At 47.2% G+C, this 142,787-nt stretch overlaps 3 protein-coding genes and 1 long non-coding RNA gene across 12 annotated transcripts in view; 3 read left to right on the top strand and 1 right to left on the bottom strand.

Moving 5' to 3' along the window:
* The first annotated feature begins 17,525 nt into the window (after positions 1 to 17,525).
* On the top strand, positions 17,526 to 59,690 carry SYNGR1 (synaptogyrin 1). 3 transcript variants are annotated; one of them, XM_043501892.1, is made up of 4 exons: positions 17,526 to 17,854; positions 34,628 to 34,865; positions 38,664 to 38,809; positions 59,115 to 59,690. In XM_043501892.1, the coding sequence occupies exons 1-4, from the start codon at positions 17,756 to 17,758 to the stop codon at positions 59,208 to 59,210; spliced, it is 579 nt and encodes a 192-aa protein (XP_043357827.1). In that variant the 5' UTR covers positions 17,526 to 17,755; the 3' UTR covers positions 59,211 to 59,690. The 3 variants fall into 3 exon arrangements, with proteins under 3 accessions (XP_043357827.1, XP_038267735.1, XP_038267725.1); XM_038411807.2 differs by lacking the exon at positions 59,115 to 59,690 and adding an exon at positions 40,497 to 46,663 and having other exon boundaries at positions 17,528 to 17,854; XM_038411797.2 differs by lacking the exon at positions 59,115 to 59,690 and adding an exon at positions 41,795 to 46,663 and having other exon boundaries at positions 17,532 to 17,854.
* A 2,743-nt stretch (positions 59,691 to 62,433) lies between these two features.
* Positions 62,434 to 84,859, top strand: TAB1 (TGF-beta activated kinase 1 (MAP3K7) binding protein 1). Its single transcript, XM_038411785.2, has 11 exons — positions 62,434 to 62,634; positions 64,731 to 64,867; positions 65,074 to 65,227; positions 67,663 to 67,749; positions 68,261 to 68,399; positions 68,915 to 69,028; positions 81,942 to 82,053; positions 82,178 to 82,322; positions 82,698 to 82,920; positions 83,244 to 83,400; positions 84,195 to 84,859. Exons 1-11 carry the CDS (start codon positions 62,602 to 62,604, stop codon positions 84,400 to 84,402), a joined length of 1,509 nt encoding a protein of 502 aa, XP_038267713.1. The 5' UTR covers positions 62,434 to 62,601; the 3' UTR covers positions 84,403 to 84,859.
* A 6,300-nt stretch (positions 84,860 to 91,159) lies between these two features.
* On the bottom strand, positions 91,160 to 118,989 carry LOC119858588. Of its 3 annotated transcripts, none has more exons than XR_006276857.1 (3): positions 97,838 to 100,749; positions 93,980 to 95,952; positions 91,160 to 91,628 (listed from the first exon to the last, which is right to left on the bottom strand). It is a non-coding gene; the product is annotated as an uncharacterized LOC119858588 (long non-coding RNA). The 3 variants fall into 3 exon arrangements; XR_006276855.1 differs by lacking the exon at positions 91,160 to 91,628 and adding an exon at positions 118,466 to 118,989 and having other exon boundaries at positions 92,333 to 95,952; positions 97,838 to 97,984; XR_006276853.1 differs by lacking the exon at positions 91,160 to 91,628 and having other exon boundaries at positions 92,333 to 95,952; positions 97,838 to 100,784.
* A 20-nt stretch (positions 118,990 to 119,009) lies between these two features.
* The window catches only part of MGAT3 (beta-1,4-mannosyl-glycoprotein 4-beta-N-acetylglucosaminyltransferase), a 40,041-nt gene continuing 16,263 nt past the window's right edge, over positions 119,010 to 142,787 (top strand). The window contains exons 1-2 of one of the 5 annotated variants that reach the window (XM_043501867.1): positions 119,026 to 119,150; positions 140,028 to 140,187. Coding sequence is in view for 1 of the 5 variants with exons in the window: in XM_043501857.1 (XP_043357792.1) it covers positions 122,345 to 122,424 (80 nt within the window). In the remaining 4 variants the exon portion in view is untranslated. Of the gene's footprint in view, positions 119,151 to 121,587; positions 122,435 to 128,145; positions 128,851 to 140,027; positions 140,188 to 142,787 lie in introns of those variants that run through there. The other 4 variants (XM_043501869.1, XM_038409529.2, XM_043501857.1 and 1 more) reach the window with 4 other exon arrangements.

Genomic DNA, 142,787 nt, shown 5'->3' on the forward strand with positions numbered 1-142,787 from the left:
GTAAGGACTGCTAACCATGAGTATAAGTCAGCCAAACACCACAAAAGATAGAAGACATGCGAAGATGCAACTGCCCACTCATTCAGTGACAAGGAGGCTTTCATAGTTAATACCTTCATCACAATCATCGACAAACTGAAGAGTTCATTAGAACATTGGATCAAGGCTTACAAAAATATTGACAAAACCTTTAGTGTACTGACAATTTTTTCGCCTAACATTTCCAATTCTGAAGTCAATGAAGGTATCAAACGTCTGTGTCAGAAGTACCCAGACAATCTCCCAGTAGATTTTACTAAAGAATTTCTTCAATTTGTTGAATTCACATCACTCTCAGATATAGAGGGAAAAAGATGACGAAAGCAAATCTATTTGGATATACCGAGTTATCACTGAATCTAATGTTATAGAATGTTTTCCAAATGTTGAAACTGCATTACGTCTGAATTTGTCACTAATGATCACTAACTGTAGTGGAGAATGTTCCTTCTCTCTTCTTACAAGGGTCAAAAATGTCCTCCAATCCACCATGACTCAAGAGCATCTCAGTGCTTTGTCCCTCTTGAGCACTGAGAATAAAATAATCAGATCTTTGAATTACAGTGACATCATTCATGACATTGCCACATCTAAAGCTAGGGGAAAAAATTTGGTTGAAGAATTGAGAGTAGAATAAACTTGTTAATTTTACATAAATAAATAATATATAAATATATATGTAGATAAAAGTTTGATGACTTCATAATTTTTTTGTAATATGTAATTCATACATAGGCCCCTCATAACCTTAATCCGGCCCTGGCTGCCGTGCAGGAGGGTTGCATCCTAGTTCACCAGCAGAGCTGCCTGGCTGCTCCTGTGCAGCCACAGCACTCTTCTGACCTGCACTCCCAGGTGGCCAGCTGGAGCTGGGGTTTGCAAGTCCCTTGAGGCTGCTCATGCTGGAGTTGAGGGGGTAGAGGAGCGAGGATGGGGGAAGGGAGAGGAGCTATGGGGGTCAGAGAAGAGTTGGGGCTGGGAGGGGCTGGGGGGAAGAAGCGGAGCAGGGAGTGAGGTCTCAGGGGAAGAGGCTGAGCAGGGGCAGAGGCCAGGCCTTGGGTGAAGAATTGGGGCAGGGACTCTGGGAGTAAAAGGTGGGGCAGGGGTGGTCCGGTTATTAGAAAGTTGGCCACAGTAGCCCGAGATCAGACCTAGAGCAGGGCAGAGAGCTGATATCGCCCTCGAAAGAGGAGCCCTGTTACACCAGAGCAGAACAGAAAGCAGGCACTCCTAGCATGCTGTAGTCCCCATCTGTGAGCAGCTCTTAAGAAACACAGAGACAGTGCTAAGAGGATGTTCAGTCATGACAGGGAGCTGAAGGAGGACTTGGGTGGTTGGCAAACACTGGGACACGGCATGGAGGATGTTGAACTAGGAAAGGAGAGCATTGTGCCCGGACAGCGTTGGGTGGTGGCAGGAGTTATTTTGTGCCACATGACACACTTCCTAAAATGAGGATCTTAAACTACCTGAGATACTACAGGAATTGCAGCACTGTGTTAAACTTGTTATCCATCTAGTGCAGTATCCTGTGTCCAAGAGGAGCCAGCATTAGATGGTGGAGAGGAATGTGCAAGAAACCTCACAGTAGGCAGATGTAGGGTATTTTGCCCCCATTAAGGTCTAATCCTAATCTCTAGTAGTTAGAGATTGATTTAAATTTTGAAGCATGAGGATTTATATCCCTTCCAAAACTCTTTGTAAGCTTTAACAATAGAATAATAGAAATGTATGGTTGGCCTCAAGAAGTCATCAGGTCCAGCCCTCTGTACTGCAGCAGGACCCTGTAAACCTAGACCATCCCTGCAAAATGTTTGTCCAACCTGTTTTTAAAAACCTCCAATGATGGGGATTCCCCAACCTCTCTTGGAAGCCTGTTCCAGAGATTACCTACCCTTATAATTGGAAAGTTTTTCCTAATATCTAACCTAAATCTCCCATGAAGCTGATTCAGCCCATGAGTGCTTGTCCTACCTTCAGCTGACATGGAGAACAACTGATCACAGTCCTCTTTACAATTGAACCCTTAACATATTTGAAGACTTACCAGTAGGGCCCTACCAACTTCATACGAATGTGTCATGGACTGTGAAATCTGGTCTCCCCCGTGAAATTTGGCTATTGTAGAAGGGGGTCACGGTGTTGCCATCTTTACTTCTGTGCTGTCTTCAGAGCTGGGTGACTGGCTCTGAAGGCAGAACTGTTGCCAGCAGCAGCGCAGAAGTGAGGGTGGCATGGTATGGGGGGTAGTTATTACTTATGGGGGGGCAGGGCTGGACTTACAAGTGGGCACCATGGCCGACAGCCCAGGGTGCTGTGGTCATGGGGGTGCTATGGTCACCTCGCTACACACACAGCCAGCCCAAGGGCCCTTTAACCCCTGCATGCTGGGCCCAGAGCCAAGGCAGCAGGGGTGAGGGTGCCATAGCTGGGGGTTCCTACCGTGTGCCAGGCTCCAGCTGCTAGTCCTGGCCAGGCTGGGGATGGATGGGACTTCCTCTTCCCCTGCACAGGCCACTTCAGGGGCCAGGACAGACCCTCCTCTGGGAGCCTCCCCTGGCTGCAGGAAGTTCCGTGGCTGCTGGCCTGGTGCTCAGATCTGAAGGCAGTGCTGTCACCAGCAGCAATGCAGAAGTGAAGGTGGCATGGTGTGGTATTTCCATCCTTACTTGTGTGCTGCCTTCAGAGCTGGGCACCCAGCCAGCAGCCACCACTCTCTGGCTGCCTAACTCTGAAGGCAGCAGCACTGAAGGCAGCAGCATCATTCATGAAAATATTGACTAATACCAGATCCAGAACTGACCCCTGTGGGACACCACTAAATACATTTTCCCTGTTTGATAACTATTGATAAATACTCTTTGAGTATGGGCTTTCAACCAGCTGTGCACCCATTTTATAGTAATTTAATCTAGACCACATTGCCCTAGTTTGCTGATTAGAATGTCACATGGGACTGTGTAAAGCCTTACTAATATCAAGATAAAAAAAAAAGGAGTACTTGTGGCACCTTAGAGACTAACACATTTATTTGAGCATAAGCTTTCGTGAGCTACGAAAGCTTATGCTCAAATAAATTTGTTAGTCTCTAAGGTGCCACAAGTACTCCTTTTCTTTTTGCAAATACAGACTATCACGGCTGCTACTCTGAAAAATATCAAGATATATCACATATATCTACTGCTTCTCCCATGCAGTAGTCCAGAAGCCCTGTCAGGGAAGGAAATTAGGTAGGTTTGGCATGATTTGTTCTTGACAAATCCATGCTGGCTATTTCCTACAACCCTAATATTCTCCAGATCAGTGGTTCTCAACCTGTGGCCCACAGGCTGCTTGCGTCCCAATCAGCACACAGCTGTGGCCCATATGACATCCTCAGCATACAGGTAATATATATAATATTGTGTGGATGTGACCCACATAACACATAGAGAGCTGCATGTGTGGCCCACAATGGTAAATAGGTTATGATCCAGATGCTTACAAAGTGATTGTTTAATAATTTGTTTCAGTATCTTTCCTGGTATTGAAGTTAGACTGACCGGTCAGTAACTCCCTGGGTCCTCTTTGTTCTTCATTTTTAAAGATAAGTACTATATTTGCCCTTCACCAGTCTTTTAGGACCTCACTTGCCCTCCACGAGTTCTCCGTGGTAATTGCGAATGGTTCCAAGATTGCTTCTATTATAACAGAATATTATCTTTATTCATATAAATGTTCAGTCATTCAATGTTGTTAATTTCTTTGTCTCAACAACATGGCTGGGATTGTAGATCTATGTTCCAACAGCAGATGGAAGAAATAGGGACCAAGAATAGAATTTTTCCTGTTCCTTGATACATTTACCCAACTCACTTTTGTCCCAGGAGCTGAGGGGATTGGTTATACGTGCATAATTCACTCCTCAGACCTGCTTAGCTATTGCACTACTATACCTTTACCTTACCGCCAAAGTAACAGCTTACAGGGAATATCTCCCACTTAAAGGGGATCACCATCTGCACAAAGCTGTTAGAAATGCTCTCTGACAGCCCTTCTTCTGGCTCCTGCTGTGGGGAGTGTGCTAAGGAGAGGCTAGAGTGCAGTGCAGTCCAACTATTCTTGACTGCTCACAGTCCTCTGGGCCTCTATTCCTGGGCCAAACACAGGGACAGAACAGCAGAGCCGTCCTCTCATCATTTCAAAGGTGAGCTGAACTCTCTTTTGGCTTAAATATATAAATAAAATCTATGTTGGATTTCATGTAATTCACAGCTATACATGTATGCACTTAAAAATTAGAAATGAATGGCAACCATCTGTCTGAAAAGACAATGGTGTAAGTGCCAAAGCAGATCAGTTGCAAGGTGCCATGCTATAGTACCGCAAGTAGTTAAAAGTCCCATTCCCAAGTGACAGTCCTTGCCACAGATAATGCAAGTATATAGCGCAGGGCCGGAAGATGAAGCCAGTGCACTACTAGCACCTGAGGCCTGCTGTGCTTTCCTCTTCACTCTTTTCACTTTCTGCTCTCTCAACCCCCTCTCTTCAGCCTCTTTGACTCCCTCGAGCACAGTCAGTTGCTAGCTGCATCTTCCCACCTTGCTGTGTTGATGTTTTCAGGTCCCTTTTGCAAATGGCCATGCACCTGAGCCTAGGTCAACCCAGTGTCCTTGGAGCATCCACAAGTTCTCCATACATGAGATACTTTGGAATGCATCGTCCATCTGGTGCCCATGACGAAGCCAACATAGATGTCTGTGTTTGAGAATAGTGATAAGACTTTGTAATTTTTCTTTCTCAAGTATTTCAGTGGCAGGAGCTTTGGTATCCCAATATTTGATATTCAGAATAAAGCAAAGACAGAGGGTGTGAAAAGTGTTTAGCCTGCTCTCATGTCTGCTGTATTGTTCTTTCTGTTTCATAGAATATCAGGGTTGGAAGGGACCTCAGGAGGTCATCTAGTCCAACCCCCAGCTGGTGTCACCACTATATAGCAGCATTCTCAAAACATATGTCTAGTAGACCCGTATCTTGTTGTGCAGTGTCAGTTTCCAGCTATCCCACATGCACTTCGTCAGTTCGGCAAATATGGTGGCTGCCTTTCTGTTATGAAAATTAAACTCACCAGCTGGATATACATTGTCGGATACAATTGATCCTACATAACAGGACTTCTGCACAACTTATAGCATGATGCTAGCTATTAGAATTTCTGGAGCAGTCAACACACCTTTTGCCATAAGCATTGGATTTTGGTTTTTTGATTGTTCTTTTTTTTTCTTCAAACTGATGATTACTCCAAATTCATCACAAGCTAGCACAAAGCTATTGCAAAGATGCAGGAGCTCCTCTTCACTGTGTGTGCGATGAGCACCACATCATCATTGAAAATCAGTTAGCGTATCAGCAGGTTTTTGACTTTGCTTTTTGCTCTTAGACATGCACTGTTGGAGAGTTTTCCCGTCCGATCTTGTATGGAGATGTACACACTTTGTGTTATTTGAAAAAGCATGATGAAGGTGCAGAGAGAAGAATATACTGAAGAGTGTTGGTACCAGATCCCTGTTTGACACCACCGCAAATTACAAACATTTAAAAGTTTGATAGTTTGATGGTTAGAACATTGTAAAGAGTTCTGCTCTGCTTTATATGTTGCTATAGATAGTCACAGGATAAATACAGGAACTGGGGTAGAACCTTGGCAAGTAAAAACCATTCCAGTAACAGTGGCAACTGCTCAGGATTGGTTGTCCTGATGCAAGCCAGATACAGTATGATCTTTGCAGCATTAGTCATAGTCCTATGGTTTAAGGCCATAAGGGATCTACTCTGATCATCCTGTACATCACAGGCCACCAAACACCCAGCCACACTCACATCAAACCCCACAACCAGAATTAAACCTAAGTATTACAGCCTTTAGGAGACTAAACTATGGTGTGCCACAGCCAGAGAATAGGAGGGACCAAGGTGCACCAGTGCCCAAGCACTGCAAGCACTTTTCCTTCATTTTTGTCTATCCACTTTCTTCTATCACCAGCTTCCACTCCCTTTAAGTTGACCCTGTGTTTTCAAGCTACTAGTCAACTGCTGGAAATGGCCCACCTTGATTATCACTACAAAAGGTTTCCCCCCCTCCCCGTTCTCCTGCTGGTAATAGCTCACTTAAGTGATCACTCTGGTTACAGGGTGTATGGTAACACCCATTGTTTCATGTTCTCTGTGTATATAAATCTCCCCACTGTATTTTCCACTGAATGCATCCAATGAAGTGAGCTGTAGCTCACGAAAGCTTATGCTCAAATAAATTTGTTAGTCTCTAAGGGGCCACAAGTCCTCCTTTTCCTTTAGTGTCCTCTAGAGGACCCATCACCCCTCCTCTCTTTCTGATGCAATTGACTGTGGTGTCATCACCCAGTCATCTGAGGGGACTATCCAGAACCAAATACAGGGGACAGATGGCAGGGCAGGACATTACTGTCAAGATGAGCACAACCCCACAGCTGAGGGGTTGGAGTTCTAGGAGAGCAAAGAGCAGGGCCAAAAAGGTTGGATCTCCATCTGCCAGTGAAGAAGACTACTAGATACAGAGCAGAATGAACTGGGAGCTGCATCGAGTCCACCTGGTACTCCTCTACTTCTTGACCTATTCTGTCTTTGTGAACATCTACAAACCACTGTTCCATCCCCTCACCACTGTAGCAGACCTAGCGACCCAATGGGTTACTGCCCAGGTGATCAGGCTCTTCATCCTGTGGCGCTGCAGCCTAGAGATGGCGATTGCTTTACTCTTAATTCTGGGCAAGAAGCTCTGGGCTGAGATGCTAGCAAATAAGGCCCTATGGCAGTTCCTGGCAGCAGCCAGAGTCTTCTGCCTTCACCTAATCACTATCCTGCTGCACTGTGGCAGGAGATGTGCTGTGCAGCTGCTGGGGCACCTGAAACAAGTGGTTTGGGCTGCCTTGTCATCCAGTGCCCAGTGGGTCCACCATCATCTGGCTGCCTGGTTCCCGGAGAACAGCAAGGACTGTAAGACAGTGCTGCGAGGAGGCATGCGGCAGGCAAGCATCTCACTCTTCTTTGGGTTCCTCGATGGGGTGCTAGACGTTTTCCACATGTCAGCACTGGCAATGAGATACAGAATCACCCATATCTTCAGCTATGCCAGGCCCGCATGGGACCCTGCCTCAGAGGACAACAGCTTAGTTACCATCACTTCTGTCCTCCCCCCTGCCCAGGTTCCTTTGAGCCACCGCTTCAAGGGCCCTACAATCTCAGTACTCAAAGACTTCCCCTCATCCACTGACAGGCTTCAGTTTGTGGCTGTCAATGAGAACATAGGCAGGGGTGCTGGTAGGTATCATTTGGAAGGCACGGCTCTTCCCCTGCATGTAAGATTCCAGAGCTATATGAGAATGAGAGAGCCATTTTCTGTGCAATCCAGAAGCACTACAGTGAGACAGCTGAAGATAGCCTGCATGGTCTTCATTGTGCTCTACCTCTCCATACTTTCTGTCATTGTCCAGTGAGTCACGTAAAGGACCAGCTCATATATTTGTGGTATTTTATTTATGAAAGATGTCCTTGCACTAACCCTGTTTTTGAGGGGAGGGGCCTAACAGCATAAGGTGTGTAACGCAGGGGGAAGAGTCCCAGTGGTGAAGTGTGGTTTAAGCATAAGATGTCCATCTCTGAGGATATAGGTACAAATCCTGATTTAGATGACAAGTGACAAGAATTTGGCCTCATCATATTTCTTGATGGGTCAGAAGAACTCCATCAAGGAATGAAGAATATGTAGAGTGAGGTATTAAGAGGAGAAAGCAGGAAGTGGGATATAGTGTGATGGAAAGCCAGAGAGAAGAGATGGAGTAAAGGAAGAAGGTGAGGGGCTGTGGAGGGAACAAAGGGAGCAGAGAGAGAGGCAAGAGACCAAGGAGGACACAGTGAAAGTAGAGGGAGCAAAGAAGAAGCAAGAGAGTGAGGAGAGAAAAAGAAGGAATGGAGGGAGGGAGGGACAGGCTGAGAAGAGAGGTGAGGAAAACAGAGACCGTACAGAAGAGTGACAAAGGGGGTAAGAGACAAAAGGAGAGAACAAACAGGAAGAAAACAGAGAGATAGAGAGAGATGAGGCGGGGCAATTCAATGTCTGTGGCCATCCCAGTTATTGGCCTTTCTCCAGAGAATACCAACATGGTATTGGTTCTTACCATACCAAATGGGCATGTGGTTCTTTTGGCAAAGGTTGTTCAATGCTCTACAATATGTACAACGAGTTAGGCATATCTCAGTTCAGTCCTAGCAGAGAGATGGACCACACTGCAAAAGCCACCATCATAACTGGCACAAATTGAATCCCTGCAATGTTCAGGGAATGAGAGCAGCAGCAGAACAACAACAACAACAAAAAACAAATAAAGTCACAAAAATCACAACCCCAACCCACCCTATGAATGCAGAGAAAAGGTCTTTAAAAGTCAAAAGAGTTAGGTCTGAATAAGCAGCATATGAGGAGAGAGGAAGGTGATAAGGAAACAAGAAGAGTCTCAATACCCAATCAGTGTTATAAAAAAACACTCAGTAAAAATGCAAAAAGAAAAGGAGTACTTGTGGCACCTTAGAGACTAACAAATTTATTTGAGAATAAGCTTTCGTGAGCTACAGCTCACTTCATCGGATGCATTTGCAGTATCCAAGCCAGTTTCAACTGAATGGCATTTAAAACAGACATAAGTTTGACACACTCTTCAGAGGGTTTTTTATGCAAGTTACCAGTGTAGCCCTTGGCATTGCAAAGTTTGGCCATCTTTGACTGCCTCTAGGTGTTTCCAGTCTCTAATGGTGTGATTCTGCATTATTTGATGGAGGGCTATCCAATGAGGTCAGGAAGCTGTGTGGGGGAGGTTATTTCCCATTTTATAGAGTACAGTTTGCATGGTGGAGTGAGGAGTCAGGAGCAGCTGGATGCTCTAGAATATCTGAAGTGTTTGTGAAGAAGGATATCTGGAGGGTAGAGACTGTTTAAGACTCCCAAACATCTTGGCATCTTGCCTTTTGGATAATATAATTTAGGAGCATCTGAGCAGTGATGACTCCTTCAGTTCTCTCCCTCTATTCCTTATTCTCTCTCTCCCTCTCACGTTTCTTTCTCTTCATCCTGTCTCTGGAAGGGGGCTTGCCACACTAGCTAGGTGAAAGATCTGGCTGGGGATACTTGCTGTGCAGGCAGCAGAAGCCCTAAGAGGTAGAGGTCGTTGGAGGAACCAGGCAGCTGTACCTGTTTTGACTGATGTTGAACTGTGTTTATGCCTGAACAATAACTGCATCCCTGGGAAAAGGGAAGGGACTCTCGATATTGGTGAGAGCTTCACTGATGCGACTCGCTGGTGAGTTGTCCCCCGCTTACTTAAGAGTGGAGAAGATGAGGCAGATGCAATTACAGTGGCCTGGCATTGTGATGGCACCTTTATGCAATGTCATCCCATGATGTCGTGATGTAAATGAATTTGTCTTGCAAATTTAAAAGGTGGTGGAACCGTCCCACGTGAAAGGCTCCTGCCTTTGGATGAACCCTTTCAGAAACAGTTATAAAAAGTACAGTGTGCTCATGACATGATCAGCCAATGAGTGATTCATCTTACGAACTGCTGCTCCTAATTGGTAGTCCATTGGCTGAATATGAGAGTTCAGATTTATTTGTTTTTCTTCCGCCATGACACTTAAAAAGATACATTTTCCACTATTCAGGAAATATCACTGGGCCAAATTCTGAATTCCTGACATAAAAAAAATCTCAAAGTCAATTAGTGTTTTCTTGGGTAAGGTCTTTGAAATATGACTTAAGAGAATTAACAGACAAAATACTTTGTGAAGTTTAAATTAAGGTCACTGCTACACCCCCACCCCAAGAAATATTCTCTTAAAAATACTGAACATTTAAACATATGAATGTTGAACAATTAGAGGAAGGCAGATATTCAAATATATTCACAATACATACACTCTCCTAAATAAATTTACACATGTAGTCATCATATTAAATAGTCCAGAGCAACCTTAATGACACCTGACAATGGCACAGTGATATGGGGTTACAGTTAAGTTTTAAAATGTTTGATCAACTGCCTTCACTTTCAGGATACACTAGCATGTTTCATTTTTAAGAAATCACAAAAAATATTTTTCTTCTGCAGTTATAAGACAAGTGAATACAGGGCCTATCACAGAACAGTGTTGCAATTTTTAACTCTGCAATTGAACAGCTCCATGTTCATGATAATTTGTAATGCCTTGTAACTCCAAAACAGCCTGATTAATTTATTCATACTTTGCAAAAAGATACAGCATACAGTACGTAGACACTGTAAAAAACAAAACACCCTTAGATTAGATAACAATTGATCAGATAAAATAGATCTAGTTTCTTATATTGGAATCCATTATTTTAGCATCTGAGCACCTCAAGATTTAAAAAAAAAAAAGACATAAGATAATTCACATATCCCGTCCCAGCAGGGACATGTTATCAAGCTGATTGTGAGCTCTTCAGGGCAGGAAGCATGTACTCATATGTATTTTTAAGTGCCTGGTACAACTCACCCTGAATTCAGTTAGGGCCTCTAGGTACTACTCTGTCAAACAATACAAAACAATGCTCTGGAGTTAACATTATGCAGGGAAGGGAGAGCTAACAATAAGCCTTATCATGAAACCTGTCTGCAACAACTTAATGATGGAGACTATCATCCCTTCATAAGAAAATGTAATACATACACCACCAATATTAAATCACTCTCAGTTCATTTACTGGTATTTCTAGCATACAAATCAGAATAATAATCAAGTCATACTGCTGGATGGTAGAAGCTGGCTCAAATCATGTCAATAAATTGTTTATACAAGGGTTTCTGATAAGGCATCTCTTCATTCTGCCAGCTATATAGGGCTGAGTTGCAACCTGAACAGTTATTAATTGGGAACTGGAGGATGAGATAAATTATTAACTCCTCCTCTGGCGAAGGGAAATCAGATAGTACTGGAGTCAAGAAGCTTACTAAGGTCTGTCTGGATTTGAAATTGTGCGAGGGCCCATTTAACTAGCTGTTTTCAGACACAGCTCTTGCCAAGCAGCTACAATTCTTCAGTGCAGGCTCCTTGCCCTTGCACCTGCACCACCGCTGGGCCCCACCCAGCCCTAATCTGGCCCCAAATCCTAGACCACACCAGGCAGAGGATGAGGATTGCAGATCAGAATTCCTGGCTTGCTCTGCCAACAACCCAGTAGTGGCTGAGTTATCAGCAGGCTGATAGGTTCATCCATTCTCCTTCCCTGGCCTGTCAGTGTAGGGGTGAGGAAAGAAACACCAATAAGCTCTGTTGAGAACGCAGGAGGAAAAAAAAATGCTTTTGTGCCCAAACTCTGGTTCCTGCAAACATAAGCTCACTATGGAGCCTTGTCTACACTAGGATTTGGGGGGCAAAACTTTCCCAGTGTTGCTAACATTGGTGCCACACCATCAATGGGAGCAATGACAGGAGCCCTGGGGTAAACAGGGCATTGGCCGCTATCAGTGTTTTTTAACAGTGTATCATTTAGATGTGCTCTGAGCAGAAAGGGAGGAAGGAGAAAGAAGGAGAAGAAAAGATGGAAACATTAAATAAAGAGAAAAAATTAAGCTAAAGATAAACTGATATTGAAATGTGTGAAGGAAGGAATGGACACATTAAGATGGGGTAAATCCTCTGCCCTGCACTAAGCCTGAGTAAACAGGGTGAGCAGAAGGAGAACAAATCACCGTCCTCCTCCACAGCCAGAGAGAAACAGAGCTGTTCTACCACTAGTGTAGCACCCAAGGGAGCAGCAGTTCATACACAGGAGTTTGGTCAGCAGACCCACATATATGTGTTGTCGGGGATTCATGCCCCCATCTTCCCTGCAAATCCTCCCTGCTCAATGGAACCCCACACCCACAGCACAGTTCTGTTGCCTTTCCAATGGCATGTGTCCAATATGTGGAAGGGGGGAGGATTTGCCCCTGTACAGCAGAAGAAAAGTGGAGTGAAATAAGGGAACTGAGGAATAGAAGAGCAAGGGAAACAGTATGGAAAGGCAAAAGGTGTTAATAAATTTGCTATAAACTCAGATTAAAATGACAGATAACCAATGTATATATTATTGTTATGGCAGGTGTTCACAGGTAGCCCTATTACCCCCAAGGGTCTTCCAAATTCTTTTCCTTAGCATACAGACAAGCTGTGAGTATTGGAAGAAATGCTTGTGTTAGATTTTGGTTACCCACGTTACAAGGTAAAGGGAGCTGCACTAGTGGCAGGAGAATTTGCTGTCTGCCTTGGTCTCAGATTAGAGTAAATTATTGAAGCAAAGTTACTCTCCAGGAACCAGGCCTTTCTGTTGGGCTGAGATTCCTGGAAATTGGATGTGCCCTGTGGGCTGTTTTCATCTCATACCAGATCTGATATATATATGTAAATAAAGCAACTTATGGTTAGAATGTACCAGACTCTGCAACGCTGATTTCTCTTCCACTGGAAAGCTAGACTGCAAGATTCCAGTGTCTGTCACCACTAGGCCAGTGGATCTCATCCAGGGGTACAAATACCCCTGGGGGTACTCAGTGGTCTTCCAGGAGGTACATCAACTAATCTAGATATTTGCCTAGTTCTACAACAGGCTGCATAAAAAGCACTAGCAAAGTCAGTAAAGACAAAAATTTCATACAGACAATGACTTGTTTATACAGCTTTATATGATATACACTCAAATATAAGTATAATATTTATATTCCAATCGAGTTATTTTATAATTATATGGTAAAAATGAGAAAGTAAGCCATTTTTCAGTAATAGTGGCTGTGACACTTTTGTATTTTTATGTCTCATTTTGTAAGCAAATAGTTTTTAAGTGAGGTGAAACTTGGGGGTACGCAAGACAAATCAGACTTGTGAAAGAAGTACAGTAGGCTGGAAAGGTTGAGAACATCTGTACTAGGCAAAGGGGCAACACTCATTTCATAATGGGGATACTGGTGTCAGAAGAAGGGGCAACATTATATAAATAAGACAGTGGCATTCAAAGTTGTAAGTTCTCTTAATATTTACAAACCACAACTTAATTAAGCAAACATTTAAAACAAAAACAACAAAAAGTACAGCAAATTTTTAACTTTCATTTTTTTAAAAGTGATGCACATGAGAAAAACTTGTCAGCAACCCATCAGCAATGAAACAAACACAAATAGGAACATAGCAGTCACACGGTAACAAAGAATCACCATGCACCACCACCAGAAACTGTACAGGGAAAGTACCCTACCCTCTGGTAGAAGAACCTCCCGCCCTGCAAAGTCTCTGGGACGGGTCAGTGTGGTGGGTTGCACTCACCTTTGTGTCATTGCAACTCCAAACAGAATTCACAGAATTCCCTGAGCTGAATCTAGCCTGTAAAATGGGATGTGTATTATTATTATATTGATAATTCTGGCAAACACTAAGTTAATAGTTAAAACAAACACATAAATATAGAGCCAAATTCCACTGTCAGCTGCACTGATGTAATTGAGAGCAGAATGGTATAATACTGTGTAGAGATAGTTGTTCTTCCACAACACAATGTAAAGCATACCTAAGGAATGCACCTAGCATATAAAATATTAGACAAGCTTCATAAATTCTCAGAGAGCTTCCATTTCCTCTCCCGGCTCACTGACACCCACAGAAGGCGGCTTTATGGGAAGAAATCTGCATGAAGATCCCCTTACAGATATCTCCCAGATCATGGGCTGGGATTTGCTCCATGTGGAGAAAGCCTCAGGATCAATACCACAAATTGGCAAAGCCAAGAGGCCAGCTCCTTCTGTGTGGAGGCCCTAATCCTTTACTTTAGCCATGCTACCAAGCATTCCCCCTCGTCGTGGCCCAGGACCCGAGGAGAAGGCACCCAGGAAAAGACAATGCAGTCCCAGACCGTATTATCTTTCCCCGGTGAACTCTGTTAAACTGGCGGGGGCAATGTGCAATCACTAGTCCCAATCCCAGTCTGTTCACTCCTGTCACAGACCACCCATCTTCCACCCTGTCCTCCAGCCAAGCCCATACCCACAGAGCAACCTCCATAGAATCCTGAGGAAGAGGAGGGAGAGCCTCAGAAGCAGCTGAGGCCCCTTCCCAACCCATGTATAGAAGGTAGCCTCTGCAAGCACACAGATCTTGTGGGGATGATTCAGATCATAGTCCTGTCCACAGCAATGAGTCCAAACTAGCAGAAGTAAGTGAATTAAGTGTGCTCCAAACAGAGCTCTCTTTTGCAATTTTCTTAGTAACACCAAAGGGTCTGTGCATGGGTCTAGTCTGGAGGGTGAGTCTTGCTATACAGTACATAAGCTGCCAGCCAGTCTTGTCTGCTTTTTGAACCTTGTTGCATTCTGCAACATGGAACCGGGATTAATCACTGTCCCTCCTCTAATCTGGAGCTACAGTTTTGCAGTGTAAATTTGACCAATTCCAAATCAAGCAGAGCTGTTAATCCAAAATGCTATAATGTTTCAAACCCCCATTTGGCAAAAACTCCCTTTCTTCACCAGGGGACTCACCCTTAAATTCAGGTTTCAGAGTAGCAGCCGTGTTAGTCTGTATCCGCAAAAAGAAAAGGAGTACTTGTGGCACCTTAGAGACTAACAAATTTATTTGAGCATAAGCTTTCATGAGCTACAGCTCACTTCATCGGTTTCATCTGATGAAGTGAGCTGTAGCTCACGAAGGCTTATGCTCAAATAAATTTGTTAGTCTCTATGGTGCCACAAGTACTCCTTTTCTTTTTACCCTTTAATTAAGTGAGTCTCATGTTCCAGACTCCCAGATGATTCTTCAGTGCTCGTAACTTTTGAAGTCTTTGAAAGTGCCTTCCACAGCTGCCTCAGGTGGTTACATGGTACCCAGATTGAGTTTCAAGCTCAGTAACTCTCTCACCGAGACACACAGATTTTCCGTGGTTTGCCATGTAGAAATGTATGTAGAGTATCTCTACGCTGCTTAATCAAGGGTGCAACTGTGGTTCCATAATGCTCCCACTGAAGTTAATGGGAGCTTTGCCATGGACTTCCTTGGATGCAGGAACAGGCCCAATGTCAGAAGACATCATGGTTTTTAAAGGGGATGCAACATCCACATGCTTGAAGAAGTCCCAGATACAATCAAAGGTCCAGAATCTATTCTTGTAACAAGCAATAGACCAATATGGGCTGAATCCGTTGGTAAAGCAGCACGGGCATTGATTAAAGAGGAAGAGAGTCTAAGGAGATGCCATCTTATTCTTCACCTGTGACTCCTCTCTCCTGCCTCAGATTTGATAGATTAGAGAAAACCTCTTATAATGTCAGTTTCACCCTTCAGCACTGCTCAGATTTGAAGAGGCAGAGCCCACGTCAAAAGATGCTTAACAAGCCTAAGTTTGTTCACCTTTGAGCATGTTGCAACATCTGTTTCTCCAGGCTTTTACTCAGGGAGTGGGTTAACTATGTTGAGAGAAGAAGGGTTTACCCTGCGTATGCAATGTTTTTTCTTTGTTGGCACTGGTTCAGCCTAAATTATTTGTAATAGATTCAGTTGCACCTAGAGCTCTAGGTGGTTGTGTGCCCATACATCAGAATAATTCCACAAAAATGGAAGGAAGGATGGTCCAACAGTTAGGGCACTAGCCTCGCCCAGCCCTTAGGAGACCTGACTTCAATTTTGTGCTCTGCCACAGACTTCCTGTATGACCTTGAGCAAGTCACATAGCCTCTCTGTGCTTCAGTCCCCACTCTCTAAAATGTGGATAATGATACTTCCCTACCTCAGAGGGATGTTGAGAGCATGGGTTTGTTAAAGGTTGGGAAGCACTTTGAGATCTACTGATGAAAAACTAGGTATTATTAAATAAGAAGCTCGCATTTTCCAGAAAATGTGTCTAAAAAAGCAAAAAAGAAAAGTGAAACAGCTTTGCTAAGAAAAATCCACAATGTTGCTCACTTTCTCTACACAATGGTTTTTACAAATCTTAAAAACCCAGTGAACCTGCTTCTGATTTCAGTTCACCAGTTTAGAGGAGTAGCTCTATTGAAGCCAATGGCATTTAGGCATAAAACCAGTGTATGCAGCAGGAAAATCAAGACCAATAACTTGAGCTATGTCTTCACTACATTTTTTTTCTTTACAATTTCCCACCGAGGCAATTCCGCTGGTGGCAGCAAGGGTAGGAGTCTTACCTCAGACCAGCAGCTTTGCCAACTCTCATGATTTTACCACAAGTTTCAATAACTGGTGTTTTTCTTAAAACCCCAGCTCTTGGAGTCAAGTGATTACATGAGAATCTCAGCTTTCATTTTTTAAAATGTATGTTTTTAGCCTTTGTGGTTTCAGAGAAATACTTGAAAACATGAAATGAGTGCACATAAGCGCTCAGAAACAAAGCAAATGAAAAGAGCCCAACATATTATTTTTTGAAAAAAATCATGATTTTTAAGTCAATCTCATGATTTTTGGGCCTGACTCGTGATTTTTGAATGCTGGACTAGTGGCACTTTACCCACCATATCATCTGAACCTGCTCACAGGAGGTCTAGAAAACATGGTAGTCAAAATGTGGGTGGTCACAGGCACCTTGTCTACACTAGAGCACACATGAAATTTTAAGAACCAATGTCTAGGCTACTCAATCCAAGCTTACACCTGAATCATGTGCCAACACACTATGGCTGCCCAGTGTGGATGTGGCTGTTAAAAAAAGAAGTGGTTTAGGCCAGGTAGGAGCCCAAACTACAGTTCATTACTGAATCCTGTTCTATGAGGGTTTGTTCCCACCCACACTGGCTGCCAAATTGTGTTAGATCTGGGGTCTTGTCTACTACCAAATTTGCAGACAGCTCCAGCTACACTGGGATTCTCTCAAGAGTCACTCCACCCCCTTTCTGACTCCTTTGCACTGCTGGAGTGGCACAAGGGGTCCTGGTCCACGACTGCTATGAGAATATTTATATAAATTAATAATGGAGGCAAGAAGCTGACTCTAGACTCTCTCGTGAAGCACCTAGCAGGGGCTCCAGCCCTGCCAAATAAAATAACCATAAACAATGTTATTTACTGACTGTCTTGTTTGCTGGCAAGCAAGCAGGCTGGCGCGATCTTAAAGCTTCCTTCATGCCAACCTAAGGCTCTTTCCACACCCACGGCCCCTCCATCTAGCCCATGCGGGTGCAGCAAAGGTGAAATGTTTATCAGGTGGACTGAGATAAGGTGACCATTGAGCAGGACTCAGCTGTGGGGCACAGGCACTTGTGAGCAATACGTTTTGTAGGCCCGACAAAAAGAAATCAGGCAGCAGCCTTCCCTGCCCTGGGCACTGCATTAAAAATACATAACAGCGGGGGTTTCATTGCGGTCTGCACAGCTCGCGCTCCCACTCTCGCGCCCCCTCCCGGTTGCTCGAGGCGCGTTCCCGCCGCTCAGGGGCTGCCGCCGCCGCCGCCAAGGCGCGCGTGGCCCCTGCACTCGCGCCTGCCCGGGAGGGGAGCGCGAGTCTCTCTCCAGCCGGGCAGCGGCGACGGAGCGGCGAGCGCCAGCGCGGCCATGCACAGCTAGCCCCGGCCCGCTCGCCTCCGTTAACCCCCCCGCGGCCGGCTGCGCGGCGTGGCTCAGACACACGCAGGGGCTCAGCGGCGTGCCACGGGGCGCCCCAAGGATGGAAGGGGGCGCGTATGGAGCTGGCAAAGCCGGGGGCGCCTTCGACTCCCAGACCTTCTTCCGGCAGCCTCACACCGTCCTGCGGGTGCTCTCCTGGGTAAGGGCACGGGGCGGGGTGCCTGCCTGCCTGCCATGGGTTGTGGGTGCGGGCCGGGCCGGGGGGGAATGCCCTTCCCCGGCCGCGCTCCGCAATGAGCCGCGTGCCCTGCGCTCGGAGGGCCCCCCCCCGGCCGGGCCGGGCCCTACTCCACCCCCCCGCACTCACTCACCCACCTGCCGGGCCGGCCCCGCTCCGCTCCACCACCACCTGCTGGGCCCCGCCCCCGCCGGGCCGGGCTTCGCCATGCGGGGCGAAGCGGGAGCCGGTGCTGCAAAGTCACCTCTGCCCAGGGAGAGGCGGCCGCCCGGCCGGGGATCCCCGGCTCAGGTGGCGGCTCCGGTGCCGGTCGCGCGTGTCTCGGATCCCCCCCACCCCCGGTTGCCCGAAGATGGGGTGTTTCTGCAGCGGGGTGGGGGCAGAACGCGGGAGCCAAGAGGAGGGAGGAAAATGGGACGTGATCCAAACACAATCGCGCTGGGGGATCCCGTCCCGGCGCGGGCCCCTTCCCCAGGGAAGGATCTGGTGCAATCCATCGTCCCCCCCCCCCCCGGTCAGTCAGTGTAGTGGGGACATTTTCAGGGAGGGGTTTATTTGTTTTGTTTACAGGGGGGATCTGGAAACACTGGTGTCTGCGGCGGGGGTGGGGGTGCAAATGACAGAGGTGATTCTGCACGGCCGCACCTCCGCCTCGCCAGCCCGTCTAGTTCTGTCTGCTCTGCTCTGCTTGCTGCTGGGGACGGGGAGCAGTGAGGGAGGGGGCTTGTACGAGATGGCGGGGCGTGGTTTGGTCCTTTCTCGGCCGCCCGGCTCCCTTGCCTTGCCTTCTTTCCCATTCTGCAATGTGTCCTGGTTCTGTGGGGGGGGGGGGTCCTCTTGGGCCTCTTTTCCTTGCTACGGTGGGGGGAGAAGGGTCTCTTATCTTGTAACACTGATCCCGTGACTGCAGCTCTGTGCGGGAAGGTCATGGGGATTAAGGGAGCGAGCAGCAAACACAGAGCTTGAGAGAGAGAGAGAGATTGCATTAAGAAGGGGGTGGGGGGCAGTGTGAGAAGGACAAGGAGGAGAGCATGAAAAGAGAGAGAGAGAGAGAGAGAGAGAGACACACACACACACAGCAAGGTGGTCAAGCAGGAGCCTGAGATGCCCCAGAGCAGCTCCCTGTTTGTTTCTTTTTAAAAATGTATATGAAAAAAATGGAAAGGAAAGGGCAGATGGGAGATGGCGGGGGAGGAGTTGATCTGATTGGCCAGCCTGTTGCTGGCACTAATATCCTGTAGCCAGTCCAAGCTCTGTGCCAGTGCAAAGGAGGTGCTCCGTCTGCTGTTGTGATCAAAGTGGCACAGTCCATTTCTGTCAAAGAAGATACCCCTTTGGCCTGATTGCAAAGCATAGCTGCACCCTGAGACCGCTGGGGACATGATTAATATGGTCGGTCTGTCTTTCCCGTGCCTATGTACAGTACAGTACAGCATGGCATTACCGAGGGAGGGGAGTTCAGGAAATCTCCTGGAAATCCATTATGAAGTGATGGATGCACCCCCCCATCGCCTGCTTGGGGAAAGCAGCAGATAGTGTTCCAGCTGAGGATGATGGACATGATGTGACCTAAAAGGATTTTTCCATCCCTAATTTCTGGGGCAGAATTTCCTGTCCCTTTTTTGTAATACCACAGCTTCACTGTAACACTGTAGGCAGGGTTCTGGCTTCCCAAAGCCGGGAGGGAGAAAGAACAAGAGACAGTCTCTGCTGCGCGCTTCTTTCTGCACCACTGTATCTTGTACTCTGGCGTCTCCTCCATGAACTCCCATAATGTTCCATAATGACTGTCCAGCCATGGCAGACTGCCCAGGGCTTAGCATTCCCTTGGATGTCCTACTAGTTCACCACAACCACCAGCTCTGTCTGCTTGACCTTGACAGAGGATGGAATGGGATTGACCCCATGCAGTACGTTACAGACCTTCACTTAGCTGTAGAAACAAATATCGTATTGCAGAACATTGGCGGTACCCTGGGCTCAGCATCCTAACAAGGATAGCCTGCTTGTTAGTCATGGGGAGTAAGGGGGGGGCACCTTTTTCTCCCCCTTACTTCATTTTCTTCTCACCTGTTCCTATTGGCCCATTTTACCTCCTCTTTAGCACCTCTCCCCCAGTGCTGCTGAGCCAGAGCCTTGAGTTCACAAGCTAATCCAAAGCACTTGTAATGATATGCTGTGTATTATTAGTGTTTATTGTGAAGCACCAGAGGTATGCCTGGCACTTTACCATCACAGAGAAACACCTGGCCCCATAGGTGTTGGAACTAGGGATGATGCTGCACCCCTGGCTTGAAGTGGTTTCCATCGTATCCAGGGTTTACAGTTTGGTTCAATGGGTCTCAGCACCCCCACTGTACAAATTGTTCCAGCACCTCTGCCTAGCTCCCGCCCCATAGAGCATGCAATCTAATTTAGATGAGTGCAGTAAACACCTTTAAATGATGAGGCACAAGAACTCAGGTGGGTTGTAGAAGATGGTGTGTTGTTTAATGTTGAGAAGAAGATGAGCGCCTGGTGATCAGGTCTGACACATAGGAGGCTTAGGCCAGTGTAGAGAGGTTGGCATCACTAGAGTGCTTCTCTGCGCACTGTCAGGACACTGGTGTGAGGGAGCTCATGTTTCCAGACTGCCGCTGGTGATAGGAAGCAGCAGCTCCCCAGTACGCATGGAAGGACCCTTGTAGCACGTGGGCAGAATATTTTTCTTTCTTTCTTTACACCTGACAAAAATTTAAACAAATGTTGTGCAGGCAAAAGGAGTTGGCTCAACAGTCCTGGAAAACAGAGTCCTCTACATTTTCCTCAAACCTGCTTACCAAGGGCAGTAACCACGCACACCTCCCCCACACTGTTCCCCGTCAACATGCCTCAGCTTGGAAAAAGCAGCAGCTACTGGAGCGTGCAGGAGTTAATTGTACATAACCTGTTCAGTCCCTGGGATCGCTGTGGAGGCCCCCCCGCACAAAGGCGGGGCCAGTGGAGATGGGGGGACTTGTCCACTGACAACCTGACTGAGACAGCCAACTCTGTTCACACAAGCCATGCTACACATAGGGAAATTGGAGCACAGAGAAGTTAAGCAACCTGCCCAGCATCATCCAATGAGCAGGCAGGGCTAAGAATGGGACGCACAGATTCTGAGTCTCAGGCCTAGATCAGTAGGTCACATTGACAGGAGTTATATTTGCATTTTACCTTAGAGGTAAAAGGTTTTGTCTCCCATTCACAGCAATCCTGGCTTTTTGCTCCAAAAAATCTCCCACTTTTGCTAGTACTTGTGCAGTTTCACTTCTGGCAACAACAGTAGGAGCCCTAGTGTAGATGAGACTTTTACCTCTATGCCACATAGACTTGTTCTTAGCAGGCAGGCCAGGTCTACGCTAAAAAGTTAGATTGACTCAGCTACGTTGCTCGGAGCTGTGAAAAATCCACACCCCTGAGAGATATAGTTAAGCCAATTTAACCCCCAGTGTAGAGAGTGGATTAACTACAGCAATGGGAGAATCCCTCCTGTCAATGTAGGTAGCATCTGCACTTCAACTGCTACAGCAGGGCAGCTGCAGTGGTTCAAGTATAGATCTAGCCTTAGATGACACAGTGGGTAAAATGCCAGTGGCTCTATATTAGAGCTCCCATAAGTGTTAGCATCATTGGAAAGCTTTACAAAAACCAGCCTTGAGTCATCCAGTCACACCCTTACCCTGACCTGTGATTTGCACTGAAATCAGTGATCTAGAGCTGACAGCCTCTTTATACCATTTTCAGCTACACTGAGCAAGCCAGTCCCAGCTCCCCGTTTCAGATAAGAAATTATTCCCATCTTCTACCACACAACTACATATGCTGGGTTTTGGGCCTATGTAAGTCTCTAAGGCAGGATGTGACATGCCAAGGGTGGATAAAAATCAATTTTTTATTTAAATTGGATTTTTTTTTATTTAAATTGGATTTTTTTTGATAAAATGCTTTTTGAGGAAAAAAAACCTATCTAAAGATAGATACATTATGTCTCAAAGATATCTCATCATGGACTAGGGATTATAAATTCTAATTCTATAGTATGAGACAATATATTCATGTAATGTTTAAGAAAAGTTTTGTTAATGAGTTCCAATAGTTCATGGATTAGGGACCCAATCTTTTGGGACTCCAGGGGGTTCTGTATAGGTTTAGGTTAATCTTTCTATCTACCCAATGGGACTCAGTGCTCAGTCTAGAAGATACCATCAGAGATGCTTAGTTTTGCAGTTCTCAAACTGCAGATTTGTGTCTCCAGAGATAACATGCTTGTTAACAGCAAAAATGTTTTTAAATAAATATATAGAGGTGAGAAATAGTTAAATAAAACAATTTAAATGTCTGTCCGGTGGTGATCTCCTCCTAATACAGCATGGCAAGAAAATCCTCCAAATATTAATGATTAACCTGTTGAGTTGGAGATAATTCACCACCCAATGATTTCATAAATACCTTCTTCAGTTACCTCTGGTAAATGAAATAACCAAACAATCATTCATTTTCTGATATAGCTGTAAAACTAATCTGAAAAGTTTTTCAAAATAAATGACTTTAAAAATGTATACCTTCTAAAAATGAAACCTACATCTATCTCTGAGTTGTGAAGAATATGTATTGAGGTTATAACAACCAACAAGAATGCACTTTTATGTAGAAATCCATGATTAAATCAAGTCTTCCTGACTAGTGATTTAAGTCGTGATTTAAATCAATTTATTTAAATCAAATCCGCCCTGGACATGCCCGCTTTTGAATCTAGCTTTGACTCCACAAATAAATAAAGTGTTCATTGAGAAAAGACTTGTTGCTTGTTGTTCAGGGTTTCCCAATTGCTTGGTGGTGTTAATTCCAGAGACAGAAGCATCATTCAGTTTAAAAAACATAAACAGCTTGGGGGTATCTCTTTGTTTTAGAAATAGGTTCAGTTAGGTGGCTTGGTTCTGTGCATTTCAAACAGCAGCTGCTCAGTGAAAGCTTTGAATAAAATGTTGCCATATGATTAGAAAAGCAAAGTTTCCTTCAACCATATGTGAGCTCGAGAATCAGCCAGATAGGGTTAATAAAAACAGCCCCCTACCATCCCCTCTCCTTTTTAAATTACAAAAGCTCCTAGAGGTTCTATCTAAACCAGTTGTTCCCAAACTTTAACAGTCCGCGAACCTCTTTCACTAAATTGTGAAATCTTGTGAAGCCCCTTCTAAAAATGAATATTTCCAGGGATTTAAGTTTAAATTTCCTCCGCACTCCATGGGGCTCCTGCTGCTTGACCCTGTTGACTGCCTTGGTCAACTGAGCTCCACTGAGCTCGGGCTACAGGTCCCGTTGACTGCCGGGGCTCGGGCTGCCAGCCCCAACTGCCCAGCCATGCTCTCCCTGGGGCTCGGGCTGCTAGCCCTGTGCAGAGCGCTGGGGTTTGGGCGGCTGGCTCCCCCGCTCATGGGGGCAGGGCTCGGGCTGCCAGCTCCAACTGCCCTGCCCCGCTCTCCCTGAGGCTCGGGCTGTCTGCCCTGCAACCGGGTCCCAGCTGCGGCCTCCAATGCCCAGGGTCCTCTGGCCGCCATTAGTGAATTTTTTGTGGCAAACCCCCTGTAACGTTCTGTGAACCCCAGTATGGGAACCACTGATCTAAACTGAAAGTAGGGCCCTGTGGTGCTAGGCCCGCTACAAACACATGCATCCGATGAAGTGAGCTGTAGCTCACGAAAGCTTATGCTCTAATAAATTTGTTAGTCTCTAAGGTGCCACAAGTACAAGTACAAGTGGGAATTTAAATGGGGGTGTAAGCTGCACTCGGAGTACAGGCTCGTCAAGTAATGAGTGTAAATAGTGAAGCAGTGAAATTTACACTGATTTGGTTTTTGGGGAGCAGATCCAGTCCCTGTTGTGTAGTATGCTTCTTGAAGTCTTTAAACCATGATTTGAGGACTTCAATAGCTCAGACGTAGGTGAGAGGTTTATCGCAGGAGTAGGTGGGTGAGATTCTGTGGCCTGCATTGTGCAGGAGGTCAGACTAGATGATCATAATGGTCCCTTCTGACCTTAATATCTATGAATCTATAAGTCAGTGGCAGCTATACCCACTTCCACTAGGACCTGAATGTCCCTGAAGGTGTTGAGGATGGTATGTGTGAGAATAGAGAAGCAGCCTTCTTTTACAACCTATTAGGGGCTTTCTCTGCTATTCCCTTTTTCTCCCCCTCACCTCCGTGGCCAGGTGTGGAAGTTACACTTGCCTTGCACACAGTGACTGCTAAATCATTTCAAATGACCCTGTTACTACTTTAGGTGTATGCTAGTCAGAAACTGGCTGTAATTTACAGCCTATGTGTGTCACTGCTGAATTCAGCCTAGATGTTTCCATCGGTGGTGCCTCCACTTACTTCAGGCTATTAAGTCTCTTTGTGAGAGGGACTTACCCCCTCACCTTTCTGATGGGTGACAAGGGGATTCAAAGCTGGCCTCTTGTACACACTGCTTCCCTGCAGTGAGTTCCCAGTCTCACTCTGATAGCAGAGCGGCATTCGGGAGTTTCCACGTTTGCTCAGCCTTGGCTCTTCCCTTCGGTTCTGCCAGAAATAGCACTCAGTGCTGTGAGTGGTAGCTGTCTCATCTTGTTCACATGATTTTACCATGCCTGCTTGCTGGCTGCCTTCTGGTATGTCAGCAGATAGGCTGCTGAAGGGAGCGCAGCAGTGCATATAAAATGTATTTGGATTTAATTAAAGCAGTGGGTGCAGAGTTTCATGAAGCCTTATTCACAACAATAATTCAAATGGGCTTGGGCAGGGACGCTGTCATGTGAACTGAGAACAGGCTAACAGACCACAATAACCAAAGAATAACAATACATATCACTGGATTGATCTGGGGGAGATCCCGGATGGGTTACAGCAGGGACCGTTCAAGTTTTGTTTAACATTTCAGTAATGATCTGGGAGTGGCAGTAAACATTTGTAGGTGATACTAAATTGGGCAGAGTTGCGAACCCCAGTAAGGAAGGAGAAATAACGCAAAGGAACTGAGAGTAGTTAGAAACGTGAGCAAAAAGTAATAAAATTAGAATCATCTTGGAAAAATACAGGCTAATACATTGATGGAAGAATAATCCAAAATGGGAGAGAGACTGTTGGGAAGCAGTAATGCGGAGGGACCTAGGGGTGACAGTGGATTGTAAATTAGACATGAATCTGCAATAGGAGATGGCAGCAAACAGGGCCAGTGTGATTTTTTTTTTTCCTCTCAGGCATGTATACAGAGACATCAGTTACATCATGGATTCCAGAGATAATAGTTCTCTACAAAGGTTGTGCTACTGCACCTGGCAAACTGTATTCAGTCTGAGAACTTCATTACTAGAAAGATATTGATGAATTAGAGGGTGTTGTGAAAAGGGTAATCACACAGACCATTAAGCCCTCCAGTCTCTTTATGAGGAAAGATGAAATGCTTTAAATATGAGTACAGTTGCTAGGTTGAACAACAACCAGTGGGAATAGAATAACCATCTGGGAGCATTTGAAGGATATTGACACCAAAGTTAGAGAGGAACGTTTTAGGGTGGTACTAGGAGTCACGGGGATGAAATTAAGAAGATTGTTTAGCCTGAAGATCAGGGAAAACATTTGGTAGGGGGATCTGTTGGATTAGGCTGAGCTTCTCAAAGCTGCCCATGGAAATCTGGATGATCAATTCCCTTTAATTTTTAATCCAGATTCCTTGGGCCATTTTGAAAATTTCATCCTTACTCTTCAAAGGAGACATGGTAGAAGCCCCAGTGCTTGGGACATATAAGATGGCCTGTACAAAGCACTACAAAATGTATTGTCAGGTGCACTAACCAAGCCTAGGTCATGTACTAGGTCTTTTCTGTCCCTGTTGTTGAGTGTGGGAGGAGCACTTCAGTGGAAGCTGGGTTGGATTGCCAAGGAGGGAGAAGAAAAGAATGATGGTGGGGAGAGGATGCTTTCTTCTGTTATGTAGACATCTTGAGTGCTACTTCGGCAGAATATAAAAGGATTAATCCACTAGGGATCAGCACCTCAGCGCTGTGTAGCAAAGTGGGCCAGCTCAGTCACACCATTTCAAATCGTATGATGGGAACCGGCTGTGGGAATTTAGGATTCCAAAGCCTTCCACCTCTATATCACCTGCTCCAGGTCAGCCCCAGATCAGCAGTGAATAAAAGCTGTTATCATCTGGCTACTGACAGGATGTAGTGAGCTAGTGGGTTTTGTTTAATTCCTACTGGGATTGTTGTCCACATCCCTCACCCCCACCCCCAGCTGACTGTCTCAGCAGAGCAACCAAATAAGTAACGGGTCATGCAGATGGACTGTCCTGCACAGAGGTGACCTTCCTGGTCAGGGCTCAGTCACACCAGGAGGGTGGCATCCTAAATTCCCTCTAAGCTGTGGGGCCACACAGCAGCCTATTAAGCACAGTGCAGGCGCTTACGGCTGTGGCAGGAAGAGATACCTCTCCCCCAGCCCTCACCTAGCCCAGCCACGGACCTGCTGCAGCCGGGGGAGACGCGGCCCTTCCCTGGTCCTAACCCAGCCCAGCCCCGGACCTGCCGGGACAGGGAGTGGTGCCGCCCCACCCCAGCCCAGGTGCGGTTGGGGGTAGTCCTCTCTCCCCGCCATTGCCCCAGTGCAGCCTGCACCCCAAACCCCTCATCGCCAGCCCCACCACAGAGCCTGCAGCCGAAGCTCTCACCCCCCCACCCCAACCCTCTGTCCCTGCCCTGAGCCCCCTCCTGCACCCTGAAATTCTCATTCCCAACTCCACCCCAGAGCCCTCACCCCCAGCTGGAGCCCTCACCCCTCCACCCCAACCCTCTGCCCCAGCCCTGAGCCCCTCATCCCCAGTCCCACCCCAGAGCCCTCAGCCCCCCACAACCCAAACTTCTGCCCCAGCCCCCTCCCACACTTGGAACCCCTCAGCCCCACCCCCGCCACATGAATTTTTTTATGTGCACCAATATGGAGGTGATGTATCATACATCACCTCCATATTAGTGCACATAACAAAATTCATTCCGCATGTGGGTGGGAAAAATTAGAGGAAACCCTGGTGGCATCTAAGAAGTTTTGGCTATCTGCACAGTACCTGGCTGTGTGGGTGAATAGAGGCCTTTAGCTGCCAGACCTGTCGATCCAACACCAGTCACGGACATTTACCAAAGAAACTAAATATATGATTTCTTCAAAACTACCTAAAGCAAAGTAGACACAGAAAGAAATGTATCTATGCTGGGCTCTCCAAAGCTTTCCAGGAGCTCTGGTTGTGGGTACCTGGATGAAAAAAAAAGCTGAATAATCTCTAGCAGGTCGGACTTTCTTCTGCTTCTTTTTGCGAGCCTAGCTTGATTGATTTATTTATTTTGGGTCACTACCACTGTTCCCTCTAAGCTGTGCACGTGTGCATGTGCACACAGATCCTAAACCCACGCACACGGCAAAACACCGCGCGCACAAAAATTTGCACAGAAGCACAACAATTTGCACAGAAAATTTTTTTTGCGCACACGGCCTGTCAAAAATTTGCACAGAAGACATTTTTTAAAAAAAGAAAAGGAGTACTTGTGGCACCTTAGAGACTAACAAATTTATTAGAGCATAAGCTTTCGTGAGCTACAGCTCACTTCATCGGATGCATTTGGTGGAAAAAACAGAGGAGAGATTTATATACACACATACAGAGAACATGAAACAATGGGTTTATCATACACACTGTAAGGAGAGTGATCACTTAAGATAAGCCATCACCAGCAGCAGGGGGGGGGAAAGGAGGAAAACCTTTCATGGTGACAAGCAAGGTAGGCTAATTCCAGCAGTTAACAAGAATATCAGAGGAACAGTGGGGGGTGGGGTGGGAGGGAGAAATACCATGGGGAAACAGTTTTACTTTGTGTAATGACTCATCCATTCCCAGTCTCTATTCAAGCCTAAGTTAATTGTATCCAGTTTGCAAATTAATTCCAATTCAGCAGTCTCTGGCTTATCTTAAGTGATCACTCTCCTTACAGTGTGTATGATAAACCCATTGTTTCATGTTCTCTGTATGTGTGTATATAAATCTCTCCTCTGTTTTTTCCACCAAATGCATCCGATGAAGTGAGCTGTAGCTCACGAAAGCTTATGCTCTAATAAATTTGTTAGTCTCTAAGGTGCCACAAGTACTCCTTTTCTTTTTGCGAATACAGACTAACACGGCTGCTACTCTGAAACAAGACATTTTTTGCATACATGGCCTGTCAAAAATTAGAGGGAACATTGGTCAGTATCAAACGCAGGAGAGGTTTTTACTTTGTTCTGTCTGAGCAGGAATTGATTATAAGCCCCATGCGGAATAGTATGTCACTAAAATATTTCCTCTCTGTAATGAAATAAAAAGGGCTTTCAAGGGAAGGGAAGAAAGCAGGCAGTGTGACAGCCAGCCAGCCTTGTGACTGCAGACAATTGTGGGGAGTTAGGGCAGGAAGCATGGCAGACAATCCCACAGTAGGGCAATCTTGGAGATCTCTTAAAAGTAGTAAGGAGTAGAGGCAGCGTGACTGAGTCCTCATGTGATACTCATCAAATTCTAATGCACTGCTGAAGGCGGGCAGTGTTCTGCACGCATCGTATGATGCTCAGGAGGGCCTAATGCACTGCTGAAAATGGGCAGCATGATGGAAGCATCACATGACATTCAGGAGGTTCTGCTTTGCTGGCTACATGGCTCAGCCTGCAGCGTTGGGGCGGAGGGGAAAGCAATGTGTCAAGCAGAGGGAATCTCTGCTTCCCAGAGTGTGGTTCCTCTCTTTGCTGCTGTTTAAATCAGCTTCTTCAGTTCAAGGAAGAAAATGTCTTTTAGGAAGGAAGCTGCCTTCCCTTTCCCCGGGCGTACCCTGCCCCTTCTCCCCTGCCACTGGCACACAACATACACGCTCGCCACAGCATGCGATTCTATCAGCAGGTTTTAGCTCCCTTGTTTCCCCCTTCAACACGCCCGTGTTCATTTGATCTCCTCTGGCCATTCTGTCAGTTGCTTCTTCGTTACTGCACTCTGATACAGGGGGATGTGCCATGGGAATGCATGGTAATAGTTCGTGGGTGTCTAGGAGAAGGACTGGCTGCAAGTGGTGAAGCGAGTCCACTGTAGGGTGAGTGAGGAACACGGTCAGAACCTCTGAGTTTGCCTGGCCAAATGCCTTTGCTTGTTTAAAACCCCCTTGCAGGCCAGTGTACTTCCAACATAACTCCAGAGCAGTTGGTGGGGTTATGCCAGTGGTTCTCAAACTTTTGTACCGGTGACCTCTTTCACATAGCTAGCCTCTGAGTGCGATCCCCCTTATAAATTAAAACTACTTTTTTTATATTTGACACTCTTATAAATTCTGGAGGCAAAGTGGGGTTTGGGGTGGAGGCTGACAGCTCGTGACCCCCCAAGTAATAACCTTGTGACCCCCTGAGGGGTCATGATCCCCAGTTTGAGAATCCCTGGGTTATGCTGACTGCCGGACTGAGGTGAGAAGAGAATTAGGGACCACGGGTTTAACTGAACAAGTGCTAGACAAGCACTAGATTGTGCTTGGTCTTTATGCAAGCATGCAGTGAGGGGTGGGAGCAGGGCGTGTCAGAGCCAGCCAGGAGTGCAGGGACTGGTCCCTAGCTATTCCTGCAGCAGTGCACAGTGCCTGTAAGAGGGAAGAGAATTGGTGCAGCAATGGCGTGGCATCCCAGCACCAACAAGCAGAGTTAGTCACCATCCAGTGCAGAGGCGGCAGGTTTGTATAATTTTTGGTGGTACCCAGAATGGGTCCAAGTCCTGCCTGCCCCCCACACCTGCCTTGTAAGCAGATATATATTTTAAAATAATGTAAAAATGGACTGGAAACAGTAAGCATTTAACAGTTTCCCTATATTGCACAATGTGAGGGGACGTGGGGGGATGAGGGCTCTGGCTGAGGGTGAGGGCTCTGGGGTAGGGCTGGGGATGAGAGGTTTGGGGTGTGGGAGGGAGCTCAAGGCTAGGGCAGAGGTTGGGGCATGAGGGGATGAGGGCTCTGGCTTGGGGTGAGGGCTCCAGGATGGGGATGAGGATGAGGGGTTTGGGGTATGGGAGGGGGCTCAGGGCTGGGGCAAAGGGTTGGGGTACAGGGAGGTGAGGGCTCTGACTAGGAGTGCGGGCTCCGTGGTGGGGCTGGAAATGAGGAGTTTGGGTGCAGGCAGGCTGCCCTGGGGACTGGGGCCAAAGAAGAGGACTCCACAGTCCCGCAACAGCACACTCACCTGGCACCATCACTGCACCTGCTCCTAGGGGCCGGGCCCCTCTCAGGTCCAGGAAGCCCCCTCACTTCCCCATGGTCGATATCGGGATGGGGGCTGGGAGGCTGCCATCACATGTGTGCGCCTCTTTTCGCTGCAGCCTGCTGGCGGCGCCACTCCCTTTTATAATTGGCAGCAGCTGGGGGATGCTCTAGGTGAGGCGCGTGGGGTGGCAGCTGGGGTTGGGGGACGCACTGGGGGAGGTGCGCGCAGCAGCAGATGGGGAGGCACGCAGGATGGCAGCCGGGACTGGGGGAGGCTCATGGGAGGCGGGGAGAGACCTGGCCCCGAACATTGGTGGAGCCGGGCCCCCAGGCCCTGAATTTTCTGGAGCACGGGCACCATGGGCCCATATAACTCACTGCCCCTGATCCAGTGGGAATGATGCAGCACCTGGAGCAGCTTGTGTACTCCTCCGCGTGCTGGGCAGCCGCAGGAGGAACTCTGCCTCTCTGAGGAAAACGTCTTCAGCATTCTCCCTCGGACAGTGCCTAGAGTTGGACCTAGATGGTGCGACCCAGCTCAAAGTGAGTGCTTTTTGGTTCAGGACCTTGCAAGCGCTGCAAGCCAAACAGCTGCATAGCAAGGAGCCTACAAGTTTTCCTGGCAGAGCTTATTAGCACTGCAAATGGACTAGCTCTGGGGTTTTATTTATTTTTTCTCTCTCTTAAAAATAAGCATAGAAAAGTAATTACAAAAACCTGTGTTAATTCAGTGTTTAGGGTTACATGCCCACAACCACAAGAAGCCAAGAACTATAAAAGTTAGGGTTCTGACAGCAATGCTAACTCAGCCAAATCACATGGAAATACTATTTGCTAACCCTGTTTTTCTAGTTTGATGGGTAGCTTTAATATATTATGTTTTCTGCTGTAAAATGTATTGCATAAAACATACAGTACAGGGTGTGCAACATGGCCACTGGAAGGTTGTTCTTGGAATCTTAAAGGGATACTATCTGCTTTGAAATTTAGTCAGTTTACAACAATGATTTCAAAGTAGGTTTAGGTCAGGGGTCTCAAACTCAAATGACCACGAGGGCCACAGGAGGACTAGTACATTGGCCCGAGGGCCACAGCACTGACGCCCCCTGCCCCCGCCCCCACTCCACCTCTTCCATGAGGCCCCACCCCTGCCCTGCCTCTTCCCACCCCTTCCCTGCCTCCATTCCAACCCCTTTCCTGAAATCCCCAACCCAACTCTGGAGGAGAGGCCAGGGCAACACACAGACCCCTGTGCCCCCCCTTCCCACCTGGAGAAGCGGCCAGGGCAACACACAGACACCTGTGCCCCTCCTCCCCCAGGTTCCGACCGCTTCCTGGAGCAGAGCGGGGGAAGGGCAGGCAGGCAGGAAGGGAGCCTGCCTTGCCTCCAGTGCGCGCCGGGCCAGAGCCACTCTAGGTAAATGTGGCAGGGGGCCGGCAGGCTGCAGAAAATAACCCCATGGGCAACATGAGAAAGTCTCACAAATACCAGTGGATTTGGTTTAGGTACTGCCCTTGCCTCTCAGTCCCCTCCCCCCCCGGCCCTCCAATTTTTGAAGTTTTACAATCACATTTTTCTATTTTTAGAATATTTTTTCTTTCTCAGTTGCAGCATGAGAAACTCTCACAAATACCAGTGGAAACCAGCAGGACCCAAATCCTGCAAACACCAACGTGTGTAATGTTATTCACATGATGGTCCAATTTGAAGTCAATGAGATGGCTCAGGCGCATAAAGTTATGCACATGTATTTGCACGATTGGGCCTAATAACTACGCAGAGTGGAAGGATAGCCTTGTGGTTAAAGTGCTGGGCTGGCCCTTAGGAGATCACGATTTAATTCCTTGGCCTGTCACAGACTCCCTCTATAGCCATAGGCAAGCCACTTCAGCTCTCGGTACTTCAGTTCTCCATCTGTAAAATGGGGATAACCCTTCCTTTGTCTTGTCTGTTGAGATTGTAAGCTCTTTGGGTAAGGCGCTGTCTACTACCATGTGTATATGCCGCCCCTGTGGCAATGGGGTCCTGATCTCTGTTGGGGCCCCTAAACTCACAAATAATAAATAATGCTACTACACAGGGAAAGTCACTATACCCAAAGTGCACGATGCAAGCAAGCTGAAAATATGCCATATTTTTTCTCTAGTCATCTGGTTACAGCAACATTAGCCATTATTAGTAACAGGTACCAACTGCCCAAATCTCCTCTTGCTTAATGCAGTGTAACTCCACTGACTTCAGCGTGGTAACTCCTGATTTACCTGGTTGGCAGGTTTGGTGAATCAGGCCCAATACTATCAGCCAGAGTGTCATATTTTTTATGTTGGTATCCCTGTAACTTTTTGGCATTTCTGACATTTTAGCTGTGAAACCTGAGTGCTGAGTTAATGCAGGGATATGGGGGGGGGTTGCATTTAATTAATGATCTAAATAAACATTTATATCATTGCTTTATCATGAAATCAAGCAAATGTAGGACCTGTCCCAATGGGTTGCTAGATAAGCCATCTTCACTGTTCATGTGCAGGATTAACTGCCATGGGTTAGGTGGGCCCTACCCTCCATTCTGAAGGCTGCCAAATGTGGATTCTCCCAAGCCATTATTTATTTATATGATGATTTATTACACACCCAACCCCGCAGCCTCTGGGCATATTTACGTAACAGAAAAAACCCCAAGGCTGGTGCCTATTGTAGGCAGCAACAATTGCCAGCCCAACTGTTTCCATCCATTCAAGTCACCCCATTCTGGCCCCCTATCAAGTCGAATGCTTAGGGAAATAGATGAGTCTCGCTGCACTACGCTCTGACCGTCAGTCTACCAGAGTGGTGGTGGGCTGACAATGAGGGCCAGTTTCAAAGCTGAGAAGCCTCCACCCTGCTACTAGCTCTGTGCTCCTTCTCTGAGCAGTCAGCTGGGTTAGTCATCTGATACACATGTAGCAGGCTGGGCTGTGATTTTGGGGGTACCAGAAATGAATATATTGCATGTGCATTTAGGGTGTTATGTGATTCTCCATGGGCCACTGTGTTCTGGCCTGAAAATGCCTGCAAAATCCACAGCTAAGGAGAGAATGGATCAGTCAGTGGCTGAATGGATAGAATGAGAATATTAGTAGACAGATAGCTAGTGTTATGTGTTGGACAGAGGGAAGGATGTAGTGAACAGAGTAGATGGATAGAAAGGATAAGGATATGTGGATAGAAGGATTGTTAGGAGAACAGATAAGTAGAGAATGCAGAATAGTGGATAGTGGGAGCGTGACTGGGGAAGAGAGAACAGGAGTAGAAGTTGGACAGATAAAGTTAGTGAATAAATGTGGGGAGGGAACAATAAATAAAATGGAAAGCCATCTGGAGAGAGCTGGTGGGTGGAGGATGGAGTGGGAGGGTGAATGACTGCCTATAGAGTAAGGGATTACAAGGATTTAGGGCTTGTCTACACTTACAATGCTGCAGTGGTGTAGCTGTATTGCTGCAACGCCACCGCTGTAATGGTTCAGTAAAGAGACTGCCATCTGTAGTAAATCCTCCCTGAGAGGCAGTAGCTAAGTTGATGAGAGAATTGTTCTATCAACAAGTGCTGTCTATCCCGGGACTTAGGTTGGCTTAACTACATTGCTGAGGGGGGTGGATTTTTTCCACCCGAGAGAGATGTAGCTATGCCAATATAACTTTTCAGTGTAGACCAACCCTCAGAGCTTGTCTACCCAAGAACTAAAATGGAAGAAATGAAACCGGTACCAGTTCACCCTTTTCCTTAAACTGATGCTAGTCTGTGTATGGGCACTCTGATTTCAGATGGAGAATGGCCTATTTCAATTTATCTTAAATTTGTAAAAAATAATAATAATAAAAATAAAAAAATAAAAATATAAAAAATGCCTATTATGAGGCAATTCTTAGAAATAAAGTAAGGTAATCTTCCCCTCAACTATTGTCCAAACTAGAGCTGGGCAAAAACTTTTTTAGCAAATAGTAAATTCACAGAAAAGTGCATTTTGGGGGCCACCAAAACTATTTGAGTTCATGTCCAATTCAGCAAATAGTTTTAACCAAAAAAAAAACCCTTAAAAATTTTGGAAATGTCAAAATGAACCATTTCATTTGGAATCGACACTTTGTTTCCAAATATTGTTTCATGTTGACGTTCAAAATTGCATTTGACCCAACAATATGTTTTCAGGTTTTCATTTTGTTGAGTAAACCCTGCCTCTTCCAAATCAGTTTTGGATCTAAGTGACCCAATTTTTTTTCAGTGTAGTCCAAATAAGCTAACAAGACAGGCTCGCAGCTCAGACAGAGAAGGCATATGAGGGCCAGCTAGTCTTGGGAGACCTCTTCTCCACTGCACTAGTTGCCTGGTGGTCTGGAGGCAGGCATGGTCCTCACCTTCCTCCTGCCTCCCTCTCCTCAGGTGTTCTCTATTGTTGTCTTTGGCTCCATTGTGAATGAAGGTTACCTGAACCGCCCTGATGAGATGGAGGAGCACTGTATCTTCAACCGCAACCACAATGCCTGCAACTATGGCATCACCGTGGGCGTCCTCGCTTTCCTCAGCTGCCTTCTCTATCTGGCTCTGGACGTCTATTTCCCACAGATAAGCAGCGTCAAGGACCGCAAGAAGGCAGTGCTCTCGGACATCGGCGTCTCTGGTGAGCTTCCTGGCTGGTTGGCATGAAACCTGTCTCCTCAGGGAGCTGAGCTGAGGGAAGGAGCCTGTCTTATTTTATAAGCCAGCTGGTCAGACATCCCTGGAACAGGAGCTCTTTGACTGGTCTCCTTCCTTGTGCCCTCTCAACTTCATTATCCTCTTCTCTTCTTTGTCCTCCAACCTTCTTCCCCCTTCTTACATCCACTCCTCTTTTTTCCTCTTCTCTCCGTGTCTCGTCTTTCTTTCTTCTTCCTCCTCTTATCCCCTATCCTCTCCTTCCTCTTAACTCATCATCTTTTTCCCCACCCTCATCTCATCCTCTTCCTCTGAACCCGGTCTCTCTTTGACCTCTCTCTGGCCTCTGCTGCTGCCTTATGATTCGATGATGGGATAATGACACCATAGGCAGCTCAAGCATTCCTCACACAGTGTGGGAGATGTGAGCATATGTGCAAATTGCATTCCTATGATTAAAAATGGCACGCCTTAAAAATGACCTGCAAAGGAAAGAAACATCTGGTTTATGCCCCTTTATTTTAATTCTGTATGGTGCATAAAAACAGCCTGAAAGGATGCCTTTTTGCCCTTATTTTTTCCTTTAGAAATATCAAGTCTCGTTTTCCTTGGTTTTTGCTGGAGGTCTCCTTGGAGGGGGAGGGATAGCTCAGTGGTTTGAGCATTGGTCTGCTAAACCCAGGGTTGTGAGTTCAATCTTAGAGGGGGCCATTTAGGGATCTGGGGCAAAAATTGGGGATTGGTCCTGCTTTGAGCAGGGGGTTGGACTAGATGACCTCCTGAGGTCCCTTCCAACCCTGATATTCTATGATTCTATGAAGACCAGAAAACAGGGGTAGGATCTTTCTAGGCCCTCATTTGAAGGAGTAGAGGGTGACGCAGCTTGTAATTGAGGTTTTTCTTTCCAGTGCCAGGTGTTTGAATCAAATGAGAACCTACCCCATCCCCCCAAAAAAACCCCACAGAATTTTAAATAGTCTGACTGTAAATTCCCTTTAAGACACTTTTGTATTGTGCATGTTTTGAAACATTGCCGGCCCCTGCCCAGCTCCTGGCACCCAGGGCTGTTCTAACTTACATTCTGCTTCTCATGGTCCCTAATTTGTTGGAAATGCAGAGAGGCACCTATGTGCCTGGTACTTCAGCTGGAAGCTTCAGTGAGTGGTGGGTGTCACAAGGAGAGTCATGTTCTGTCACACCATGTCTCCAAATCTCTATCCTGCTTTGCATCATCTTCTGCACCAAGTTTCCTCATCTCTCTTTCAGAGTTTTCCTGTACTCTACTCCCTCATTTATCTGTCCTCGTCTCCTCTGATGTCCCCACACACGATCTCCTTTATGCTGACATTTCACTCCTCACTACTCCCTTTGTCCGGCTCATTCACTCCCAATTTCATCCCTTCTTGTGCAGCCCCAAGACACCTGGAACAGCTTCCCAAGAAGCACTGAAGACTGTTCCCTCTCGCCCTTAAAGTAAAATACACAATCACTTGTTCTGCAGAGCCTTCCCAACGTGACATCCACCCCTGTTCTGCAGGCCTGATTCTGAACTCCCATCAGCTCAAATCAGGAGTATCTCCACTGACACCAATGGAGTTAACCCACAGGAAAACTGTTGTGCAAGGAGGATCAGGCCCAGTGTCTGTTCACTCTTCTGTACCTCTTTTGGCCTTTAAGTGTGCAAGCCCATCAGGGGTCTTTTTGCTTGTTTAGCAAAAGTTGCACATTGTCTAGCCAAGGCATAGCGATAGTGCTATATAAATAACAAACTGTGAGATGCAGAGAAGAGAAGCGGAAGGGAGTGTGTTAGAGAAACTGAGTACAGTACAGCGGAACAAACATCCTGCTTATTTCTCCCAAATATGTTGTACCTCAGAAAGGGGGTAAATGCATCAATTCTGTTCCTGCCCGGGACCCCAGGCCAGCCCCTTTCTCACACCCCTGATGCTCCAATCTGGATCATGCACACTCCTTTCCCCTTCCCTTACGACTCTGATCCTGCTTATTTATCATCCCTTCCCAAGGGAGCTGTGATCCAGGTGTTTTCCTCCATCAAAATGCTGCTGTTCTCTTGCTCTCTTTACTCATTCTCCAGTCCTGCAAGTGGGAACACTTATTCTGTGTATTACCAGGGTGTATCACTCATCTTTTGGAAGAGAAGTAAAACGGAGGGCCTGTCTGTCCTCATGTAGTTGTATTATAGAGCCCATGGCACTTTTTATAAGCGTAAGGGCATTAGCCCTGGTGTCCTGCCCAAATTCCAATCACTGTGTAATTTCAGCCTGGTTGCTTACGAATTCCTTTGCAGCTTGTTCTGAAGAAACTGCTCTTCACTTGTTCTTCTGGGACCATATTATTTAGCGTAACTGGTACAGAAGGGCTGCATTTCAGAAGTGAGTGATCTCTCCTCATTTGGGAGGCCCTGCAGAACTCACTCACGGTGCCATGTGAGAATCATGTTACCCTTTCAAGCACATGCCGATAAAACATTGGTACCACACCATACCTTCATGTAGTCTCTGCAGCTGCACATCCCAGAGTGACAGCTCTGCCCTCGGTTACAGTCATGCCGCTCCACTGAGTTTAGTGGGACTGCACAATCAGAATCTGGCCTACAGTAACTCTTCGCTTAACATTGTAGTTACGTTACTGAAAAATGTGACTTTAAGCGAAACGATGTTAAGCGAATCCAATTTCCCCATAAGAATTAATGGAAATAGGGGGTTTAGGTTCCACACACACACAAGAATTAATGGAAATAGGGGGTTTAGGTTACACACACACACACACACACACACACACACACAGAGACAGTATAAGTTTTAAACAAAAAATTTAATACTGGTACACAGCGATGATGATTGTGAAGCTTGGTTGAGGTGGTGATGTCAGAGGGTGGGATATTTCCCAGAGAATGCCTTACTGCTAAATGATGAACTAGCAATCAGCTGAGCCCTTAAGGGTTAACACATTGTTGTTAATGTAGCCTCACACTCTACAAGGCTGCACGAATGGAGGGAGAGGAGACATCATAGCAGACAGAGACACACACAAACCCTGTGTGTGTGTGTGTGAGAGAGAGAGAGAGATGCACAAGGTCCCTTTAAGTATGCTGACCCCACTCTAAGTACATTGCCTTTTTAAGTAGATCAGCAAGTTGAGACAGAAGCTGCTGCCAGGAGGCTCCCTCCGTCCTGAGCCCTGTCATGTCTCCTCCGCCCCATGGAAATGGGGTAAGCGGGTGCAGGAGCAGGGGGGAAGGGGACACCCTGACATTAGCCCCCCTCTTCTCCCCTGCCCTTGCACAGCAAGCAGGAGGCTCCGGGGAGCAGCTCGAAGGAAGAGGGCAGGAGCAGCACACGGCAGTGGGGAGAGGGACAACTGAACTGCTGGCAATTGGTAGCCTGCTGGGCCGCTGCCGCACAGGGAACTTAGGGGAGCAGGGAGCTGATGGGAGGGCTGCCGGCCCACCCTGGTTCCAAGCCCCCACCAGCGAGCTGCAATGGGCTGCTCTTCCTGCAAGCAGTGGACAAAGCAGGGGGCTGCCAAACGACATTATAAGGGAGCGTTGCGCAACTTTAAACGAGCATGTTCCCTAATTGATCCGCAAAGTAACAACGAAACAACGTTAACCAGGACTACTTTAAGTGAGGAGTTACTGTACTCTGTAAAAACACTTGAGGATCTTGCAGGATATAAATTGCTGGAGAAATGTAATATATTTACTGTTTACCCCTACCCTACCCCTCTCTCTCTGTCTTGTTTTAATGCTGTCCTTTCCCAGCCTTTTGGGCATTCCTTTGGTTTGTTGGCTTCTGCTTCTTGGCCAACCAGTGGCAAGTTTCAAAGCACGAGAACAACCCGCTGAATGAAGGGGCAGATGCAGCACGAGCAGCCATCACCTTCTCTTTCTTCTCCATCTTCACCTGGGTGAGTAAAGCAGCTGGGACTCTGATTAGAGCCCATGGGTCAGGGCTCCCCTGCATAGCGGTTCTAACCCCACTTAGGGTTAGCCCAGCCCTCTGTAGATGAAAGATCCCCTAGCTAGGGCTGACTCCTGCATTTCCAATGGAACAAAAACTAAAATGGCTTCTGGGAGAGGCCCAATAGAAGAAATGGAGGATGGTCCAATGTGTAGGGCATTAGCCTAGGACTCAGGAGAGCTGGGTTCAAGTCCCTGTTCTGCCACAGACTTCCTGTGTGACTTTGGGCAAGCCACTTAACCTCCCTGTGCCTCAGTTCTCTGTCCGTAAAATGGAGATAATAGTTCTGCCCTACTTCACCGAGGTGTTGTGAGGATAAATAGAGTGGAAACTCTGAGGTGCTCAGATACTCTGGCAGTGGGGGGGGAGGGCAGTATAAGTATCATACAAAGAGTCTGTTTCTTTTTCCAGGATGTGTGGCTAGCATTACTGACTTCAGGAGGGGCTTCAGCAACTGTGTTGGGGGAGGGGATGGTTGTTAACATCCTGTTGCACAGCATATGGTCTCCCCCATCTCTGTATCTGGTTTGCCCCCATGCTAGCATTCCTAGTTCATTTGGTAGGAAGAAAATGGTGGAATTTGTTTGGACCCTCCCCAGAGCTTCCTTTCCCTTCCCTTTTTATCCCCCAACCCGCACCAGGGAATTTCTCTACTTGTCCAGATTTTGGGGCTTCATTTCAATGTAATCTATTGGGTTTTTTCCATACACAAAGAGCCTCCTTGTACTTTCAGTCTATGTAACTTTTATTTGAAATTAGGAGATGGAACAAAACAAGAAAGAACATAAGTAAAGTCTGCACAGGAGAGCACAGTGTGTCTGTCTTTTGTGAGATACTGTGTCACCCCTTCATGCAAAATAGCGTCCAGGAATGTAAATGTGTGATATGCAGATGATAAGATCATGCCAGTGGCATAGCTGCCATCCCGCTCAACCAGAATTTGCTCCTCTCACTAGATGTTTCTTTGTAGTTCTAGTGCAGATGGGGCTATCAGTGGGGGTGGGAAATCAGGGGCTGGAAGAGCTGTGGAGGCGGCATCTTCACCCCCTGAGAAATGTGGCAAAGGAGAGCAACACCTGCCACATCCTCCCAAACTTTGTCTGAGTGTGTCCACATTGGAGTGGGAGGTGTAGTTTCCAGCTCAGGCAGATGTACCCATGCTAGTTTTGATCAAGCTAGGGCACTAAAAATAGAAGTGTTGCCATGGCAGGATGGGCTAGCCACCTGAGTAAGTACCTAGGATACAGGGCGGGATCATACTCGGAGAGCTAGTCCATCCCACTGCCAGCACCACAATGGCTACACGGCTATTTTTAGCACGCAAGCTCAATCAAAGCTAGCCTCTGTACGTCCACTGGAGCTGGAAATGATGCCTCCAGCTCCAGTGCAGATGTACCCAATGAGTGGTACTGCAGGACTCTCCCCACAAACCAGGGTTCCTCAGTCACAGGAAGAGAGGGATGTGAGATGAAAGGCCTGAGGAGGAAGACTTGTGTCCAGCTCCTCTCCCTGTTTGGCTGGAGGAAGGGGAGTCTAATGGTGTCTATTAGGGTTTTTATTTCAGTCACGCAACTTTGTTTGGTTGTCTCCCTCATTGACTCTTCTCCCTATCCCCTCCCGCTCTCTCCTCACAGGGCCTCTTGACATTTCTGGCTTTCCGGAGACTCCGACACATTAGCTTTCAGGAAGAATATAACACTCTCTTCCCTAGCTCCCCCACACCGCTGCCCTAGCGCCATTCCCCCAGGGCCTTGTCAGGGAAGCGGTGTGCATAGGAGAGGAGCTTGTTGGAGTGCAGATGATTCCAACTCCCAGGATCGGGGTGGGAGGCAGGGACTGAAAATACAGAGGCACGTTGCCATGTCAGTGCAGCTGACGTGGTGGGGAGAGAGAGAAGCGATGTGCCTTGGAACTGGGATGGGACGTTAATTGTCCTTTGGGGAGTTGGAAGGAAGTGACCCACCTCTCCTCCTCCACTTCCCCGCACCTGACTAACGCTGAATAACATCTGTATCTCTTTCTATTGGCATCTGCTCAGTCTTAATATTTTAGCCGGGCAGGGCTCCCCGCACCACAATCCCTTCTTCCCATCTCCACTTCCTCTCACTCCTCTGCTCCTTTCACTCACTACGCTGGGATAGTCCCTGGGTGGCTGGACCATTCAAACATGTCTGGGACGCTGGGGGAAGGCAGCCCTCTGGTCCCTGACCCTCCCTGAGCCCCAGCCCCAGTAACCTTGTCACACCAAAGAGCGTTCCAAAAGCAACGTCAGAGACAGGGAGCAGGAACAAGGCTGGACCTATTCTAGAAGGTCTCTGCTTCCCCTCCCCTTCCCTCCCGCCACAAGGTCTGTGATTTTTTATTTTATTTTATTTTTTTTTGGCAGCATAGTGGGTTGCTCAGTGGATGACTAGCAGTGAAAGGGTTAATGGGAACAGCTGCTACCTCATGTCCATCCCTTTCCTGTGGCGGGTCAGTCTGGAATCCCAGTATGGTCTGAGGTGAAATGAGTCACAGATCCAGCCCAAAGGTGCGAGACCTCTGAGGTGGATGTGAAGCAGATCACCTGGCTGGGGAGGGGACGTTATCCATGTATATCTGCAGGCTGGCTGTGCCTCACAATGTGAACCCTGTCGCTGGGCAGGATGGACCCAGAAACTGCTGTGGGCCTGGGCAAAGCAAGTGCAAGCAGTGGGTGGCATACTTGCACTCTCTCTCTCTCTCTTGTCCCGGGCTCGTGCTCTCCATGGGGCACACTAACTCTTCTTACACTTGGGTGTGTTAAGCAGTGATTTCCAGTCATGCCTTGTGCACTAATCCTTAACCACTACTAACTTGGCTTTTGTTTGTCTCTCCTCCTCGGCGTGTTTCCTTCCCTTTCTCCTGCCTCTTTCTCTGTCTGCTTCCCATCTCCCCTCATCCTCCCTTAAAGGTGGGCCAGGCGTTTCTGGCATACCAGCGCTACCGGATTGGTGCCGACTCAGCCCTCTTCTCCCAGGACTACACGGACCCAAGCCAGGACTCCGGCCTGCCTTACGCCCCCTACACGAACGAGGACGATGCCACAGACATGGTGGGGACATACCAGCAGCCCTCTTCTGTACACGCTTTTGATGCTGAGACACAGGGGTACCAAACCCAAACACAGAACTACTGAGCTACACCGGTGCCCTTTCCCATGCCCCTCCCCTCCACCCCCTTCCCTCTGCCAGTGGGAGGCTGCGGCACAAAACTGACAGGCGCATCCCAGCGCAACAGGTGGCCCTTGGCCATGCTCCAGCCTGGGGCCATTTGTTTTTATTTATTGTTTTTTAAAAAGAAAAAAAAACCCTAATTGCTCCTCCCTCCCTTTGAATTGTCCACCAGACCCAAACTGCATATTCCCAAGTCTATCCCTGTCCCTGTCACGGCAAAAGCTCCCCTGGTAACCTGGGAGTGAGCAGCAGCTTTGGGCAAGAATCCAGCTCAGTCTTTTGGTGGTCAGGGGAGGGTGACAAGGGCATCAGCACAGGTAGCAGAGGCCTAAGAGGGGGAGATAACGGGGACCGCTCAAGCGGCTCTGGAGGGCAGGGAGAGAAGGTGGCACCTACAGTGTTGGAGCGGATGCATGTGTGTCTGTGGGGGTGGGAGGGAGAGTTGGATATGCGGGAGGAGCGTGTGAGGGAGGGAGACATCAGAGCAAGCATGCAGGCGTGCAAGGGTGGGGGAATGTGCAAGCATCGGGGCAGGTCATAATCCCTTTGCCCCATGGGGTATTGCCCCCTCGGCAATACAAGGCTGTATGGGAAGTTGTTGGTAGTTTATCTTCAGGGGTGTAGGGAGGAGTGGTGTTGAGGGTGAGGGACCGGGGGTTGAGAGAGAAAATGCATGGGGGTGGAGTTTTGCAGGCACCATCAAAAGCTACAAAGACGTTGGGAGATTTTAAACCAAGAGAATAATCAGGATTGGACAGGATGAGCTATGCAATGAGAATCCCTCTTTCCCCAGGCAATTGGATTGGAGGTGTTTCCCCATACCCATGTAAGCACCCTTCTGAGGTTAACACTGTGGTCCTCTAGGGAGAACCAGAACCAAGCTGCATGCTCAGGGTGGGGAAGATGTCTTAAGAGAAACTCCTGAGAACTCCATTCGGTCCCCTGCTCTTCCCGCTCAGGGATCACAACTGGCTTAGCACGGGATGAGCAGGAAGTCACTGGGCTGATTTGGGGAAAAGCCATCTTCACACCAGTTGATGGGGAACTTTGCCAGCCAACTCTGGGAGCCCTGTGACCTTTGCCCAGAATAAAGTTGCAGGACAAAAGGGACAAACGGGTGAATTTCATTTCTACAGTCCTGTTGAATCTACATCTCTGATGGAGTTAAAGAGATTCCAGCCTCTCTGTGCTCCTAGACAGATCATCCCGGGCATCTGTGCCACTCTCTCTGGAGCCCAGAGAAACGGGGCAGAACTCTCAATGGAGCTTCTTGCCCTGCTGGAAAGAAATACTGCTGCTTTTCTGCCAGCTGGCGTCTAGACATTCTTAGGGAGGGTGTAACCAATGAGTAGGGTCCCAGCAGCTGGGCTCTTGTGTGTGCAGTTATCCTGACTGAGACTGGATCAGGGAACCTAAGAGGGGTCTTTAAACAGCAGCTCTGCTAAGTGAGCTGAATGGAGAGCATCTCCCCCGCTCTTGCAAAACCTGGAGGGGCCATGCTGCACTCTCTTCCCACTGAAACTTGGTCTTTGTGTATCTTTCAGCTCTTCAGAGACATCAGTGCTCCATCCTCAGTCCCTAGCTCCTGGCAGCCTAAGGGCTTGTCTACACTGGGAAATCGACTAGAACAGTTATTCCGGGATAGCTCCCTGTGTGGACACTATGCTCTGGAATAAAATGTTTTGTTTTTTTTTATCCTAGAATCCTTACTCAGCTTTGTAAATATACTAATTATTCTGGACTACAAGTGACTTTTATTCACAGGGGAGCTATTCCACAATAGCTATTCTGGGCAATTTCCTCATGTAGACAAGCCCTAAGAAAATGAGGCCAGGAACCAAAGCTAGGTATCTCATGTGGGTGTGTAGAATATTAACCCCTAGACTATCACGCTTGAGCTGGGCAGAGCTCGCAGCCCCTGCTGGCCCTAGGATGGAGGGATCAAGAGCAGAACCAGGGTAATATGATAGTACAGAACACTAACCATGGGGCCACTCTCCAGAGCATCTTGAGGAACTGAGAGATCAAGGATGGAACACAGGTGTGCTAGATGGCAGAGCAGAGCACTTACTGTTAGGACTCCTAGTTCCTGCCAGGCTTGGGAATTGAACTTGGGTTGCCAGGAGGGCAGGGCAAAACATCTAGGTCAGTGGTTTTCAACCTGGTGTCCATGGACCCCTGGAGGTCCACAGAATATGTTTAAGATTTCCAAAAAGGTCTGCACTGCCATTAAAAATCTTTCTAGGGATCTGCAAATGAAAAAAGGTTGAAAACCACTGTTCTAGGTTACTAGCTCCCTCCCTTACCACACACCTCTCGCCAAATGGAGGGTAGGAGAAATAGGGAGACGCAGCCCCAAAATGGGTGGAGGAACTGTCTAGTGAGGAATCCCCTCCTTTGTACACAATTATACAGCTGTTTTTATCTGCAGTGTCTATCTTTAAAAGGCTGTTTCTCAGAGCTGCCTATGGAACTTCCACATTTGGGCACTAAAAAAAGGAGGAGCTGTTACCGGAGGGAGCTGAGACTCCAGCTGTTGCATGATCTGTGTGCCTGTGTGTGTATGGGTGTGTATATTGTTTACAGACATCCCCATTGGAGCGTCTCTCAGTGATTTGCTGTACGTGGCACATCGCTAGCAGCTAGTGGAGGTAAGGGGAAGGAAATGATAGGTCCTGTTACAGGTGAAGCACAAAGAGGAGCTGGGCAAGTCTCTCACTCCATGGTCCCGAGCAAAAGTAATACTGTAAATAGGAGGTTTGGTGGGGAAGGGTTCCCATCTGCCAAGCTTCTCTTCTGTTGGGGTAGCCTAATATTTAGGTTTGGGGAGAGAGGGGACTTTATCGAGAGGTGTTCTTCGTAATGAGTGTCAGAGAGAGCTTTCTCCAAGTCGTCTCTCCCCCTGGAGTCAAGAGAGAATGACGGAGTGGGGGAGGATTGTGTGGGGAGGTAGAGGAATTATAAACAACTGGTGTCTCAGGGTAAAACCCCAGCATATCTTTTGGAATGAATCTCAGACCCAGCAGCCATCCCCCACTTCATCAGAAAGGGTTCTGCCCGTGAGGAGGGGATGTTTTTATTTTGGTTTGTACCATGGGACTATTTTAATGTTCCTTCTCCCATCACAGCTGGGATGGTCCCTAAAGTCATCTAGAGCTGGTCACAGAGTAGCAGCCATGTTAGTCTGTATCCGCAAAAAGAAAAGGAGGACTTGTGGCACCTTAGAGACTAACAGATTTATTTGAGCATAAGCTTAAGTGAGCTACAGCTGCATTCTGATGAAGTGAGCTGTTGCTCATGAAAGCTTATGCTCAAATACATTTGTTAGTCTCTAAGGAGCCACAAGTCCTCCTTTTCTTAGAGCTGGTCAGTAAAGAGACCTTTCCCCCTTACACCCTGCTCCCCTCACAACACCAAGGGACCCCCTAGCTGCTCTGTGATGGAAGGCTCATTACCTCCCCTGTCAGGGCAGGCATCTCCCAGACAGATGAAGAACCAGTCTGCTCCTGTCTCAGGTTATTCCCCATCTCTCTGTCCCTCTGCTCCTGTTCTCTGTCTGTCGGTAGATGTCTGCATGGCAACAAGGAGCTTGCAGTGGTTCCTAGAGGGTTCGCCCACCCTGGTGGCTCAGTTCCTGGCTTTGCTTTTGCCTGGTGGGAGCAGCAAACTTTTCAATGTAACATCCTCAGCCCTGATAAATGAGGGACTGGGGCAGACAGAGAGAGGAGGACAAGGGTCTCTGAGTAGATAAATGATTAGGGGGCATTTCCCTCTGTAGTGTTGGTGGCTTTTTAACAGGGTTGCAGGCTCCCTACTGGAAGGGAGGGAACGATTCTGGCCCCCCGCCTATGTGCACACACAGCATGTGGGGACCCTGAGTTAGAGGCTATTTCACAACAGGAGGTGCCAGAGGAGGTTATAGCTCCAATATCCTGACAAGTCCTGGGCACAAGGTTTCTCCTCTCCCATCCACACATGCTATTCACCAACTCAATTCAATTCTCTTCCCCTCCCCACCCCTTGTTCCTGACAGCTCCTTGGAATAAGTCTCTGCACCTAACACTGCCAGCACCCTGTACCCTTATAAGCATGTGGGAGACCCTGGGAATGCAGGAGAGATGGGTGGATCCTTTTAGGAATCTTAACTCCAGCCTCTGGAGAGACTAGGAGACAGTGAGGCCCAGAGGTTAGCTCAGTCGCCCCGTGTGGCACGTACGAATCATTTCTCCAGACGATCTCACTGCCTCTGTGGTATTGACAACTCCAATTGGGTTTCCCTGCCCCTCTCCTGCAGCGTTACTGCCTGTGTATATTATATATATATTATATATAAATAAAAAGATGTATAATATAAAGCAATACATATATATGATGACTAAAGAATGGCCTGCTGCACACAGGTTCCTTGGGTGTCGGGTGTCTGTCCAATCCTGAGTGTCCCCCCACTCCCTCCCGCACCTAGTATGTTTTTCCAAAACCAACTCCAATAAACCCTGCCATCTTGGCACCTGTATTTACTACGTCCTGTAAGTTTGTGGTTAACAAAGTGAAGGTGGTAACTACTGGTGTCTTATCAATAAAGTTATGTTCAAAATAACAAACCATAATGAAGGTGCCTTGGGTTTTCTTCCCTTTTGTATTCTGGGGATTTGGGGGTTATTTTACCCTACAGTTTATTGCTGTAGATTATTTATCCATTGCTTCAGCTTCTAGCAGGGGCTACATTTTAAAAATATCATTACATATTAAAAAAATCACCAGGCACTGCTACAGTAGACTTTAGCAGTAGATACCCTCCCACAAACACCTATCTCATTTCCAATAGCCACAATGTGATGATAATACTCAAAGTACCATCCCCTGCCTAGCCTTAGATGACACTTTTCTCACATCTATCTCTCTTGCACTAATGAGCCCATTGTCAGGGTATCTGAGTCCTATGTATGCGACACCCCTCTCCAACTTGTGGTCAATCAACACAGGGTCCTGGTAGTGAAAGACTCCATTCTTCTTCGAGTGTTTGTTCGCATCCATTCCACATTAGGTGTGCGGGCGCCGCATGCACAAGCCTCGGAAATTTTTCCCTTAGCGGGTCCCGACGGGCCCCCTGAGTGGCGCCACTGCGCCCCGCAGATATACCTCTGCCTGCCCAACCCTCTCCAGTTCCTTCTTACTGTCCGTGCTGGCATTGGAACAACCTCTCTCTCTCTCGTAGAAGAGCAGTCCCTTAGCCTTTAGAGTAGCAACTGTGTTAGTCTGTATTCGCAAAAAGAAAAGGAGGACTTGTGGCACCTTAGAGACTAACAAATTTATCTGAGCATAAGCTTTCATGAGCTACAGCTTACTTCATCGGATGCATTCAATGGAAAATACAGTGGGGAGATTTATATACATAGAGAACATGAAACAATGGGTGTTACCATACACACTGTAACAAGAGGTTTCAGAGTAGCAGCCATGTTAGTCTGTATTCGCAAAAAAGAAAAGGAGTACTTGTGGCACCTTAGAGACTAACAAATTTATTTGAGCATAAGCTTTCGTGAGCTACAGCTCACTTCGCAAGAGTGATCACTTAAGGTGAGCTATTACCAGCAAGCGGCGGGGGGAGGGAGGAAGGAGAAACCTTTTGTAGTGATAATCAAGGTGGGCCATTACCAGCAGTTGACAAGAATGTCTGAGGAACAGTGGGGCGGGGGGGAATAAACATGGGGAAATAGTTTTACTTTGTGTAATGACCCATCCACTCCCAGTCTTTATTCAAGCCTAAGTTAATTGTATCCAGTTTGCAAATTAATTCCAATTCAGCAGTCTCTCCTTGGAATCTGTTTTTGAAGGGTTTTTTTGTTGAAAACTACACCATTTGCTCAAGAAACTCCCTGAAAAAGCACAACAACAAATCTGCACAGGCACACCCCTGGAACCCCAACCTGGGATATTCTATCTGCTACCCAAGATCCATAAACCTGGAAATCCTGAATGCCCCATCATCTCAGGCATTGGCACCCTGACAGCAGGATTGTCTGGCTATGTAGACTCCCTCCTCAGGCCCTACGCTACCAGCATTCCCAGCTATCTTTGAGACACCACTGACTTCCTGAGGAAACGACAATCCATTGGTGATCTTCCTGAAAACACCATCCTGGCCACTATGGATGTAGAAGCCCTCTACACCAACATTCCACGCAAAGATGGACTACAAGCCATCAGGAACAGTATCCCTGATAATGTCACGGCAAACCCATAACTATTTCACATTTGGGCATCTTCAAATCAGCAGCACTGCCATGGCCCCACAGTATGCCAACATTTTTATGGCTGACTTAGAACAACGCTTCCTCAGCTCTCGTCCCCTAATGCTCTTACTCTACTTGTGCTACACTGATGACATCTTCATCATCAGGATCCATGGAAAAGAAGCCCTTGAGGAATTCCACCATGATTTCAACAATTTCCATCTCACCATCAACCTCAGCCTGGACCAGTCCACACAAGAGATCCACTTCCTGGACACTACGGTGCTAATAAGCGATGGTCACATAAACACCACCCTATACCGGAAACCTACTGACCGCTATTCCTACCTACATGCCTCCAGCTTTCATCCAGACCACACCACACGATCCATTGTCTACAGCCAAGCTCTACGATACAACCACATTTGCTCCAACTCCTCAGACAGAGACAAACACCTACAAGATCTCTATCAAGCATTCTTAGAACTACAATACCCACCTGCTGAAGTGAAGAAACAGATTGACAGAGCCAGAAGAGTACCCAGAAGTCACCTACTACAGACAGGCCCAACAAAGAAAAGAACAGAACGCCACTAGCCATCACCTTCAGCCCCCAACTAAAACCTCTCCAACGCATCATCAAGGATCTACAACCTATCCTGAAGGACGACCCATCACTCTCACAGATCTTGGGAGACAGGCCAGTCCTTGCTTACAGACCGCCCCCCAACCTGAAGCAAATACTCACCAGCAACCACACACCACACAACAGAACCACTAACCCAGGAACCTATCCTTGCAACAAAGTCCGTTGCCAACTGTGTCCACATATCTATTCAGGGAACACCATCATAGGGCCTAATCACATCAGCCACACTATCAGAGGCTCGTTCACCTGCACATCTACCAATGTGATATATGCCATCATGTGCCAGCAATGCCCCTCTGCCATGTACATTGGCCAAACTGGACCGTCTCTATGTAAAAGAATAAATGGACACAAATCAGACGTCAAGAATTATAACATTCAAAAACCAGTCGGAGAACATTTCAATCTCTTTGGTCACTCGATTACAGACCTAAAAGTTGCAGTTCTTCAACAAAAAAACTTCAAAAACGGACTCCAACGAGAGACTGCTGAATTGGAATTAATTTGCAAACTGGATACAATTAACTTAGGCTTGAATAGAGACTGGGAGTGGATGGGTCATTACACAAAGTAAAACTATTTCCCCATGTTTATTCCCCGCACCCTCCACTGTTCCTCAGACGTTCTTGTTAACTGCTGGAAATGGCCCACCTGGATTATCACTGAAAAAGGTCTCCCCCACACTCTCCTGCTGGTAATAGCTCACCTTAAGTGATCACTCTTTTTACAGTGTGTATGGTAACACCCATTGTTTCATGTTCTCTATGTATATAAATCTCCTCACTGTATTTTCCGCTGAATGCATCCAATAAGTGAGCTGTAACTCACGAAAGCTTATGCTCAAATAAATTTGTTAGTCTCTAAGGTGCCGCAAGTATTTCTTTTCTTTTAGCCTTTAGAGTAGCTGTTATCAGTTCGTTTACATATAGATTGTGAACACTTAAGTGATTAGGTGCTTGGAGGCCTCCAGCACCGGCCCCACAGGCCCACGGCTTCAAGGCTTGCACCACATGCCGCAAACCTATGCCAGTTAGTGACCCCCAGGACTTGTGTTTACGTTGCTTGGGGGATGGGCATCAAACTGAAAGGTGAAGGATTTGCAAGGCTTTCAAGCCAAGGACAAGGAAAGAAAGAGACTTTAGCCTAAAGCAACTGTTGATGGAGGCCGCATTGCAGCCGCCGGGCACAGAGCGCCCAACGCTGGCTCAGGCTTCCTTGGTGCGTAGTGCCCCAGAGCTGTCAGGAGACCCAGCACCGGTGAAACACCATAAACTGTCGGCCCTGGAGCGCTGGGCTAGGCCCCTGCACTGATCGTTTTTCCCAGTTAAGCCCCCGGCAAAGCCTGAAGGAAGGTGTGGTCGTTCCCTGCACAGGAGGCTGGCGCCTCCCAAGGCACCGAGCACCGACAAAAGCGGGAAGGCCACGGTACCGGCACTGACACAGGCGGTCCCGGCGGCACAAGCCCCACCGAGCCCAGACCTAAGTGAGCTCAGTGTGGACGATGAGCTCGAGGGCATAACAGATCAGCCGTCTATGCCTGGCACCTTTGAGGCTGCAAAGGACCTCATCCAGCTGTCGGCGGGAAGGCCCCTCCCATATGGGGAGAACCCTCCGGCACCCATGCCTCAGGCGCCATCGAGGGGTAAGCCGGCAGTGGTGTGCTGCTCGAAGACACCGTCCTGGCACCGCTCCCAGAGATGGTCCTGGTCGATCTCCGACTCTGCAGACTCGCACTTGCCAGTGGCCCAGAAGGAGGTTGCAGCACCGGCAGCGGGTTGACGCGAAGAAATGCCAAAAAGGGCACACCGCTCTCCGGCACCGCTCAGAGACCGGCACTAAGCCAGGCTTTTGAAGGTGTGCTCGAGGACAGCGTACCAGACCAGTCACTGGATCCGTCCCTTTGTTTCCTGAACCGCCTGTCCCATTTCTCCCTTGTGTGGTTCACCATTATGTCAGACCGCGGGGTCTTACGAACGGTGTGGAACAGGTACTCGTTGCAGTTCGCCTCCCACCCCCCTTCCCCATTCCTCTTCAGGAACCCCTCTCATGAGGGGGAGGAAGTCCGCTCGCTGCTACGGGCGGGGGCGGTAGAGGCGGTGCCTCACGGCCTAAGGGGAAAAGAGTTCTACTCCCAATACTTCCTCATCCCCAAGGCCAAAGGGGGCCTTTGCCCAATCCTAGACCTACGCAGGCTCAACAAATTCCTGGTCAAGGCCCGGTTCCGCATGGTCTCTCTGGCACCATCATCCATTCCCTGGATCCAAGAGACTGGTACGCCACCCTCGCATGAAGGATGCATACTTTCATATCGCCATTTTCCCAGCACATCGGCGATTCCTAAGCTTCACCATGGGCTGAGAACATTATCAGTTTGCGGTTCTCACATTTGGTCTAGCCTCAGCCCCAAGGGTGTTCACGAAGTGCATGGCAGTGTTGGTGGCCTTCTTACGGAGGCAGAGAATCCGGGTGTACCCATACCTCAGCGACTGGCTCCTAGCGGGCCGATCCGAGGCGGAGGTGCAGGGCCATGTGGAGGTAGTCCTGAGATTGTTCTGCGAGCTGGGGCTCCTGGTCAACATCCCCAAGTCCACACTCATACCCACGCAGAGAGTGGAATTCATAGGGGCGGTCTTGGACGTGGTGCAGGCCAGGGTAAGGCTTCCAGTATCCCGATTCCAGGCTATCCAACAAGCAGTGGCCTCCCTGCGCCAGTTTCCAACAACAATGGCCAGGTGCTCCCTGCAGCTGCTGGGCCACGTGGCAGCATGCATGCATGTGGTCAGGCATGCCAGACTGAGACTCAGGACTCTGCAGGTGTGGCTCGCTCAGGTGTACCGCCCAGACAGGGGACCCCCTGGACTTGGTAGTGACAGCCCCAAGTGATCAGCTGGACTCCGTGCTGTGGTGGCAATCCCAGCCTGGGGTTTGCAAAGGCATCCCCTTTGCTGCCCCACTTCCAGACCTGACGCTGGTGACGGACGTGTCAGACCACGGATGGGGGGCTCACCTGGGGAACCTCATGTCACAGGGGTTGTGGTCCGAGGCAGAGCGGTCGCTCCATATGAACGTGAAGGAGCTCAGGGCGGTTCGTCTCGCCTGCCAGACCTTTCACGCCACTCTGAGTGGTCACAGCGTGACAGTTCTGACAGACAACACTACTGCCATGTTTTATATAAACAAGCAGGGCGTGGCTCGTTCCTCGCCACTCTGTTGCGAGGCTCTCCTCCTCTGGGACCCTTGGATAGCCCATGCGATTCACCTTGAGGCGTTCTATCTCCTGGGTGTGCGGAACGAGCTGGCGGACTCCTTCAGCAGGTCGTACCGCATACACGAGTGGACGCTCACGACGGACGTTGTGCTTTCGCTCTTCCGCAGGTGGGGTTTCCCCAGGTAGATCTGTTTGCCATCAGGGCCAACGCCCAGTGCTCACGGTTCTGCTCATTCCCGAGCCACAGCCCGGGCTCGGTCTCGGACGCGTTTGCGATCCCGTGGAGAGGGGGCTTGATGTATGACTTCTCCCCACTCCCTTTGGTGCACAAGGTCTGCTCAAGGTGCGCAGGGACAGGGCAGCAGTGATCCTCATTGCCCCAGCCTGGGCCCAGGGCCGGTGCAACCACTAGGCGAACTAAGCAGTCACCTAGGGCGCCAAGTGGTTGGGGGCAGCCAAAAGCGCGCTCCGGGGAGGCAGTGGAGCCGAGGTGAGCTGGGGCGTGGGGAGGGCCGCGTGCAGCAAGTAACAGGGGGGCGCAGGGGAACCGCTCCCCGCCCCAGCTCACCTCTGCTCTGCCTCCTCCTCTGAGCACGCTGCCCCGCTCAGCTTCTCTCCCTCCCAGGCTTGCGTGCCAAACAGCTGATTGGCACTGCAAGCCTGGGAGGCGGGAGAAGCGGCGGTGGCAGCGTGCTCTGAGAGGAGGTGGAGCAGAGGTAAGCTGGGGTGGGGAGCTGCTGTATGGCAGGGAGTTGCCGCCGTAGGGCGGGCGCTGAGGTTGGGAGGCAGAGGGGGGGAAGGGAGGGGGCCAAGGGAAGCTGCCGCAGGGGGGGCGCCTCAGGGCGGGGGTGGGCAGGGAGCTGCTGCAGGGCTCCCGGGGTAGGGGGGCGGGCGCAAGGTGGAAGTTTTGCCTAAGGCACAAAACAACCTTGCACCGGCCCTGCCTGGGCCCACCAACGCTGGAACACATCATTCCCAGAGCTGTTGGTGGACACCCCAGTAGTCCAGCCCCTATACCGGGACCTCATTACACAGGAGGGCAGGCAGCTTCTCCACCCCGACCTACAGTCACAGCACCGGACGGTGTGGAGGCTCTGTGGCTAAACGCCCTGGAGAGCCAGTGCTCTCTTCCTGTGCAGCAGATTCTGCTTGGCAGTAGAAAGCCCTCTACCAGGGCGGCCAAGTGGAAAAGGTTCTTGTGTTGGTGTGAACCCTGACAGGTGCGACTGTGCCAGGCCCCGGTGCAGGCCATCCTGGAGTACCTCCTGCACCTCAAGCAGCAAGGGCTAGCCCCATCCTCACTCAGAATGCACCTGGCGGCCATCTCCGCCTTCCATCCGGGGTTCTCGGGGGGCTTGGTGTTTTCCCACCCAATGGTGGGGCGGTTCCTTAAAGGGTTGGAGAGGGTGTTCCCGTACTCCTGCCCCCCAGTCCATCCATGGAACCGTAACCTGGTCCTTTCTAAACTCATGGGACCCCCTTTTGAGCCCCTCGCTACCTGTTCTCTCCTCCACCTTTCCTGGAAGGTGGCATTTCTGGTTGCCATTACCTCGACCAGAAGGGTGTCCGAACTAAGGGCCCTCACCTCTGAGCCACCATACACAGTACTTCACAAGGACAAGGTGCAGCTCCGGCCACACCCCAAGTTCCTTCCTAAGGTGGTGTCCCAATTCCATCTGGGCCAGGACGTTTGTCTGTCGGTGTTCTTCCCGAAACCCCATATGGACCCGAGTCACCGCAGCTTGCGCACCTTGGATGTGCGGCAAGCGCTGGTGTTCTATTTGGAGCATACCAAACCCTTTCGCAAATCCGCGCAGCTGTTTGTGGCTGTGGCCGAGAGGTTAAAAGGCCTCCCAATGTCGGCGCAGCGGATTTCATCTTGGATTACAAGCTGCATCCGGGCGTGCTATGAGCTTGCAGGTGTTCCGACCCTGGCGGTCACAGCCCACTCAATCGGGACGCAGGCAACTTCCACAGCGTTCCTGGCACAGGTCCCAATCCAGGAGATCTGCAGAGCAGCCACCTGGTCCTCAGTGCACACCTTCATGACCCACTACGCAGTCAACCAGCAGGCCAGAGAGGACGCGGCAGTTGTTCTGTGACTCCTACCCTCCTCCAGAGGTAAGCTTGTAATTCACCTAATGTGGAATGGACATGAACAAGCACTCGAAGAATTAAAAATGGTTACTTACTTTCTTGTAACTGTTGTTCTTTGAGATGTGTTGTTCACATCCATTCCACCACCCACCCTCCTACCCCTCTGTCGGAGTCGCTGGCAAGAAGGAACTGAAGATGGTTGGGCCGGCGGGGGTATATATGCGGGGCGCAGTGGTGCCACTCGGGGGGCCCGCCAGCCCGACAGGAGCCGCTAAGGGGAAAAGTTTCCGATGCTCGTGCACGCAGCATGCGCATACCTAATGTGGAATGGACATGAACAACACATCTCAAAGAACAACAGTTACGAGAAAGTACGTAACCATTTTTTCCCCAATGCTCTGAGACATTCTCCTTCCCCCTGCAACACCCTCCTTCTAGTTAGGGCAATATTAAGCAGCCAGGAAAGGCAGAGACATCTTCTGATCCATTTTTGTTTGGGGCTTTTGCCTGGGTTCAATTGTACCCACAGAACTCCTGAAACCAAGGCTGCCAAACCTGAGTGGTACTGTGACCCGTGAGCCAGGTTGCAATGCCACTCATTCAAATTTGACCCAGATGCCCCTTTGTCATGACAGAGGGGTGGCTGGGCCAAACTTGAGTAGTGCTGTGACCTTGTGCACCAGATTGCCACATCCAGACTGGGGAGCTGGGCCTAGTCCCAGGGACAGGAGCCACCACTATGGAGTGTATGTGGGGTGGGCTTGCTCTCCAATTCCCCTCCCTAACACCTCCCCTCCACACCAGGCCAGGATTAGGGTTGTGGTGCTGGGCCAGGATTAGGGTGCTGCTGTGGGTCATCTGTGTCCCCCTGGATTACAACTCAAAATCATGTCCAAAAAGAATTTAGTACAGTGCACCCATTGAAGTGGGAGGCTACATTTGGGGCAAGGCTTCTTTCTATTCTCCTAGCTTTTGAGATGTTAGTAGGCTGCAAAAATGTCCTTTGGAGCCCATTAAAAACTCAGTGTCAACCAATAACCCATGAGCCATTGCAGCGCTGCCGACCCCAAGCATTCAAAAAGAATTACTCCCTTCCCCCAAACCCATGAGCTTATCTTAAAAATCATGAGATTTCAAATAATTAGACATTTTGGCATTTTAATTTCCTTCTGTTTTTTTAACCTTTAGGGGCCACGTTTTTAAGCTTTGCTCTGCGGGCCCTGAAGGCTAGAAACTGCCTTGTATTTTAAAATGAAAGCTGAAATTTTCATGAGATCACAAGGACTCCAGGAGCTGGGACTTTAACATATCATGAGACTGTGAAATAATTATAAATAAATATCATGAGCCTCTCAATAAAATCAGTCGCTGGCAACACCGAAACCCACCCACTCAAAAAATCCAGATAGGCTGAACACTCATGGGATCATCATCTTTGTTATTTTGGTCTTTCTTGGGCACACACAGACATGGAGAGGAGGCATCTCTACGCCCCCACCTTTCTTCTGGGGGAAGCTATTCCATTTTGCCTTTTTAAACCCTGGGGGTGTGTTCAGGAAAGGGAACAGTCATCTTTTCTCTCTCCAGTTCTCTCTCACACTTCTATCTCTTCCCTCTCCATTTCCCTCCTTTTCCAGCCTGCATGGAAAAGGGGGGGATGCCTCTAGGCCCAGCTGCTGCCTGCTGACTCCTGTATAGTGCCAATGCACTACACAGCAGCATCTTCATTAATCACTTCATAGACCAGACCACTATTACAGTAGCTGCTCAGTGACAGGAGGGGGCAGCAAAAGTGTGGCAGCTGAGCCTGCAGGAAGAAGGCTGAAGATGGGAAAGGGAGAGATGAGGGGAGAGTCTCTTTTATACCATTTGGTCCTGCTTCTTCAATGCGCAGGTTGTGAATGGCTCTGCAGCGTTAAGACCAAGAGTAGCATGAGTGCAGCAGGCCCAGCTATGCTCGACTAGCATTTTTCTTCCACCACCCAACCTGCAGCCTTTCCAAAAAACTGTAGCTCTCTCCTCCAACCTCAGCCTCGCTGATCTGCAAGCAAGGAAGAACACCCCCCACCCCCACCCCTCCAAAAAAAAGATGTTGCTTGTCACTACAGATTGGCAAGGCTGTAACTATTAGATGATTGTTTGCAGTGTTGCTGTAGCCATGTCACTCCCAGGATATTACAGAGACAAGGTGGGTGAAGTAATATTTTGTATTGGTCCAACTTCTGTGGGTGACAGAGACAAGCTTTCGAGTTAACACAGGACCTGAAGAAGAGCTCTGTGTAAGATCAAAAGCAGGTCTCTTTCACGAACAGAAGCTGGTCCAATAATAGATATTACCTCACCCACCTTTTCTCTCTATTATATATTTGAATCCAGCCTCACGACCCATCACATACACAACATAAGCATTATGAATGTTTATCTCGCCATCATTGCATTCCTCAGGATGCAATCTGTTAATCTCTAGGGTGCCACAAGTACTCCTTGTTTTTACAAAAACTAATTTCCCGTTGCTAAATACTCACACCTTCTTGTCAACTGTTTGAAATGGACCACCTTGTTTACATTGGCCTCATTAACATTACAAAAGCGATTTCCACTCCTTCTTGTCAATTGTTGAGAATTGCCTACTTCCAACTTAAATTGTATTGGCTCATTAGCACTGACCCCCCCCCCCCAACACTTGGTAAGGCAACTCCCATCTTTTTATATGCTGTGTATTTATACCTTCCTACTGTATGTTCCACTCCCTGCATCTGATGAAGTGGGTTTTAGCACATGAAAGCTTATGCCCAAATAAATTTGTTAGTCTCTAAAGTGCCACAAGGACTCCTCGTTGTTTTTGCTGATACAGACTAACATGGCTACCACTCTGAAATCTATCTGTAGAAACATCTCCCACCCATTGGCCCAACAGAGTCACTGCACTTCCCTTATTATGGAGAAAACACCTGTAGAACTAGGGAGGCAATAATGCCAGTCTGCACCTCAAGCAACTGCATGCAGAACTGGTTCCTACCAGGGATAGCAAAACAATGGAGAAAATACAAATAAGAGCACCATAACTGATACAAGGATTGCAGTATGACACATGGGGAGAGAGGGATTGTTTTAATGCCACTATTGGCTTGACTCACTGGATCATTTTATTTATTTATTGGGGTTCAGAGGAGCTTAAATGACCAATGTCCTGTTTCCTCGGCTAGGTTCTGGCTATGACAAACAGCCCAGTGATTTCTGCTGAAATTTGTTAAGAAGAGAATACAGGGCAATATAGGAACAGGGAAACAGAGTTAATCAAAATCAGCAAAAGCTGTGTGGCACAGCGTCCCACTCTGTAAAGTGCTTTGTAAAGCTGTCCGTCTAGCTAAATAATTAGTCATGAAGCACTACTTTGTACAGTGGTAGCACTCTCCAGCTGAGGCGCTACAAGTGTTACGCAAACACCCCTGTGAGGTCATTCTTACTAGCCACAATTTGCAGATGGGACAAATGATGTATACAGCTGTTAAGTGACTTGCTCAAGGTCACACAGTCTGACCATGGCAGAGCCAAGAATGGAATCCACTTGTATAAGTATCTTCACAGGGAGTAAGGGCTCTTTAATTTAGCAGATAATGGTATAACAAGAACTGATGGCTAAAAGCTGAAGCCAGACAAATTCAAATTAGAAATAAGGCAAACATTTTCAACAGTGAGCGTGATTAACAAACTCCCAAGGGCAGAGATGGATTCTCCATCCCTTGATGTCTTCAAATGAAGAGTGGATGCCTCTCTGAAAGATGTGTTTTAGTCAAACATAGCAGCACAGCTGTTGGGCTCAATCCTGGGGGTAAAAGGGTGAAATGTAATGGCCTGTGATATACAGGTGGTCATGCTTGTTCATCTAATGCTCCCTTCTGGCCATAAACTCTGTGACTCTAGGACTAAAGCAGGTCTGCTTTAACCTCTAGACAGTGCTTTCTCTCTCTGGATTAAATTCTGCTGTAACATATACACCACAATTTCCATTAACCTGAGTGGGAGCTGCATGTACATGTTATAAGGCAGAATGCAATCCTAATTCCCTAATCCTGCAATGTGATGCATATGGACAGATCCCTGGGCCCATACACAGCCTCCACGATTTCAATGGAGCTCTCTGCAGGCACAGGAATCTACCCATGCTCATCATGTTATAGGACTGTGACCTAGGCATCATCAAATCAGCATCTGCTTCTGCTGCAATCCAAAAAACGTGATAGCTGCAATGCAGTTGTGTTTTAAATTAGATATCTTCCATCATCTTTTTAATATATAAACCCAATAGAAACATTCTGCTTTACATGGGATTTTGAAGTTCCAGAGAAATGTTATTTTAAAATAATTTCCCCCATTTGATGTGTGTGCACATGCAAGCCCCGATCCTGAAAATGCTTACAAATGTGCTTATCTTTACACATGGGCTTACCAACATCAGTGGGACTAAGCTTGTACATAAAGATAAGCCTCTGTGTACCTGTTTGCAGGACTGGGACCTTCAGTTTAGTATATTCTCTTACCTGGCCAATATTAACCTTTTTTCTAAGAAATCATTCTAACATGGTATTTATTTCCATTTGGATTATTGAACATTCTTGTGTCTTACAAAGATTATAAAGATAGAAGGGACCACTGTGATCTTGCAGTCTGACCTCCCAAATAACATAGGTGATAGGACTTCCTTGAATTTATTCCTGTTTGAATGGGAGCTGATCTTTTAGAAAACCATCCAATCTTAATTTTAAAATTGCCTGTGATGGAGACTCCACCACAGCCATGGATAAATTGTTCCAATGGCTAATTATCCTCTCTGTTAAAAATGTACACATTTCCAGTCTGAATTAGTTTAGGTTCAACCTCCAGCCAACGGATCATGCACCATGTCTGAAGGAAAAGGATTGGAACTCTCCACATATTTGGAAGAAACAGATGTGATCAGGCACTAGACACGAATGAACAAAGAGGGGTTGGACTGTGCTGGCCAGGCCCCCAACATTTCGTAGACATAGTTCAAAATCATTGAGTTAATTCACTGGTGTTTATTTTGAAAGTAGAATTTTGTGTGTCTGAACCTCATATATTTTCTACAAAACAAAAGACTACTATGGGACTGCTGGAGTGTCCAGCCTTGATAACTCCCACCCTGGCCAGCATGACATTGCCACACAAGAGCAGAATTTCACATCTAATCACTTGGGTACTGATTCACACAGAGAAATGTGCTGTTTCGAGAAACCTTCAGTGCTATGGCATCCATCACTCACATAAAAAATGTGTCAGTCACACAAGTGGAGGTCTCTTCGTCTGAATCCTCATTTAAGTGATGGGATTATTCTTACATCTCCCCTCCTGTTCCCATAAAGATGTTATAAAAAACTCAGCATTCCTGAAACAGGCTGCCCTCACCTAGAAAGGTGCAGGCACATTCTTGAGAAAGACCAAAATCAATTATCTGTACGTGTGCATGTATATCATTATATAAATTTTTTAAAAACTATGCTGTCTTGCTCTAAATTCATTCACTGGGTTCCTTTGGTAGGATTAGCCCTGACCAAGGACCAGATTAAGATCTCAGTTATAAGAGACTGCTGAGTAACTCCACTGACTTTAGCAACTGTGGCCCAGATTCTGAGCTGTGCCTCGCAGGAAGCATAACCCGTCATAGGGGAAGAGGTTGTGCAAAGGTAGTTTTGTGGTGCCTGAATTCTGAATTGGTCCAGGAGCCAGCTGAGCTTCTGGTGTAAATTAGAGCCACCCTAGGGGATGCTCTAATTTATGGTGGATACTCACAGCCACCTATGTATTCAGACATTCCACACATCCTTTCTGCTGCTGACATGCCCTCTACTGCCCCAGGGCTCAGCCCCATTATGTCCCTATACTGGGCACCGCAAAGGAGGACAGCAGAAGGCTTTATGCTGCCTCTACACCAGGGGCTTTCTAAATGGAGGAGATCTGGCTACTCCAGCAGGATAAAGGGGCTAAGAACACAGCTGAGAGATGACACCTAAGGTTTTGAACTTAATCAGAACTGATCCTCCTTAAAGTCCTGTTAGATGCACCAGCTGCGATCTGGGACTGAGAAGAGCTTTTGAAAGCAGGGTCAGATTAAGGCAATTTCAGGCACCCCATGACATGGGCCCACCGTGGTTCTGTCCCCTGGTCCTTCCCCCCACTTAGAATGATGGTAGCAGAGGGACACCCTCCCCTCCCCTCAAGGTCCCCTTCTCCCCTCGGAAGAGTAAAAGCAAAGGGCCCTCTTTCCCCTGGAGAAGAGGCAGAATGGCAGTAGTGAAGCCCTTCAGTACTTCCCCACAGGACAGGGGTATCTGCTTGAGGGGGTGGGACTGCTATACTCTTTTCCTGGCTGGCACACAGAGACCTCTGTTGGGTGGTGTTTGTGGGGGCCCCCAGAGCAGTGGGGCTTGTCCATTGAGATGCCTGGGGCAGATCACACCTCTTCAATCTATTGTTTTCGGTTCAGGCAGATTTTCAGGTCACATTTTCAAGCTTTTCTTCTGAACCATGAGGACTAAGTGAAAATGAAAGCAGAGGTTCTGCTGTAATCACATGACTCCAGGAGCTAGAGGCCTGTGCCTTATCCAGTCCTGTGGGATTGAAGCATGAAGAGGGAAGTATGAGCAATCACGCTGTAAGTATGGGGGGGAGGGTGTTTCTAGCATGGATAGATGGGTACATACTAGCTCAGCTTGAGCTAGCACCAAAACCAGTATTTCAGCCTTGGCACAGGCAGTGGCTCTCGTTAGACCCCACAGTACTTGCCCAGGGAGTCAAGCAGGATTGTAATAAGGCCCTAACTGCTGCTGCCACCTGTGCCAGCATGGCCACACCACTGTTTTTAGACACTGGCTCAAGGAGAGCTAGCATGTGTGCATCTCCAGGCTGGGAATTGCCACTCTGGCTGCAGTGCAGACATAGCCATGTCTGGCCAGGGAGGGGAGAAAGAAGTGCTGGGGTGAGAGGAAGAGGGAGAGGGAGAGGACACGGAGATGGTGTGTGGCAGAGAGGGAAAGTCCAGACCCACTGGAGAAAGGTGGGGGCTGGGTCAGAGGCTGAGGCCCTGCTAAGAACCCAGCTGGCAGGAAGCTGATCCCCAGGGCAGCTGGGCAGAGTCCACGCCACAGGGCCCAAGCCATGTGCTACATAGGGTTGCCAGGTGTCCGGTTTTTGACCAGAATGCCCAGTCAAAAAGGGACTCTGGCGGCACAGGTCAGCACCGCCAACTGGGCCGTTAAAAGTCCAGTTGGAAGTGCTGCAGAGCTAAGCAGGTTAGTTCCTACCTGTCCTGGCTCCCTGCAAGCGGCCAGCAGGTCTGGCTCCTAGGTGTGTGTGTGTGGGGGGGGGAACGGGGCTCCACACGCTGCCCCCACCCCAAGCACCGACTCTGCACTCCCATTGTCCGGAAACGGGGAACCACAGCCAGTAGGAGCTGCACGGGCGGTGTCTGTGGGTGAGAGCAGCATGCAGAACCACCTGCCCCCCTCCCGCCTAGGAGCCGGACCGGCTGGCCACTTCTGGGGCGCAGCGCGGAGTCAGAACAGACAGGAAGTCTGTCTTAGCCCCCCGCTGCACCGCTAATTGGGAGCTGCTGGAGGTAGGCCCGCACCCCAACCCCCTGCCGCAGCCCTGAGCCCCCCCCAAACCCAGAGCCCCCTCCTGCATCCTAAACCCCTCATCCCTTGGCCCCAGCCCAGAGCCTGCACTCCAAGCCCATAACCCCTCCTGCAACCCAACACCCTGCCTCAACATACAGCCCCCTCCCCCATTCCAAATCCCTCACCTCCACCCCCCCCAGCCTAGAGCCCCCTCTTGCACCCCAAACCCCTCAACCTCACCCCCAGAGCCCACACCCCCAGCTGGAGTCCCCCCCCATACCCGAACTCCCTGCCCCACCCCAGGCCCCCCTCCTCCCATACCCTGAACCCCTCATTTCCTCGCCCCCTCCCGCAGCCCAACTCCCTGCTGGGGGGGGCGGGGGGCGCGCTCAGGGAAGGGGCGGGGCTAGAGTGCTCAGTCTTGTGCCATGAGAAAGTGAGCAACCCTAATCCACAGCCTGGCCCGCCCCGGGGGGGCCGCTCTGCGCACAGTGGGGCAGCCCAGGCGGGGGGCCCGCAGGGTCAGGGAATAACCCCCCGCTGAGGGCGGGCCCCCAGCACCAGGCAGCGGCCCCGGCCCCGGCCCTAGCGCGGCCCCTGCGGCGCTTCCGCTGCCCGCTAGGGGGCGCTGCGCGCTCCCCAAACCCCCCGGCCCGGCCCGGCCGCCGCTTTCGGCGCCTCTGCGGGGCTGGGACCGGCGTGTCTCAGCGGCTGCTGCAAGATGGCGGCGCAAAGGAGGAGCCTGCTGCAGAGTGTGAGTGAGAGCCCCCCCCCCCCGCCTCCAATGGCCCGGCGCTGTGTGTGGGGGGGAGATGACTCCCCTGCTGGGGGCACACGCGGGGCTGTGGGGTAGGAGTGTCTATGGGGGGCACAGGCAGGGGGTGGGGTGTCTGGGGGCACAGGCAAGGGGGTGTGTATGGGGGGCATAGGCAGGGGGTGTGGGGTGTGTCTGGGGGCACAGGCAAGGGGGTGAGGTGTCCGGGGGAACAGGCAAGGGGGTGTGTATGGGGGGCACAGGCAAGGGGGTGTGGGGTGTGTATGGGGGCACAGACAGAGGGGTGAGGTGTCTGGGGGCACAGGCAAGGGGGTGTGTATGGGGGGCATAGGCAGGGGGTGTGGGGTGTGTCTGGGGGCACAGGCAAGGGGGTGAGGTGTCCGGGGGAACAGGCAAGGGGGTGTGTATGGGGGGCACAGGCAAGGGGGTGTGGGGTGTGTATGGGGGCACAGACAGAGGGGTGAGGTGTCTGGGGGAACAGGCAAGGGGGTGTGTATGGGGGGCATAGGCAGGGGGTGTGGGGTGTGTCTGGGGGCACAGGCAAGGGGGTGAGGTGTCTGGGGGAACAGGCAAGGGGGTGTGTATGGGGGGCATAGGCAGGGGGTGTGGGGTGTGTCTGGGGGCACAGACAGAGGGGTGAGGTGTCCGGGGGAACAGGCAAGGGGGTGTGTATGGGGGGCATAGGCAGGGGGTGTGGGGTGTGTCTGGGGGCACAGACAGAGGGGTGAGGTGTCCGGGGGAACAGGCAAGGGGGTGTGTATGGGGGGCATAGGCAGGGGGTGTGGGGTGTGTATGGGGGCACAGACAGAGGGGTGAGGTGTCTGGGGGAACAGGCAAGGGGGTGTGTATGGGGGGCATAGGCAGGGGGTGTGGGGTGTGTCTGGGGGCACAGACAGAGGGGTGAGGTGTCTGGGGGAACAGGCAAGGGGGTGTGTATGGGGGGCATAGGCAGGGGGTGTGGGGTGTGTCTGGGGGCACAGACAGAGGGGTGAGGTGTCCGGGGGAACAGGCAAGGGGGTGTGTATGGGGGGCATAGGCAGGGGGTGTGGGGTGTGTCTGGGGGCACAGACAGAGGGGTGAGGTGTCTGGGGGAACAGGCAAGGGGGTGTGTATGGGGGGCATAGGCAGGGGGTGTGGGGTGTGTATGGGGGCACAGGCAAGGGGGTGAGCTGTCTATGGGGGCACAGGCAGGGGGGTGGGGGCTACCCTGTCTCCCCGCCTGGGGGTGTGTGTGGAGAGAGCACAGGGGAGGAGGGGGGTGGCTGTTGGGTGTCTGAGGGGCACAGGGAGGGGGTGGGTGAAGGGGATTATATTCCCCGCTGGAGGACTGTGAGGGTTCTAGGGAGGGGTGTGAGACCCCTGCCAGCATATGAGTGTGTGGGGGGGGGTACCTGCATGCTCAGGGATGTGTGGTGTGTGCTCACCTAGAAGCAGTGTCTTTCTCTTCAGGGAAGCAGATGTCTATAGGAGGCATGTATATGGGAAAGCTGATTTGGGTGGGGAGGTGTGCTTTGTGTTTTGGAGGGATGGTTTTGGGAAGTGACTGTGCAGCTTTCTGGAGGAAACGTTTTCCGGGTGAAAAGTTGTCTCTGGGCAGGGTGGAGTAATTATGCCCCCAAGAGTTCCTCACTATTTACCTTCACAACAGTAGATTGTTTCATGTTCCTTTGCTGGCTGCGGTTGGATGTGTGCACCGCAAAACCTGATCAGTCTGTTCCCCAAGTTCACCTGTACTCCTGCCCTAGAAGCATGAAAGATTACACCAGGCTTCTTCTGGGGCAGTTAATGCTCTGCTGTTTTGAGTGTGAGATTCTGATGTGCATTTCAGTCCTGTTTCCTTGTTAGCAAGGGCTGGAGGTGCAGCTAGTGCCTCTGGCTTCTCAGCTTCAGAGTGGGAGAGTGGTGGTAAGTGATTTCGCTTGGGCAGCAAGGAATAAGAGGTCACTGGCTAGGTAGCTGCGTTCAGGACTGGGATGAAGTAGGTGGATGGTGCTCCATCCTGTGCAGAACCCAGTGTCCCTAGTTCTGAACCAGTTGGGATTCTACATGGGATCTTTCCTGTTTTTGTTCCCCAGGAGCAGCAGCCAAGCTGGACAGATGACTTGCCCCTCTGCCAGCTGTCTGGGGTGGGCTCAGCTCCAAATCGTTCCTACAGTGCAGATGGTAAGGGGACAGAAGGCCACCCGTGGGAGGATAACTGGCTGAAATTCAGGTAAGTGGGCTGCAGGTGGAGATAGAAGCTCACAGATGGAGAGGCAGGACAGAAGTGGTGTGTGGCTTTTTACAGTAGGGGGTCAGAAATGGGGCAGAATTAGAGTGTACAAGGCTTGTTAGGAGAGGCTCACAGTGGTGCTATCTGTCCCTGTCATGGTACCTCACACCTGCCCTTAACCCCTCCACCCTGACCCTCTCTGGCAGGAGTGAGAACAACTACTACCTCTATGGGGTCTTCAATGGCTACGATGGCAACCGGGTCACCAACTTCGTGGGCCAGAGGCTCTCCGCGGAGCTGTTGCTGGGCCAGCTAAATGCAGATCACAGTGATGCTGATGTGCGCCGGGTCCTGCTGCAGGTAATGGAATTCTGGCTGTGGAGACCCCATGCCTCCCCCTGCATCAACACCCCACTCCCTTTTTTGCCTCAGGGTAAACAATGTCCTGGCTCTTAAAGGGTGGGGAGAAGATTGTGGACATCTGGCAGGAGCTGGGAGCGCACTTGGCTTGAGAACGAACAACACTATTCATTTCACTTTCGTCTAGCCTTCCTCTGTTGCTCTACTTCCGTTAGTGCAGTGTTGACAATTCTGCAGGAAGCTGCATTCAGCCTTTCTTGGACACAGGAACAGGTCAGCTTAAGAAGGGGATTATAAGGAGAAACAAAGTGACTGTAGAGATGGAAGGGACCTCAAACGTTCATCAAATCCAGCCCTTTGCTCTGAGGCAGGACCAAATAAACCTAGACCATCTCTGACAGTTGTTTGTCCATCCTGTTTCTTAAAAACCTCCAACAGTGGGAATTCAACAACTTCCTTTGGAAGTCGATTCCAGAATTTAACTACCCTTTTAGTTAGAAAGTTTTTCCTAATATCTAATCTAAATCTCCATTGATGCTGGTTAAGCCCCATTACTTCTTGTCCTACCTTCTGCTGACATGGAGAACAATTGATCACAATCCTTTTTGTAACAGCCCTTATTATATTTGAAGACAGTCAGCAGGTCCCTGCCTCAGTGTTCTTTTCTTAAAACTAAATGGGCCCAGTTTTTTTTTTTTTTTAAATCATTCCTCATAGGTAAAGTTTTCTAAACCTTTTATCATTTTTGTTGCTCTCTGGACTCTCTCCAATTCATCCTCATCTTTCTTAAAATGTGGTGCCCAGAATTGGACCCAGTACTCCAGCTGAGGCCTCAGGAATGCCGAGTAGAGCAGGACAGTTACCTCTCATGTCTTACATACAACACTCCTATTAATACACCCCAGAATGCTATTAGCCTTTTTTGCAACTGCATCACATTGTTGGCTCATATTCAGTTTGTGATTCAGTATAACTCCAGGACCTTTTCAGCTGTGCTACCCCCTAGCCAGTTATTTCCCATTTTGTAGTTATGCATTTGATTTTTCTGTCCTAAGTGAAGTACTTTGCTCTTGTCTTTATTTAATTTCATCTTGTTGATTTCAGACCAGTTCTATAATTTGTCAAGGTCTTTTTGAATTCTAATCTTGTCCTCCAGTGTGCTTTCAATCCCTCCCAGCTCGGTGTCATCCACAAATTTTACAAGCATACTCTCCACTCCATTATCCAAGTCATTAATGAAAATATTGACTAAAGTACCAGACCCAGGACTGACTCCTGAGGGACCCCACTAGATACATTATCCCAGTTTGATAGCAAACAATTGATAACTACTCTTTGAGTACAGTTTTTCAACCAGTTGGATACCCACCTAATAGTGATTTCATCTAGACTGCATTTTTCTTAGTTTTCTTATGAGAATGTCATGTGGGGCTGTGTCAAAAACCTTACTAAAATCAAGATATATCACTCACGTCTACTGCTTCCACTATGCCAGTAATTCTGTCAAAGAAGGAAATTAGGTTGGACTGGGATGATTTGTTCTTAACAAATCCATTCTGACTATTCTTTATAACCCTATTATCCTCGAGGTGCTTACAAATTGATTATTTAATAAATTGTTCCAGTATCTCTCCAGGTATTGAAGTTAGGATGACTGGTCTATAATTCCCTGGGTCCTCTTCATTCCCCTTTTTAAAGATGGGTACTATGTTTGCTGTTCTCCAGTCCTCTGGGACTTCATTCCTCCTCTGTGAGTTCTTGAAAATAATTGCTAATGCTTCTGAGATTGCGTAGCTAGTTCATTAAGTACCCTAGGAAGAATTTAATCAGGCCCTGCCAACTTGAATACATTTAATTTATCTAAATATTCGTTAACCTTTTCTTTCCATATTTTGGCTTGTGTTCCTTCCCTCCCACTACACCCACCAGTGAAGTGCAACGACTTTGAAGTGGAATGGTGAAACTGGGTAACAGCATGTAGGAATATTACGCAACAGTTAAGGGCAGGAAATGAAAAATTAAACTCAATATTAATTGTGTTGGGTATCTGGTCAGCACTGACCTTTTTTGTGTATAATAGTGAGTGAAGGGAAAACATTTAGGATGTGGGGAGATGGGATTGTGAAACCATTTCGTAAAGCAGCGGTAGATCTCTCTGGTCTCCCTGTGAGTTTAATTTTTCATTTCCTGCCCTTAACTGTTGCGTAATATTCCTACGTGCTGTTACCCAGTTTCACCATTCCACTTCAAAGTGGTTGCACTTCACTGGTGGGTGTAGTGATCCCTGTGTATATACAAGTCTATACATCATTTGTAAAGTTGTTGAGTAGTGTAAGTTTTTGTTAGGATGGAAGGTAAGCAGACATCAGATTGCTGTGTTTGCAAAACAGCTGCTGTTAACTTGTCTCCTGTTAATATTTCCTGTCCCCTCGTAGGCTTTTGATGTGGCAGAAAGAAGTTTTCTGGAGTCCATTGATGATGCTTTGGCAGAGAAGGCCAGCCTTCAATCCCAACTGCCAGAGGTAATCTGACTTTAGTGAAGGGATGCATTCCTGCCCCCTCCAAATTGCTCGATGGTGATCATTTGTTGGCTTGTGTGAAATGATTTAGGGGTGTCAATCCAATTCCCAGCATTCCCACATCACATTAACCCACCATCACCATTGGCACTACTTGGACCCCTTACTGTTAGCCTCAGCAGAGAGGCCAAGAGCTGAATGGGTCATGGAGACTAAACTCCGTACTCACCATTATAGGTGTGTTCCTTCTAAGACAAGGCTGAGGCATACAGGCAGGGAAGTGGGCATGGCCTCTGTGCCTATGAAGTGTCTGTTCTGCCAATAAACAGGACTTCTATCTCCAAGGTATGTCAAATCTGGCACTATTATTTTTCAGTGCTAAACAATGTGCTCAGCTCTGCACAAAACACAAGATTAAAGATGGTCCCTGCCCTGAAGAGCTTACAGTGTCTGGTTGTGATTTCGATGCCATGGGTTGTGTAGGGTTAAGCTCCCCCCTTATCCTGTGTTCTAGGGAGTACCCCACCACCAGCTGCCTTCTCAGTTCCAGAAGATTCTGGAGAGATTAAAGGCCTTGGAGCGGGAGATCTCTGGAGGAGCTATGGCTATTGTGGCTGTCATACTCAACAACAAGCTCTACATCGCCAATGTGGGTGTGTTCCTCTTCTTCATCTGCTTGATCTTGATATTTCTGAGGGTGGCTGCAGCTCTGGCAAAGTGAGGAGAACCTGAGTTTGGGGAACAATTGGATTGCTTCTTACATTGTGAGAAATGCACTTGAGTTATTTGGGGATGGCAGTGAAATCAAAATGGTCCAGAAGCTGTTTGCTAGGTCTGCGCCTCTCCAAAGGTTGGCTGATGTAATGTTTGTGACCAAAGACACATGGGAAAGGTGCTGAGTACAGTAGTGTGGTTCCCTAGGGAAGAAAGGAACTGTCTGTGTTTGCGGGCACTGGTTGAGGACTGGATTAGGGGTTGGTCCAGATTGTTTTGTACGCTATTGAGGGGCTGTTCGTAGGAGATTGCAGTGAAGGTTTGTGTGCTCTTCATTCCCTTCCCTCTTTTCCTCCCTATTTCTCCTACAATCCTATTGGATTTTCTCCCTCTCTTCCACCTCTCCACCCCCACTTTATAGTCACCAGGTCCTCACATGCTGCTCCCACCACAGGTACAAACCGCGCACTGCTGTGCAAGTCTACAATGGACGGGTTGCAGGTGACACAGCTGAATGTGGATCACACCACTGAGAATGAGGATGAGCTCTTCCGCTTCTCCCAGCTGGGTAAGCGATCATAGAATATCAAGGTTGGAAGGGACCTCAGGAGGTCATCTTGTCCAACCACCTGCTCAAAGCAGGACCCAATCCCCAGCTAAATTATCCCAGCCAGGGCTTTGTCAAGCCTGACCTTAAAAACTTCAAAGGAAGGAGATTACACCCACCTCCTTAGGTAACACATTCCAGTGCTTCACCACCCTCCTAGTGAAAAAGCTTTCCTAATATCCAACCTAAACCTCCCCCACTGCAACTTGAGACCATTACTCCTTGTCAAGGTTCCTTCCCCACTCTGAACTCTAGGGAACAGATGTGGGGACCTGCATGAAAACCTCCTAAGCTTACTTTTACCAGCTTAGGTTGAAACTTTCCCAAGGTACAAACTATTTTACTTTTTGCCCTTGGACTTTCGCTGCCACCACCAAATGTCTAACTGGGTTTATTATTGGGAAAGAGTTGTTTGGAAACGTCTTCCCCCCCCCAAAATCCTTCTTGGGGAAGGTTTGATAAAAATCCTCACCAATTTGCATAGGTGACCACAGACCCAAACCCTTGGATCGTAAGAACAATGAAAAAGCTTTCAGTTTCTTAAAAAAAGAATTTTAATAGAAGAAAAAGTAAAAAAGAATCACTTCTATAAAATCAGGATGGTAAATAAAACTTACAGGATAATGAGATTCAAAACATAGAGAATCCCTCTAGGCAAAACCTTAAGTTACAAAAAGACACAAAAACAGGAATATCCATTCCATTCAGCACAGCTTATTTTCTCAGCCTTTTAAAGAAATCATAATCTAACGCATATCTAGCTAGATTACTTACTAAATTCTAAGACTCCATTCCTTTTCTGTCCCAGGCAAAAGCCTCACCCAGACAGACACAGACCCTTTGTTTCTTCCCCCCTCCAGCTTTGAAAGTATCTTGTCTCCTCATTGGTCATTTTGGTCAGGTGCCAGCGAGGTTAACCTAGCTTTTTAACCCTTTACAGGTGAAAGGGCTTTTCCTCTGGGCAGGAGGGATTTTAAAGGTGTTTACCCTTCCCTTTATATTTATGACACACACCCCAAATCACAGATAGGGTGAAACGCTGGCTGGGATTTCTTCCTGGAGCTCTAGGAAAAAACAGAGTTAATAAGACACACGCACCTCTAAATATACTACCAAGTATATAAAGACTAACAATATTTTCTACATCTCAAGGATGATTTTAACCAGTTGATTCTGGGAAACTTTCACGGGAGAGTGCATCAGCCACTTTGTTAGAAGCTCCTGAGATGTGTTGGATGTCGAAATCAAAATCTTGGAGAGCTAAACTCCACCAAATAAGTTTTTTGTTATTTCCCGTGGTGGTATGAAGCCACTGTAGCGCAGTATGGTTGGTTTGCAGATGGAAACGCCGTCCCCAAACATAGGGGTGTAGCTTTTCCAGAACGTAGACAATGGCGTAACATTCTTTTTCCGTGACTGACCAGTTGCTTTCCCTCTCAGACAGCTTCTTGCTGAGAAACACTACAGGGTGGAATTCTTGATCCGGTCCTTCCTGCATTAAAACTGCTCCAACACCACGCTCGGACGCATCGGTGGTTACTAGAAACCATTTGTCAAAGTCTGGGGTCCTTAGTACGGGGTCAGACATCAGTGTCACTTTAAGCTGGTTAAAGGCCTTCTGACACTCTTCGGTCCACTGAACGGCATTTGGCTGTTTCTTTTTGGTTAGGTCTGTCAGTGGGGCGGCGATTAGGCTGTATTGCGGTACAAATCGCCTGTAATAACTGGCCAAGCCTAAGAAGGATTGAACCTGTTTCTTTGACCTTGGGACAGGCCACTTTTGGATAGCATCCACTTTGACCTGTAGGCGGTTGATAATTCTTTGACCCACCTGGCGTCCAAGGTAAGTCACTCTGTTTAGGCCTATTTGACACTTCTTAGCCTTAACAGTTAGTCCTGCCTCCCTAAGACTTTTTGTAGATGTTCCAGGTGTTCTGCCCAGGAAACCGAAAATAAGGCCACGTCGTCAAGGTAGGCGACTGCATATTCCTCTAATCCCGCTAGGAGACAATCTACAAGTTTTTGGAAGGTGGTGGGTGCATTCATTAAATTGCATACATTAAATTCATACAGCCCGACGTGTGGTGAAGGCTGACCTTTCCTTGGCGGATTCATCTAGTGATACCTGCCAGTATCCCTTGGTTAAGTCCAAGGTAGAGATGAACTGGGCCCGTCCCAGTTTCTCTAATAGTTCATCTGTGCGTGGCATTGGATAGTTGTCTGGGTGAGTTACAGCATTTAGCTTACGGTAGTCCATGCAAAAACGTATCTCCCCATCTAATTTGGGAACTAGAACCACTGGAGATGCCCATGCATTGCTAGAGGGGTGGATTACACCCATCTGTAACATATCCTGGATCTCCCGTCCTATAGCAGTTTTAGCTTGAGGAGACATCCAGTAAGGTTGGACTTTAATTGGGTGAGCATTACCTGTGTCAATGGAGTGGTATGCCCGTTCAGTCAGTCCTGGGGTGGCTGAGAACGTCGGAGCGTAGCTAGTGCACAGTTCCTGGATCTGCTGTCGCTGCATACGCCCAAGGGTCATGGAGAGGTTCACCTCTTCCACGCCACCAGTACTTTTCCCTTCGTAGTAGACACCTTCAGGCCACTCAGCATCATCTCCTCCCTGGGCTGTAAACTGACAAACCTTTAATTCTCTGGAATAAAAGGGCTTTAGAGAATTAATATGATATACCTTTAGGCTTTCGGTTGGAGGTGGAGAATGATATGAGATAATTAACAGCTCCCAGGCGCTCCTGGACCGTGAATTGCCCTTCCCATGACACTTCCATTTTATGGGCCTGGAGTGCCTTTAAGACCATAACCTGGTCCCCTACTTTGGAGGAAAGCTCTCTGGAATGTTTATCATACCACGCTTTTTGCTCTTTTTGAGCATCCTGTAGGTTTTCTTTAGCAAGGGCTAGAGAGGTTCGGAGCATGTTTTGTAGGTTGGTTAGTTCCTGGAGAAGGTGTAAATCCCTCCCATTGCTGCTTCACCAACTGTAACGGCCCCTTAAGCTTGCGGCCATATACAAGTTCAAATGGTGAAAACCCTAAACTAGGATGTGGTACAGCTCTGTAGGCAAAGAGCAACTGCTGCAACACTAGGTCCCAATCATTGGAGTGCTCATTTATGAATTTACGTATCATGGCCCCCAAAGTTCCATTAAACTTCTCCACCATGCCATTTGTTTGATGGTGATAAGGAGTAGCAACCAAGTGATTTACCCCATGAGCTTCCCAAAGGCTTTCCATAGTTCCTGCCAGGAAATTAGTTCCTGCATCTGTGAGGATGTCGGAGGGCCAACCTACCCTGGCAAAAACCTCTGCTAGTGCCTAGCACACACTTTTAGCCCTGGTGTTGCTTAGAGCTACTGCTTCCAGCCATCAGGTGGCAAAATCCATGAAAGTCAGTATGTACTGCTTTCCTCTGGGTGTCTTTTTCAGAAAAGGACCCAGAATATCCACAGCTACTCGCTGAAATGGAACTTCAATGATGGGGAGTGGCTAGAGAGGGTCTTTGACCTGGTTTTGGGGTTTTCCCACTTTTTGGCATACCTCACAAGACTGGACATAGGTAGAAACATCCTTTCCCATTCCCTCCCAATGGAATGACCTCCCCAACCGGTCTTTGGTCCTGTTCACCCCAGCATGGCCACTAGGATGATCGTGGGCTAAGCTCAAGAGCTTGACCCGGTACTTAGTTGGAACTACCAATTGTCTCTGAGGATGCCAGTCTTCCTGGTGTCCACCAGAAAGAGTTTCCTTGTATAAAAGTCCTCTTTCTACAACAAACCGGGATCGATTAGACGAGCTGAGAGGCGGTGGGTTCCTCCATGCCGACGTCCAAGCTCTCTGGAGGCTTTCATCTGCTTCCTGCTCGGCCTGGAACTGTTTCCTTGATGCTGGAGACATCAGTTCCTCATTGGATTGTGGACCTATGCTTGGTCCCTCTGGAAGCGATGTAGGGGATGGGGCTGTTTCCGTTGACTGTGAACCATTCTTTGCTGGTGCACTATGTTGGATGTTGGGGTTCAGGCTCCGGCTGAGCCTCTTGTGTAGGGTTATTGGCTGCTGCCGGTTCAGGTTCGGTGGGGCCCTCTGGTGTTGGGGTTGCAAGTACTGGATTCAGTGTGGGCAATGGGTCTGGTGCAGGTTGTTCCGCTGGTTCCGGTTCTGGGACTGGCTCTGTCTGGGTCTCTGGGACTGGATCCACTACTGCTTTTGCAGACATTGGCCTGGTGTCCGGGTCCAGCACCTCTGACCGGGTCCTGGTAGAAGTTTCCGGAGCAGAGCTGGGCGTGACGGCTTGTTTAGCCTGGCTGCGGGTGACCATTCCCACCCTCTTGGCTCGCTTCACATGATTGGCCAAGTTTTCCCCCAACAGCATGGGGATGGGATAATCATCATAGACTGCAAAAGTCCACATTCCTGACCAGCCCTTGCATTGGACAGGCAACTTGGCTGTAGGCAAATTGAAAGAGTTTGACTTGAAGGGTTAAATCATCACTTGGATCTCTGGGTTGATTAAAGTGGGGTCCGCTAAGGAATCATGGATAGCCGACACTTGTGTTCCGGTGTCCCTCCACGTGGTGACCTTCTTCCCGTCCACACTCACAGTTTCCCTCCGCTCCAAGGGTATCTGGGAGGTATCTGGGCCTGAGGACCTCTGGGGAGATTCTGGTGCAATGAACTGTAATCTGTTGGGGTTCTTGGGGCAGTTGGCCTTTACATGCCCCAGCTCACTACATCTAAAACATCGTCCAGCTGACGGGTCACTGGGGTGAGGTGGATTGCTGGAGAACAGTGTGGTGGGACGATAAGGTGGCTGGAGGGTTCCTTGGGGGGTAGTTGGGGCCATGGGCAGCCCCCGGTAGTAGGGGGTAGTCTGAGGTTGTCCCTTCTGGTATCTGCTCCAACTGCGACCAGTTTTTTTCTTTTCTGCCACCTCCACCCATTTGGCTCCAATCTTCCCCGCCTCGATTACAGTTTTGGGCTTCCCATCTAGGATGTATCTTTCTATTTCCTCAGGAACACCCTCTAAGAACTGCTCCATTTGCATTAGGAAGGGCAAATCTGCTGGAGATTTAACACTTGCTCCTGATATCCAGGCATCCCAGTGTTTCACAATGTGGTAGGCATGTCGGGTAAATGACATGTCTGGTTTCCACCTTAGGGCTCTGAATCGCTCACGGGAATGCTCGGGGGTTAGCCCCATTCTGACTCTCGCCTTGGTTTTAAACAGTTTATATTGGTTCATTTGTTCCTTAGGCATTTCAGCCGCCACCTCAGCTAAGGGTCCACTGAGCTGCAGCCTCAGCTCTACCATGTATTGGTCTGTAGAGATGCTGTACCCAAGTCAGGCCCTTTTGAAGTTTTCTAAGAAGGCCTCGGTATCATCGCCTGCCTTGTAGGTGGGGAACTTTTTGGGATGGGAAGTGGTACCTGGAGAAGGATTGCTAGGGTTTGTTGGTATATTCTGCTGAGCCTTTGCCTTCTCCATCTCCAGTGCATGCTTCCTCTTTTTTCTTCTCCAGTTCTTTGGCCCTTGCCTCCATTTCTTTTTCCTTTGCCTCCATTGTTTTCCTGTGGGCAGCCTCTTGGTTTTTTTCTGCCTCCATCGCTCTCCTGTGAGCAGCCTCTCAGTGTTGTTCTTCCTCTTTCGCTGCCTCCATTTCTTTGTCCTTTGCCTCCATTTCTCTCCTGCGGGCAGCTTCTAGGGTTTTTTCTGCCTCTTTCACTGCCTCCAGTCTGGCTAACTCCAGTTTGTGTTTTGTCTTGGTTTCTGTCATCTTTATCTCTCTGTTTTTAACTAACTTTACACCAGAGGGTTAGAAATAAAACAAACAAACACAAAAAAACTTGCCTTGTAAAATTTTACTGTGCTGTAATATGATACCTATATTCTCTGATAGTGATTGTCAGCCTACAGAAAAATCCAAAAAAAACCCCCAACAACTACAAAATAAAACAAAACAAAACAACCCTAACACCTTTGGCTCCAGGCAAATAGGCAGAAAACCCCTCTAGTTGCTCTTAGGTTAAAAAAAAAAAATTCTTCTTCCAGTCTGTGAAGACTGGTGAATTTCCCTGCAGGAGGTTAACTACCCTGCCTTTAGGTAGAGAAAACTTCAGCTCACAAAAGACAATTCCCTTTTGTCTCTGCTCTGGCCCCAAAGCAGAGAAAAAACTGACTGTTTTCAGCCAAAACCCTACTTTTTAGCAGCCCAAAGGAAAAAAAAAATTTCCTTTTCAAATCTGTGCTTCTGGTTCAAAAAATCTCAAAATGATTTCAAGTTAATCCCACCACTTTGCCACCATGTCAAAGTTCCTTCCCCACTCTGAACTCTAGGGTACAGATGAGGTGTCCTGCATGAAAACCTCCTAAGCTTACTTTTACCAGTTTAGGTTAAAACTTTCCCAAGGTACAAACTATTTTACCTTTTGCCCTTGGACTTTTGCTGCCTCCACTAAATGTCTAACCGGGTTTTTTATTAGGAAAGAGCCGTTTGGAAACTTCTTTCCCCCCAAAATCCTCACCAAAACCTTGCACCCCCCTTCCTGGGGAAGGTTTGATAAAAAACCTCACCAATTTGCATTGGTGACTACAGACCCAAACCCTTGGATCTTAACAACAATGAAAAAGCATTCAGTTTCTTAAAAAAAGAATTTTAATAGAAGAAAAAGTAAAAAAGAATCAACTCTGTAAAATCAGGATGGTAAATACCTTACAGGGTAATTAGATTCAAAACACACAAAATCCCTCTAGGCAAAACCTTAAGTTACAAAAAGACACAAAAACAGGAATATGCATTCCATTCAGCACAGCTTATTTTCTCAGCCATTTAAAGAAATCATAATTCATAGATACTAGGGTCAGAAGGGACCATTCTGATCATCTAGTCTGACCCCCTGCACAACGCAGGCCACAGAATCTCACCCACCCACTCGTACGAAAAACCTCACCTATGTCTGAGCTATTGAAGTCCTCAAATTGTGGTTTAAAGACTTCAAGGAGCAGAGAATCCTCCCTCAAGTGACCCATGCTGCAGAGGAAGGCGAAAAACCTCCAGGGCCTCTCCAATCTGCCCTGGAGGAAAATTCCTTCCCGACCCCAAATATGGCGATCAGCTAAACCCTGAGCATATGGGCAAGATTCACCAGCCAGATCCTACAGAAAATTCTTTCCTGGGTAACTCAGATCCCATCCATCTAATATCCCATCTCTGGGGATTAGGCCTATTTACCCTGAACATTTAAAGATCAGTTACTTACCAAAATCCCATTATCCCATCATACCATCTCCTCCATAAACTTATCAAGTAGAATCTTAAAGCCAGATAGATCTTTTGCCCCCACTGCTTCCCTTGGAAGGCTATTCCAAAACTTCACTCCTCTGATGGTTAGAAACCTTCATCAAATTTCAATCTAAACTTCCTGGTGGCCAGTTTATACCCATTTGTTCTTGTGTCCACATTGGTGCTGAGCTTAAATAATCCCTCTGATATATTTATAGAGAGCAATCATATCTCCCCTCAACCTTCTTTTAGTTAGGCTAAACAAGCCAAGCTCCTTAAGTCTCCTTTCATAAGACAAGTTTTCCATTCCTCGGATCATCCTAGTAGCCCTTCTCTGTACCTGCTCCAGTTTGAATTCATCCTTTTTAAACATGGGAGACCAGAACTGCACACAGTATTCTAGGTGAGGTCTCACCAGTGCCTTGTATAACGGTACTAAAACCTCCTTATCCCTACTGGAAATGCCTCTCCTGATGCATCCCAAAACCGCATTAGCTTTTTTCACAGCCATATCACATTGGCAGCTCATAGTCATCCTATGATCAACTAATACTCCAAGGTCCTCTTCTTCCGTTACTTCTAATTGATGCGTCCCCAACTTATAACTAAAATTCTTGTTATTAATCCCTAAATGCATAACCTTACACTTCTCACTATTAAATTTCATCCTATTACTATTACTCCAGTTTATAAGGTCATCCAGATCCTCCTGTATAATATCCCGATCCTTCTCTAAATTGGCAATACCTCCCAGCTTTGTATCATCTGCAAACTTTATTAGCATGCTCCCACTTTTTGTGCTAAGGTCAGTAATAAAAAGATTAAATAAGATTGGTCCCAAAACCGATCCCTGAGGAACTCCACTGGTAACCTCCCTCCAGCCTGACACTTTGCCTTTCAGAATAATCTAACGCATATCTAGCTAGATTACTTACTAAATTCTAAGACTCCATTCCTTTTCTGTCCCAGGCAAAAGCCTCACCCAGACAGACACAGACCCTTTGTTTCTTTCCCCCTCCAGCTTTGAAAGTATCTTGTCTCCTCATTGGTCATTTTGGTCAGGTGCCAGCGAGGTTAACCTAGCTTCTTAACCCTTTACAGGTGAAAGGGCTTTTCCTCTGGGCAGGAGGGATTTTAAAGGTGTTTACCCTTCCTTTTATTTTCATGACACTCCTCATTCTGTCATCTGCTACCACTGAGAACAGTCTAGATCCATCCTCTTTGGAACCCCCTTTCAGGTAGTTGAAAGCAGCTATCAAATCCCCTCTCATTCTTCTCTTCTGCAGACTAAACAATCCCAGTTCCCTCAGGCTCTCCTCATAAGTCATGTGTTTCAGTCCCCTAATCATTTTTGTTGCCCTCCGCTGGATGCTTTCCAATTTTTTCGCATCCTTCTTGTGGTGTGGGGCCCAAAACTGGACACGGTACTCCAGATGAGACCTCACCCATGTCAAATAGATCATGTCCCTCGATCTGCTGGCAGTGCCCCTGCTTATACATCACAAAATGCCATTGGCCTTCTTGGCAACAAGGGCACACTGTTGACTCGTATTCAGCTTTTCATCCATTGTAACCCCTAGGTCCTTTTCTGCAGAACTGCTGCCTAGCCATTCGATTCTGAGTCTGTAGCGGTGCATGGGATTCTTCCATCCTAAGTGCAGAACTCTGCACTTGTCCGTGTTGAACCTCATCAGATTTCTTTTGGCCCAATCTTAATTTGTCTAGGTCCCTCTGTATCCTATCCCTACCCTCCAGTGTATCTCCCTCTCCTCCCAGTTTAGTGTCATCTGCAAACTTGCTGAGGGTGCAATCCACGCCATCCTCCAGATCATTAATGAAGATATTGAACAAAACCGGTCCCAGGACCGACCCTTGGGGCACTCCGCTTGAAACCAGCTGCCAGCTAGACATGGAGCCATTGCTCACTACCCATTGAGCCCAACAATCTAGCCAGCTTTCTATCCACCTTATAGTCCATTCATCCAGCCCATACTTCTTTAACTTGTTGGCAAGAATACTGTGGGAGACCGTGTCAAAAGCTTTGCTAAAGTCAAGGAATAACGCATCCACTGCTTTCCCCTCATCCACAGAGCCAGTTATCTCATCATAGAAGGCAAGTAGATTAGTCAGGCATGACTTGCCCTTGGTGAATCCATGCTGACTGTTCCTGATCACTTTCCTCTCCTCTAAGTGCTTCAAAATTGATTCCTTGAGGACCTGCTCCATGATTTTTCCAGGGACTGAGGTGAGGCTGACTGGCCTGTAGTTCCCTAGATCCTCCTCCTTCCCTTTTTTAAAGATGGGCACTACATTAGCCTTTTTCCAGTTGTCTGGGACCTCCCCCGATCACCATGAGTTTTCAAAGATAATGGCCAATGGCTCTGCAATCACATCCACCAACTCCTTTAGCACTCTCGGATGCAGCGCATCCAGCCCCATGGACTTGTGCTCGTCCACCTTTTCTAAATAGTCCCGAACCACTTCTTTCTCCACAGAGGGCTGGTCACCTCCTCCCCATGCTGTACTGCCCAGTGCAGTCTGGGAGCTGACCTTGTTCATGAAGACAGAGGCAAAAAAGCATTTGAGTACATTAGCTTTTTCCACATCCTCTGTCACTAGGTTGCCTCCCTCATTCAGTAAGGAGCCCACACTTTCCTTGAGTTTCTTCTTGTTGCTAACATACCTGAAGAAACCCTTCTTGTTACTCTTAACATCTCTTGCTAGCTGCAACTCCAGGTGTGATTTGGCCTTCCTGATTTCACTCCTGCATGCCTGAGCAATATTTTTATACTCCTTCCTGGTCATTTGTCCAATCTTCCACTTCTTGTAAGCTTCTTTTTTGTGTTTAAGATCAGCAAGGATTTCACTGTTAAGCCAAGCTGGTCGCCTGCCGTATTTACTATTCTTTCTACACATCCGGATGGTTTGTTCCTGTAATCTCAATAAGGATTCTTTAAAATACAGCCAGCTCTCCTGGACTCCTTTCCCCCTCATGTTATTCTCCCAGGGGATCCTGCCCATCAGTTCCCTGAGGGAGTCAAAGTCTGCTTTTCTGAAGTCCAGGTCCGTATTCTGCTGCTCTCCTTTCTTCCTTGTGTCAGGATCCTGAACTTGACCATCTCATGGTTACTGCCTCCCAGGTTCCCATCCACTTTTGCTTCCCGGTTCATGAGCAGCAGGTCAAGAAGAGCTCTGCCCCTAGTTGGTTCCACCAGCACTTGCACCAGGAAATTGTCCCCTACGCTTTCCAAAAATGTCCTGGATTGTCTGTGCACTGCTGTATTGCTCTCCCAGCAGATTTCTGGGTGATTGAAGTCTCCCATGAGAACCAGGGCCTGCGATCTAGTAACTTGCGTGGGTTGCCGGAAGAAAGCCTCGTTCACCTCATCCCCCAGTCCGGTGGTCTATAGCAGACTCCCACCACGACATCACCCTTGTTGCTCACACTTCTAAACTTAATCCAGAGACTCTCAGGTTTTTCTGCAATTTCATGCTTGAGCTCTGAGCAGTCATACTGCTCCCTTACATACAATGCAACTCCCCCACCTTTTCTGCCCTGCCTGTCCTTCCTGAACAGTTTAGGACTGTGATGAGTCCCAGGAAGAGGGGAGCTGTGTTCAGTGGATCCAGAGATAGGCAGTCCTCTGCGTGATGATGCAGGTGATGAAAGAGCAGTCAGGGCTAGGTCCAGTTCCATCCATAGTTGTGTCTGCCTCACAAAACCCCCCTCTCATCTGGCACTATTTTGGACTTTTGCTGGCAAGTCAAGCAGAGAGGCCAAGGAATGAATGAGCCATGGTGATTGAACTCCCTTCTGACCCCAGAGTAGGTCCCTCCAGGGCTAGGATGACATATATTAATGAGGAATAATATGGAATTGGAGCTCGCACTGCTACTACCGCCTGTGCTGTGTCTGTTGTGGGGATAGAGAGGATTTTGTCTCAAAGGCTGTCAGTCCAGCACCTTACATCTTGTTCCCCAGAAGCTCCTGGGAAGTAGCTATGAGCTGGAGGGGCATTCTGGGTTGTGATATATGCAACCGAGCACCCACAAAAACCAGTGGTAGTCCAAGGCTTATGGACTACACAGTCAAATAAGGCTCCTTTTCCCCAGGGCCCCATGCTGCGCACTCTGCTGCCTGCACACCCAATCCGTTATCCAGTCAGTGTATCCTACTTGATTCTGTCTATAGTTACATCCACCTCTAATGTCAGTGAACTGTATCAGAAGTTTAACATTGTTCCTGATGCTCTCCCTTACTTGGTTAAGCTGTGTTTTGGTTGTGCCTTCTGGTTTTACTGGTAATTGATATCTAACTCCTAGCAGCCTTTATGCAACTCTTGAGACTGACAGGCATATGTAAAGGCTGGAGCATACACACTTACTGGTCAGCAAACCAGGAGCCTATTTGTATTGGTCTGTCAATTGCAAGAATCATCCATGCCAGGAGCCAGCAAGTCAGCCACACTAAATGGCTGAGTCAGTCTCAGCCTGCAGCAGATTTCAGGGCTGTGCCTTCCTATTGGGAGTAGATGTTGGACCCTCCACATTGTGAATGTGATTGGAATCAGATGGGAGTCTGACCTGGACTCCTGTGTTCACCTTGGGCTGGTGACAGTCACCCTCTAGAACTAATTTTTTCCAAAATTCTTTTGTGCCTATTGTCCAGTCATAATTAGGAACATGGGACCTGCCAGCGCAGATCAGACTCTAGAGGCCTGCCTAGTCCAGAATTCTGTCTCTAATAGTAGTCACGACCCGATGATTCAATGGAAGGTGCTGGAACCCCCAGAATGGACAACTAACCTGTCCAGATGAGAAGTTCCTTCCTAACCGCAGCTAGTTAGTGATTGGTTTATGCTCTGAAGCATAAGGATTTATATTCCTTTTCCTTCTAACTTTTTTGCCATATAAGTGCCTGCTTGCTGCTCAGATCAGTGGGTTTTTTACCCTTTTCTCCAGAGCAGCTGATGTTAATGTAGGCACCTAATCTGTGAGAGGCATTGAATTTGCTTGTTCTACTCACTCACTCAACCCCTGGATTACAAAGATGGTGCAGTGGGGCTGAAGACGTCATACAGGGGCTGGGATGGCAGTCGCAGATGGAGAGGGAGCTGGACAGAGTCCCTTGCATCTTATTTCACATAAGACACCCTTCTCTCCCTTTTTGCAGGGTCTACAGGCAACCTTGCTGTAAAGTTTGACTGTGCTTCTGGAATTCCTGTACACCCAGCACTGCAGCTAGTGGTGGCGTTGGAACTGGTTGTGGGCTTTTTGTCCCAGGGCCAAGTGTCCAATTCAGTGTGTATGTGTGTGTGCTCTCTTGCTCTTCTCTAAAGTTCCTGGAGCAACTGATGGAGAAAAGCTGTCTCCTTTAAAAACTGGGACAGGATGAGCTGCTCCTCCTCCCTTCCCTGTTGAGTTCCTGAAGGTTTCTTGATGTCTCCATGTCCCTTAATTTACCCTTTGTGGTGTCTTTAACTATGGGTGTTTCCTTTCTTCTTCCTCAGGATACAAGTGCAGGAAATTCAGCAGGTATATCAAAGAATCAATGAACTTTTTTCTGTATCTGTCAGGTTTGGATGCAGGGAAAATAAAGCAAGTTGGAACTATCTGTGGGCAAGAGAGCACCCGGCGCATTGGGGATTACAAGGTCAAATATGGCTACACTGATATTGAACTGCTCAGGTTAGAAAAAGTTCAACTTTGTGGTCTTGCTCTCTCTCCAGCTCTCCTTCCTTCTGAAGGCAGGTTCCCCCTTCCACCTGCCTGCATCACTCTGTTAAATACTAAATCAGCTTTCTCTGTTCAGTGCTGCTAAATCTAAGCCCATCATAGCTGAGCCTGAAATCCATGGAGGGCAGCCATTGGATGGGGTGACTGGCTTCCTGGTACTCATGTCAGAAGGGCTCTACAAAGCTCTGGAGGCGGCTCACGGGCCTGGGCAGGCCAATCAGGTGAGAACTTCCTGGCTGGAGGCATTCCCAAAGGTGTTAAATCATCCCATCGGTGCCAGCTCCACTCATGCAAGCTGCCTTGCACAGATGTCCTGTTAGCACCAGCATGGTTGGGTGCATTATCCAGTCTGCAGTGGGGTGAGTGAGCTGTTCTGGCAGAGTGGTTTTTCCAGGCTGCTTTCCCTGTCTTGAAATGGAGCAGTCCACTGGGGCAGTGGGATGGTTCCAGACTACAAAGGTCAGTTCAGGGTGGGACATTCAGGCCTCTCCAACTATCTGACTGGGCAGTTACCATAAGAACCTTTTATGCTGGATGGCTCGGTCAGGGTTCCCCCAGAATATTCTCCTAAAGTCCTTTTCTCTCTCCACGGTCAGGAGATCGCAGCCATGATCGCCACAGAGTTTGCTAAGCAAACATCGCTAGATGCAGTGGCTCAGGCTGTGGTGGATCGGGTTAAGCGGATCCATTGTGACACCTTTGCCAGTGGTGGGGAACGATCCAAGTTCTGCCCCTGGCATGAGGATATGACGCTGCTGGTGAGGAACTTTGGGTACCCGCTGGGCGAGATGAGCCAGCCCATGCTGACCCCGACACAAGGTATGGGAGGGAGAGAACAGGAAAAAGAGGGGTGGGTGGAGTGGAGATTAGTACCCCTCTGTCCTGCCAACACTGACCTGATGCCAGGGGAAGAAGCCTTCGGTGGAGATTTTGTTCCCCCACACCCTTAAGGGAATTGTCACTTCAATACCAAGGTGTCCTTACACAGTGTGATTCAGAGACTGGAGAGAGCAACTGGGGACATATGGGATCTCAGTAGGCCAGGACGCCCCTCTGGCAGTTGTGGGGAGCTACAGACACTGGGGTTTCCATGCACTCTCCCACATCTCATGACAGTTATGTTCCTTTCCCCCCCTTCTCAGGAGGCCGCATCTATCCTGTCTCTGTGCCATACTCCAGTGCCCAGAGCACAAGCAAGACCAGTGTAACGCTGTCCCTTGTCATGCCTTCCCAAGGCCAGATGGTCAATGGTGCCCACAGCAGCTCCACCCTGGATGAAGCCACACCCACGCTCACTAAGTAAATGCCATGTGCTATTTCAGTACCAATTGTCCCTCCCTGCTTCTCACTCAGTGCGATTTGGGTGGTGGAATAAATAGGATCCTTGGTGGACTGGGTGGTCTAGGAGTCAGTGCCTGGGCAGTGGTAGGGGAGTCTGGGCTCACCCACTCCACTGGACTCAGACCAAGGGCCTCAGGTCAGCTGGCTGGCCCATGGAGAGGCTGTGGCTGTGCAGGTCGCCTGGCTGGCTGGTGGATTGCACACAGGAGAAAAGAAGGGTTGAATTTACATCATATTTTTGGGGAGGGACATTTCTCCGCCATGCAAGATCATGGTTGGCTTTGATTTCAGCACCACCTTTGCCATAGAGAGGGGCATACACCTCCTGCTGTGCCAGTAACTTTTTGGTTCCCACCTTCCAGTTGTTCCAGGAACAGTAGAGCTGCCATATCCACGTTGCAGTTCACATGGTGAAAAGTGCTTCTTGCTGACAGACTCTGCTGTAGGGGCAAGGAAGGAAGTCTGATTTTTCCCTCCTCAGTTTTCTCTTACTCTGTCCTCCACCCCTCAGATGCTCCATGTGTCAGGCCTGTCGTGATGAGGCAGCTCTCTTATCACCTGTGAATATCAGAGTGGATCTGAACATGTCTCCATAATGTTCCTGGAGGAGTGAGGGACTGCAGCTACATGTTTCTGTTAGCCACGGGGAGGGATAATTTGATACGGTTAAGAGGCATTGGCATTTGCGATGCACTAGGCATGGACTGATTAAAATGTACAAGTCTGTGTTCTCTCCCTCTCCTTTTCTGCAGTCAGAGCCCAACAGTGACCCTCCAGTCCACAAACACCCATACCCAGAGCAGCAGCTCGAGCTCAGATGGGGGCCTCTTCCGCTCCCGCCCCTCCCACTCACTCCAGCCAGATGAGGATGGACGTGTTGAGCCCTATGTGGACTTTGCAGAGTTCTACCGGCTTTGGAACATGGACCACGGTGAACAGGGAATATTGACAGTGTCCTGATGTAGGGAGGAGAGGTGTGCCTTGCAACCACCAGGAGCTCGCCCAGAGGAGTGAATGAAGACTGAGGTGAGAATGAAATAACTCCAGGTGGTGGCCAGGTTCTGTCATGAATTGTAACCTGGATCCGGGCTGTGATGAACCCCGGGCTTAGGTGTTGATGCAACTCTCTTATCAACATGTATGTGGCTTTTGCATTTCACCACCTTCTCTGGGAAACCCCATGAATATGGGAAGGGGTCACGAACTTATCCCTCACCGCCAGAATTATGGACAGAGTCAGCAGGGAGTGCTCTGTTATGGCGAGGGCAAGAGAAGATGTCTGTACAGTGGCTGTATATCGTGTGTGTATATATGCAGTCATATATTGCAGTGCAGAAACACTATGCTGTGATACCAGTGTTTAACTCCATAGAAGATGCCTCTGTTTTGCAGAATAAATAATTTATAGCTACTGTCACCTGCGTGGCTTGCTGTGTTTTCTTTAGAGTGAATTTTAGTGCTGGTGAAAGGAAGGTGTTGGGATGACAGCCCTCGAGATTGAAACCTTCAGAACAGGTGAGACAGTCAGTAGCATGCCAGCTTCTCCCTGCATGTGTGTATTGGACCTCTTTGGGAAGGGTCCTTTTTAAGCAAGAGCGCAGGGATTTTAGTCTCCTTGGCTTCTGCAGTTCTTGGACTTTCTTCTTTTAGTGAGGTCATGGCTTGAATAGTTTTAGCTGTAATGCAGAGACTTGTCCAATAGGGAATAAGACCTCTTGTTCACTTCCAGTGGACCGCTGACCACGTGTTGGAGGTAATTACTGGTCTGAGCTTGTCTGGAACTGATAACGTGAAAGGGAAAGGCTCTTTATCCCACTCATAATCTCCTGCCCCATCCAGTCACACAGCTTGGAACTTCAAGTTAAAATGTAACTTCAGATCCTCAGAGAGAAGGTCTGGTCCAGAGAGTGCTCTCGTAAAGTTCCCTCACTTCCCCAGATGCGCTTCTGCCTGCCCCTGGCAGACTCCAGGAATCAAAGAACTGTAGTTACAGAGGGCAAATTGTAGCACAATGAATTAGAAAACGGAACCTTGATGCTGGTCTCTTAGCAAAGGGAGATGTGAGCCTGTCAGCTTCCTAGGAGTATTCTTATCATCGATATGAGAGAGACTGGCCTCGTGGATAGAGCAATGGACTAGCCCTCAGGAGACCTGAGTTCTATTCCCAGCATGGCCATGTCACTTCACCTCTCTATTCCTCTATTTCCCCATCTGTAAAACAGGGAATTGATACCTACCTGCTTTGTAAAGTGCTGATGCAAAATGCTAGCCTAAAAAGAGGTAGCCTAAAAGTTTATTTTTATGTAGTACCCAGAGCATGCGAGGTACTATGCAGACTTTATCTTAGCAGTTGTGCACTGAAGATCTTACAAATGCAAGTTTAGACAGAACAGACTGCTGCTGATAAACAGCAGGATGGACTGTGGGGTGGGGCAGTCAGAGCTGGCAAGAGGATGTCGTTACTTAGTAATATGTTACTTAGTAATGTTTTGAAGGATAAGCGGCGTCCAGGACTGAAATAATATGGGGGTGGAGGAGGAGTAGGGAGTGCTGGAGGACAAGATTAGAGTTTATCAGAAATATGTGGGCCAGACCAGACTAACATAGAAAGCTGCATTTGATCTGAAAAGTACAAAGAAGTGCCCCAAACACATGTCTGGGTGGCTCCCTATATATGCCAAATACAGATGTTGTTGGCTCTGCATGACCCAACTTTGATTCATACTTGCTGTGTGGGTCTTGGCTGCTAATTTTTCTTTCCAAATTATCATAGAAAAGTTCAATTCTCTGCCCTTCTTGGACTTCTGGGAAGGTTGGCGTGCTGGGTATATCTGGGCATGCTGGAGCGGGGCCCCTTGTCAAATCCATTCAAACCTGACAAGGAAATGGCATATGTTGGGCTGAGTGAGGGGATCCCTTTTAAGACAGGAGAGCAGTATGAGCCTCTCTGATGTTCAGTCTGTTGTTGGCTTGATGAGCCCTGGAGATGGAAGTCCTCTCCTTATTTGCAGAACAGCAAGTTTTCCCTACAGTGCACTTCTCCCCTGACTTAGAGGAAATCATGGCCCATTCAGTCCTTGGTGTCTGAGAGTTCTTATAGATGTCTGGGATATCTGTCATCTTAGAATCAGAACTGAGATCCTCACTTGGTTCCCCATAGGCTATGGAACAGCTATCCAATGAGAATGATCTGTCTCTACTGACGTGGACTGAATTGGAGTCGGTGAAAGATTCCAATCCCATCCTCAATTCCCTGTCCTGTATATTGATATCTGTATAAACTGTCCTTCCTAACCTACTTCCCACCCCCATCTATGCTGTAGTCTGAGATCAGTTCCAATGGAAAGTGTTCCACATGTGACTATTTCAGAGAAAAGTTCAAGAATTACCAACACATTTAACAGTACATGCTAAACAAAACTTATCATTTGACCTAATTACTGATTTAGTGAATACAAGGAATGAAGTGGCCGTAGTGCAGTATGTGGATTGCGCTAAGGTGTTCATAGAGAACCCCCACCCCAAAATAAGAACATGGAGAAAAGCTTGCCCTCTTGAAAATTACTACAGCCTGAGTTAGAAATCTAAGTAATGAAAAGACTCCAAAGGTAGGGGAAGATGTATGAATAGAACCACGTTGGCTATAATAGAAATCAGAAGTTAATATCTTAATTAGTGAGTTATAAGAAGATACAGAGTGAGCAGTGATCAAATTCCAAATGATATCTTCTCTCCTGCTCTTCCCCTCCCCCACCCCAAAAAAACCAAACAAAAGCAAAAAACCCCACCTAAGTAGCAGACATAGGAGGACAGAACCAAATTCTACAGCATGATCTGGAGAAACCCACAGACACCTGCATGCAATGTGATAAAATTCAAAGTCACTGAAAGCGTAAAGTCCCACGCAGGAGGAGAGCAAACAAACAGTGCAGCTACCCAGCAGGAGACTGCTAGCTTCTCTCAAGCAAATTAAATGTTGAATATGCTGTGCAATCCTGGTATGAAGAACACTGATACCCTTCTCTGTGAGCAATCTCATGTAAATGAGGTCTGTAATGGTGAATAGCCCTATAACTGGACTTTGAATAAGAGTTGTAGACCTGGTCTCCAGTATACAATCACAAGGGCAGGAAACGGGGTTACAAGGATCAGAGAAAAAGAGAGCCCTAAACATGCAATCTAAGGCAAATACTGCTGCAGGGAAGATGTAAGATAACTGCAGTCTCTGAACCCCATTAGGATGACAGTATAAATCAAGAAAGGGGATTGTTCCCGCTCCCCTGTACAGATAGTAAGACAAGAAATGATCCAAGCTAAAGCAGCGTCCAGAGAGTATTAGGCAGTGTTGAAGGCAACTCTAAGGGTTTTGGATGCACTTCTTGCTCTTAGCTTCAAACTCTCTGTAGCAGCATGCCTCTGCCAGACATACACAGTGAGGTCACATCTATATTGCACCCAGCTGCAGGCCAGGCTGGGTCCAAATACCAAGCAGAGACATGAAAGGGCTTTTTAACCCCTCAGCTATTGACTGAACATCCGTCAACTCTATTCCTGTAAACTGAAGACTGTTTAAGCTTGCGTGAACTTACATAGCAAGAGGGAAAAGATTTGTGATGTTTGCCTGCAGCTATCTGCTGTGGTCATGTGATCTCCTGAACTGAGTTGGGTCAGGTTTGGCCTGCATTCTAATAGACTTCCAAGGAAGTGCCTGAGTAGAGCACAAAATAGTGTCTGTGGCAGGTTTACCATGTCCGTTCTGAACTAACACTCCAAACATAACATGAGAGCTGTCTGTTCTGTTGTCTTCTAGCCTGTCACACCCGTTGGGAAAGGGTACCAGCGTGAGTTAGAGGCTCATGTAGCAGCCCGTGACTTGTTTGAGCAAGCCTGGAATCCCAAACAAACATGCAGAAAAGATATGAGCTGTTTTATTTGAGTACTCGCACCCAGCCATCTAAGACCAAAATCAATATATAAACAAACATAGAAACAATGCCTTCACTTTGCAAAATGTAATTTGTCTCATACTTCCCCAGAGTCTTATCTTCAGCTGATCTCCTACTCTGGGAGCCTAGGATTTTTGCTTGCTCACAGACAGGGTGTCTAAACGCATGGAGGAGGTATTTACTGAACTCTCTAGCTAATAGGGCTGAAGAAATACTTCCTGCTCAGACCACTCAAAGCCTCCATTAGTTTGCATGCTTATTCCTCCCTTAGACGAGTAAGTTTGAAAGCTACTTTGTATAAGGAGAGAATTTCCCAGATCTGCCCCTCAAACTATTCCTTACCGCCAGTCTGTTGTCCCCGCCAATGTGCTAAGCCTCAAGATGAGAGGTCACATTAGTGAGCAAGCTACAGATAAAATAAAGGAACATATAAAAGGCAAAGAAGCAGCCAGTGTGTGCTCCAAGTCTTTCAATTTAGACTAACAAACGTTAATGAAAGGGGCAATACATCTTTTAAAAATCTGTCTTAGAAATACGTATGGTGTATCTGTGACACCTCTGTACTGAGCAGCTGTTAAAGATAATTTGTGTAGAAAGAATATTCTAATGGTCTCCCCCACCACTGCTCTATAGCCTTTGACCTGGATAATTATCCATAATATTAATGGGGTTGTATTTGGAATCCTAACATGTACTAGTATTAACCTATCCTAATATGTGTTAGTTGTAAAATGTGTTCATTGTAAAAATGCCGCTATAGAAAGATTAGGTATTTCAAAATCCTATGGTACTTGTTGCAAAAGTAGGAGTGTTATTCCAAGTATTCTGGCTAACATCCAAAACAAGTAATTACATTCTGCCAACTTGAACTCCCCACTGGAGTTTCAAATAAATGTAATGATCATTGTTGCTTCTTGTCTTAAACTATTGTGTATTGTTGCTGTATGTTGCTAAACAGCTGCCACATTCCATCCCAGAGTAGGCAACGTTTCACTGGTGACTCAAGTTGTTCCCGTGTACATATGAACCATAAGACTCTTCGGGATTCTTTGCAAAAGAAGCACAGTATACATGGAAGTTATTAATATTCATCTTCTGAAGCTGAGAACATAACTGAAAAGAGAGGGACTGGAAAAACTGAATTCAGGCTACTCAACAGTCAGAATTGATGAGAAGAGAGATGTCCTGAAGGAATAAGAGCAAAGAGCGTAAGGAATTTTCTGCATGAAGGATTTAAAGCACAGTGGAGCATGGGAGGGAAAAGGCTAGGATTCCCTCAGTTGGAAACAAGAGAAGCTATGACAGGTACAATGTTATGGTGACATAGCACTAACTCCTTAGGCAAGGGTGACTCTCTTTTTCCACTATAATGTCCATTTGGACACACACACATTAGCCATGCTGCCTACACACACACACACACACACACACACACACACACACACACACATATTAGTGTGTGAGTTTCTCTACTAAGGGAGTTTTCCACAGCTTGAGGCTAATTAGACAAAGTTTCCAAGAGATGGGAAATTCTGCTGGAGGATAGTTCTGACTTCTGGGATAAGTGGTATTTTGATCATGCACACAAGTGTGCTAGATGCTTTAAGAGGTTCCTAACACTCCTTCCCCCCACCCACCCAATTGCACAAGAACAGTTTGACCTAGAAATGACACATTTGTGTTGCGGTGCTGGCTTTCTCCAGGAGGAGACCTTAGCAGGCTACTGATTTAGGGTCAGATTCCAATATGCTTCTGTGGAGTGTGATACTTAATAAGTTGTCCCATTGATTTCATAGAGACTACTCACAAAGTAAGATAGAAGGTGCTAATATGCCTGAGTAAAGGGGGAAGAATCTGTTCCTGAGTAAAGTGGGGGCAATAAGCACTTCAGGATGCCCACACATTCTGCATACATATGTGGAGTCTGGCAGAACTTCTATGCTTTGGCATGGGACCATAAGGCCTCGATTGTAGCTGCTTTGCCAGGTGTGCTTTAGGTTAGGATGTTCACACTCCCACACTGCATCCTTCCTAAGGCCCATGTTGGAGTGGCTGTGCCATCTGCACCTTAGTTTCCCCATAGCCACAGATGACAACACATGGGCCACTTCACCTTGAATGGTCCCTCATAGTATGTGCTAATTACTTATGCTATAAACTATCTGTTCGATCTTGTATTTAGTTGTGACATTCTGAGTACCTTTCCCAGACCTGAAGAAGTGCTCTGTATAAGCTCGAAAGCTTGTTTCTCTCACCAACAGAAGTTGGTCCAATAAAAAATATTACCTCACCCACCTTATCTTTCTAAGGTCCTGGAACCGACACAGCTATCTCAATACTACATAAAACTGTCTCGAAACACCTGAGGAAATGTGATGGGGTCCCTGGGGTGCAACCTGGATTGTGAGACTACTGAGCCCTCTGTCCCACCAACCTTGAGTATCTGTCTCTCCCTGTGATGCTTTTGGCAAGCTACAAACCTCTGGCGGGTGCAGCACTTACGCAGACATCCACCGGCAGGGACGCACTCAACTGAGTTGCCTGAATGTTTTCCCCAGACACTCATGAACCAACAATAGAGAGGATCCAGCCAATTACCCCCAGCTCCCCAGACTTGCACCAGAACTGTACTGTCTTGCCCTGGTCAGAAGCCTGACCAGTGTAATTCATTGCCCAGTTTGTCTCTCTCTTGATGTAGAGAGGACGCATGCTGGCCTTTGTAAACTGAGCTGAGATTTCCCAAACACTTCAACCAAAACACACTGTTTTAGGTAAAATATAAAACAGATTTATTAAGTACAAAAAGATAGATTTTAAGTGATTATAATTAGCAAGCATAGAGATCAAAGTTGGTTACCTAAGAAACAAAAATAAATTTGCCGTCCTAATTCTATAAACTAAAACAGAAATTGAGTCAAGTAGTGTCTCACCCTGACAGATGGTACAAACTGGTCAGAGACCTTCAGTGCACAGGCTGGAACTGCCTTCCAGCCCAGGACCACCCTCCCCTCGTTCAAAGACTTTGTCCTCTAGACATGTTTCCAAGTGCTGAGTTGTGGGAAGGGTGAGGCCAAGTCATGATGTCACTTCTCTTTATAGTTTCTTCCAGCTTGCTGGAAAGATCTTTTGCGATAATGTGGGTCAAGCAGCCTCCATTGTATATGCGCTTTCTCTGAGATGTTGCGGGAGTGGATTCCCTTCACTGGGCCATCAGTGCGTCTGGCTGCTCCATTGTTGTACCTGAAAGGTGTTCCCAACCTCACAACATATTTCAGTCACACACACATAGCAAAGTGTCATCAGTTCCCGTACAATGACAGCATATACCATCCAACAGGATATTCATGTTCCACAGATCAAGACTTTAAAAGTGATACCTCACAAGGCATCCTTTGTACAAAACACATCATAATTATATGACAGTGATGAATATGGGGGTTGCAGGGTGCTGTTTTGAGGTACAGAGTACCACAGGAAATAGACAAAACGCTGAATGTGGCCTGGAGATTGTAAATATCCATGATTTAAAACACCCCTGAGAGAGTATTTGCAAATTTCTCAAAAAACAACTGTTAGCCTGGAAATCCAAAGTGAAGGTTCCTGGGATGGTGTGTATAGACCCCACACTGGCAAACAAAGGGTTAACAGCAGCCTAAGAGCCCAGTTAGCTCTCCTGGTGGTACCTGGAGGGTGGACCAGGCCCAATTTAGCATTAGGCCCAACTGCAGGGGAGCTGGGTCATTATGATAGAGGCAGGTGGATTTATAAACAGGAAGGAAAGCAAGGGGAAGTGAGTATGCCCTGGGGATCTCTACTTTATTATAGATGCCTGCAGCGTCAGGGAGTTGACCTATGAATAGGGTTGCTATGTGGCTGGTTTTCAGCTAGCTTTCTTGTTAGCTAATAGCGCTAATGTGCTGTTAGTTTCTTTCTTTTTTTCAGTGGGGGCGCGTTAGAATGTTCTACGTTTCACATCCCTGTAATCCAGGTAAGGTAAGAAAAATGATAAAATAACATCAAAATACACTTTAAAATCTGTGTGTGTGTGTGTAAAATGTTTCCCTCAAACACTTTAGCTATAGCTGGATCTTTTTTGTTAGGTGGCTAGTCACTGGCTTTTGTTGGTGTTTGGGTGATGGCTGTTCTTATTATGTCTCGGCAGTAGTAACCCTACCTCTGGATGGAGTAGAAAAATTCACATAGAGCAAAAGAGATGGTAGTAAGGTGTTAGGAAGCTCTTTACAATAGGCCTAGAGAAGAGGCCTACTGAGAGACCTGCTGAGTCCAGCAAGAGCTCTGAAATAGGGCCAGGGAGGAAGTGGTCCAGGGATAAAAACAAGGTGTCTGAGTAGACCATCTTAGTGCGCTTGCTAGAGGGTCCCTGGATTGGACTCTAGAATAGAGGGAGAGTGTGAGTTCCCCTAAGGGAGTGGTTCTCAACCTGTGGCCTTGGGCTGCTTGTGGCCCAATTGGCACACAGCTGCAGCTCATGTGACATCAGGGCCATACAGGTAGTATTGGATGCACCCCACATAACATATTGTAGGCCGCATATGCAGCCCAGAATGGTAAATAGGTTGAGACCCATTGCCCTAGGGCCTACTGAGGAAGGTGGTGCAGAAACCCTTGATACAAGGGGTGAAAACTACTGACTCTTGAGTCACGCTGAAGTGTGAGGGCAGGGGACTATCATTTTGTTGGATTCCTGGTTTACCCTGGAAGGGGTGAGTCTGAATGTGACCTGGCCAGAGGCCCAGATCACCAGAATAACTGGACCACCAGCAAGACTGACTGACTGTCCAGTGGAGGTGATTGATGAGAAGGTCCTGCAACATCATGCCCTGCCATAAGGGAGTGCACCAACTGGTGAGAGTCTTCTACAGTTACTCTGAGCTCTTGGGGTGTGGGGGGTTAGTTTCTTACACTTATCATAAAATCAGATGGAAATGAGCCCAGTAACTAAATGGTCTGGCCATTCCCTAACATGCAGAGTATAGCTCAGAACAGGTCTGGATTCAGACTGCATGGACCACCCTGGTGGGTGAGGGAAGAGAGCTATTTTCCAAAATCTGGAGGTCCTCTCAAAGCATAAGGCTCAAATCAGCCAGTCTGTTTATGGCCTTAATCCACCTCTGCCTCGGGAAGCTCCAAGCTTCATCCAGCATCTAGAGAAGTTCAAAGTGGTAAACCACAAGAAGGGATTGTCCTCTAACATTGTTCCATGTGTCACGGTTTCAGGGCAACTGCACTGTATTCCCCCTCGGTGATCCATCAAAGGCACCCACTTTAGGCTTCTGGCTCCCACACATGACCTCTCTTGGATGAAGACCCACATATTACTCCTGCCTGACCAGGGATTTTAAGGCTGCATAGTTCCCTGCTTACGCTGTGATATCCCCAACAAGCCAGACTGCCCAAAAAGGCCAGCATCTGCGCTCTGCTTTCTCTCCAAGGGCTATGACCAGTGTATTACTAACAGTTATAAGTTACCACAAACTCCTTCTAGGAAAGCACATTTATTCTTAAGGTGACAACATTATGGAGAAAACCTATGAAAACCATAAAGAACCTCCACACACTAAAAAGCTTACCAGACGTCACCCCAGCTCCAACCTTAGGCGTTGCAGAGTTTTGGCCTTCAAATCCCATAACTGGGTTTTTCTTGTGATTACAAGTGTGTATCCACCTTTGATCCAGAATTAGCTTGGGCCTTTGATCTGGGTCTTCTGCAACAAGTAATCAGCAGCCAGTGACTCAGTCCGCAGGGCATAGTTTCAAAAGGCAACGGTTTTGCATAACTGGAGTTGAGGAATTTGCTTTAATTTATAGTCTCTTGAATGTCCTGGTCCTACATCTGTCACATCTCCCTCTACAGAGGTTACATAGGTCCTGGCTCACAATAATTCATAAACCGAATAAAACAAGGTCTTCCAAGGGTATTGCAGGCATTTGCCATATCTGCTGCACCATGTATATCATGTATTTCTCGTGGATTTCTAGGTTCGTGAGCAATTTAAAAACATAAACAGCAGAAACTGAAGTTACCATGTCAAAAACTGACCCAAAACTCCACCCTGAAAAAGGCTAAGGGCCTGATTCTTCACTGCTCTGCCTCTTTTGTAATTATCCTCCCAGTGAGCACGCTGGGGGTTTAAATGCTGCCATATCACACAAGGCAGTGGAGAATCAGAACTGGTGTGACTAAATAGTCACTGCATTATAGTCTGCATATCAACAAGTCGACTCTGCTAGAACTAGACTAGAGGCAAATAAGTCCTTCCCTTTAAATAGGGCCTCCTTCCCCACCACATCCCCTAGCTGTACAAATTAGCCTAGACTCAGTTAGCCAGTGCAGAAAGAAGGAAGCTGTTTAGAAGGGAGAGTCCTGTAAATCTGCTTTCTCGGGAGGAGACCAAGGGGAATGTGCTGTGAAGAACAGAGTCCAGCAAGTAGGTCCCTCTTTCTCTGGCTCCCTTGTAAGGAGTGGGATGGGCAGGTGGGAGCAGAGCACAAACAAGGTGGGGACTGGTTGGCCTCATAGCCCATTGTACGAGGGCTGGGTCACAATGGTTGTGCACAACAGGGAAACTTCAGCTTCTGGATCTCCTTTCAAGAGCAGTAACCAAGAACCAGGTCCCTGACTAATGTGCCCCTTGCGCAAGTTGGGTGAGGAACAGCTATCCAAAATGACCTCCTAGGCCACCAAATCTTTAGGTTAGTGTAGTGTGCCCATAAGCCACTTCCATTGCCAGGACAGCAGGCAGAAGAGACCCCTCCTAATCATTCCAAAGCTTTACTCACAGAAGAGGAGACCTATGGGACCCTGATGTCTGGTAATCATTAATTTTGATGGCTACACATTTTGATACTAAAACCAATAACAAAAACATCTAAACGTTCTTGTGGAGATCCAAACCACTAACACAGTGAGCAAATATTGCCATGGGTGTGGGGTGTTTAACATTAACATTCAAGAATTCTGTTACCAAAAGACCACAATTCTGTTGGTCTGTATAAATGGACCACTTTGGGCAGAGCTCCTTCTTGTCTGTTCTATCTGAATGATCACTGAATGCCGCTCTAGAATGCAGTGAACTATGCAGATCAGACATATGCACAGAAGCAAAATCTCCATTTCTGAAAGGACACAGCAAGCTCTGCTAAGCATTGAGGCAGAACAACCAGTTTAGAACTGGCTCCAACTGACCCTCCCATCAGCTACAGCATTCTTTTCCAGGTCCTACTTGGCTGCAGGTGAAATGATACTTCTCTACCATTGAAGAGAAATCACTTCTAATACTTAAAATAGAAGTGCCACTGATAAATAAAATGAGGAGCAAGCATATCAGCAGCATGAGGCTTTGGGAAAGAACATTTTTTTGAACCAGGTAGTTAAATGATTGCTTTAAAAAGCCAATTTCCATGTGTCCTGTTCACTTAGTCTGTTTCCTTACTGTTCCATCACTAGTTCATTTAAGAGTTCTCAGTTGCCACACAGAACAATATCCAAGTAGCTTCACAAAAGGGGCTTCTCAGAGAGCTGAAGGTGGTAAATAAATAAATCCTGTATAAGAAACAAAAGATGGGGAGAGCGAAGAATGTGCATAACCAGTAAAAGCTTGCAGGAAGAGAGAAAGTATAACAACAGAATTGTTTGCTGCTAGCTAACGGTGCTGCGGGAATCAAAGGTCTTTTACAAATATCTGGGGGCGGGGGGGGAGGGGGAGAGGAAATTAGGTCCACAGCCCACTTATAAATGAGGAAGTGAAGTTAATTGTGTTTCCAAAATGTTTGAGCTACTGAAATACTTTTTAAAATATGTGTTTAATGACAAAATACAGAAGTGTTTGGATAATTAGGAAGTAACTGAGATATTTAAAATAGCTTTTGCCTTAACTTGAACTCTAATGTCTTCGTTTGAGACTAGTGAAGCTTTAAGCACTGAAGTGCAGATCCTGCAAATATTTTAGGCATATTTATGCATGTGAGCATCCCCATTGAACTCAATGGGAGTATTTGCCTGTACAGACGTACTTGGTGTTTGCAGGGTCAGAGCCACAGTCAGCACTTACTTATTTAAAAAAAAAAATTATGAAATACCTTCTCTGAAGTGAACAAATATAATAATTAGCAGATCAGCTGATGTGCATGGTATCTAATACTGGACAGTTGTTTTTTGACAAGTTATTGAAATCTTGAGGCCAGATCCTGCAAATGGAGCCACTCAAGTGCATTCCTAGACCAAGTCAATAGGGCTCCAGACAGAAAGAGTTTATAAAGAATATATCACAACAGACAAATTTGAGCCCTTTTTGTCTGATATTTATTGAACAAAGTACTGCAGAGATTTTAATGTGAGATTTTAAAAAAGCATTTGATTGTCTCCAAAATATTAGTTTAAAAAAATTACAGTTGGCATGCATTGAAAACTGCCTCAAGAACCCAGAAGAGCAATGAGAAAACACTGTAGCATGTTTATGGAGCGGACGGGGAGCTTATTGAGTGCCAAAGAAATTGAATATCAATCTAGTCTGTCTTGATATCTACACTAATGATGAAGTAGCATGTCAATTAAGGGCTAAATCTTGCAAGGTGTAGAAGTGGCCAAAAAGTAGCACAAGGCAAGTACGCGAAGTAGAGCGGGTCAAGAAGTTTTCAATGGAACAATTTTTCCATTAGAAAATGCACTTTTATCAAAATCAAAACTGTGGAAACGCGTCTATTTTGATGGAATTTTCAACAAAGTGTCAAACGAATTGTTTTGAGTTTGTCCAAACAAAATGTGTCCAATTTCTTGTTTTTCATTGTTTTCACTTTTCTATTAGACATATCCTATTTAATATCTTGTCTTTCAATCATATTGAAACAAGATGTTTCCAAATAACAATTTCTGTTCTGCAAAAAATGGTGACTTTGTTCTGATTTGGAACAAAACCAAAATTTAAGATGTTGGGATTTCCTGCATAATGGAAATGCCAGTTTCCAATCACCTCTGCTACTAAGTATGCTGCTTACTTGTTTCTGTATTAACATGGAAAATAAAGATACCTTATTCAGCAGCTGTGTGATTATGGTGGCAGGCAGTCTGACTCAAGATTTCAACAGAGTTCCCCTTGAGCTGTTTGCACACTAGTTTGGAATTAGGATAGTCAAACTCTGGTGCCTTATATGGCTGAATTGCCCACTGGTGTGCTTCTGACCACATGTGTGAGGGTAGGTGACTGGCTGTTACTTACAAGGATACTGAAATGGAGGGGAAAACTGTACCTTTTGGTTACTCTGCTTGGAGTAACAGCAGTGAAGAACTCCTGGAAACTGAGCTGCAGATATAAACACTCACAATCCACCCACATGTTTCCTGTCTCCTCCCCTCCTTGGTAGATGTAATGGCAGACAAGCCTGTTCGCTTAGTGTGTGACAAAATATTTTAAAGCCACAAGTTACATCACCTGTGCTTCAGGACAGCTTAAGTGCCTGTCTGAGCTGCTGACTGTTCTTTGCTATGGAGGAGCTGCTCCTATAGGAGTTTTGCCACTGTCTTCAATGGAAATGAGAATAGGCCCCACAGTTGCAAGGAGTTGGAAGTCAGAGATGTGCTAAAGATAAGTAGGAAACCACAAATTTGAATTCAGCTTTGTAAAGTTAATGAAAGTTGGGAAAATCTGAAACGCATCTATTCCGTGAAAGGAAAAACCTAACAGCAGAGACCAATGGGTGGGACTTGAGTCTGTGGGAATGCTGGAAAACCCTGTTCCAGCACTGTCTTGGAGAAGCTGTCTCCACATTCTGGTACTCCTGGTATTTTCACTTACCAGCAGTGCATTCTGGTACTACCTTTTTTTTTTTTTTTTTTAAAAGGACTGGAGCACTGCTTAGGGGGTTGGGGATCGGCACTTTAAGAGCTTCCGGTGTAACAGAGCAGCAAGAGTAACAGCTTGTCTTGCTGAGTCCAGCACCTTCAAAGGAATAGGATATGCTGACACGGCACTTGGAGGGGCAAGTTTGGTGGCCAGTGTATTCTGGGGCATGGTAATCAAAGCTCCCGGAGATTCCTCTTAAGAGCTTTGTGATAAGGAAGCCATTTGTAGTGCACACTGATAACTTTATTGTCCCACTAACTTATGAACAATGTTACATATTATCATGTGCTAGTAGAACTGGTCGTAGTGACTAACAGCATATATCCACCTCTGTATCCTTCCTACATATTACTCCCGTACCATCGTTTAAGTTCTCTCAGGGTATGTCTACACTGCAACTAGACACCCACAGTTGGCCTGTGCCAGCTGGCTCTGGCTAAGGGTTGGTTTAATTGCCATGTAGACACGGTTTAGGCTGCAGTTCGAGCTCTGGAACCCTCCAACCTCACAAGGTTCTAGAGCCTGGGCTGCAGCCCGAGCCTGAACATCTACACCCCAATTAAACTGCCCCTTAGCTCGAGCGCCACAAACCAAGTCAGCTGGCACAGGCCAGCCGGGGGGTTTTCATTGCAGCATAGACATCCCCTCAAAGGCCCAGTACCCATAACATTGTTCTTTCCTAGGATTTACATTTCCCTCAATATCCTCCATTAAAATAATTGTCAACTTAACAATACCATCTCTTAAAAGATTTGATCTCTTCTTGTTACCAGTAACTGCTGAGATTGCTATAAATGAGAGAGAGAGTCTAGGAGAGTGACTGAATTGCACGTACGAGGTCCTTAGAACGTTCCCTACTGTTCGGCTGAGAACTTGGAACCTCTGCTGTGTCTTCTGCCTTTTGGGCCACATATGAAATAGGAAGGAACCACAGGGGCCCATTAGGATCTAAACCGTGTTTACTAATCATCTCAACACTGCTGCTCTGTCTGGCTTCTGAAATTTAGACCCCTGTGAGCCACCCTCTAGTAGAGCTATGTAAAGGGATGCTACCCAAGCCCTTTATAATACATACGCCTCCCCCTTTAGCGTAAAAGGACATTTTATAAAAAGTTACAAAAGCATTTAGTATCCCTAGATAGATGCCAACCAAAGAAGAGACAGCTTCCAGAGCATCCATCCTAGGCTTTACACTGAATCTAGTGCATTCGGGGCCAGGACTTTAGGAACTCGTGTAAATACTCTGCTCCCTCACAGATGATGATTGCTTTTAACTATGTATGTAGCACCATATCTTTTGTTGTTATTACACAGAGATTAAAATGAAGTCACGGTCCCTGTTCTGACGATTAACACCTTTTAAACATAGACCATGAAACAGAAAGGCTAAACATAGAAAGGGAGTAGAACAAGAAAAGAGTTAACGTGAGTTCTAGTCACATCAAGAAAGCTCTGAGTTTGACCTGCTGAGTCACGATGCCTTGATTAAGCATTTCCCAGAAAGACAGACATTCTTAGGCCCGTGTCCAAGGACTTTCCTGTGGTTTTTTTTTTTTTTTTTTTAGTAGACCATGGTGTTCACTGCACTATTATCAACCCCAAGCCTTCAGGCCTCAAATCATGAGACTGGCATACAAATCGTGGGCTTAAAAATAAACACAATTAATTTTATAATTGCTTTCTTATTTCTGGGCCTTTGGGGAGGGGAGGGGTGCATGCTGGTCATGTGTTCAAGCTTTTTCTCTGCACCCATGAGGGATAAAAACTTCTATTTTTAAACAAATGAAAGCTGAGTCTCAGAATCACATGACTCCAGGCACTGGGGGTTTAAGAAAAACACCAAGCATAACAAGAGTGGGCAGCACTGCCCCTCTGGAACATTTGAACTTTGCAGCCCTGTAATTGCTATTGATGACGTTTTTGGCACTCTGTGAGGGGAGTCAGGTGACAGGAAATGTGTGTATGTGGGGGGGGGTTTGCGATGATTTATATTCCTCCCCCAACCCCAGTACAGTCTGTGATCACTGTGAATTTAAAAGCAGTTCCTGTAGGCCTGAGCTCCTTTTGTCCTTAAGGCATCTATGGTGTATTGGACACATGCAAGATCCTCCATCCTCTGGTGGCGAAATAAGGGGCTGAAGAGATGATGCCAGCCGCCAAGATGCACACTAGCTAGCTTCCATGGAGTAATTCTGCAGCTGCTGTTTGAGGTAGAAGGAGGATTCTTTCTCTCTGCTGCAGCACATCTGCTCCCACCTGGCTACTTGGAATGTGCTTCCAAGAGTGAGGATTTGTCATCCCAATGGGAACAAAAAAAAAAAGTCAGGCCACCATAATGTTCCTTTGCATGCTGATCAGCAAAAGCGGCGGCAATAGATGTCAGAAAAACACCCTTTTAAATACATGTACCTGAGAGCTCTTCAAACTGGAGGAAATGCATAAAATATACCTCCTATACCTTGTAGCCCTATGCTACCAGCACTCCTAGCTGTCTTCAACACACACTTTTCTTCTCTACAAAAGAAAAAGGACACTAAACTCTCGAAACTACTACATGCCACAAGGGGCCACAACAGTGGTTCCCGTAACCCACCCAGCAATATTGTTAATCTATCCAACTATACTCTTAGCCCAGCAGAAAAATCTGTCCTATCTCAGGGCCTCTCCTTTTGCCCCTCCACCCCCACAAACATGATACAGTTCTGTGGTGACCTAGAATCCTATTTTTGATGTCTCCGACTCAAGGAATATTTCCAACCCACCTCTGAACAACATATTAACCCACAGAGACCTTCCTACCAACACCACAAAAAGAAGGATTCTGGGTGGACTCCTCCTGAAGGTCGAAACAGCAGCCTGGACTGCTACATAGAGTGCTTCCGCCGACATGCATGAGCTGAAATTGTGGAAAAGCAGCATCGCTTTCCCCATAACCTCAGCCATGCCGAACACAATGCCATCCACAGCCTCAGAAACAACTCTGACATCATAATCAAAAAGGCTGACAAAGGAGGTGCTGTCGTCATCATGAATAGGTCAGGGTATGAACAAGAAGCTACTAGGCAGCTCTCCAACACCACTTTCTACAAGCCATTACCCTCTGATCCCACTGAGAGTTACCAAAAGAAACTACAGCATTTGCTCAAGAAACTCCCTGAAAAAGCATAAGAACAAATCCTCACAGACACACCCCTAGAACCCCGATCTGGGGTATTCTATCTGCTACCCAAGATCCATAAACCTGGAAATCCTGGACGCCCCATCATCTCAGGCATTGGCACCCTGACAGCAGGATTGTCTGGCTATGTAGACTCCCTCCTCAGGCCCTACGTTACCAGCACTCCCAGCTATCTTCGAGACACCACTGACTTCCTGAGGAAACTACAGTCCATTGATGATCTTCCTAAAAACACCATCCTAGCCACTATGGATGTAGAAGCCCTCTACACCAACATTCCACGCAAAGATGGGCTACAAGCCATCAGGAACAGTATCCCCGATAATGTCACGGCTAACCTGGTGGCTGAACTTTGACTTTGTCCTCACCCATAACTATTTCACATTTGGGGACAATGTATACCTTCAAATCAGTGGCACTGCGATGGATACCCGCATGGCCCCACAGTATGCCAACATTTTTATGGCTGACTTAGAACAACGCTTCCTCAGCTCTCGTCCCCTAATGCCCCTACTCTACTTGCGCTACATTGATGACATCTTCATCATCTGGACCCATGGAAAAGAAGCCCTTGAGGAATTCCACCATGATTTCAACAATTTCCATCCCACCATCAACCTCAGCCTGGACCAGTCCACACAAGAGATCCACTTACTGGACACTACGGTGCTAATAAGCGATGGTCACATAAACACCACACTATATCGGAAACCTACTGACCGCTATTCCTACCTACATGCCTCTAGCTTTCATCCAGATCATACCACACGATCCATTGTCTACAGCCAAGCTCTACGATATAACCGCATTTGCTCCAACCCCTCAGACAGAGACAAACACCTACAAGATCTCTATCATGCATTCTTACAACTACAATACCCACCTGCTGAAGTGAAGAAACAGATTGACAGAGCCAGAAGAGTACCCAGAAGTCACCTACTACAGGACAGGCCCAACAAAGAAAATAACAGAACGCCACTAGCCATCACCTTCAGCCCCCAACTAAAACCTCTCCAACGCATCATCAAGGATCTACAACCTATCCTGAAGGACGACCCATCACTCTCTCAGATCTTGGGAGACAGGCCAGTCCTTGCTTACAGACAGCCCTCCAACCTGAAGCCCTCCACCAGCAACCGCACACCAGAACCACTAACCCAGGAACCTATCCTTGCAACAAAGCCCGTTGCCAACTCTGTCCACATATCTATTCAGGGGACACCATCGTAGGGCCTAATCACATCAGCCACACTATCAGGGGCTCGTTCACCTGCACATCTACCAATGTGATATGTGCCAGCAATGCCCCTCTGCCATGTACATTGGTCAAACTGGACAGTCTCTACGTAAAAGAATGAATGGACACAAATCAGATGTCAAGAATTATAACATTCAAAAACCAGTTGGAGAACACTTCAATCTCTCTGGTCACTCGATCACAGACCTAAGAGTGGCTATCCTTCAACAAAAAAACTTCAAAAACAGACTCCAACGAGAGACTGCTGAATTGGAATTAATTTGCAAACTGGATACTATTAACTTAGGCTTGAATAGAGACTGGGAATGGATGAGTCATTACACAAAGTAAAACTATTTCCCCATGGTATTTCTCCCCCCCTCCCCACCCTCCACTGTTCCTCAGATATTCTTGTTAACTGGTGGAAATAGCCTACCTTGCTTGTCACCATGAAAGGTTTTCCTCCTTTCTTTCTCCCCCCTCCCCCCCCCGCTGCTGGTGATGGCTTATCTTAAGTGATCACTCTCCTTATAGTGTGTATGATAAACCCATTGTTTCATGTTCTGTGTGTGTATATCAATCTCCCCTCTATATTTTCCACTGAATGCATCTGATGAAGTGATCTGTAGCTCACAAAAGCTTATGCTCAAATAAATTCTAGTCTCTAAGGTGCCACAAGTACTCCTTTTCTTTTTGCAAATATAGACTAACACAGCTGCTACTCTGAGTACCTGTGAGATTCTCTGACTACATCAAAGGAAAGAGGCTTAAAAAAAAAAAAAGGAGCACTTGAAAGGGAAAAGAAAATAGCTCTGCAAATTTAAGAATTCCTGAGGTATTTGATGCTTCAATGGCTGGCTAAAATGCTCTTCTCCAAGGTAAACTATTCTGAGTCATTCATTCATTCATTTATTTAAATTAGCATTGGAATGTTTTTCAAGTTCTCTGCCAGCAGCCCTCAGTCAACTAATACCCACAAGGAGGCCTGACAAATGTGAGACCCAATCGATTGATGATGGAACACTGTCCCCTTCACGCTCCCCGTGAATATGCACTTCTTCCATAATGTCCACAAATCCAGAGTCAATGGTATAGGACCACTTTTAATGGCACCCTCACAATATCCATGCACTTGGATTGAGTGAACACAGGATCTCAGTTTTTTGCAATTTGCTTTCTACACACATAAACACACCTCTATTTCTGGGCCTGTGCAGAGAGCCAAACATTCTGCTGGTACATACTGACAGCTCTCAGAATCTCAGGTTTCAGAGTAGCAGCCGTGTTAGTCTGTATTCGCAAAAAGAAAAGGAGTACCGGTGGCACCTTAGAGACTAACAAATTTATTAGAGCATAAGCTTTCGTGAGCTACAGCTCACTTCATCGGATGCTGTTATTGTGCTAGAAACCCTGCCTTGTTATATTGTGGGAGATGCTCCCCTTAATCCTCAGGTCAATGGCAGATAACACTTTTTTGAGTATTAACAGCTGCAAGGAAATGCACCAGCATATTATGTATGGCTCGTGAAAGAAAGCCACGTTTTAGTTGTAGGGCTAAAGAAAATACATGAACAAGGGAACAAATCCCAGCTTGACTCAGACGGTTCCAAGACCAGTTTGGAGATGATTGAGCTCTAGCTAATATCTATTCATAACATGCAAGCAATGAGAATGGCCCTGAGCTAAAGTTACACTGTGCTGCACCAAGATGAGACACCAGCCCCCACCTCTGTGTGATTGTAGGAAAGTCCCTTCATTTCTCAGTGCCTCATCAGTAAAGCAGGGATAATAATCCTTCCTCTCACCCATCCTTTGCCTATTCAGACTATAAACACTTTGAGGTAAGGACAGTTTCTTACTATATACAGCACCTAGCACAATGCAACCTTGGACCCACAAGACGTTACCATAATATACACACACACACACACACAATTGTTATGTATTTAATTAATCTGTAGTATTTTCTTTTATACCTTTGTTCTACCTACTTGTATATCTGCCTGTAGGTGTTTTTCTTATTGTACCTATTCATTTACGTATGTCTTTAGAAACACAAATCATTTTCCCCTTTTTCCAAATTGAATCTCTTGCCCCTTTCCTGGTTGCTTTCAGTCCCTTTTGTATTACTTCTCTGTGTTTCCAATTTAGTATCATTTGTGAATATCATTAATGAGCTCTTTCTTCCCACTTCCAGATTATTAATTAACATAGTAAATACCATGGGACCTTGCACCAATCCCGATGGCACCCTCTCTAGATACCGTCCCTCCCAGCTCAGCACATTACTGCTTTGTTATTCTCCTCTACTTATTGCCCTCAAGTCAGTCCCCACTACAGCTTTCTTATCCAAGCCTATACAAATGAATGATTCCAGTGAGAGTCCATGAGCTCTGTGTCCAAGGGAGAATAAGGGGCTAACAAAAGAAGGCAGATTAAAAAAAAGCTAAATGTACAGTAGAACCTCAGTTATGAACTGATCAGTCAACCACACACCTCATTTGCAACTGGAATTTCCAGTCAGGCAACAGCAGAGACCAAAAAAGAAAAAATACAAATACAGAACAGTGCTGTGCTAAATGTAAGCTACTAAAAAAATAAAGGGAAAGCAGCATTTTTCTTCTGCATAGTAAAGTTTCAAAGCTGTATTAAGTCAATGTTCAGTTCTAAACTTTGGAAAGATCAGCCACGATGTTTTCTTCAGAATTTATGAATATTTCCGAGTTACAAACAACCTCCATTCCCGGGCTGCTCGTAACTTTGAGGTTCTATTGTAGCAGTAATGGGATGAATTGATTTTGGATGCAGTTCCTTCAAGATTCCTGCGGTTTATAAAGTATTTGGATCTGTCAAAGATGAACAGATAACAAGCTTCAAGGTTGGCCACCCCAGTGGATGGTTGGAGCGGGGTGGAATGAAAGATAGAGAAGCCTGGTCAATGAGACTGCAAAAGTATTAAGAGGTCAGGCAAAACATCTGCACCTCCTCTGAAAGCCTGATCCAAAGCCCAGTGAAATCAATGGGAGTTTTCCATTAACTTCAATGGCCTACATTGGCCATCACTGCACAAGCCTGCCAGCTCTTCAGCTGTTTGCATTTGCACTGCTGTGTTCTAGAGTCTTTTGGATGGAAGGACGGCTACACTTGTCTCAATCCCTCGGCTTTCAGACTCCTGCTGTTCTGGGACCATAGGCTCTTTTGGATGCACTCCTGGCTTCTGGTCCTCCAGGCATCCTCTCCTCTACCCAGGTGAGGAAAGACGCTGGTAAATCAACTCTTTGTAGCAGACATTATTGCATGAATCCGGCAGCTCATAAGCTATTCTTTTGCTCTGTTGCATTTTATTTTATTTTTTTTTTCATGGGAGAGGTCTGTGTTGGTCTCCCCCACTCACCCTCACCAGTGTCTTGCCTCAGGTGCTATGTTTCTTCCCAGTTTCCTATACATCCAAGATGTTTCATACTTCATTTATGTCCGCTGCTAGTTGACTCCAAATCTAAGGCAGGAGAGCCTTAATTATTAAGATTGCTCATCCAATCCAGAGAACCATTCCCTGGGATGCTATCAAAGGGTTTGTCTATATGCACAACTTGCACTGGTTTAATTTAAATTGACTTAAAAACTGATTTAGCTACACCAGTGCAAACCCGTGTATGGACACTCTCTCTTATGTCTGTTGCAGGTGCAAGCATGACTGATATCAGGCTTAAATCAATTTTAAGTGTGGCTGCACACAAAGTGGTACCTATTTAGCTAAATCAGTTTAAAATCACACCTTTAGTTGAACTGGTGCCACTTTATGTGGGGACCAGGCCAAAGAATAAACAAATGAATTTAGCCCATTTCTGATGTACAGTTTGGTTAAACAACTGTCTGCAAGTATCCCCAAGGAGAGAGAGGAGGCGTTTGGGATGGATCAAGGGTGCTAGAGCTAGGAGTACTGGGTTAATATTGTGGAAAGGAAATTTTAGAGTTGTATATCAGGACAGCCTTCCTGTCTGGGAGATCTAGACTGTGGAATAGGCTCTTAAAGGAAGTTGTTGGAGATATGTAAAACAAAGCATTGGAAAACATGTCGTAAGGGAACACTTTTTGTAATGGCCAGAGAGGGAGGATTACTAGATAATCTAACAAGGCTCTTCCATTGATGGCAGTCCTATGAGTGCAAGACAAGGAGAGAGGGCCCCCAGCATCCTCCCTGCTTCCCATGCCATTGCAGACAATCAATCATCTGAGATAAATCCACATGGTCCTAACAGGCAATGTGTGCTCAGTGGTTCAGAGGAAGGTGGGAGATGCCCAAGGTCCCTGCCAATGTCCCCAATCTGGTGGTGATCATTTTAACCCTATAAGTGTATATCTTCACTGCAAGACCCTATCCCTGGTTTATCTCTACCTCACCTCCCTCCACACACAAAACCCTCTCATCTGGGGTTTGGCAGTGCTTTAAGCCTGGACTAGCTGATTCAGCTAAGACTATAAATTAGAGCTTGGGTTCTGCTTTAACTCCGGCTTTAACTCTCCCCAATTTGCAGTGTGGCTGCAGGCTACTTAATTCAAGTGCTGCTAGTCCTCCAAAGCCTTCCCATAATTCCCCAGGACTGTATTTTCCTACCGTTATACCAACTCTCTTCTTCTGCACTAGAAGTCACCTACCAGTTTATATACATTGGCTCGAACTCTAAACCCCACAGTCCATGCGGCATGCTCCATTTCTCCACAGCGCTTGAGCAGAGAAGCAGTCCAGGAGATCCTCATCCCAACTAGCTGGCCAGAGGCTTACAACCAGGTTCTGGTAGACCTTCAGTGTGAAATCACTATGGCCCACAATTTGGGGAGATATACAACCCACAATCAACCCCTTGGAGAACATCTCCAAGAGGCTGACAGAGGAGTAGACATCGTGCTGGGAAAGAATCCAAAACTTCAAGACCACGTAGCACAATGCAAACAACTCCAACGGCCAGTTTGTCAACTCAGCATCCACCTGCCCCTATGATAAGGCATTTCCCCAAGTGCTTGGCACTGTCCTCAGCATGGAGCCTCATTAGTGCTGAATTAGCTTTTGAAACCAGATGTCTGAACTGGGGGGCTGATAGACAGGAGGAGCCAGAAGAGACCACACAGGCAGATAAACTGGAGGAGCCAGGACAGATATTTGGTGCTGTTGGAAAAAATTGGATTTAATATAGCCCAGAATAATTCAGTAAAATGACATGAGCATAACCTAGTTAAGTTAAAGTTAAGTTTAAGACTGTGACAGAAAGAGAGAGCCAGCCAACAGCCCCTTAGTGGGAGCGGATTAGGAATATGCACGCAATCCTCATTTTCACCAGGCTAGGTTGTAAATTATTTTACACCAATGTAAGTTTAAAGAGGCTTAAAACTCCCTGGGACTTTCGCCTTCCTCTACAGCATGGGGCACAGGTCACTTACACATTTAAACTATTGTAAATACTGGATCCTCTGTAACTTGAAATTTTTGAGGACTTCAGTAACTCAGCCAGAGGTTGTGATCTATTACAGAAGTGGTTGGGTGAGGTTCTGCGGCCTGCAGGGTGCCGGAGGTCACACTAGGTGATCATGATGGTCCCTGTCAACCTTAATCGATGAGGCTTTTATTAAATGCTAACATCAGCACCTGTGGTGCGCTTTTTTTTTTTACTTTCCAATTTTCTGATAAAAAGAACTGGTGATCTCCCATGACCTTAATTTCTTCATCTTTGAGGCCTCATATCCAATGCAGAAGAAATTTTAATATTGTTTGCATAAGCTGTTAGTCTGGTGAGAGAGATGCCAGCTGGTTGCTGTTTTCTTCACTGTAATGAGCAGTTCCTAGTGGATAAGTGCATCAGATTTTGAAATCCTAGCTCAAAGCGGGAATTGTTTCAAAATTCTCGCTCAAAGGGGCATTAAAATGGCTGAAATCCCAGAAGAAAAACTGATGACCTTTTGGTGAGCATCAATAGCAAGGTCAATGGTGAAAGTCCAGCTTTGGGGTTTTAACTGACCTCAGAAGCCCCCAGTGAATGAGTTATCCCACTTCAAAATTCTAGCTCAGGGAGACCCAGGGCTTAGCCAGACACCCTGCCATAAATAAAAAGGGAAGGGTAAACACCCTTAAAATTCCTCCTGGCCAGAGGAAAAACCCTTTCACCTGTAAAGGGTTAAGAAGCGAGGATAACCTCGCTGGCACCTGACCAAAATGACCAATGAGGAGACAAGATACTTTCAAAGCTGGAGGGCTGGGGGGAAACAAACGGTCTGGGTCTCTCTGTGTGATGCTTTTGCCAGGGACAGAACAGGAATGGAGTCTTAGAATTTAGTAAGTAATCTAACTAGATATGCGTTAGATTATGATTTCTTTAAATGGCTGAGAAAATAAGCTGTGCTGAATGGAATGGATATTCCTGTTTTTGTGTCTTTTTGTAACTTAAGGTTTTGCCCAGAGGGATTCTCTATGTTTTGAATCTCATTACCCTGTAAGTTATTTACCATTCTGATTTTACAGAGGTGATTTTTTTTACTTTTTCTTCTATTAAAATTCTTCTTGTAAGAAAATGAATGCTTTTTTCATTGTTGTTAAGATCCAAGGGTTTGGGTCTGTGGTCACCTGTGCAAATTGGTGAGGATTTTTATCAAACCGTCCCCAGGAAGGGGGGTGCAAGGTTTTGGTGAGGATTTTTGGGAGGGAAAGACATTTCCACACGACTCTTTCCCAATAATAAACCTGGTTAGACATTGTTGGTGGCAGTGAAAGTCCAAGGGCAAAAGGTAAAATAGTTTGTACCTTGGGAAAGTTTTAACCTAAGCTGGTAAAAGTAAGCTTAGCAGGTTTTCATGCAGATCCCCACATCTGTACCCTAGAGTTCAAAGTGGGGAAGAAACCTTGACACACCCCTTTATGAGGGGCTGGTATTATGTTAAGTGGTGCAATAGCCATTTTACAGGGGAGGATGGATTATTCCACTTCCCAAGTTAAGGGACCTGCATAGGCATGAGCTCTGTGCAAATAAAATATAAGTGCTAGCTCCTTGGGGGTACAAAACCGCACTCAGCACCCTTGAGGAGAGGGAGGTGTGACAGTTCTCTGTGAGTCACCTTGTTACCCCCTGCCTTCAAGATTAGGGATCCTTGCTTTTGGTACCTGGGTGTTCGCTCCCTAATACAATCAGCCTATTAGCCACTCGAGCACTCTACTCTGGGCTATACCAGCCCTGTCTTCGCCCTGCAGTTTAACACTAGGTGCTCCCCAGTCCCTAAGACCCTGTGAATTGTTCTCCTGTGCTAGTCTGCCCCTGACACTGGCAGAGTCTCTGCCACCAAAGAAGCAGTGTACCCCAATTAACTAGTTTGACCGTAAACCACCACTCCTGTAGCAGGCACAGCACTTGCAATAAAACAAAAGAAGGTTAATTTAAAACTGGATAGAGATTCTACCTGAAATGAGAGAGTGATGGAAACAAAGGGTTACAATACAAAACAAAATCCTAAAACATGAACTAGGGCCTACATATATTATTTATTACCTTTCCTATCTCATAAAGTAGGTTTTCCCTTCCAAGTTCAGACTGTTGCAGAGTTGGCTGGCTTTAGAGCAACCAGGATCCAAACTTTCACAAAAAGCACCCCCTGCTCCACAAAATGTTTCCTCAGTGAATTAATCCAGATTCTTTCCCCTCTCCGTTATATTGAAACAGTATTTTGTCTTTACTCATAGGCCGGGTGAGTCTGTCTGTTGTAATGTTCCTTATTTTTTTGATTGTTTGCAATTGTCTCTGATGGTTTTCCATTGAAAGCCTTGGGAAAGAGCAAGGCTAGGTTATGGAGCCTTGCTTGCATCACTGGCTAACCAGTATGGCGTGACAACTCCCCCCTACTTGAATGGGCCATCATCAAGACACATTAGCTCCTGATGACCACTCCAAGTCCACAAAGCACACTTTCCATATAGTTACATTATTTCTTAACTATTACCCATCCATACATCTCACAATGATAATGAGTCTTGATAAGTTATGAGCTTTTTGTAGATATCTTACATGTTACCCATTATGGATAAATACCCCGCAATACATGTGTTTGGTGTAGTGAGTTTGTCCAATCTGAGACGAGTTGTTTGCAAAGAACAGGGAACCCTTTACCAGGGAGTCTCTGTGTCACAGGAGGGTTAGGTGACTCTCCACTCTTGATCTTTGGGGGGAGCGTCAAAGGTGCTCTAACTTGTACTAGCAGTATTCGCTTTTGATCACTGGGGTTCAGTGTGCTTCAGTAACACTCTCAAATGTCTCCTACGTGGCGGGGAATGGTGGCAGAAAAAGAGGGTATGCCATGGAGACAGTGGGGTCTATACCATCAGGCCATTCCCCATTCTATCACTTTTGCATCCTTCTGGCAGCACAGAAGGAACTGAGTGGGGCCACAGAATTGGCTCTCAGACTCCACAACTAATATAAAAAAGCAAGTTAATATTCAAAGACTTGCACCAGGCAGGGGGTCTCTCATTGATGAAGAGATGGACAATGTCTAGCGGCGGTAGGGCTCCAAAATGCTACAGTGCTAGCAACAGGAGAGAGAGAGAGAAAGGCCCTGAAAGAATGATGCAGACCTGATGAATGCTTACTTAATCTTCTGTCAGGAATTTGCCTTATTTAGCTATGCTGTTTACTCAGTGTGTTCAAGATGAACAGGCTTGTCTACACTGGGGTGGGGATGGATATCGATCTAAGTTATGCAACTTCAGCTAGGTGAATAACGTAGCTGAAGTCAACATACTTGGATCTACTTACTGCGGTGCGTCGCTCTCCTGTCGATTCCCCTTGTGCTTCTCATAGGTTCATAGATTCATAGATACTAAGGTCAGAAGGGACCATTCTGATCATCTAGTCTGACCTCCTGCACAGCGCAGGCCATAGAATCTCACCCACCCACGCCTATGAAAAACCTCACCCATGTCTGAGCTATTGAAGTCCTTAAATCATGGTTTAAAGACTTCAAGGAACAGAGAAGCCTCCCTCAAGTCAACCATGCTACAGAGGAAGGCGAAAAACCTCCAGGGCCTCTCCAATCTGCCCTGGAGGAAAATTCCTTCCCGACCCCAAATATGGCGATCAGCTAAACCCTGAGCATATGGGCAAGATTCACCAGCCAGATACTACAGAAAATTCTTCCCTTGGTAACTCAGATCCCATCCATCTAATATCCCATCTCAGGGGATTTGGCCTATTTACCCTGAATATTTAAAGATCAATTACTTACCAAAATCCCATTATCCCATCATACCATCTCCTCCATAAACTTATCAAATAGAATCTTAAAACCAGATAGATCCTTTGCCCCCACTGCTTCCTTTGGAAGGCTATTCCAAAACTTCACTCCTCTGATGGTTAAAAACCTTCGTCTGATTTCAAGTCTAAACTTCCTGGTGGCCAGTTTATACCCATTTGTTCTTGTGTCCACATTGGTGCTGAGCTGAAATAATTCCTCTCCCTCTCCTGTATTTATCCCTCTGATATATTTATAGAGAGCAATCATATCTCCCCTCAACCTTCTTTTAGTTAGGCTAAACAAGCCAAGCTCCTTAAGTCTCCTTTCATAAGACAAGTTTTCCATTCCTCGGATCATCCTAGTAGCCCTTCTCTGTACCTGCTCCAGTTTGAATTCATCCTTTTTAAACATGGGAGACCAGAACTGCACACAGTATTCTAGGTGAGGTCTCACCAGTGCCTTGTATAACGGTACTAAAACCTCCTTATCCCTACTGGAAATGCCTCTCCTGATGCATCCCAAAACCGCATTAGCTTTTTTCACAGCCATATCACATTGGCAGCTCATAGTCATCCTATGATCAACCAATACTCCAAGGTCCTTCTCCTCTTCCGTTACTTCTAATTGATGCGTCCCCAACTTATAACTAAAATTCTTGTTATTAATCCCTAAATGCATAACTTTACACTTCTCACTATTAAATTTCATCCTATTACTATTACTCCAGTTTACAAGGTCATCCAGATCCTCCTGTATAATATCCCGATCCTTCTCTGAATTGGCAATACCTCCCAGCTTTGTATCATCTGCAAACTTTATTAGCACACTCCCACTTTTTATGCCAAGGTCAGTAATAAAAAGATTAAATAAGATCAGTCCCAAAACCAATCCCTGAGGAACTCCACTGGTGAGGTGGAGTACTGGAGTTGACGCTAGAGCGAACGGCGGTCAATTTATCGTGTCTATATTAGACACGATAAATTGACCCCCGCTGGATCGATCACTGCCCGTCGATCTGGCTGCTAATTTAGACAAGTCCAAAGAAAATCAACTTCTGCTCTCTGGGGAGAGGCAGATGGGGGTTGTCATGGGATAAGAGGGGAAGGTCCTTTCATGGATTGGTAACTGGTTAACTAAAAAGAAACAAAGGGTAGGAATAAATGGTCAGTTTTCAGAATGGAGCGGGTAAATAGCGGTGTCCCTCAAGGGTCTGCGCTGGGATCAGTCCAATTCAACATATTCATAAATGATCTGGAAAAAGGGGTAAACAGTGAGGTGGCAAAATTTGCAGATGATACAAAATTACTCAAAATAGTTAAATCCCAAGCAGACTGCAAAGAGCTCCAAAAGTATCTCACAAAACAGAGTGACTGGGCAACAAAAGGGCAGATGAAATTCAGTGTGGATAGTTCTCTGAAAACATCCACTCAATGTGCAGCAGGAGTCAAAAAAGCGAACAGAATGTTGGGAATCATTAAGAAAGGGATAGATAAGACAGAAAATATCATACTGTCTCTATAAAAAGCCCTGGTATGCCCACAACTTGAATACTGCGTGCAGATGTGGTCACCCCATCTCAAAAAAGATATATTGGAATTAGGAAAGGTTCAGAAAAGGGCAACAAAAACAATTAGGAGTATGGAACGGCTTCCGTATGAAGTGAGATTAATAAAACTGGGACTTTTCAGCTTGGAAAAAAGACGACTAAGGGGGGATATGATTGAGGTCTATAAAATCATGACTGGTGTGGAGAAAGTAAATAAGGAAGTGTTTTTTACTCCTTCCCATAATATAAGAACTAGGGGGTCACCAAATTAAATTAATAGGCAGCAGGTTTAAAACAAACACAAAAGGAAATATTTTTTCACACAATGCACAGTCTACCTGTAGAACTCCTTGCCCGAGGATTTTGTGAAGACCAAGACTATAAAAGGGTTAAAAAAAGAAAAGTCAATCAATGGCTATTAGCCAAGATGGGCAGGGATGGTGCCCCTAGCCTCTGTTTACTAGAAGCTGGAGATGGGCAACAAGGAATGGATCACTTGATGATTACCTGTTCTGTTCATTCCCGCTGGGGCACCTGGCATTGGCCACTGTCAGAAGACAGGATACTGCGCTAGATGGACCTTTGGTCTGACCCAGTATGGCCATTCTTACAGCTTAAGAGACCCATCTGATCTGTAGCACTCAGTCAAAATGAAAAGTCCATATCTGTGTCTAAGGTCTGTAAAGCACAGGGGGAAATCTTGAGAGAAAGGATTGTGCAGTGATAAGATTACTAGCCTGAGACTTGGCTGTAATTCTCTCCTCTATTACAGACTTCCTGACTGTAGTAGGAAGAGAGCCTGAGACATAAGCCACAGAGGTCTGGTATGAGGCAGGACCTGCTCACAGAATCTGGCACAAACTGACCCCAAAGTGTGACTAGTATTACCAAGGAATTTGTTTACCCAATTTGTAGTTACTATGTAACTTCATTTTTTTACCAGTTTGTTTTTTGTGGGGATTTGCAGGGAGGGGTTAAGGGGGTTCCCTAGCTCATGGTTTTCTGTCATGTTAGAGTGTGTTTCCAACAGAGGACAGCTTGCTTACTTATCAGGTCAGTAGTCGGGGGTCACCAGTGAAGTTAGATGTTTGGCTCTGTGTGTGTGTGTGTGTTCGTTCTCCCTTTGTTCTGTCCCAGCTCCACGCAGACAGCCTGCACAGCAGACCTCAAGTAAACTGTCCAATGACCACAAGATCTGTTAAGGTGCAAAGGCGCCCGGTCAGTTTTATTGTCAACAAACCACGGTAATAGCACCAGCAGACTCTGAGGTTACTAAGACATGTATGCCAGTGATAATGGACACTGCTCAGTGAATGGCGGGATTTTCCTTTTCCCCCCTAGGCTGGACAAAGAGACTCCCTCTGAGATACCTCTTTATATCCTGATACAAAAAGTTATGTACTGCCTCTGACATAGTTAGTTACTGCCCCTGACGTGGCTAGTTATCACCCATCACCTTGAACATGTTGATCAGAACATCTCTATTATGTACGGTCATCCTGACCTTATCTTTCAGAAGGGGTCAGTTTGTTCCTGTTATCCTTGGGGAATCTTTTGTACCATCCTTAATATCGAGATGTTCTGGTACCGCTTGATGTCGGGATGTGTTTGCGTGAGTACTCTGTGCTTAGCACTTCTTAGAAATGTGTATTTCTGCAATATCAACCCTGTTTTTGCCAGATTCTGTGAGCAGGTCCTGCCTTATACCAGGCCCCTGTGGCTTTTGTCTCAGGCTCTCTTCCTACTACAACCTTCAACAAGCCATGTAGATTCCCTGTGCTGTAGTCCCCCATATGTAAAACAGGGATAGTAGCACGGGGGTATTGTGGGGATAAATGTATTGCAGATTGTGAGGCACTCAGATGCTCTGGTAATGGGGACCAGATAAATACAATAGAAAGAGAGTCTAGTGACTAGAGGGAATGATGGGAAAAGGGAGCCCATGAGGATGATTACTAGGAGCCTGGGACCATATGAATTTCTGAATAAGGTCCTGCTGAATGTGAGTTAAAGGTAACAGAATCTGGCTCAAAGTCTTTTCTCTCTTCAGGAGATTTTAAACAAACACCTGAACTACCCACCCCACCCACAGCCTTTCCAAGTGCAACAGGACATATTTCTGTCTCAAATGTTGTGGCTGGCTTTAATGTCCATAAAAGTTTGTAATCTCATGAGTAGTGTGGCTATGTAGTCTGGAAAGTAGTCTTGTTCTGAACATTGTTGATCTTCAGCCAGTCAGAAGATAGGGTTCTGCATGCGCACATCTCCAAAACCATTCCTGATGCCGCTGTCATGCGAGCATGAGTGTCAAGGCGTCACTTCATTATGTCCTACTGCTGGGATCCATCAATTTTTCTCACCACCAATCACAGCCATCCATCACAGAAAAGTTTGAGGTTGGATGGCTCTGAGGATTGGGGACGGGACACAGAGCCTTACACCTGCAGGTCGTCTGTTGCAGTCTATCCCTAAGTTAATAGTAACTCATGAATGCCACTACCTGATGGGCATTCACTGGCCTATGTGAAATGAATTTGTGCTCTCTGTCCATTCCTACTGGGATTTATATTTGCATAGCTGAAATCACCAACACGAGCAGGACTAACTGGTATCACTCTTTAGCAAAAGAGCAATTGAGGATTGAATGAAAGGACCATGAAAACTGACTCCCCTCTGCCTTCCTAGAGGAGGTGATTCCTCCAAGCCAAAGACTGAAGCTCTTAGCTCGGAGTCCATGTGTGTTGAAAGCTTGCACTCCTGCTATCCATGATGTATCAGTGCATGAAGGACCAAATCCTCCATCAATAAAATGACATCAGTTTACCACCATCGTTTGAGGGTCTCACCCAGAGATTCCAGCCACAAGACCTGTCAACCCAACACTTTTCAGCAGCACCAATTCACTTAACATGAAGCAGCATATTTCCAGATGGAGGGTTTTTAAGGCTCTTTCTTTTTTTTTTCCCCCTCCCTCACTTCAAGTATTCCCTTTAAGCAAAGGCTCCTTGTTTTTCAGTTCATCCACTTTGGGATTAAGTGTTTTAATATTCTGGAAGATTTGTGTCAATATGGCATTGTATTCTGCCACAGTATTACCTAAATAATATTATATTAATTTATATATAATCATAAATATTACCTAAATGCAGTTCTAATTCCTGGAGCTCACTTTCTCCCTTTTTCTTTTGTAAAACTTTAAAGATACCTTTAACTAAATTTCTTTTGTATCTGTTTACTGTAATCATCACAGCCAGGTGGGTGAGGTTGTCACCCTTTCACTTTATATTGTCCCTTTATCTATCTGCAATCTGAGACTCTCTAAATCTTGCCTTTAAATCTCTGGCTCCTAACTGCATTTCTCTGGGACGCATTTTGTGATGCTGGGTATGAAGGATGTTCCATAAAAAGACTGTCTCATTTATCATCAGAACAAAACTGGCTCATGGGTCTTTTTATCTATTTAGTAACTTCCCAAGAAAACGGGAGCCGGTAGTTCACCAAATTCAGCCTTGTCTCTCCTGCTTTCTTTTTTTTTTTTTTCTTTTTCTTTCCCCCCCACCCCCCCAAACACTTTCTCTTCCCCCCGCTCCCTTAACAATAAGGATGTTTGACATTAGTGCCTTGAAGAAAAGGAGTACTTGTGGCACCTTAGAGACTAACAAATTTATTAGAGCATAAGCTTTCGTGAGCTACAGCTCACTTCATCAGCTCACGAAAGCTTATGCTCTAATAAATTTGTTAGTCTCTAAGGTGCCACAAGTACTCCTTTTCTTTTTGCGAATACAGACTAACACGGCTGCTACTCTGAAATTAGTGCCTTGTTTTGTTTTTCAGGTACTGTTTATCTGAAGTAATGTAAAACTGTAGAGGAAGAATGTGCCCTTGTTTTCTCCAAAGTTCACTTTCACCTGACCTTTAAGTATTTTTCAGTTGCAAGATGCAAGATTCTATTCTTACATTTCTGCTTTTTTGGGTCTCCCTCTCCCCCTCCCAAAAAAGTCACCATGACAAGGAAGAAAAGAGAGAGACACAAGATTCTCCTTTTTCTTTCTACTTTTGCATCAAGACTGCAAGTCAGCAAAGCAGGTTCTATTTGTCATAAGCTTGTTTATCGTGGGCCAAGTCACTTAGCTTATGTTTCATCTTACCCCTCTGTAAAATGGAAATAATAATACAGTATATGATAACAATAACCTCCTTACAGAGACCTAATTCATTAGAAAAAAAAGAAAAGGAGACTAAGAAATTTATTTGAGCATAAGCTTTTGTGAGCTACACAAAAAGCTCACGAAAGCTTACGCTCAAATAAATTTGTTAGTCTCTAAGGGGCCCCAAGTACTCTTTTTCTTTTTGCTAATTCATTAGGGGTCGATGAAAGGAGGAATGCCTTAAAAACAGAGAGTATTATTATAGGGCATGGAAAATTGTTGGCTTGTTTGGTTTCTGAGTGATCTGCGTTTCATGGATTCTACTTAGGTGAACAACTCCTTGGGGCCAAGGACTCTCTTTTCGTTGTTTATCTGCACAATGCCCAGCCCTGTGCAACCCTGATTCCTGCCTGGGCCTTGTAGTGCTACTGCAAAACAAGTAATACACACTCACTGCATTTAGAGTTGATGAAGCCCTACGAGGTCATTTCCTACCCCTTCCTCGCCCCCTGTCAGCACCAGATGGTTCCCTGTAGTATATTCCAGCTCCAGGCAGGTGCCCTGAGACAGCTGCTGCCCCCATCGCCCCCCACCCCTTTTCCTGGGGGCTGTGCTTGGTGTAGTCCCTCGGCTTGTACCAATGGCTGTTTATTTAAGACCCGCCCCGAAGCCTGCCCGTCCGTCTCCTCCTTCCACCCCTCCCCGCTTCCAAACACAAGGCGTTCCCTTTGTATTCCCTGCCCTGCCCTTCCCTTCCCTTGCAGCGGGGGAGACACCGGCCGCTGCGGGTGGGCGGGCTTTGTTCAAACGCAAAACCACCCCCACGAGGAGCTGCCCCTACCTGCAGTTTTAATCGCCCCCCTCCCCCAGCTCACGGGCCGTGTGGGCTGCTGCTGATCGCGCCTCGGTGACTTCATTCCACCGCCACCACGATCCGGGCTTCACCCCCTCTGGGGCGGCGGCCGGGGCCGGGGGCGGGTTGGCCGACGGCTTTGGCGCTAGAGGTGGGGCGCGGGAGCCCCGCGGGCAGGGTGCCGCCGGCAGGCGCGGGAACCGCTCGCGGCAGACCTGCCAAATGTTGCCAGCAGAGGGAAGGAGAGACGCCGTCCCCGGGCCGATCCGTGCGGCGCACGGGGGCTCGGAGCCCTCCCTTTGGCCGCAGGGCTGATTCAGGGGGCGGGCTGTTGTTGTTGTTGCTTGTTGTTTATTATCCATTTTATTTTCTTGGCTGGCCGCTGCTGGCTCCCTCTGCTCTCCCATCCCTGCTCAGCTTCCCCCCCCGCCGCGCGTCCTCCTGCTCTTCCTGGGCTGCCCCCCGCACAGGGGAAGCGGCGGCTGCCGCTGGGGGTAGCGAGAGAGGGGGCGCGGGCGGGAGGCCGGGGCTGAGCCATGCCGGGGGGCGGCTGCTGGAACCAGGGATGGGGCGAGAGGCTGCCGCAGATCCCAGCATCTCCCCGCCGGGGGCCCAGGAAGCAGAAGAGCCGCCGCCGCCGCCGCTGCTGAGAGCCAGCAAAGGGGGGCGATGGGTGAGTGAGAGACGCCCCCCCCCCGACTCTTCCCCCCCCGTCTCCTCACAACTTGCCTAACCTCCGCCGGCCTCCCCCTGCATCCCATCGCCTCTCCTGCCCATGCCCACTATCCTCCCCCCCTCCTAGCTGCCCTCCCCTCTCCCCTTTCCCCAGCATCCGTCCTCCCTCTTTCCCTCTCCTCATCCGCCCTATCACCTTCTCCTACATCCCTCTCCTTCCCCATCCCGCCCACCCCTTCTGTCATCCCTTCCCTCCTGCACTCTCATCCCTCCTTTCCCCCCCCCCCCACCTCCTGCATCCCCTCTGGCCTCTGCACCCACCCCAATCTGCCCCTTCTCCCCCCCCCCGCCCGTGTGTGTATGTGTTGCCAGGAGCTGAGGGGAAAGTTTAAAGGGCTGATCTTGGAAAAAAATGAGCAATTTAGAGCAGGGGGAAAGGGGCTGGGAAGTTGTTTGTTCACATGGGGGCTGAGAGGTTACTGGCCTCATCTCTGTCCAAATTGGGCCAGCTCCTCCTTTCAGCATCCCTGCTCCCTCCTCAACTACCCCTGCAGGAGTTGTAGGGTGGAGAGGAGGGTTTTAAAATCCCTCTGGCTCCCCTTTGAGTCTTTCATTTTCTTTCCCTTTATGTGTGTGGCCTACAGCTCCTACCCCAAGAACAGCTGTAGCTTCTGCAAGGGGAAGGAGGAAATCTCAGTGTCCCCCCCAGGCATCCATAGACGCAAAGCAACCTGTGTCTGCAAGAATGTACAGTGATAATGTCTTATATAGGCTGCAAGGGAGAGAGATGCTTCCCCTTCAAACACCCGATCATCCCAGCATCCCACACAATGAAGTGTCAGTCCTGGGGAGGCAGAAGAATATGCCACAACTCCTCTCTGCCACCCCCGCAAAACACAGCCTGAGCCACACCAAGTGAGGAGGGGAGCCTGCAACCCAGGCACTGCAGCAGGAGGCCCATCTGCTGCCCGCGCTCTCTGTGCCAGGAGGGTACTGACTGTGCATGTGTGCCAGCCCTGCAGCATTCTATAGGGAGGAAACGGAGTATATGCACGGGGGCTGGGAAGGAATATAAAATATAGATAATCAGACATCATCTCCCTTCAGTCCCCATGTCAGATTGATATAATCCCCCATCAAGGGCTGGGCACAAAGGGATGTGGGCTCTGCGACCCTCCCCAATTCATTAGGGCTGCTGGTAATGCCTAGGGAGTTGTTAGCTATAAATATCTCTATATTTGTTCTAAAGCAGTGTATGTGTGTGTGCAATTTTGCCATCGCGAGATCTGTTTCTCCACACAAGCCCGACAAAGGTGATGGGGGGGGCAGAGCGTTTGCTGCAGCTGCAGACCTGCTTAGACAGCTCGCAGAGATGAGAGAGAGACAGAAAGAGAGGCAAAGCAGGAGGGATAGAGACAGTACTGAGTTCTGTCAGCCTGTGTTTTTATCAAAGGATGTCTGGTGACAAAGCTCGAGAGCAGAACTTGGGTCACCAGAAAGTCCTTCCACATCTCCCAGAGCAGAACTCAGGTTACCAGGACCTCACCCTTGTGAGCAGAGCTTGGGTCAGCAGGAAAACTGACCCCCAAAAGGGCAAAGCTTTGGTCACTGAGACACCCCTTCAGAGAATGGCACTCCGGTCACCAGCAAACCCCACCACCAGAGCGTGAATTCAAATCACCCCAAACACCCACCACTACTGTCGTGAGGAGCACCGCTTGAATCACCAGGAACCACCCAGTCCTGCGAGCAGATCTCCAGTTGCCACAGACTCCCACCCTGGACTGCAGAGCTTGAGTCATCACAAATCCCTACCCCCAGTAATGGAGCTGAAGTCACCTTAGCTGGAACTCCCACTCCCATCCCCTCCCCCCGCCCCAAGACAAGAATTCGTGTTATCTGGGTCCCTCCCTCAAACCTGGTGCTTGAGTCAACTCTGAGCACCTCTCCCATCGCCCAAGAAAAATCACTTGTAATTCCCTGTGGATGGAGCTTGAGTCACTACCAGCTTCTAAGAGCAGAGCTCAAGGTAACCTAGGACCCAAAATTAGAGCTCAAGCCAGCTGAGAACCACAGCCTGTAAGGGGAGCTCAAGGCAACGGAAACCTCACTCAAGAGCACACCTCCAGAGTCCCCACTCCTGAAACAGAAAATAGTGACAGGTTTCAGAGTAGCAGCCGTGTTAGTCTGTATTCGCAAAAAGAAAAGGAGTACTTGTGGCACCTTAGAGACTAACAAATTTATTAGAGCATAAGCTTTCGTGAGCTACAGCTCACTTCATCGGATGCATTTGGTGGAAATTTTCCACCAAATGCATCCGATGAAGTGAGCTGTAGCTCACGAAAGCTTATGCTCTAATAAATTTGTTAGTCTCTAAGGTGCCACAAGTACTCCTTTTCTTTTTTTAGAAAATAGTGAGTGTGGGGGACATGTTTTTAAACCAGGATTGGACAAAAGCAATCCTCTGGGTCTGTTTCTGGGAATCTCTTGATTTTCCCCTCCTTTACATCCTTACAAACATCCTTTAGGCACTGAAGTAGTCCCTGTCCTTATAAACAACGGACAGGGAATGAAACCTTGAGTCTAACGGCTGGGCAACACAGAACTCCTGCTCCAATCTTTGGTCCTGCCTCTCCACCCTGAGATGGTTCTGCAGTAGTGACAGGAAATCAGCTGCAGATGTGAGGTTCCCTCCTGCAAGGATGCTCTGCTGTACCTGCATAACTGGGTGTTAATCCTTTGGATGTACAAGAGACCCTTCTGGAGACAGAAAGATCCTGACCTAGGGTTGCAGGGAGGGGGCAGATGAATGCCTGAAGGCTGGCTCCTAATGTGGTGACCGAGCTGCTGCCTCTGACGTGTCTGGAGACACACAGTGCCTTTGGTCCATGATGCTCTTGAAGCCTGCCAAGTCTTGTGTCCGGAACACTTTGAGCCATTTTGACTGCAGGTTAGAAGCTGAGCCATGGCCTCTTCCTCACAGCAAACGTCAGTAAGGTTGGAAGAAGAAATAGTTCCCTGTGCTGTATGAAAGGACTTTCTGAGCAATGCGATCAAGAAGAGTTGGTCTAAATTGGGGAGCGGGGGCGGGGTGTGTGTCAGGGCAGGCCCACAGTAATTTGGGGTCTGCCAGCAGTTTTGAAATAGGGGCCTTCGTGCCCTGTACAGGACTTTGAAAACTACACCAACTTTATGGCACTTCTGCTGAAGATCCCTGTGGAACTGAATCTTCCCTGCGGCTGCAGAGTCAGTGGATACTTATTACTAGCCAGGTGTGCATGGGTGAGTGTGACTGGACTGGTCACTTGTGCGGACAGTGTACATGTGAGGTTGAGTTCATTGTGCGTGTGTGGTATTGTGTCTTTGTGAGCATTTGTGCCTGTTTGTGTAGTGAGTGCATGCATTGTACCTTTCTGTATGTCTGGGTGTGTATTGTGTGCCTGGGTCAGGTATGTATGGGCAAAGACTGGGAGTGTCCAATAATGCATGCATTTACTGTGTGTTTTCATGTTCAGGGTGTGCATTTGTATGTACAGTTTAAGTCTGCAAGCCCACGTGGTGTCTCCGTGTAGCTGAGCGTACAGCACGTGTTCACGATTGTGTATAAAGGTGTAGTTGTGCATAGGCAGTGTGTGAAGCACACATGGGTACACACTCTCTCTTTCTCTCTCCCACTCCTGCATTAATTTGTTAGCCAGGCAATAAACTCTGCATTGGGTCAGGGTTCTCAACACCCTGTGCCTGGATACCTTGCTATTCCTAGAATAGCAGCTTTAAGATAAATGCACCTTCCCTCCTCCCCTCCCCAAATGATGTCTGTATTCTCCCCCGCATCAGAGCAGAGGGAGAAAGAGAGAAGGGGAGTGTGGTGATGGTAGACAGGGCGAGGGAGCTCGTGCCAGCATTCACCAGGACTGGTTAGATTGGAGATAGGGTTATTTGCTCTGAAATGAGCCCTTTGTACATTGTTGGAATTTATGACCCAGTAAAAAAGGGATGTGGCTGGAGGAGGAGGAGGAGATAGCACTGAAGAATACTGGTACAGCTGACATTAACTCCAGGACAGGAAGCGGGGGGGAAGATAGGGAGTTACCAATTGGCACAGGAGCCTGGGTCATTTCTCTGAATCAGTCCAAGTACCTCAAAGGGCCTTTCTACATTTCGAGCTTCCTGAGGTCACTGCATGCAGGGGAGATAGGTGAGCCCCTCTCCACCCTCAGCTTGGCTGGCCCCTTAGCCCATCCCTAGCACTATTTGTCCTGCTCACAGGGTGCAGTCTCCAGAGGGCTGGAGGCTCAGCAGGGTGCATCTAGCAATGAGAGGGTTAATCTGAAGTCAGGGAATGTGCGGGGGGGGGGGTGCAATGCAGCTAGCTATGCAGGTGTGTGCTAAATGTTTTCTATCCAGCCTTTGGAGGCTGGTGGCACTGACAGAACCATTCAGCGTGGGGTGGGGAAGGAGTCCCCTTCAGGATGGAACTAGCAGGCAGTGCTGAGGAACGCTGACAGAAAGGCAGGGAGGGGTTACACAGGAATCACGGGCAGCGTTCCAGGTTAGGATTGTGGTGCATTGACAGAGAGCAGCGTGAGAGTGCCTGTAGGAGGAGGTTCTGCAGGCCAGGATTGTGGTGCATTGGCAGAGCTGTGTAGCAGCCAAGGACTAGAAGAGCAGTGGTTGCTGGAGAGCAGGATTGTGGTGCATTGGAAGAGCTGTGTAGCGGCACAGGACCAGAAGAGCAGTGGTTGACAGAGCTGTGACGGCCCCCCTCCCTATGGCAGAAGGAGATGGGTTTGTATTGGAATTGTGGTGTAGTGATACATTCCCTGAGAAGATTGAACTGGATATCTGCCCCTCCCCGCCCATTGTACTCTGGCTGCAGTTCTCAGGAAGCAGGACTTTGACTCCATAGATCTCATCAGACTTCCTAATACCGCTTTGCAATGACAGGGTTCAGAGTAGCAGTCGTGTTAGTCTGTATTCACAAAAAGAAAAGGAGGACTTGTGGCACCTTAGAGACTAACAAATTTATTTGAGCATAAGCTTTCGTGAGCTACAGCTCACTTCATCAGATGCATTCGGTGGAAAATACAGTGTGGAGATTTAAATACACACAGAGAGAACATGAAACAATGGGTTTTATCATACACACTGTAAGGAGAGTGATCACTTAAGATGAGCTGTTACCAGCAGGAAAGGGAGGGGGGGAAGGAGGAAAACCTTTTATGGTGATAATCAAGGTGGGCCATTTCCAGCAGTTAACAAGAACGTTTGAGGAACAGTGGGGGGTGGGGTGGGAGGGAGAAATAACATGGGGAAATAGTTTTAACTTTATGTAATGACCCATCCACTCCCAGTCTCTATTCAAGCCTAAGTTAATTATATCCAGTTTGCAAATTAATTCCAATTCAGCAGTCTCCTTGGAGTCTGTTTTTGAAGTTCTTTTGTTGAAGGATAGCCACTCTCAGGTCTGTAATCAAGTGACTGGAGAGATTGAAGTGTTCTCCGACTGGTTTTTGAATGTTATAATTCTTGACATCTGATTTATGTCCATTTATTCTTTTACGTAGAGACTGTCCAGTTTGACCATTGTACATGGCAGAGGGGCATTGCTGGCACATGATGGCATATATCACATTGGTAGATGCACAGGTGAATGAGCCTCTGATAGTGTGGCTGATGTGATTAGGCTCTATGATGGTATCCCCTGAATAAATATGTGGACAGAGTTGGCAATGGGCTTCGTTGCAAGGATAGGTTCCTGTTGTGTGGTGTGTGGTTGCTGGTGAGTATTTGCTTCAGATTGGGGGGCTGTCTGTAAGCAAGGACTGGCCTGTCACCCAAGATCTGTGAGAGTGATGAGTCGTCCTTCAGGATAGGTTGTAGATCCTTGATGATGCGTTGGAGAGGTTTTAGTTGGGGGCTGAAGGTGATGGCTAGTGTTATTTATGGCGTTCTGTTATTTTCTTTGTTGGGCCTGTCCTGTAGTAGGTGACTTCTGGGTACCCTTCTGGCTCTGTCAATCTATTTCTTCACTTCAGAAGGTAGGTATTATAGTTGTAAGAATGCATGATAGAGGTCTTGTAGGTGTTTGTCTCTGTCTGAGGGGTTGGAGCAAATGTGGTTATATCGTAGAGCTTGGCTGTAGACAATGGATCGTGTGGTGTGATCTGGATGAAACCTGGAGGCATGTAGGTAGGAATAGCGGTCAGTAGGTTTCCAATATAGGGTGGTGTTTATGTGACCATCGCTTATTAGCACCGTAGTGTTCAGGAAGTGGATCTCTTGTGTGGACTGGTCCAGGCTGAGGTTGATGGTGGGATGGAAATTGTTGAAATCCTGGTGGAATTCCTGAAGAGCTTCTTTTCCATGGGTCCAGATGATGAAGATGTCATCAATGTAGCGCAAGTAGAGTAGGGGCATTAGGGGACGAGAGCTGAGGAAGCATTGTTGTAAGTCAGCCATAAAAATGTTGGCATACTGTGGGGCCACATGGGTACCCATCGCAGTGCCGCTGATTTGAAGGTATACGTTGTCCCCAAATGTGAAATAGTTGTGGGTGAGGACAAAGTAACAAAGTTCAGCCACCAGGTTAGCTGTGACATTATCAGGGATACTGTTCCTGATGGCTTGTAGTCCATTGTAGGAATGTTGGTGTAGAGGGCTTCTACATCCATAGTGGCCAGGATGGTGTTTTTAGGAAGATCACTGATGGATTGTAGTTTCCTCAGGAAGTCAGTGGTGTCTCGAAGATAGCTTGGAGTGCTGGTAGCGTAGGGTCTGAGGAGGGAGTCTATATAGCCAGACAATCCTGCTGTCAGGGTGCCAATGCCTGAGATGGGGCATCCAGGATTTCCAGGTTTATGGATCTTGGGTAGCAGATAGAATACCCCAGGTCGGGGTTCCAGGGGTGTGTCTGTGCGGATTTGTTCTTGTGCTTTTTCAGGGAGTTTCTTAAGCAAATGGTGTAGTTTCTTTTGGTAACCCTCAGTGAGATCAGAGGTTGTAGAAAGTGGTGTTGGAGAGCTGCCTAGTAGCCTCTTGTTCATATTCTGAACTATTCATGATGACGACAACACCTCCTTTGTCAGCCTTTTTGATTATCATGTCAGAGTTGTTTCTGAGGCTGTGGATGGCATTGTGTTCTCCACGGCTGAGGTTATGGGGCAAGTGATGCTGCTTTTCCACAATTTCAGCCCGTGCACGTCGGCGGAAGCACTCTATGTAGAAGTCCAGTCTGTTGTTTCGACCTTCAGGAGGAGTCCACCCAGAATCCGTCTTTTTGTAGTGTTGGTAGGAAGGTCTCTGTGGGTTAATATGTTGTTCAGAGGTGTGTTGGAAATATTCCTTGAGTCGGAGACGTCGAAAATAGGATTCTAGGTCACCTCAGAAGTGTATCATGTTCATGGGGGTGGAGGGCAAAAGGAGAGGCCCCGAGATAGGACAGATTCTTCTGCTGGGCTAAGAGTATAGTTGGACAGATTAACAATATTGCTGGGTGGGTTAAGGGAACCACTGTTGTGGCCCTTTGTGGCATGTAGTAGTTTCGAGAGTTTAGTGTCCTTTTTCTTTTGTAGAGAAGCAAAGTGTGTGTTGTAGATGGCTTGCCTAATTTTTGTAAAGTCCAGCCAAGAGGAAGTTTGTGTGTAAGGTTGGTTCTTTATGAGAGTATCCAGTTTTGAGAGCTCATTCTTAATCTTTCCCTGTTTGCTGTAGAGGATGTTCATCAGGTGGTTTCGCAGTTTCTTTGAGAGTGTGTGGCACAAGCTGTCACATAGTCTTTGTGGTATGTAGATTGTAATGGATTTTTTACCTTCAGTCCTTTTGGTATGATGTCCATCTGTTTGCATTTGGAGAGGAAGATGATGTCTGTCTGTAGCTGTATGAGTTTTTTCATGAAGTTGATAGATTTCCACTCCATACGGCCAGATTCAGTGCCTTGCATAATGACAGGTTTCAGAGTAGCAGCCGTGTTAGTCTGTATTTGCAAAAATAAAAGGAGGACTTGTGGCACCTTAGAGACTAACAAATTTATTAGAGCATAAGCTTTCGTGAGCTACAGCTCACTTCATCGGATGCATTCAGTGGAAAATACAGTATGGAGATTTATATACACACACAGAGAACATGAAACAATGGGTTTCTGTACTTTGCAATGCTAACCCTTTGTTTCCCTCAAGCCTTTTCTGAGAGCAACAGGTGCTCTTTGGCTGCAATGCCCCCTCCCCAGCCCTGAAGCAAAGGGAATAATTTTGCCCAGACACTTACCCAATTGAGTACCCCCCCCAGGAGGAGACACAGCACTCTAGTCCTGGTTTTTCCTTTGATGTCTCCCCAACTGAAGCATATAGCCTTGGGCAGCCAGAGGAAATCAGCATGAGGAAAATCAGTTTCCCTGTGGGTGGGGAGGGGTTTGTTGTATCTGGGTAATGCACTAAACAGCCACCCCAACCCAGGGTGAGATCAGCCACTGATGCAGGACTTCCTGCTGAGGCAGCTGACTCTGCACACAGAGACACTCACCTCCTGTAACCAGCAGTATGGGGAGCCCAATTAATCAGTTGCTTGCTTCCTTGGCTGGGTCTGGGCTAAGGAGTACCCAGCCCTGTATCTGTCTGTCTAGGATTTTCTCTGGTACCTGTCGTAGTATTTGAGCACCTTCCTTCTTTCTGCAGCAGCCCCCAGCCTGAAAGGACAGCACTTGTCTTACTAGCTTTGGTTGGATGTGGGGAGGGGTGACTGTCCAGGGGGGAAAGGTGAATGGGGAAGCACCCAGGTGTCCTTTGTAATAATCATCACAATACTTTGCACTTCTCTGGCAAGTTTCACTTCATGATCTCAAAGGGCTTTACAAGCATTAACTGATTTAGCCTCATTAACTAAGATACTCACCTCCCTCTGATTAATTAAGGGAAATAAGTCCTGTGAGACAGTTTTGTTATCCCTATTTTACAACAGAGGAAACTGAGGCACAGAGAGGTAGTGACTTGCCTAAAGTCTCTCCCACATAGTGTTGGTAGCAGAGTGAGGAATAAAACTCCCTCGTCCTGACTGCTTCCTCATGAATGGTTTCATCAGTGGCCCAGAGGACACCTGCATGATCAGTGCTGCTGTGTTAATTCTGAACTGTTTTGCCAGATCAAGATTCCACCACCCTTCCCGCCCTCCCCTCACCTATCACCAGATCTGTTCCCCCATATTGGCTTCCCCATCAGTGCTATTTTTTCTAATTATGTAAATCCCTACAGGATAGGCCAGGACTAGGGGGGTTGGAATCAGAACCCTGAATGTATTTGGGGCTGTGGTGTAACTTTAATTAGACTTTTTCTTTTCAAAATGGCAGTTTTGTAAACCTCAGCAAGCAAACTTGAGATGCACAGGGGAAAAAAAGCAAATTTAGTCATGCTTCAGAAACCCCTCCTTGTTTTTGTAAAACCGTGATCTATACACAGACACTTCTTGTGTTGACTCTAGCCACGTTCTGGTTGTGGCATTAAAGCTATTGGAATTGAGCTGCAAGCGAGAGAGACAGCAGGTCTGAGAGAGAAGAATGAAAAGGAGACCCCCTTTTGGATGCCACTCCCTTTGAGAAAGGAGCTGAAGTTATGCTGCATTGTTCAGAGGCAGGAGAGAGGGTTAGGGCAGTGCTTTCTGTTTCTCTACCACAACCACCACCAGTGAGGCATCCAGCTGGGCAGCAGGTGAGAGAAAGTAGTTCATAGAGACTGAGTGTTTTGGGGTGGAGGAGTCTTGGATCCTCTGGGAATTTGGGTTCCAACAAGGGCAGTTCTTCGGAGGGAGGCTGAGCATAGCATTTGTGGTAATGACAGTGTGCTTGGTGCTGCACAGAGTAAGAAGAGACCCACATCCTGCCCTCAAGGAGCTCACAGTGGGAAAGAATGAAAACATTGAGGGTGTCAGGCATCTAATCCTTCCTTTTGAGGATAAGACTTGATACCTGTGTGCCTTAAAGGGAACATTGTGGATCATGCTTGGTTATTTAATGACCCTATTGCTTGAGAGAACATTTTCTTGTCCCTGCCCAACATTTCCCCAGGATGTATGCATTTCTGTAAGGTGGGGTTTGCTGCAGGGAGGAGGGTAGAAGACACACCTTCTGCCTTCAGACCGTCCTCCCTACTCTCTCCGAATGCTGCTCTGCCTCTCCATTTCCTCCTGGGTCCCTACTCCATTGCCTCCAATATGAATATGTCCAGCCAACCCTTCATGTTCCAATTGCCTCCTCCTTTCATTCTCCCTGTGCCAGGGCCAAACAAACTGGGACCTCTTGCTAGCTCCTCTACTGCTTAGTGCAGGTGTGCAGATAAGAAAAAAGATGCCATCACAGCTGGCTCCAAGGAAACACTATCTGCTCCCTAAACCCCTGGGGGTTAATATTGAGATTCTCTGAGCATTTTGGGGTTGGGGAGAAGTTTGCCACCTCTGTCATCCTCCTACTGTTTGCTGCATGACTGTAGATTTGTCTGTGCATGCTCAGATACATACAGTCCATACGCAGAAGTGTGGTCTTGAATCCTTGTCTAACAGCAGCTTCTGGAGCTATGAGTGACGGCACCTGCATTCAGCATGGCCTAGGGAATGATGGGATTGCTTCTGCATAATTTAACAGCCTTCTGAATAATTCATAGTGCAGTTGTGCTATGGAACAGTCTTCTAATTTCCTGTAAGTGCTGGAGGTAGCTTCCATCCAGCACAGGAAATTATTGCTCAGTGATGAGGAAGCTGTGCTTGTATTCCTAAATGTCTCTGCAGCAGCAAAAACATTGAAAGAACTCTCCAGCAGAGCACATCCAGGACTCCTATCCTAGCTCAGGCATGCTGTGCTGCAAAGCATTCTGGGGACTAGGGATGGATGGGGTGGGAGGCTCCATTGTTGGAGCTGTGTGTATGTAATAGCAGAGCGGGATGAAGCTTGGGATAGGATATATAGAGACTAAATTCCCTTCTTACCCCTAGCAGAGGGAGGTTGCCATAGGTCAGATTTGGGCTCCAATTGTGGGGGGATGCAAGAGTGGCTATCTTAAAAATTCTGATTGCTAGTCCAAAGGCAGGGTGTGAATAAGTTCACCATCCTGAAAGCAGTTGCTGGCCCACCAGAGTGTTTCCTGCCTTGGCAGTTCATAGAATCGTGGAACTGGAAGGGACCTTGAGAGGTCATCTAGTCCAGTTCCCTGCACTTGGAGCAGGACTAAGTATTATCTAGATCATCCCTGACAGGTGTTTGTCCAACCTGCTCTTAAAAATCTCCAATGATGGAGATTCCACAACCTCCCTAGGCAGTTTACCTTCATGATACAGCAGACTTTAGAGTCATCTCTCTCTCTCTGGTAGAATCTAAGTCAGTGACACAGAATATCTTTCACTGGACCTCTCTCTCCTTGTGTCTCTAATATTCTGGGACCAACACAGCAAATCACACAGGTAGTGTCTGAAAGTTCTCAGGGTTGCTCAGTGGCCTGTATGAAATGACTGGGGGAAATTTCAGTCGTGTTCCCAGTGAACAGGAGCCCACATCACAAATATCACCATTACAACTAGTTGGCGGGGAACTCCCGCATGGGCCATGGCAGCAGAGAATGAGCCAAGCAAGCAGAATTACCTTCTTACCCCTGCACGTGGCCACCCAGCATCGGACAAGGCACACTAGCTAGGCATCCGATGAAGTGAGCTGTAGCTCACAAAAGCTTATGCTCAAATAAATTTGTTAGTCTCTAAGGTGCCACAAGTCCTCCTTTTCTTTTTTGCAAATACAGACTAACACGGCTGCTACTCTGAAACCTAGCTAGGCAATGTGAATGAAGATTGCACTGCTTGTGCTCTACCAGTGTTATAGAGAGGAGACTTCAGTTTCCAAGGATGTCAGGCCGTTATCATTCAGCAGTCGTACAAACTTGCGTGCGCACACACACTTCATTCCCTCTTGGGTTTGGTTTTCTTCTTCCTTCACTTAATTTCTGCTCGGTCTTCGGTAGCTGAGATATCACAAAAAGCTGGAGTTAGAGATGAACATGTTTACAGCATTTAAAAGCTGATGGGGGGGGGGAGAGGGAGGAACCAAGCCGGTCATCCCAGAAATATAGAATTGTAAAGGTCCAATAGCTCCAGTCCATCAGGGCTAGCTACACATGTAGTACTGAGTATGAAAGCTGTCCTCTGTGTTTTTCAGCTATGTTGGGTTAGTTTGTAGCTTTGGTGCTTTGTGAGAGATCACAAACTCTCATTGGTTCCTTGGTCTGGCAGTGCCTCTCTTTTTCCTTCCTCCTCGCACTGGTCCAGGACTCAGTATAGAAAATTCAGAATTTTGGACTAGAGTGAGTTTCATCCCATGCAGGGAAAGTCCATGATTCAAATCCCTCAGGGAGCAAGGGGTTCTCTGGGGCAAGGCTTAGGGAGAAGAGAAATGAAGCCCAGCCCTATATGGAGACTGAGCTGGCTTTTGATGCTTGGCTCAGGAAGAGAAGGTTTCTAAAGCTCCTGATTCCCCTGAAAGTGCTTTTGGGTGGGGCAAAATTACTCCGGTGCCATTGTCCTGGAGCCTTGAGCTGGTCTCTCGCCCTGCATTGGCACAGCAGACTTTAGAGTTTAGCAGGATGTCCTTCACCTCTCCAGGAGCACTGGTGCTAGTGACGTGTGGGTTTGGTTTTAGGAGAAAAGGAGCGTGAAGTTGTAACACCAATTGCACTAATTCCTCTCCAGTCTGGATTTTGGGACCAGTCAACTTGGTAGAGGAGGGTGGATTTCACTAACTAAAAAACAGGATCCTGCTTATTTGGAGGAATGTTTATAGAGCACTCCACAAAATATGCTCCTGAGTTAAGTGTCAGAGTAGCAGCCGTGTTAGTTTGTATTCGCAAAAAGAAAAGGAGTACTTGTGGCACCTTAGAGACTAACAAATTTATTTGAGCATAAGCTTTTGTGAGCTACAGCTCACTTCATCGGATGCATTCAGTGGAAAATACAATGGGGAGATTTATATACATAGAGAACATGAAACAATGGGTGCTACCATACACACTGTAACGAGGGTGATCACTTAAGATGAGCTATTACCAGCAGGAGAGTGTATGTGTGTGTGTGTGGGTGGGGGACCTTTTGTAGTGATAATCAAGGTGGGCCATTTCCAGCAGTTGACAAGAAAGTCTGAGGAACAGTGGGGGGTGGGGAAATAAACATGGGGAAATAGTTTTACTTTGTGTAATGACACATCCACTCCCAGTCTCCATTCAAACCTAAGTTAATTGTATCCAGTTTGCAAATCAATTCCAATTCAGCAGTCTCTCATTGGAGTCTGTTATTTTGTTGAAGGATTGCAACTTTTAGGTCTGTAATTGAGTGACCACAGAGGTTGAAGTGTTCTCCGTCTGGTTTTTGAATGTTATAATTCTTGACGTCTGATTTGTGTCCATTTATTCTTTTACGTAGAGATGGTCCAGTTTGGCCAATGTACGTGGCAGAGGGGCATTGCTGGCACATGATGGCATATATCACATTGGTAGATGTGCAGGTGAACGAGCCTCTGATAGTGTAGCTGATGTGATTAGGCCCTATGATGGCATCCCCTGAATAGATATGTGGACACAGTTGGCAATGGGCTTTGTTGCAAGGATAGGTTCCTGGGTTAATGGTTTTGTTGTGTGGTGTGTGGTTGCTGGTAAGTATTTGTTTCAGGTTGGGGGGCTGTCTGTAAGCAAGGACTAACCTGTCTCCCAAGATCTGTGAGAGTGATGAGTCGTCCTTCAGGATAGGTTGTAGATCCTTGATGATGCGTTGAAGAGATTTTAGTTGGGGGCTGAAGGTGATGGCTAGTGGTGTTCTGTTATTTTCTTTGTTGGGCCTGTCCTGTAGTAGGTGACTTCTGGGTACTCTTCTGCTGCTGTCAATCTGTTTCTTCACTTCAGCAGGTGGGTATTGTAGTTGTAGGAATGCATGATAGAGATCTTGTAGGTATTTGTCTCTGTCTGAGGGGTTGGAGCAAATGCGGTTATATCGTAGAGCTTGGCTGTAGACAATGGATCGTGTGCTGTGGTCTGGGTGAAAGCTGGAGGCATGTAGGTAGGAATAGCGGTCAGTAGGTTTCCGGTATAGGGTGGTGTTTATGTAACCATCGCTTATTAGCACCGTAGTGTCCAGGAAGTGGATCTCTTGTGGGGACTGGTCCAGGCTGAGGTTGATGGTGGGATGGAAATTGTTGAAATCATGGTGGAATTCCTCAAGGGCTTCTTTTCCATGGGTCCAGATGATGAAGATGTCATCAATGTAGTGCAAGTAGAGTAGGGGCATTAGGGGACGAGAGCTGAGGAAGCGTTGTTCTAAATCAGCCATAAAAATGTTGGCATAGTGTGGGGCCATGTGGGTACCCATCGCAGTGCTGCTGATTTGAAGGTATACATTGTCCCCAAATGTGAGATAGTTATGGGTGAGGACAAAGTCACAAAATTCAGTCACCAGGTTTGCCATGACATTATCGGGGATACTGCTTGTAGTCCATCTTTGTGTGGAATGTTGGTGTAGAGGGCTTCTACATCCATAGTGGCTAGGATGGTGTTTTTAGGAAGATCATCAATGGACTGTAGTTTCCTCAGGAAGTCAGTGGTGTCTCAAAGATAGTGCTGGTAGCGTAGGGCCTGAGGAGGGAGTCTACATAGCCAGATAATCCTGCTGTCTGGGTGCCAATGCCTGAGATGATGGGGCGTCCAGGATTTCCAGGTTTATGGATCTTGGGTAGCAGATAGAATTCCCCAGGTTGCGGTTCCAGGGGTGAGTCTGTGCGGATTTGTTCTTGTGCTTTTTCAGGGAGTTTCTTGAGCAAATGGTGTAGTTTCTTTTGATAACCCTCAGTGGGATCAGAGGGTAATGGCTTGTAGAAAGTGGTGTTGGAGAGCTGCCTAGCAGCCTCTTGTTCATATTCCGACCTATTCATGATGACGACAACACCTCCTTTGTCAGCCTTTTTGATTATGATGTCAGAGTTGTTTCTGAGTGTGGATGGCATTGTGTTCTGCACAGCTAAGGTTATGGGGCAAGTGATGCTGCTTTTCCACAACTTCAGCTCATGCACGTCGGCGGAAGCACTCTATGTAGAAGTCCAGTCTGTTGTTTTGACCTTAGGAGGAGTCCACCCAGAATCCTTCTTTTTGTAGTCTTGGTAGGAAGGTCTGTGTGGGTTAGTATGTTGTTCAGAGGTGTGTTGGAAATATTCCTTGAGTTGGAGACATCGAAAATAGTACAAAAGGTCCTCCCCCGCCCCCCGCTCTCCTGCTGGTAATAGCTCATCTTAAGTGATCACTCTCGTTACAGTGTGTATGGTAACACCCATTGTTTCATGTTCTCTCTCTCTCTATAAATCTCCCCACTGTATTTTCCATTGAATGTATCCGATGGAGTGAGCTGTAGCTCACGAAAGCTTATGCTCTAATAAATTTGTTAGTCTCTAAGGTGCCACAAGTACTCCTTTTCTTTTTGCGAATACAGACTAATACGGCTGCTACTCTGAAACCTTCCCCTTTTCACGATACCATATGTTTATCACCAATGTGGACCAGCTACTGGAGATCTGCTCAATAGGGACCTTAGTTCTAGGGGTATGGCACTGCAACCCAAAGGCTTGGTAAGCAGGGGCCTTGTCAATAAGAAATGCCTTCAAACCGGAGCAAGACTAGGTCTGCAGAGCCCATGACACTCTGACCGAGTCTTCATTTGTCATTCTAGTGCCAGCCTGGGACATTTCAAGATAAGATACCAAGGAGCTCTTCCTACTGTATTTCTTTCCAAAAGTAATAAGTAAAATTACATAATAGTGCAGCTGGGATTACATTGTCAGGGTCTTGTTTAAACCCTGAAAGGGGAAATGGAGAACAAAGGAAGAAAGGAAAAATAAATAAGGCCTGTTCTTGGTCCAAGTAAAATTTCCATGAACACACACAACTCTTTCCGGAAGAAATAGCACTCTCTGTGCTGGAGGTAGCTTCTGAAAAAGAGAAAGAGAGAGAGGCAGAGGGGGGTTGAGAGAGAGACTGACAGAACCCTAGAGGAAATGTCTCAGCATGGAGTCAGGTTTCTCTCTTTCCCGTGAATAGGGGGGTAATGCTTTTTGCATCAGATTGGCTGATTGCTAGACATTCACAGCAGAGAAGGGGGATCTGTAGGCTGCCAAACAGGACCCCTGAGGACTGAAAGAGAGAGAGAAAGGAGGAGGTGGCGGCTGGGAAATTTATTCCAAGCAGTAATAGATTGGCTACTGTGGGAACGTGAGTATGCTGCCAAGCCTCAAGTGGGGCAGCGATGGACGGGGATGGAGGGCCAGCCTCTCCTTTCCTTGGCTGCTCTAATCCCACCAATATTCCTTTTTATTTCATGGCCTCTCTTGATTGTATGTATGTATTTATTTATTTGAATTGTCTTGGAGGTTTTATTATCTTCCTCCTTAGAGATCTTTTATCTGATAGATGAAAAAGCAACTGACAGCGCCTCCAAAAAAACCATGGCAGCTGGAGGCAATCCTGCTTTTCTCTGTCTAGGTTTCCATTCTATGCCCATCACCCTGGTATCTGAGCTGCTTCTTCAAGTATGCGTCAGTATGGATTCCATACTATGCCTCCTGGGCATGAGAGCGGAGTCATTTTGAATGGCAGTGTCCATTAGGAGCCCTATGCCTACTTTTGCTTCATTGTGAGGGCCTAAAGGTCAGAGTAGCTGCAACCCTCCTTCAGTTACCACTTAGCGTCCGTGACAATGAGATGCAACCTGGACTGTCCAACCTGCTGCTGTTCCTTGAGCTTCAAACTTAACCTTTTTGTGAAGAAATCGCTCATCAATTTCTTATTACTCATTTATTCATTACTTTTCCTCGGATGTTCCACACAAAAAAAGAAGGAGCAGAGGAGCCCCCTTGTCCACCCCCTGTATGTCCCTCCCACCCACCCTCCACAGCAGGTCAAGACACTTCACACCAGTCACTGGCACGGCAGACTCGAAACCCACAAGGTTTAAATGCTGCCCATTGTGTGACAGTCTTATGCCTGGAATTGATGGGCACAGCAGATGTCTGTTCTGCCTGGTGGAAGGATGTAACCCCAACAATTGCTCTGTCTGCTGCTCCTTCTCATCCCACACCCCAAAACTGAGAGAGATGTGGCTCAAATTACATCTCACAGCAATCCATGAAGATCGTGTCTGATCCCAGAAAAGACATCTTCCAACCCGGAGTTGAGGAGGCTATTTACAGCATGCACCCCAGTAAATGGCCACCATACCTCTGGTACCAGCAGGAGGAAGAAATCTAAAAGGGTGACAAGACTGCGGGTATTTGGCACCCAGGATTCTGGCGCCAATCACCCAGGTAACAGGGGTACACAGCTTCTGTGCCTAGCGCATTGGTCTGACTCTGGAGCAAGGAGACCTGGCACATGCACTATCCCCTTCAAGCACTGAGTGACAGACCCCCACCATGCGTGAACACAGTTCAGAGTGTGCAGTGTGCGTACCCCACAAGGAGGGCCTGAAGCAATTTTCCAAAGGCAAGTCCTCCAAATCCTCTTAGTCAAAGGACAGGAGCAAGGCACTGGCTGCGAAAGAGGCTTCGGAGACCACAGTGCCAGCACCAGTGTTGATACTAAGACCAGCCCTGGTACCAGTGCCAACCATTAAACCCTTCCCCATACCAAGATACAACTTTGAGGAGCTGCTTTCACCCCTCCTTTTGGCACCAGAACCAACACCGGCATTGGCAAGATCAGCCCCAAACCCACAACTAGTGGTACCCCTATTCCTGGAGATGAACTTCTCCTTGCCATCTTCAACCCAGTCCTTCTTCCCAACTGCAAGCAGGGAATCTTCTCCATTAGACAAGAATGGTACGTAAGGGGAGATCTGGAGGTGCCCTGTACTGAGCCCTATACGTGACTGGCAGTGGATGGGCCAACCACAATCTAACCAATACCTGTATAATTTACCATAGTGGACTTACTGGACCTACTGGGCCCACCTTCCAACTGATCTCAGAGTGGAGCCCCATGGCAGGTGCCAGGGAAAGGAAGGTGGTTTATATCACCATTGGAATCAATGCCTAGTATCCCCCCACACCAGAATCAGATGAGTCCCCTTGTGAGGGAGCAGAGATGACTCTGGAAATTCTCCTCCCCACCTACAGCTCTTCCTCCTCTCTGGATGAGGCCATTGTCTTGATCCCAACATTGGCCATCAGTGACTTCAGAGCCTCCCAAGACCTGCTTTCAAGAATAGCTGAAACCTTGGACTGGGAGACAGCAGTGAGCCAAGAAAAATATGCACAAGCAGCTCAGTGCTAACAAGAATTGCCCTACTGATCAATGAGGCATATTGGACCATGGCACACCCCAGCCTCGTTTCTGACTGCTTCAAAGTGAATAGAACAGTGCTATCAAGTCCCTCCCAAGGGCTTCTAATATTTTTATGTGCACCCGACACTGCGGTCACTTGTGGTATCTGCAGTCCAGGATAAGACCAGGGCTATTATGGGGACTCCAAAAGATATCCCCAAAACATTGGACCTTTTTGGGCCAAAGTCTTACTCACCAGCCTCCATCCAATTCTGCACCATAGAAGCAGGACCTGTTTGAGGAACACAGTTTTTTGATGTGGGAGAGGGTGACCCCTTCCTATTAGGTTCTTCCCGGACTGCAGGGAGGACTTAAGAGATGGGATCAGTGGTAGAAGGGGGGAGATGAAAGTGAAAACAGGGCTACAGGTAGCAATGGACAAGTCTGATATCACCACTCGATCCATGACTATGGCAGTCACAATGCACTGGTCCTCCTGATTACAGGCATCTGGGATTCTAATAGAAGTCAAGGCAACAATGGAGGACCTACCCTTTGAGGACATAGAGCTCTTCAACAGCTGAATGGACAAGGTGTTCTGTTCCCTCCAAGATTCAAGGGCAATGCTGTGCTCTTTAAAGATCTACACTCCGGTGCTGTACCACAAGCACGTCTCGTACCAGTCCCTACAAAGACAAAGACAATCATCTTATTCCCACAGTTGTCAATTGGAATAGCCATCCAGAAAGTAGCCCTGTTATACCAGGAAGTACATGTCACCCTCCTCCTCCATCCCGCCCCAGGCTCCTTCTCAGAGGCAGCAGATTTAATGGGGGTGTTGAGAGCCACGCTAAAAACATCTCAGAGCTTACCTTTGGAAATCACCTTGCCCCTCCCACTGGGCATGGTCAGAGATTACAATGACAAATGGGTGCTAGACACTGGTATATTGAAAACTGTGTACAAATTTCAAGCTGTCACTTTAAATCGTAAAGATTTTCCTGGTCCTGCTCTCAGGCTATGAGGCTTTATATGGAAACGTGCAATCGGAGTGGGTCTGCAGAGAGTCAGCCAAGAGTAAGGCGGGGTGAGTTGTGCCTCTCTACTTTAGGGAGCATCCTGCCTTTTGTCTCTCTGGTTTTGGGGTTCTTGTATGTTATTCCGAATTCTAAGTAATAAAGTAGTGTTACACTACAACTTTCCAGCAAAAGTATTTGTTTTTATCTAACTTCCCGATGTAGATGCCGTGAACATACCAGACATCACCACCCATGCTTACGCTATCCAGTTCCCTTCCTTACCCCCTACCCTTCCCGCTTCCCTGTCCCTCTTCAAGGATCCTTCTCACAAGAGCCATTGTAGAACAAAATGGCCTTGTTGCTCCAAGTAGGAGCTATGGAAGAGATTTCTCAGGAGAACAAAGAAAGAGGTTTCTGCTCTTGATATGTCCTTATCCTGAAGAAGACAAAGGGTCTTTGTCCTATCCTAGACTAGAGAAGACTGAACAAATACATAGAGTAGCTTTGAGTCAGGATGGGAACTCTTGCCTCCATTATTTCATTGCTTCAGGCTCAGAACTGGTTTGTGGCTCTTGACTCTTACAGGATGAATACTTCCAAATAGCCATCCATTCAGGCCACTGGAAGTACCAGAGATTTACAGTAGATCCAAATTATTACCAGTACCTTTTGGACTCTCTATGGCACTGAGAGTCTTTACGACATATCCATCCTTGTTTCTCACTGTGTCATCCAACAACCCCTTTGCTCTGCCTGCTATACCACTCTTGACTGTCCATTTCTCTGCTTCTCTCAGAATCAGTGTTCTGCCTTCTTCCATGCAGCACCTTCTGCCTGGAATGCCATCCCTGAACTGCCCTGTAAAGCCATTGCCCTTTTCTCTTCCACATCCCACCTTGAGAATTGGTGAGGTTTATTTAGCCCACAATCTTCAAAAATGGCCTCTGATTTTGAGTACCTCAGTTAGTGTGTCCAACTTGTGATCCCTCATGCTGATTTTTCAGAGCACCTGTAGCTCACATGGACCTCAACTGGAGTTGTGGGTACTCAGCAGCTCTGAAAATCAGGCCCTAGTAGCTGTAAAAGAATTGGGAACTGTCAAAACCCAGGTTTTGTTCTTGCTGAGTGAGCTGACTCCTTAGGTTAGTTCTACCTGAGCTTTCTCAAGGAAGGAAGGGAAGTGGTTTCCAGCAGGGTTAATTGTTTTATTTTAAGCCTTCGTAATAAGAAGTTCAAAATCTTGCAGGCTCGTCTCTCAGTCTGTGCAGGCCAAGTAGTCCCTTCCCCAAGTCTGTTCCTCACATCAGTAACCAGAATTTCCTGGCTCTTTCCTCAGAGCCTCAGCAACCAAGGACTTCACACAGTCTCCCTCCTGTCTGCTTGGTTTCAGGAGCAATCCTTCTCTGCAGTAGCTCTAGTCCTAGTGGTCCATGAGCATGGCCCCTGGCACTTCAGCTTTCAGGAGGAGGTTGCAATCCCCCCACCCCTTTCTACTGCCCTCTTTTATAAGGGTCAGCTAATTAAGTTCCAGCTCTCTCTCAGGTGCAGTGGATGTGGCTAATCAGCCAGCTGCAAGCCTCTGACCCCAGAGGAATGGCACCCTTGATACCTTCACAGTATCTCAAGTTGGGCATCCCAAAATGGAGGCACCCCAAATCAGCAGCCACTTCTGAACACAATGTCTTTGTTTTAAAGACACAAGGTATCTCTTCTCCCTGTATATCTTGCCCCGCTCCTGCACCCTTTGTATGTGGCTTATCATGTCAGACTGTAAGGTCTTTGGAGAGGTGTTTGAACACTGCCTAGCATACTGTGTATAGTCCCAGAATACTGGCGTTAAAGTCAGCGGGAGTGTGTAGAAGTGCTGCTCTCCTTCCTCTGCTAACAGCAGAGGGACAGGTCCTGGGAAGTCAGTGAGCTCCCCCTCTCCTGCCTCTTTACTGGCTGGGGAAATGAGCATAGGGGCTGGAACTAGGGGTGCTATCGCACCCACTGGCTCTTGAAGTGGTTTCCATATCCAGGGTTTACAGTTTGGTTCAGTGGCTCTCAGCACCCCCACTATACAAATTGTTCCAACACCCCTGGAAATGAGGACTCATCCGGCGAGAGAATCTGAAGTGAGAGCACCAGGAGCAGCTGGTGTCTGGGTTTATGACTTGGGACTCTGAGCCCTTCCACCAGCAGGTGGATCAGCACCAGCACACAATGGTCGGGGTGTCATCCAAGATGGGAGTCACTTATCTGCTTCATTCCTGGTCCACAGGATGATCCTTCTCCTTGCTGGTTCCTTGTTCCCTGCAGATGGGGTGGGGAGGAGGGAAAGTCTGCCACCTTTAGCCCTCCCTCCCCGGAGGGGAGAAAAGGAGATGCTGCCACCAGAATTCCTAACCAGAATCCAGGGGAAACAAATGGGCCTGCCCATTCCCCCCGCAACTCCCCGAGGGTGGTTAGGAGCACATCAGTTGTTTCCCTATGCAGCACACCTACATGCACGCACACTTTGGGTGGCTTTGGGGCTGTGGACTCCTTTCAGCTACCTTTATTCAGTTGTCCCCATTCTCTTCTGTGCCTTCTCTCATCACCCAGTAGGATACAGTGGTACTTCACTACATCCTGCCAGCACTTGTCCCAACATAAAAACAAAGTGGCAAGCTTCTCCTCCTTTGGTGATCTACTTTAACCACTACGGAAGACACATAATAAGTAACTATAATAATAATTTTTCATTGGAAACCAGGGCCGGGTGTCTTTGAGTTTGCTTGCTTTTTTCCGCACGTGATGTCGTCCTCTTCTGTGGCATAATAACCATCCTCATGGGAACCGGATGTCATGAGCAGACAGTGACTTGGGTTGGGGGAGCCCATTCCAGATGGTCATTCAGACTCTTTTTTTCTAGGACTTCAGGTGTTGGTAGAGGGAGAGGCAGAAGATGGGAATAGGGAAGGCTGTGGGAAGATGGAATTAGAGTACTGGCTTCTTGCTCTTGGATGATCAGAGAGAACCAAGCAAGAAAACAAAGATGTGTTTGTGGAGAGGTGAGGAGTTATACAGGAGCACAATGAATCTGCTTACACCTATGTCTTATACGTTTCTCTCTGCCAATTAAGACCCAGACTTTATATCTAATCCACACTTCCCCTATCTGTAAGGGGAAAGCTACTGTGGTTGGGGGATTTGTCTGAGAGGTTGGGAAGGTCTCATATTGGCAATAAGGGAGCATTAAAACTGAGAAATAGTTATGACCAACTGGCTTTGTGCCACTTTCAAACACAAAAGGGGGCCTTTCCTTATCTTAGTACATGACAAATAAAGAGAAGAACCTTACTTTGATTCCAGTGGGGCTTTAAAATCCATTTTGAGGTTTTCCATAGCACCCATCAATGTATCACTGTGGTGTCTAAATGCTTCCCAGGTAAATTAAATCTGCATAGCAAGGTCCCTAATGGATTTGTATTGAGTTTTTTGCTCTTCTACAGCCCTGGTTTAAAAGACGATCTGCTAAGAGAATTACATAATACTAATATCACTATTATTAGTTTTAACCTAGTTATAAGATTAAGTGTAGTTATCAAAGAGAAGGGACTTGTAATGAACGCTGAAGTTGGTCACACTCAAGGTTAGACTGATGACCTCTAGAAGATCATTCCACAGCCCCTCAACCTCCAGTTATACCAAGACTGCTTTATCTGCAGTGTTTTGTACTGGGTGTTGGAGCTGCATTGTCCCAGAGTAATACAGCTATCTTGCTGGATCCTGGATGGGGAGGTGGTTGCTAAAGTAGCTGACTCCTGACCCACTCATGACTTTGAAGATCATGGCCAAGACTTTTTTAAAAAGACAATAGAAACCAACTGGGAGACAGTGGAGGGGCTAGAATACAGAGGTGATGTGCTCACAGAAGCTCATCCCATTGAGGAAGGCAGGCAGACATATTGTGTACAAGATGGAGTCTCTGTCGCATCCATCTTAGTCCCTATATACAGCAAGATACAGTAATCTAGTCTGGAGGAGACCAACACATGTCGCTGTGGTCAGATCCTCGTCCAGGAGGGAGGAGTGGAGTTCCCTAGTAAGATGCAGGTGGAAGAAGGCATTTTGTCACCACTGGGACTACTTGGTTGTCTAGGCTTGGTGATGAACAGAACCCTATGCTCTCACTAGTTTGACAAACAGAATGCAGCTGCCTTCAGTGGAAGGGGAGGACAGCATCTTTGAAGAGTTTCTCCCCTTCCAAACAACATCACCTCAGGCTTGCATATGATCAATGTAAGACAGTTATTTTTCACCCAGGTGCTGTTTCTT

This window comes from Dermochelys coriacea, chromosome 1, assembly GCF_009764565.3.
Source record: "Dermochelys coriacea isolate rDerCor1 chromosome 1, rDerCor1.pri.v4, whole genome shotgun sequence".
Classification (NCBI taxonomy): Eukaryota; Metazoa; Chordata; order Testudines; family Dermochelyidae; genus Dermochelys; species Dermochelys coriacea.

Excerpts from the sequence above, each read along its gene's own strand:
- SYNGR1 (XM_038411797.2), top strand. The coding sequence starts at position 17,756 with ATGGAAGGGGGCGCGTATGGAGCTGGCAAAGCCGGGGGCGCCTTCGAC. Across the intron at positions 17,855-34,627 it reads TCCTGCGGGTGCTCTCCTGG|GTGTTCTCTATTGTTGTCTT; the intron begins GTAAGGGCACGG and ends CCCTCTCCTCAG. Across the intron at positions 34,866-38,663 it reads CTCGGACATCGGCGTCTCTG|CCTTTTGGGCATTCCTTTGG; the intron begins GTGAGCTTCCTG and ends GTCCTTTCCCAG.
- TAB1 (XM_038411785.2), top strand. The coding sequence starts at position 62,602 with ATGGCGGCGCAAAGGAGGAGCCTGCTGCAGAGT. Across the intron at positions 64,868-65,073 it reads GATAACTGGCTGAAATTCAG|GAGTGAGAACAACTACTACC; the intron begins GTAAGTGGGCTG and ends CCTCTCTGGCAG. Across the intron at positions 68,400-68,914 it reads GCTCTACATCGCCAATGTGG|GTACAAACCGCGCACTGCTG; the intron begins GTGTGTTCCTCT and ends CTCCCACCACAG.